The sequence below is a fragment of the Acanthaster planci genome, linkage group LG03, assembly GCF_054643075.1.
Source record: "Acanthaster planci isolate LZ-2023a linkage group LG03, COTS_SCS, whole genome shotgun sequence".
Taxonomy (NCBI): domain Eukaryota; kingdom Metazoa; phylum Echinodermata; class Asteroidea; order Valvatida; family Acanthasteridae; genus Acanthaster; species Acanthaster planci.
The window spans coordinates 43,811-187,989 of NC_141779.1; the positions used below are offsets into that span (position 1 = coordinate 43,811).

Consider the following 144,179-nt stretch of genomic DNA (forward strand, 5'->3'; position numbering starts at 1 on the left):
AAAAACTCAATTGGGCCGCCGCCTGATATACTGGAGATGGGATGATACTCTGTGTGTTGTCCCTTTTCGATGCTTGTCGGGGGGGGGGGTAACGTGAACAAATCCAATTCCAATTTGGCGCATTCGGCCGAGTGGACGTGCAAAAATGCCATGTTAGGGATTGGACGTAAGATGGTCCGGTTAAATGTCTAATCAAAGATATCTAGCGATCTTTTCGCTCGCTTGACGCCTGAGGATCTGACACGTCTGCCTGAGTGCTTGCGTTTTATACCCGTGCGGTGTGTACCCGTCACCCCCGTGGAGATGCCACGCACTGCGCCATTAGCAAGTTCACGTCCGTCACTCTTTAACCTCATTCTAGCTGCAGATTTTAAATCTTTTCCCTCAAGGGCGTCCGTTGCTATGCCAACACCGGTGCAGATGGCTTGACGGCCGAGCGCCTTTGCCTCCTGTTTCAACAACTGCACGGCCGATTTTAGGAGGCCATCCAGGATTCCACGAAGTCCAAATCCTCGCTGGTTACGTGGACCGTGGAATACCAGTAAACCACTGCCGATCTGATGGGTGTAGTAGTCTTCATAATGCTTGCAGTGCGGAACAAAATGCTTTCTCATGGTAATGACTAACTCAAATACGAAGAGCGGTGTTTTCTAAAGTGAAGCTTCACGATGACCCTTCCGCCTATAAATGGCATGTGTGTTCCCGCGTCGTCCCTTATATCAATTTCTATAGTGTTCACTAACTTCTGTTTGAGCGGTACGTAATGAGGACTGACGTACGTCTTGGTGATCGTGCCCCCCTACTCTCCTTCAACGTGTACTTTCCGGCACGAAGTGGGTATGGATCTCTCCCTCTCCTGTGCACCAAATATGGTTGTGGCCTTCTACCACGTTCAACCACCGGCGTGGATACGTTATTTCAGCTAAGGCTACCTCCCAGTGTCCTTCGAAGGTCATGGGGGAAGGCAAGTTCACGCGATAGTGACTGAGTGCGTTACTTGGATATGCCTCCATTCTACTGTTGCTCGGGAGGGTGACGTAGTGCGAATCATTCATGATGGAATTCACAATCTCGAGTGACAGGATTTGATAAGCGGTATTCTTTTAAACAGACAAAAGACGTGGCACCCAACTGTTAAACTTGTCCGGATAGCCCAACCACTTCACAAAGAACTCGGTCTTGCCTTTCCGTTTCCTATTAGCAAGAACCCGTTCAACCTTGTACAGATCATCTTTTTTAACCACGTGCTGAAGTTCTTGATCGTAGAAGGTACCGAGCAATTCTTCCCCACCGTAGTCTCTTAATCTGTAAACGGGTGGCTTTCTAGCAATCCATGCACTCACCGTGAAATTCTTGTCAGTCCAGTTGGGTAAGTAACCTTTTTTGAAAGGCCTTGCCGCCACGTTTATGCGTATGGTGTCTCCCACATTGAATCGAAAGGGGGCGTGTTTTGGAGCACTGACAGGTACAGGGCCTTTCTGACTGCATCCGCATTGTAAACATTGACGGTGGCGGGTGCCCTTCCAATGCTGCGGTGAAAAGACGTGTTGTACGCGGTCATCTGTTTGGGTAGAACCGTCAGGTAGTGCCGCATATTGTTGGCCGTAAAATATTTCCACGTTTTAGTCTTGAGGGTTCGATTGAATGTCTCCACCACGATGGCTTTGGTTTCGTTGTAAGTCGTGAAAAAGTGGATGCCCCTCGTTTTGAGGAAGGATTGAAACAGTCTGTTGGTAAACTACGAACCCTTATCGGTCTGAAGTGTGCGGGGTGACCTGCCGTCGTTCAAGATGGTTTGAAAAGCATCAATTAGTGTCTTTCCCGTCTTGTTCTTTATCGGTTGCGCCCACGCAAATTTCGATAAAATATCTATACACGTCAGCAAATACCTTTGACCGCCATTGTATTCGGACAACGCCGACAAGTCTACGAGGTCCGCTTGCCACTGATCATCGATTCCGTCGACCACCACTCTACTCCTCTCGAAACGTTTTCGAACGGGCTTGTGCAATGTGTATACGGGTTGCTGGCTTAGCCATTTTTGAATCCTTTTCCTCGTCAAGTGGATGCCGTCTTTTAAGGCAGCACGGTAAACAGCCTCTACACCGCCGAATGCCGCGGAATGTTTTGGGTCGTAATACACTTTTTTCAGGTATGTCTCTCCCATCCGTACTCTCGCGGTGTTCGATGATGAGCGTGCTGAGGCAACACAGCAGTACACAATGCATCGTTTTTAATTTGTTGCCGATTCTGCACTGTTGTCTTGGAGGACAACAATCCATGATGAAGAGCGACTTAAAAATGAGCTTGGTTCAGAAGGTCACGATGCTTAATATGGTGTCCATTTTATACAGGTAGAGGCAGGCCGTCCGGCTTTCTTCCCCTTCCCCTTCTTTTTACGCAGCTTTCCAAACTCGGGCCTGTTGGGGGACGCATCTGGTAGATGCAAAACTTCTGCAAATAAAGAGGACTGCCCCAAATCTTCATCTCTGTCGGGCGCAGTAGTGACAAAGGGTTTTTTCTTCCACTCCTTCCTTAGGATCCAGTTTGGGGAGTTCTCTTTCTGTGCTGAATTAATCGGATCGATCTCATCCGTTTGTTTTTCAAGGCGAGGGGGGTGGTCAGATGATTTCGATTCCAGGGTCAACGTCATGGGAATTTTTCTCTGTTTGTTATACTGCATGTACTCTCCCAGGGTCTGGTGGTACAGTTTTAATTTTTCTTCCGCTCCTATATCTTGTCACTCCAGATGCCGTGCACGACGGCATCAAGTGATGGGGGTTTGTTCGAGTCGTTTAGCTACTTGTAATCGGTTTAAGGTCTCGTGGGGAATCAAAACCATCTTCTTGGCGTGCTCCATATTTCTTATTTGAACAACATGCCACCCAGAGCGCCCAGTATCCGTGTAAGCAAAGCTCCAAGGAATCCCCCCTTCTGACGGAGAATTTTTTCTTTTTTAGCACGCCGACCTTCTTGTCCACTAGGTATCTCATCTGCCGCTTATACCTTTTAAGTTTTGTCGTTTCTTTCGGTGTGAGGGGAATGTTACCGTTTAAAATGTTGAGGGCACACTCGCCCAAACAGGCAACGAGCTCCCTGTTCGCCCCTTGCACGATGGTCTGTCGTTGTTTCAGAGTGCACTGGGCCAGAATGCGCAGGAACGAAGCGTGGTTTCTCAGCCGCCTGGACTTCTTCAAATGACTGCTGCGCACGTTGGATCTTCTTATTTAAGCCTTGGGCACATAGACAACGGTGCATTCGTTGGGAAACATGTGAGTTTTTAATCTTATCTCCTCAGACGTGTCCGGCTTTAAGTCCAGCATCAGGTGACGATGTGGGGTCGCGGTAGGTTTCTACTAAAAACTTGGTGTTTCCAGGATACATCTGTTTGGCGAGATGAATGATTTGGGAAGCATCTCGTGGGTTTTTAAACAACGCCATGTAATGGGAGTTCAGACTGATTGTCCTCATCTCTTTCCCCTTGTAGAACAAATTTTGCAAAATGAGAACAACGGATAAATTTCTGTGGTGGCTACCCTTAGTGAAAAGTTCGGTGACCTTCTTGTTGTTGCCGGATTTCGACATGAGATCATCTATCACAGCCATGTTTCTCTACGAACGGTCCAACGAGGAAAGAAGATCTTCCGTAAACCTTCCATAAAATGTATGTAAGGGGTAACACTTGCCAGATGGTTATAAGCATCTTGATATTCGCCGTAACACCAAATCACGTGCTCGGGAAAAGGAACAATGACGGACGAGTTATCGCTCGGCACAAGTAATTCCTAAACAAATTGAGTCTTTCCGGAACCAGTCGGTCCTGCGACTACACAAGTAACTGGATGTTTCAGAACCTCGTCCATCTGTTCAAGTGATTTAATCTGGGACATCACACGTATTAATAACTGATTCGTGATCATTTAAATGACGTAGCATTAGGTTAAAAAAAGGAGGGGCGCGTGTTAAAATCGTGAGTCTTCACCCGTTTGTTATAAACCAGCGTGTACTTGTCTCCTGTCTAGCGATCACTTAACCCCGCGATCCTCTAGCTATTTTGTGAGGTTCGGTGACGGTCCTGTTGTTTTCTCTTTCTTCGTCGCCTCTTTCGGCGTCAGACAACACCATCGCTTTCAAGGATTCGAAGTTGACAATCCCTTTGTTGCGGTAGTTGAGAGTGATTCCTCGTACCTTACACACTGCAAGTTCGTTATTTGAAAGGGTGCTGACAACCTTGTGCCCGTAGTTCTTCGGCCCTCCAGAAGCAAATTCAGTGATGTAGCTTCCCGGTCCGTAGTCTTTCTCTAACTCGTCGGTGAGGTTGCCGAAGTAGTCGCCCAGAGGAGGTTCGTATTGACCCTTTCCATCCTTGACGACGTATATGATGCTGTCCGTGTCGTAATAGAGGACACGCTCACCCAGACGCCTCTACAAAGTCGTCTTTCCGCTGCTTCTGGACCTGCAAGACTTCCTCGTTCTCAAAGTCGACGCGGTTGACGGTCTTCCGGTCATCGAAAAGCAACGCGAAATAATCTTTTGGGGAATCCACGTAGACAGATATCGGCATGTTTTCTCGCTGGCCAAACCTCCCAAAAAAACTGTTGAGCATCAACTTTGCCACAGCCCTCATACCCGCGTTTCTCTTGACATTTTTGGGGTCGATCTTGATGCCTTCGTGTAGCTCGTAGTCTCGGATGTAGCGGTTTTTCTTTGCTTCCGGGTCGCACCATTGAGACCATCCGCTAGCTTCCCGTTTAAGCTTCAGGAAGGCGTTGATGTAGCCCGTAAATAACCCCCCTGTTTTACTCTCAGGGTCGCACTGCTCGGTTTCCTCAAAGTGCCACACTTTAAGAATTTAGACGATGCGGTATCCTAATGACACAGCCTTTTTCAGTTCGTCCGTGACCCACGTACCGGTGATAGCTCTATCAGAATCTTCGTGCTCGCAGAGGGTCATCTATTGAGTTTCACTACACTCTCCACACAGAGCAAACATGAGCTTTCCGCCCGCGTGGCGTGGGAGAACGGGATGGTACAGCATTCTCGGTGGTAAGACTTCGGCTTTCACAAATCCTTCGTACTCGTCAATGGATGCTGCGAAATTCTCCGTGATGATCTTGGGATGACCCAGGGGAATCTTTCCGTACTTGCAAACCCAGGGATAGAGGCTACATACGTCCACATACTTTATTTTTTAATCAGGACCGCATTTGTGATATAAACTGGTAGCGTTTGTTCTTCCTCCGAAGAAAGCGTCTCGTGGATTGAGGGGTGGGATCACATCTTGGGCGTCCTCTTGAAGATCATCTAAAAATACTCGTAGATTTCCATTACTGTCTGCCATTCGTTGGAAGTTGCATTCCCACATTTCTTCCACGTTATATCCGGCCTGTCTCAGATCCAAGGTACGCCGGACGGTGGCTTCATAGCGGTCTCTCATGCTCAGCGAAGTAAGCGGGGTTGTCACGTCTCTGTGCGTAAAACATTTTCCAATGGTGACCTCGCCGCTGTTGAGTGCGTGCCTGATACGGATGTTTCTGGAGTGGGCTACCCACTTGAACCACCTCAAGGCCACGACAGACTGAGTGTGATTCTTCCTGTATCCTCCGGCTGGAATGATAGCGATCGTGTTTTCCCGCAAATGATTCTGTCTAAATCCAACGTTACAGGCGTGAGCAATAGTTATGGAGGATTCAAAGGGGTCGACATTGGTATGCTGCATGAAAATCGAACGGAACTCCAACGACCCGCGCCGTGGTATGTCGACGTCACTGCGGCAGTATTCTATCATTTCTTCCTGTAGATCGAAAGGCCGCCTACGTTGACTGGCGTGCCACTGCAAAAATTCCTCTCTCTTTTTCGTATCCATTCCGTCGGGGTCGTAAAACTTCGTGTCCGGATAGGGCCGACATAGCGCTCGTTCTCCTTGGTGTTGAAGAGATGGGGAAAATATCCCTTCTTCAATTCCGTCAGTCCGAATGTGGAGGGGATCGCTGAAAGAGGCATCGACAGGGAGCTCTTGGAGTCGATGATTCTGATCCCCAAGGCCTCGAGGGACAGGATCTTAGCCCCGTTCATAACGACCTTGGGCAGAATGGCTCGCTCGTATAAAACTGAAGGACAAAGTTGGAGTCGTACCCCGAGGCATAATGAGCGATGCAGATCGCTCCTTTGTGGCTGCCGTCCTCATTGAAGAGCCATTCACAAAATTCGTCCCGCGTGTTTGCCCCCTTGAAAATGTGCTCGTTGGTGGTTCCCCGACTGCAAGAAGGACATGAAAATTCTGCCGAGATGTCTTGGTTTGACAAGCAATGTCAACAAACCCTCTGCGCAACACAAAGGTTTGAAACGTGACCGTACACTGGCCCGAGGCTATTCTCGTCCACTTGCTCGTCTTGCCGACACTCGAAATCGAAAAAGATGTAGAGAGGACGCTTGCCCTCTTTTCTTTCGCCTTCATTGCCGGACTGAACCGCCTCCACGTCTTCCAGCTCCCGCTCCATCAACTCCACTGGGTCCCTCTCTTCCTCCCTATCATCCGTGTGGATATCAGCCGGTACGCTATGGCTACATTGAAGGGGACGTATGAAGCATTGGTGATCGGCGTCTTGGTATAGTTTGCAGTTCTGACAGTACACCTCGCCGCAAACGTGCATCTGTTTCGTCAATTGGTGCTTCTTGTTTATGGTCTTTCCACAAGAACATTTATATATCTTCGAACAGGTAGAGTTTCCACCCACGACTGCAGTGCCCTTCTTTGTCTTCACATTCCTCAGCGGCGTTTTTTCCATATGTTTTTCGAAACACGACGGACTCTTGAACATCCTGTTACAGTCTGGGCAGTCAACCCAACTTGTAAAATCGCAGTCAGGGGAAGACCGGTAACAACAAAGACACTTAGCCATTTGTGTTTTCTTTTATCGTCGTATCCTCGGAGACAAACGTTGCAAAAGTACTATCTGCACAGAAAACTGGTCATGGATCTTCTAACCGCATAGTGGTTGTCGAAAAAATAGATGAACAAAAAAAAAGAAGGACAACTTCTGCGGAGCTTCCTCCCCCTTGAACCAGACGGCATTAAACAGCTCCTTAGACAGAACAACGAGCTGCAGACCGTCGGCACTCAGAACACGCTGGAATTTCAATGATTTTTCCAAGCCTGTGGGGGAACGTCTGCCTGACGATGCAGTTCCAGCGCCAATCGAGTGGCCTCAGCGCGACAGAGTCTAACAGAATGCCAATTGGTTTGAGCGTCCTCACGTCGGAGGGCTGCTCTGGCAATGACGATCGCCTTGGCACAACAAAGCTCGTCTCGGTTTTTGATGGTGAAGCACCCCCTCTTCTGTTTGAGCCATTGCTCTAACGCAGAACTACCACGAGCGAGGCGGCGAATCGGATGACCTCCCTTGTCGATCTTAACAGTGACGACTCTAATGACGAAATTCCCATTCATACTGACACTCTCGTTCGACTGCAGAATTCTTTCGATGTGAGACAGAACGTCATGGACGGAGAGATCTTCTTTTTTTCTGAAGCTCATCCAAAAGTTTCGGTCTAAGTCAGGAAAACGCATCTCGAACGAAACGAAGTGTTTAGGTTCGGTGTTGCTCAGGACACGGTCCATGATGGACCGAAAAAAACCTCCCAAAGTATCTAAGACATTACCTATACCGCGCACTGGCTCGATGTCATTGAAACGCAACGTATATTCGTTTCCCTGGGTGCAAAATTTACGCACTTGGCGCGACGTTATCGATACGATGCGGTATAACTCTCCGGGCCTTACTTGCGGTGCCCCAGACCGTTCGTCGTGCTGAATGGTCTCGTCTCCATTTCCTCCGAGCTGTGTGTCTGTTCGGGTGGACCACTACCTCGGAATCCCCGTCGTCATTTTCAGACAGAGCATCTTGAAACGCCCTCGTTATTTTGATGGTGACACTATCGTCTAGTGTCATTATCCGTTTGAGGTTGCGAAGGTACACTTTGAGCATTTTAGTCACTGAAAGTTTCGTTACCCGACTCAGTGTCCCGAACGGCATCCAAAAATTATGTCTGACCTCCGGAAAATTGATAGATACGCCGATTAGATCAAATGAAGAAAATCTGACGAAAAGTCTTCTCTGCAACGACTCGATTACTGCACCGATGGTGCGGATAATCCCCTTGGTGCTTCGAATGGGCCGCGAAATCAGTCGAAAAGTATATTCTTCGCCTGCCGTTTGTAGATGGTGGATGTAGCGACTGTTGTAAGAGACTGCGCGGTACAGATCGTTCAGTTCCCCTTTCAACTTCTTTGGCGAACTGGTGGACGACCTACCGGGGCCTGCGTCGTCGTCGTCGGCATGCGCCTGGGGAAAATCATGTAACGGAAGCTGATGGGCAACTTTAGAGGGAGGACTCTGGTCTACATCCTGGAGGTAAGAAAAGGGACTCCGCTTTTTTCTTGCATTCCGAGATTTACCTCCCTTTACCGCTACCTCCTCTTCTCTCTGTCCTCTTTCGTTCAATGAGGATTGTCCACCACCACTTTGCAAGGTTTTCTGTAAGAGTATCTAAATTTTATAGAAATCATTAAAAGAGATTTCAGTCAAAAAATGTTATAAATTGATTCTCGTAAGCATTGTCTAGAGGCTATTAAATTTTATCTTCATTAAAAAACAAACAAAACAAAAACACAAACAAAAAACAATGTTGACAAAGAGTAGACGCTCAAACTGTAGCGAGCCTACCCGGCATGCATTTCCACTTCCTCAGTATTTATTTATTAAGTTAATTATTTCTATTTTTTTAGGAACAGGATAGTTCACCGAGAGCTACTTACTTCAGTCACTTCTTCCTCTCCCGTATCGTCTGCCGCGTCGGCTTTCAAATCACGCGGTGCATATCCCAGGCATCGATTGGCGATTGCCTGTATTTCGTCCAACTGACTTGCTGTGGGATCCGGAGAAAGGAACAGATCCTCGTTGTAACCGTCGTCAGCATGGTCGAGATGACGATCCGCAATGGCTTGTAACTCGTCGAGTTGACTCTCGGTCGGATCGGGAGAAACAAAAAGATCCTCGTCTTCGTAAGCGCGATCTCCGTTTCCAGACATTTTGCTTTGTAGTTACACTACCCAAAGAACTCCAACTACTCAAAAAAACTTATAGTAATCTCACTAAAACTGAATCGCATAAAGTACTTCACAAAAGTTCGTGCAAGAATGGTACAAAACGCCTGCAGTGTAACAAGGAGTCAACATATAGGGCGCCGCCATTACTGAGTTCCCTCACGATTCGGTGCTTCGCCAACAACAAACTTTATACTTTGTTTCTTTTCCCGTCTTTATCATTTTTCTAAGTTAATCCGGTCTCTTTTGTCGTTAAAGAAATTTAACGCGTCATCAACTTGCACGTGTTCGGACTTGACCGTTCCAATAACAACGAGTGTGCGGCTCGACTCTTCCTTTCTATATCTATATTTATTCTGGGATATTTTGATCTTTTTTCGTTTGTTCTTCCTTTACACGCTTCAGATATCAACCGCTGACCCTTGCCACTTGACTGTCACCGTTGACTTTTTCCACTTGACCGTCGCCATGCACATAAAGACAACGCGCATTGTAATTATTCTTATCTATATCTCCGTCACTCTGTACATACTGAGACCGTCCGATTCAATTCTTCGTGTTGGCATTTTTTTTATTTATTTTGAATTATTTTGGTCTTTTCCGTTTGTTCTTCGATTACACAAATTCTGTGCGTGTACAAAATCCATTAACGCACAAAGTGACAAAGGCAATTTATTCGCTCTGAAACGGTCAAGTATTTCATTACTTCACGGAATCAGCATGGAGTTCCAAAAAGCCCTAAAAGAAGGCCAAAGTCTCCTCGATTCCGGTCAATGGATGGCTAAGAACATGATCACTTTTTAATATTTTTTCATGTTGGACGATATAGACAATTTCGCTGACGCCGACGTCATCATTGCGAATAGCAAGACTTTCAATAGGCTGGCTCTTCGCCACTACCAGAAGGGTCAGTGGGTCCAGTTATTCACGCCGTATCGTCTGTGGGAGCGAGCTCGGTGCGGTCGCTACCGAAAATGGAACGGCAACCACCACCAGCTGCAGGGCCGCACCACGAGCCTAAAGATGTTGTCAGCGAATGCAGTCGAGGCGGCCGTAACTCGCAGCCGGTTCCGGACAACCAAAAAAATCTGCTGGCGACTGACAGAAACCCTGGCAAGAATGCTTCCGATACCCTTGGAACTGCAGTGCTACATGGTACACAGGCAATGGTTCATCGACATCGAGTGCACAGCCCGACAGCCCTTGTCCCCCATGGCTACTCTGATCTTGAAGGAGCTGACGGAAAGGGCCGTGTTGAGGGAGCTTCTGTCAGCCGCCAAGAAGCCGACGGAGCGGACGACGGAGGACTGGATGTCATTCCCCTTCTTCGTCTTCTCCTTGGAGATCCCCGTTTGTTTGAAGACTTTCATTCTGTCATTGGAATGAGAGCTTTGGATTTTCTGGGCCTCTCCACAAGCCCCTCCACCTCCTCGACCGTTGTCGCGGTTACACCCACCATCTCCGTCGACCTCTCGCCCACTCACCGTTTACTATGCACCTTTGACCCACTAACCCCAACGACCTGACTTACTCACACGCGACCGGAAGTGGGGTCAACCTGATCTATAAAGCACTGGAAGTCGGTCAAGGATCAGAGGTCAAACTGATCAATACTAACTACCATTTCTACTGACCTAGCAGGGACTGAAGATTGCGCAGCGTGATTTTCTTCTGATTGAGCACACTAACAATCGTATTTTGTGAAGCAACTTGCTTATCAGTCGGGATTTGAATCTGTTTTGCAACCGTATCGATCGCTAAACCCAGGAAAGTGAGGTTCATAGCTGAACCTTCGTTTTTTTTGTTCCGCGATGGGTACCCCAAATCGCTGATAAACTACTCTGAAAGATTGGAGGGAACGTGTGCACTTGGCATGACTAGCCCCAACGAACAGGAAATCAACCAAATAACGCACAATGTTAGGAGATTCGGCCACCTTACGAGTACAGTACTCAAGGCAAGTACTGAACCGCTCTAACGTAGCACAGGATATAGCTCAGCCCATAGGCATGCATTTATCGAAATAAAATTGGCCAATATGGGGAAAAACCAAGCAAATCAAAATCGCTTGGATGGACGGGAAGTAAACGAAAGGCCGACTTAATATCCGACTTAGCCATCAGGGCACTGCGTGGTAAACCTGCGATCATAGTTATCGCCTCATCAAAACTCGTGTGTGAAACGGTAGTGTCTGCGGAATCAATGAAATCATTCACCGATTTGCCGATAGGGGACGACAAATTATGGATTAACCAAAATTCACCCGGAGTCTGTTTGGGCACCAGGCCCATAGGTGAACAACGGAAATGAGGAAGAAGCTGGGACAAAAACGGGCCAGCAACGCGACCCAAAGCAACTTCACGATCAATTTTTGACTGCAGAATGTTGGGATGTTTGCGAGCAAATGCAGAATTACGAGCAGAGGTACTAACCCTGGGACCTGAATAGCCTACCCGGAAACCGCGCAAAAAACCTTCTTGCAAAATGTGAGAGTCCTGAGTATTAGGGTAAGCCCGTAAAAAAGGGAGCATACTACTTAGTTTACCGGGGTTGATGTCAGCTGCCGGCACCTGTGCTGTGACGCGAGACTGTGAGTTTCCCCGACAACGGATTGTGGGGTGGCCAAATGCCCTGCAGGTGGAGCAGCGATGCGCGAAGCGACACAGGGGGTGGATGCACTGACCGCGGTTGAAGTCGTTACATGTAGGTTGACCAATCCCGGCGACTGGGCGCCGACCACGCCCGAAATCGGACCAGGGGTTGGCGGCAGTGGAGGGGGCAAGCTCGCGTTGCTGATACGGACGAAAATTATGCTGGTGCGAAACGGGCGCACCAAGTAGTACCAGCCAAAGTTCAACATCAATAGTTGCCCAAGAGCAAGACGGCACACGCGCCTGTCGCAATCGAACCTGGATGTCGTACTCGCGCCAACCATACCCCACATGTCGAAATGCTGCAGATCGAATAGTGTCTGCGCACTTCAGTAATGAATGAGCGTGGGTAGGATGTCGCAACAAATACACAGATGCAAAAACTAGAAATGCTGACGTCCACTGCTCGATAGACGTAATATGCGGAGCCTGCTTATTGGGACGAATCTGCCAAAGTGGGGACTCATTGGACCCGATTGTAAAAAGCGTCTCGTCAAAGGAATTATCCAAGCCCGTGCCGCGCGACGACTTCAACGAGGTTCCGAATTCTACGTACTCCCCCCTCCAAGTTTTGTCTTTTGGATGTTGAGGAATCGCGGCCCCGAGATCGTCACAGACGCTAGTTAATGCCATATTTGAATCGGAAGAGGAGGTAATTGACAATGTTCTTGGAGCTGAAGTTCCCGACACCACGGGCGTGAAACTGGAAGGCTGCTGGGCTAATTCAAAAGGAGTAGCAACAGAGGGCTTACCTGGCTCCAAAGTTTGGGCCGAACTCCCTCCAGGCCGACTGATGGTAGCGGGTGCTGGCGTTGCATGGGTAGACTCAACACTCGCACTCTCTGGAATCATTCCGACAGTAGCCAACGGTATAATAGTGGTATCCGGACCGGGTGATGCAAGCTGCGGTGCACTAGACCCTGCAAGGGCCGCGACCACCGACGCATCTTGACGGGAAGACTTGCGAGGCCACCCCCGAGAACGCTTCGCTCCATCCGTCGGCCCAGAAGGAGCCCGCCGCTTGGAATTGGCGAGGGGAATAAATAACAAAATAGCTTTTGCAAAATAGACAGATTTTCTCTTTTCCAAACAAACGCCACGGCTGCTCAAGCAAAAGAGGCATTAAATCACCGTGCCAGCAACCGCAAGTGTACACTACGGACCTACTTAGTGACAAGAGCCTCCAATGTCCCGCGGTGATAAATTATTTGAAGCTGCAATTTATTTTGCCTCAAATTGATTAGAAGTGTTACAGATATAGATTCTTCTGGTAGCCCTACACTCAACTTTCCAGACATCACAATTGTAAATATTTTACACGGTCCAATTATTTTACATTCCGATGTTTTCCCCATGAATTCCAACACAAATGAAACTCCAAAAATCCCAATTTTCTAGAAATCAGCTGTTTAATATATAGTCTAAGGCTCAAATCGTGCAGGTATTTTGAAATTTGGATACTTGGTTGGACAGATAACACGTTGACAAAACATTCAGTGGTTGACAGCATGACCCATATCTAGACAGTGCTACAAGCTCTGTAAACTAGACATATTATTCTCATCGAACATTCTCGAAACATGTCTAAAGTTCACTGGTCTTTTCTGACATATATCGTCTAATGACCCCAGAGGGCGCTATTTTTGTCTCACGTTGTTTAGAAGAATGTGTTTGACACATGGAACAGACCAGCAAGCTCTTCCCCAACCCAGATTCCCCAAACCTCACAACGCGCACTTGAACCACAACCCCCTGTAGATTATTTAATGAACTTGGGGTTACACGTGTTAATAATACTACTTTAAATAAATGATATTTAAATAATAAAGTGTATTATAAATATGTTTGTCAACAACGCAAGAAACCAAATGTTGCCAACGATGTCGTTAATGCAAACAATTACTGAACTTAAACAGATAATAGAAACAAAGAATTATGTAAAATTCTGCAATGCTTGTAAAGAAAAAAATCAAAAACTGGCGAAAGTGTGAACATAAAGAAGACAAGTATAAATGTCCAGTGTCGCCCCGTTTGCCTACACAGAAAAACAAAGCAAAGATGCAACGATTGCCACAAAGTTATGTTTTGTAAAAATGGAAAATACAAGAGCAATTGTCATCGATGTTTACATTCAAAGTGAATTATTTTTAATGTGCAATTGTTAGATTTAAAGTTAAAACAGCTGTTATAGAACCACATTAACTCGGTTCACTTAAGAAAGCTTTAGAAATTACTTTTCCATGCATATTAGTATGGAAAAGTGAAATTGTCTTAAATAAATTGTCTATATATAAAAAGTGGGGTAAATGAATAAAATTATAACGCCATATAATAAAGTAGGAAAGATAAAGATGGGTAAAATTCTAATGCTGTTCAAGTGGCGATCGTGGTCGCTGGACAGTCTCAAACAATATGTCAAAGATTTCAAAGTTGATTTACCACCACCCAGAAACGTCGACATTTCAAAAAAGACTTCGTCCAAGCGATTCAATATCATCTCAAAGATTACACAAACAACACGAGGGGCAAAAAAGAACACCTCAACGGATCGTTGAAACACAAAAGTTGCAGATCACACCCACAGGACGCAATGGGCGGTATACAAGATTACATACGCGCGATCAAGTCTTATTTGGATTATGGTAAATTTGATCGCGTCGACATAACTTAAACAACAAGAGTTTATAAAAGCGTTAATTTTGAATTAAAACCGAATAAAATTATTGCAGACTTGAACGGAATTATGATTGAGCACAGAGACTATTTTATTGAATAAATTGAACGTTTTGTCAGTAAAGTCTCGGGTTACATCGTTGACGAAATAAACACACTTTACATCAACATTGGTAGGTTTGGCGACATTGGCGGAAGCAGTTATGTCAAACTTGACAAACATGTCACTGCCAAAAAAGCCGTCATTAATATTAAAAATGAAGATCAACAATGTAAACGATGGTGTCTGAGGGCGGCACTGGAAAAATATACACCAGACGTTGTACAAGGGATCAAAAATAAATAAGACTTTAAAATACACAAAGAGAGAACATCAATTTACACTACAGATGACGGTCTTGTTATAGATTATAGAGTATAGATTTTCCCACACCGTTGTCGCAGATATCATTACAATCAACGTGTTTGGATACGAATACCCCGAACCAGACGAAGAAATAGGTTGTGAAATATTTTGCCAAGAACAAGATCAACGAGGAAAAGTTTTTATTTTACAGCTTTTGAATAATTTTCCACCAGCGGGATTAAGCAAATAACCTCACGTAGACCTATTAAACATCACGGAAGATACCGATTGCTCGCCATCAGCCGTAGTTAAAAGCCACTATTGTTGGATTAAAGACAAATCGAAACTTTTAGCCCAGAAGTTAACGATCACGACGTGAGAAAATATCTATGCGATCGGTGCAGTACACACTTTTATACGCAAGATGATTGTGTCAAACATTTCAAAGAATGCCGAGGCAAAGGAAGCCCAGCTTGCTTCGTTGAAACGCCCAAACCGGAGTTATACAAAGAATACCCCACATTAAAATTTGAAATTTTTTGACACAAAAAAAGTTTTAAATTTAAGGAATGCAACATGAGTTGTGTCGAAATGATGAAAACAAAAGTCATACTAAACAAACTGATTTACGCGGGGGTTACAATACTTGAACTTTCCAAAATGTTAATGTACGAATTTTATTACAACACGTTAAAATGTCGTTACGGCGAACGAGTAAGCTTGCTTTACTCCGACGCCGACAGTTTACTCTTGAAATTAAAAAGGATGACGTTTATCAAGACCTGTTGGACATGCGCAGCCAGTTTGATTTTAGTAATTACCGACAGCGCATGAGCTGTATGACAAAGTCAACAAAAAAAGGTCATCGGTAAATTTAAAGATGAGTTTGGCGGGGCTAGCATATCAGAAACCATTTGTATACGGCCCAAGATGTATTTTATCACACTCGAAAACGGTACAAACGTTAGAAAAGCCAAAGGTGTTAGAAAGCCAGTAACTGACAGTGACTTACAACACGAGTCTTATAGAGACTGTCTATTAAACCAAACAAAGTTTCCAAACGATCATTGTGTGATACAATCGTATCAACATCAGCTTTATACCATTATTCAGAAAAAATGTCGTTACATTCACTCGACACAAAACGATATATTCTCGGCAACGGCATCGATACGTTGGCGTTTGGCCACAAAAGGCTCGAGATAATTCGTAAGCTGTTAAAATCAACTCAGTGAAGGAATTTTAGCGAAAAACTTTTAAATTATTGAAGGCATTTCAGTGTCTTTGATTACCACTTGAAGTTCTTCTTTCACAAAACTCCGTTTGGGTCCATCGAGTAAATAATGTAACGTCGGGCCCGTTTTGGCTTTTTTGGCCATTGACTCGTTTGAATTGACTTGTGCGTTTTTTATTTAAAACACATCTACGCTCCATATTGGATTGGTTGCCCTTTTTACAGTGCCACCTTCTTGTTCGCCGGGGTAATACAAATACCGCACTAAAACGTTTGGGGGAAGTTCTTTGCTGATCTTCCGAAGGCACGTAAAAATCTGACAACTTGGGTTAGGGTGGTAACTTTGCCACACATTTTCCGTCAAATCCCGAGTAAGCTAGCAATGCCTCTCCACGTCGGTAAATTGACGCTGACTCGCGCGCTCTTGTCTCATACGTTCGTTTAAAAAGTCCAACAAACGAACGCTATTTTTTTGGTTAGCTCGCGCCAGTTGTCCCAACGCGAGATCGTGTCGCTTTCGTTCTTCGTCGACTTGTTTTTGACTCAGACTGCTAAATAAAAAATCGGACCCGTAAACGCCATAGCATTGACTATATAGCTCCTCCGACCATCATTAGTGCACTCGCTATTTTATTTTACATATTTTAAAACATGGATCGAAAAGTGAGCGATATATTAGCCGACATCAGTGCCGATCAAACAAACATCGAATCTATGCTGGGTGACACGAGAGCCGACGTGGATCACAACTCTGAAATGCTTTCAGGGATTCAAGATCTGCTTGCAGAAATGTTTCACAAGCGCGATTTAATGGGTATATATCAAGAATTATTCTTGTCGTTGATTGCGTTGTCCTCCTTGTTTAAGATTTTTACATAATTATAAAACCGTTTGATTATAAAACCGTTTCTAATAAAATATGGCGAATCAATACACAAAGAGACTGAATTCGAGCCGCAGGTTAGAAGTTCCTCGTGCCATTAAAGGTGAAAGACGCGAAGTCACCATTACGCACAATCCGAGCTCAATAGCTGCGACGCACACGCTAAACATTCAATTCCTGGCAATGGATAAATACGACGTTGTGGTGCCTAGCACCGCAAAATTTGCTTTCAAGTTGGACTCGACGGAATATCGGACGATGCCGTCGAATCTGCCAACGACAGTTAAGACAAAGCCATCGCGGACGATTTAAAAAGTAGATACTCCATTCCGTTGGACGTTCCCATGTTGACGGTCACGGGCCATTTTTTCCCTCGGGTTTTAAAGAACCGTTAACGAATCAACTCGAGTTCAACAATCAAGATAAAGTAGTTAAATCGACCGACACGGCCGGAGACATTCAATTTCAGACTTGACGTTGGAATACGAAGATCTGGCCCAAGCGTTGCGGCAAAAACACAAAGGCTCCGTGTATTATTTATTTGACAGAATCCATTCGTGGAAGAAACAGTCAGTCAACAAATCAGACACGTTGTGAACATCAATATAGACCACACGATGAAAAGTTTGAAAGGCGTCTTGATCATGTTTAAAGACCCGGCCATTAAAAGCCCAAGGTAATTTTACAATCCGCACATTACAAAAAGTATCTTGACGGTCGAAGTTAAACCGAATCAATTGTTTTCGCAAGGGCTATTCGAATATCAACATTAGAACGAAATTACCAAGTTCTTTGGCGATTCAGATACCAAATCGGGGCGAGCGGTCGTGAAAGACGTGATTCTAACCGGCGTTGACACGGCTAGTTATTTGAAAGACAAGTACGGTTTACTAGTATGGCTCGATTTTAAAAGTTCCGGCGATAACTCGGCACACTAGTCTGGTCAACCGTTGGGTGGAGGTGGCAACATAGCGATACAAATAGAAAGAGCTGCGGGGCAGTTAATAATGTACGTGTTTTAGTGATGGACGCGCAATTGACGGTCGAAGACGGTAATTTTAACAGTTTGGTGTATTAAATCGGGTTTAGAATAGATGAGTTGGAACATGTATAAGTCGCCTCACTGCGCTGTTTTAAAAAAAAAAAACGTATTTAGAAAGGTTGTGGGTATGTACTGACGGGAATGTTTACTTGTGTGATTTAGATAAAGAAAAACTAGAAATTAACGACGCGGTCGACTTGTATCAAAACATTTTTGACGGTGTAAACACTTTGTTTATCGTGGATGACTGTACCTTGTATCAGTTTATTAAATATTGCAAGAGATCAAAGGGAGCAACACTTGCACGCTAAGTAGGATGGCGTTCAGTGGAAGACACTTTAATCACAGCTGTTGGTTATTAACGCAGAAATTCGAAACGAAATTCGTTTATCGGTGTTTGGATGAAAACGACGTGATACCGATGAAGAGCGTGATCGGTTGAAACGGCATTTACGCGATGTCAAATTTCGCAAGCTGGTTAATGACAGAACCACCAGTCTGTTATAAACTAGTTAATTAACAAATTTTCAACTAGTTATCGCGTTAGTTAATTAACATTGTTAAATATTAAAAATTAAATATCAACAATGCTACAATTCATTCAAGTAATTATTGAGTTTGTTATTGCAATTAACTTGACGTATTACACGTTTGAGTACGTAACTGCTAGGCTAACGTTAAACCAATTCAAAAATCATGATCATAAAATGGACGACATTAACAGTATCCTCACAGACGCAAAAGTTAAAACAGCATCAGTCGAACTCAAACCCAACCGTAAAAGACAGACTCTGTTCAGTAGTCGCCTCGGGAAAATCTAAAAAACACCTGGGGGAAGAATACAGCGTCAAAGACATCGAATCTCTAACTGCTGCAGAGCAAGAAAATTTGTACGAAGTAAAGTTCGGCAAATGGATCGTTAAAACTCAAGACAACTTGATCCTAAGTCCTTATGCGCGACTTTTAGGCATCGCTACACCGATAGAATTCCTGGGCTTCAACGTAAATTTAGAACTGGAGGTCGATTTGACAAAAGATTTAAACAACGATCCTATCATTAGTCAAACGATGGGGCATTTCTTTAGGGAACTTTGTTACAAGTATGGGGTTTATTTATCGCCGCTAGTTGCAACGTTAATAAGAACAAAACATTTAGACATCAACAAGAATCAGTCTATTATAAAAGAAGATGGAAACAGACAAGGAACAAACAGCACCGACTCCAACAGTCCAGTGAAGGCACAGGTGCAAACGGTCACCAAGAGTACAAGGTAAACGCCTGGCAGAACATAACAAAAAGATGAAATTACAGCTCGCCAAAATGAAAATCGTAGAGTCAGAACCCGAGGTAAAGTCGGGAAGTAAGTTCAACTTAGAGAACCTTTACACTTAAAACAGAAACTTGATTTTGGGTGGCCTAATAGTCGGAAGAATCGCACTAGCGTTATTTTTGAAGAAGCCCGCTGCTCAAACGAAACCACCGCCACCCGTTCAAGCAACAAAACCCGCGCAAGAAGTTTTAGACACGGAATAAATTAAAAACGCTATATAATAAAACATGAGTAACGCAAAATCTATAGGTGTAAAAGGAATTGCAAAAACCATTTATCGCGGTGCAGTAGTCAGTTTCATTTCCATGGTAAAAAAACTATTGAGAATTACACCGCCCGATTTAGATTGGTTGTCGGTAGACGATGTAGCCAAAATGACTGCAGTGGCCAGCAGCGCCTTGGCCACACTAGGCCGGCTTGTGTCGCAAGGTATCATACCAGGTAGTTTCAGTTAAAATCGGTTTATTATAAATAGCAGAAGGTGCATTTCACCCAGAGGAAATTCCTCTGTTGGATCAAGATAAAGAAGAAACAAATCAAGATGATTTAGATTGGGACGATACATTTGACACAACGCAACAAGAAACTAATTTTTTAGAAGGTCAATCAACGATAGAACCCAGATATGATACATTAGAACGAGGGAAAAGAATGATAATTAATGGTAAGGCAGACGATTTCTATAAACATTTTGAACGTGATCGAACAGATCTTCCGACTGTAAAACATTATCAAAATTTTGAAAACCGCACAGATCAAGGTCTATTTTACAAAGCCGTTGATATATATGGTTATGTGTTGTTAACTGACAAAAGGAATCCTGATTTATTTGTAGAGCTTGACACAATCGCAAAAAATGCCAGAGATGCTGGTTAAACTGGGAAACAAAATGATCCAGCTGGAGATTTTATTAAATAATCTACAGGGGTTTGTGGTGCAAGGGCGGTTTGTGGTGCAAGTTTTGGTTGTGGGGTTTGGGAATCTGGGTTGGGGATTGGGGGTTGTGGGGTTTGTGTTTGGTTTGGGGGTGGGTTTAGGGGTTGGGGAAGGTACCCAGTAGGGTAGCAATGTCACTTTATTTTGAAGATTTCACCTTCTTTTTAGTCGTTTTCACCTAATTTAGCCGGGTAGGTATAGGAGAGTAAATTTGGTCTAGCACGCTGTCATTTACAATACTGAGACAGTGTGAAATATTTACGATTTCTTTTAAATTATAAGGGTAGGGCAGCAAAAACCTCTATATCTGTCTAACTAAATAGCCAAATTTCTAAAAGCCTACACGATTTGACTGTTGGACCATAGGGAAGTTGATTTCTAGAAAAATGTAGATTTTTGGAGCTTCAATTAAGTTGGAATTCATAGGGAAAACATCGGAATGAAGCAAAGGAGACAGTGTGAAAAATGTACGAATTTATTTTGAGGTTAAGGGTAAGGCTACAAAAAGACTCAAACTCAATCTGTCTAACTCACCTGCTAAATTTCTAAATACGTGCACGCTTTGAGACTTGGACTATTGAGGTATTGCTTTCTTGAAAACTTTAGAGTTTCGGAGCTTCAGTTATACTGGAATTAATAGGGGAAAACATCGGAATGCAGCAATGAGACAGGGTGAAATGTGTACGATTTCATCTATGAAGTTAAGGGTAGGGCTACAAAAACACTCCATAGCTGTCAAACTTAACAGCAAAATTTCTAAATACATGCACGATTTAAGTCTTCTGCTATTGAAGAATTGATTTCTTGAAAATTTAGATTTTTTATTTTCAGTTGTGTTGGAATTCATAGGGAAAACATTGGAATGCACAAGAAATGAGACAGGGTGAAATGTGTGCAATTTTTTAAAGTTAAGGGAGCTAGAAAAAACTCCATTATCTACCCAGCTTAATAACTAAATTTCTAAATACCCGAACGATTTTAGTCTTCAATATTGAGAAACTGATTTCGTGAAAAAATTGAGATTCTTGGAGCTTCAGTTAGGCCTATGTACGAATTAAGAGGAAAGCGTCGAAATCCAGCAAATGAAAATTTATTTCTTAAAAAATTGAGATTTTTGGAGTTTCGGTTGTGTTGGAATTCACAGGGGAAACATTGGAATGCAGAAAATTGGACAGGGTGAAATATTTTCCATTGTGTCTGAAAAGTTGAGTGTAGGGGTACAAATAGACTATACTGATGATCTGGCTGTAACTAAATCGCTAAATTTTCTAAATACCTGCACTATTTAAGCCTTCTACTATTGAAGAGCGAATTTCTTGAAAATTTCGATTTTTGAGTTTCAGTTGTGTTGGATTTCATGGGGGAAAACATCGGAATGCAGCAAATGAGACAGGGTGAAATAATTATGTACGATTTTATCTGGAAAGTTGAGGTTATGCGGGCTCAGGCTACAAAAAGACTCCATATCTTTCCAACTAAATCGTCAAATTTCTAAATACCTGCACGATTTGAGTCTTCTACTAATTAAGAATTGATTTCTTGAAAAATTGAGATTTTGGAACTTCAGTTATGTTGGAATTTATGTGGGAAAACATCGGAATGAACGTACGATAAGGCCAAATATGTACGAATTTCCACGGTTACGGGTAGGGCTACGAAAAGGCTCAATACCTCTCAAACTAAATAGCCAAATTTCTAAATAGCTGTTCCATTTGAGTCTGGGACTATTGAGAAACTGATGTCGTGAAAAAAATTTAGATTTTGGGAGCTTCAGTTATGTACAAATCCTTAGAGGAAAATGTCGAAATCAAGCAACTTGGAGACAGGGTGAAATATGTATGATTTTATGTAACGACTCGGTAGGGCTACAAAACACTCCATATCTGTCCAACTAAGTCGCCAAATTTCAAAATACCTGCACGACTTCAGCATTAGACTATATATTGAACAGCTGATTTCTAGAAAATTGAGATTTTTGGAGTTTCAGTTTTGTTGCTAGGCTTTGGTTGCAGCTGCTTTGCGTTTATTCATGGAGGTAGAATTCTACCTCCATGGTTTATTTATTGCCAAATGACCGGATGACCGAGGTCATATGTGATTAGTATGGTTCCCTGACCACAAATTTCCCAGACGTCTCCATACATAATCTTAGCGGGAGTAGTCGGAATTATAAGGACTGGTATCCAAAGCAACATAAAATTTGCTACGCGAATACGCTGCGCTTGTTTTTGTCACATGGTGTGCGGATCGTCGAGCGATGAGGGGTAAGGATTGTAGAATGAACCTCATTTTATGATTTGTGCCAATGATATACCACCAGTATATTGAACAGTATATCATTAGACGCTACAAAATACAATCAATCAAATCATCTCGGAGTAATTGCAGAATACCCCCCCACGCGAAAATTACCCCCTTGAAATCTTTGGCTACGAGTACGATGTCGAGCTGCTGTGTTGCATTTAGCCCACTACTAGTGGCACTAGTGTAGCACGGACTCTCACTCCTGATCCATCCTCAGCCACACATCCGTATACGCAATTTCATGTCGGCGTATTGAACATTTCGGCGCACCCACTTATCATCGTGGGCGCAATTTCTTCTAAACTTCTAAACTGCTGCCAAAGTTTTGGGAGAGCCCATTGGTACATGTAGTATCTTATCGTCATCAGTCAGTTTATTACATATGTCTTGACATGGAACAGCCGTTGAGACGATGAGGGGTCAAGTGATGTATTGTTCAACGATCTTATTTTAAAGATGGCGACTGATTGAGCGAGCCCATTAGATTGAATGGATAAAGGCAGAAAGACTGGAAAACACCTGAATAACGTGAGTGAAATAATTCAATAAATGGTTTTTAGAAAACGGAAAGGTCAAGAATCATGTTCGTGTGCAAAAGAAATTGCGCCCATGATGATAAGTGGGTGCGCCGAAATGTTCAATACGCCGACATGAAATTGCATATACGGATGTGTGGCTAATGATGGATCGGGAATGAGAGTCCTTGCCACACCACTGGGGCTATGTTGCATTGTGAACAAGCTGTGTGAAGTGGTGCAGTAGAAAACGGTCAAAGAAGCAAACGAGCAAAGTTGCAAACGGACGAAATGGGTCTAAGTCCAAAGTTAGTGCCGGTTTGCGGTGGCTACGCGGATACGATGTGGAAGTGGCTAAAAAAGGACGAAGCAACACAAAGTGAATGGGATGTGTAGGAAATATTGTGAGTCCAAAGTTAGTGCCATTTGGCGGCTACACGGATACGATGTGGAAGTGGCTAAAAAAGGACGAAGCAACTCAAAGTGAATGGGATGTGTAGGAAATATTGTGAGTCCAAAGTTAGTGCCATTTGGCGGCTACACAGATACGATGTGGAAGTGGCTAAAAAAGGACGAAGCAAGACAAAGTGAATGGGATGTGTAGGAAATATTCCAAGTCCAAAGTTAGTGTTCAGTATGATTTCATGGATACTAACAGTGGGAAGGAGTGACCATGGGTTGTCATGGTGTCAACAAGTTAACATTCATGCATCAGTTACACAAGTTAACAATGAAAGGGTGGCGTTGAAACTGTACATGTGCAGACGAGTTAAACGTATTGTTTGTGTTGTGTGTCTGTTTACAGAAAACAAGTGCTTTTAAGTACCTTGGTTGTGTTTACAGAGAGTAATTGTGAAATACATGGAGGGGGCTGCCAAGAGAAGACCAAAGCATTGAGGCATCCACGTGTGAAAAAATGGGGAGATTGGCGACAGAGTCAAAAGAAAAGGTCGTGCCCAGTCTGGTAATGGTAGATTAGTGGCAGGGTATCCAAAACTTTGTGGAAGTCAAGCGTGGTTTGCCTGGCTATTATGAGAAGCACTGGAGGTAGAGTCAGTAGGATTTTTTATTAGCGAGTCTTGCAAGGCTAGCAGCATAATAAGGGCGGTGTGGTTTTTGATCACTGAAGTATATATATCCCTTTTGTTGCCGCAACATTCCTTGCTGATGGAAAGAGGGGGATTAGAAAAGAAAAAGCCAGTTGAAATTAAGGAAGCGTGGGTTAAATTACCCTGTCACAACTAGCTATACATGTATTTGAAATCTGTCGTGTATCGAAGAAGCGAGATTTTTTGTTGCAAAATGAAAAAGTTTGTTAGAAAATGTAACGTTAGAGTCCAGCATGGCAGTTCAAGCACCAAAGACGAAAGCATCCAAGTTGTTAAGGGCCCCTCATCGTACCAGCGGCATCAGGATAACTGCATCGGTGAGAGATTCATGACCTACGACAGGTTGTGTAGGGAGATGTCATGGAGCTTCGACACCACTGTAGCATGGTGCCAGAACATGGGCTTAATCGCAATAGAGATGCTCTGTCCTCACTCCTGTGAACCCATGAAGATCGTGGAAGCAGGAGACAGATTGGACCACCAGAAATGGGAATGCCGCAGGCAGGTAAATGGGAAGAGGCATCGCTGAGAAAAGTCCATCTGCAACGGAAGTTGGTTTTCACAGAGCAACTTGTCACTGGAGGAGACATTGAAACTAACATATTGGTGGTGTTGCGACCTCACCCAAGGACAAATTTGGATGCAGTTGGAGAGCACACAGCTGTGGACTGAGACAGGTTTTGTTGCGAGACGTGCAAAGTAGTGATGTTGGACATGGATAAAAAACAAACCGGAGGGCCGGGGAAACATGTCCAAATTGATGAAAGCAAGATTGGGAAGCGAAAATACTACCGGGGACACCGGTAGTGGAAGGGCAGTGGGTATTCAGCGGCATGGAGGAAGACTCCAGAGAATGTTTCCTTCTCACTGTGGAGAAGCGTGATGAGGCTACTCTTCTACCATTCATACAGGACTGGATTGCCCCCCGGCACAACCATAGTATCGGATTGCTGGAAGGCATACACAAATTTGGAGAAATGTGGATAAGTACACGAAACTGTAAACCATTCCAAGGAATTTGTCAGTAAATTCGGAGGACACACTAACAAGATTGAAGGACATTGGGGACAAATGAAGGCCGGTATGCCAAGTCATGGACGGCAAAAGTGTCATTACTTTTCATTTTTAGGCAAATTTTTGTACCGGCACCAAAACAAAGGACGGGACATATTCATGTTGTTTGTATTGGACGCAGCAAGGTATACAATGTATATATATAATCCAGCAAAACAGTAGGCGATAACAATATGTAAGAAGAATGGGCAGCTTGGGTAAGTTGATCTGTGGAATTGTCCATGTAGGCTATACATACTCATTTGGGAAGAAGTTAGGTATCCATTTGTCAGTAAGAATAAATGTGTAGTTTTGCTACTTATTACCCTTGAAAGCAAAAACAAATCAAGGAATTACCCTTAACAGCAAAAGCAAATCTTTTACCCTTAAAAGCAAAAGCAAATCAAAGCCCCCTACAGCAGATAGTGCAGACATGCCACGTCTGCCGATTCGAACACGGGCAGTTCCAAATTGGGCATTTTACGGCCAATTGTGATTAGGTGAAGCTATTGGCTTATGTACAAAAATCACTGAGTGCATAACGAAACCCTGTGTGAGTAGTCAAGCGCGACATCGTAGCCGGCTACGATGTGGGAGAGGTGAGTGGCAGGGTATTCTGCAATTGTGCCACCATCTCAATCCAAAGTATCCTGCGACTAATTCTAAGATCATGCATGTTGCACATTAGTCATCACACTGCACCAAACAATGTGTGTCTACATGACAGTCTTGACAGTATAATACAGGCTAATTATAGGCCTAGGATTAGGCTTAGCCCCCTGCAAAATTAATTAGGCTAGGGCTTAGGCCAATATGGGCCCTTCCTGGATGGATATCAATCAGAGAGAAGTCCTCTACTCAGCTCTGGAGCAGATTGGCTACAGTGATCTTGTCCAGAGCTTTGCAGTGAGTATCCTTACATGTACTACATGATAATGGGAGAAAACCACAGTCCAAGGTCCCTGTTGCCTCGAAAACTTACTCTCATGGAAAAGTTTACATCCAGAACTAGGCCTACCCGGAAATTATCCAGCTAGGCCTGCTTATGATCGGATGATAAGGCCTGCTTAACAATTTGGCCAGTTGTCCGAAAGATTAATGCTAGCAAGCCTTTTTGGTGGCTGGAAGTTTGCCAAGTTCCACAAACCACGACATCAGCACAGTATTGTCTTGTGTCCTGACACAGGACATGTGCCACACACACTGAAAGTGTATCGTATCTAAAACTCTTTTCCAGGACTGCCCAGAAATCTTGCAGTTCCTTTCATATCCAAAACACACATTGGAAAATGTACAAAACTCATTTTTTGATAGTGGGATAGCTGACAAATTCCGATAGCAGAACAAATATTAGTTTGAAAAAACTTTTCACGATGATCATTTAAAAGAGCGATAGATGCAACATCATGCTGAACGCACACACGCTGCTGCGTTATAGACTTAGACTGTGTTTGGTGAAAAACAATTGTTGCCGATCTTCTTAATTTATGGCAGCGGTTCTGTGAGCAAAACTTTTTTTCTGCAAGATCTAATCATCTTCAAGTAAACTATTTCAGAGAAGTGTGAATTGAGTCACCATGAGTGAAAATGAAGCCCAGGTCCATCGATATCAGTGTTGTAGTCGAGACCATCACAAGACCAGGCACAAGACTAGACACAAGACCAGGCACAAGTAACAGAGTGAAATATGACAAAGGAATGCTTTTGTTGCAGTTCATTTGAATAGCTTGAGCCTTTAATTCAGACTAGAGGTCATGTGTTGGTCTTGTGTGGTCTTGTGAAGGTCTTAAGTGGTCTCGACTACAACACTGGTCAATATCTCAATAATATCCAATGTACATGTACATGTATGTATTGATTTTGCTTTGAAAGTGCCAATATAATGTAAAATGAAGTTAGCTCTAGTTCAGGTAGAATTTTCCAACATGTTTGGCGAAAGATGACTGAATCATGCCAGTTTGTTTCACGTCTGGTAACTCAACCCAGCCATTTTGGATATACTAAATTTTATATTAAAAAAATCCAGGTCAAGGTACATGTACCAGTCTACATTCGCTAATTTGTCTCAGCTCTTCTGCTCTTTGTCGCGTCGTGATTTAGGCTGCCATTTTACCCCATAATTTCCCTCAAAAACCAAAGCCCTGCCTTCTTTTCTTTCTGATATGAAAGGACATCATCACCACCTTATCTAGGTCAGTTGTTTCAAAAAGGTAGACTTTCTCTCCTTATTATAGGAACACCTGTTTCGCTCAATTATTTAACCATAGCAAAAAACAGGCATACTAACGTTTCACGACATTACATGTACATGTATGTATAGTCAAGTGAAAATGGTCCCCCAAAATTCCCAATTTAGCACCTTTAACACCACCTATTGCCTACTGGCTTCTTTACAAGTCAAAGGCAAACTGTTGGAGCTTGAGTGGTATTTCACGTCTGCTCATTCAAATACACATGACTTGGTCCTCCTAGGACGCACACACGAGCGGTCTATAGATCATTTTCCTGTGATGTCACCATCATGTTGGACCTACATGTATGATGTGTTGTGATGGTAATCTACCAATTCAAGATATACTAGTCAAGCTTGTAGCTTTCGCACTTGCGCTTGCACATGGTTGAAGCTGCCCATAGGACAGATCAATGTGGCCAAGGCAATCCACATGAGGTGGTATTGTTTACATTGAGTCACATGGGTGAAAAAGGTCTATATGTGGTTGGGGCACAAGACGTGCAAACCATGAAGCCATCACTGGCATGACTGGTAGCACTCTAAACATCATGCTCATTGTGATGAAATAATTTGTAATTTATTAAGCTTTATGGTCTCACTTAATTCCAGAATTGTAAGGTATATACAGTATATAAAGTTGCATAAACACATCTAGGCTATTTCCATTGTGCTAACTTACCGGTACTCTGTCATCACAGCTATTTGTTCAACAAAATTTCATACATGCACATGCCATCTTGGTGAAGTTAGATGTACATGTACATGTTTAGGGGTAGGTTTATTCACCTTATGTCTTCATTAAATTAAAATGGTAAAATTCCGAAGTACAGTGTATGTTGCCCATCCCCACTACAGAAAATCAACAGCATGTACTCTCAATCACTGTCTGCTGCATGACACCTTGACCAATTGCAGCACAGTTCCTATCTTTTCCTTGTTTTCCTGACCCCATGAAAATAAAAGTCGAGCTATCATTGGTTATTGGAATGGAAGCAAAGTGGGCCAATCATAGTGTGGCTTTCATGTATTGGTGACAGGAAAATGAGAAGGAAAGATGTCACATGTCAGGCTTCACTTTTCTTCAGCAATATGCATAAACTTGTTTAAGTCCCAACATTACGCTGTCATTTATCTGCGGGACAGATAGGCAATCAATTACTTGAAAAAACAGCTGAAAGAAAAGACAAGGCGTGTTTGTTTCTTTACTTGCGAGTATTTCACACCTGGCACCATGCCAGGCTAAAGGAAGCTTGCAACCTTTTGGTTTCAAGATTACATTTGGAATTGAGACAAGTTTATTGCACTGGAATTGCATAGACTGCTAGGTGCATTTAGAGAATATGCTTGCGAAATGTCTCCCAGTTATATACACACTCTGTACAGCATGCGACCACAAACTAGTCCACCTGGGTACCTTGTACATGCTTTAAAGCATGAAATTGGCACTGTGCATGTAGAACAAGACTAGGCGGCGATCGTTTATGAAATATGACTGACAAGGCAGGTGACAAACAGGTACAAATCATGGTCGCCATTTGCAATTAAGATAAAACTTTTGGTCGCATGTGATTATTTTTTAGGTGCAAATGCTACTAATTTGGTCGCATTGTACAGCGCTGGAACAAAGGAGAATGAGTGCTCTGGTTTATACTTGGTCAGGTACATTGTCCGGTACCAGTACTACATAGTTAAAAATTTACAAGGCATTTTGATTGCTGAGTTGAAAGGGGACTGGTGACACAGGAACCATTATAATGTGTCTGAATCAAGACAGAAATGGTGACAGAATTTGTTTAATCCTGTATTTTTGTTTACTTGTTCTAGTATCACCATGGCAACAGAGCCATCCCCTTGTAAAGATGAAAAGAATGAAGATACAGCTGCAAGATGTTTTCAACAAATCAAGCAGTGGCCAAAGATTATGGAATTACTTGGAGAGGACAAAGTACCAGCTGCACAAGTAAGTGTTTGAAGAAGGTACCCAAAAGAAATTTATTTTTGTAATGAGAGCATTTTTTACAGCAAGACAGGACACCTTTTGAATCATAGGGTAAAATTACCATGTACATGTACTGTACCTGTATTTTTTAGGTAAGCTGAAAGAAATATCACAAGTATGGACTGCCACAAACCATTGAGTCTTAAGCCACCACTTGACCTTGTTCATTTTTAGTAAAATGTCCCTAACAAATTATTTATTCCTGAGGAGAATGTGAATGTTGGTTTATTTGTGATTTCATGCTTGCTTATACAGACGGTTAATATGATTCAGCACAAGGAAGTTAATTCATTCAGTGCACACCTACTGTAAATGATTCTACTATAATTACACCTCAAAAAAGATCAAACCAAAAACAATTGACCTTGGATGGATTTTGGTCAAAGTGGATGGATGTACATGTATGAAACACTTCATGATTTTCTCTATACGGGATCAAGTACACATTGTCTTTTGGGGTCAGTCTCTAAAACCCTAAATGTCGAAACCTGTGAAACCCTTTGGGTTCTCTTCTAAATCTAGGCATCTTGAAATACATTTGCATGCATTTTGGTTTTATCACATCTTGAAATTTGTCATCACAATGTGCCACAACAATTTTTGTCATTGATCAATGTTTTTATTCTGCTTTGTTTCCCAGCTCTGCGAATCTTTTGATACATTGAGTCAGATTTTGCAGCAAACCTCAGACAGTCTTCCAGAGTATAGTTCTACTGCTTTGGACATTGTGCAGAAGATTCTCAACATTCATATCTCTCACATTTACCATGCACTGAATAGTAATAACGACAGCTCTCTCATCATGTCTGCTCTTAATCTCCTGATTGCCATGGTCACCTACAGTCAGCAAGCCGCCAGAGACGTTCTTTCTACTGTTAATTTCCAGCATGGTGTCTTTATGGCACAAGTCAACAGAATGGATTTAAAGGTACGTTCCAATCGCCTGTGGTTTTTAAACAGTACTTGTTATAAGCGCTATCTCTAAATTCATTTGCATCTGAGTCAAATCCAAGTTTTTTACATGCAACTGATTAAATTTGTATTTTAATTATGTATCCACCAAAAGGGATCCCCAGTCATGACAGGGCAGTAACAAAGTACCCTCAGTGTTAATTTCATCCCCAATACAGTGTTCAGTGGAATGCTACAGCAGGGAACACTGGTATACCTTGTTTATTTTGAACTATATTTTTTCTGTGTAAGTGTTGGCCCAGATTCTCATATCAAAGCATTTTGTAGGGTTGCCAGCACAAAGTGCAGAGTTTGAAATGGTTGTGTGCACATGTGATTGGATTGCTATACCAAACGACCGCTACAACCAATATTTCATGTGAACCCCGTCGTGTTCATTATAGGGGCGTTCCATTGAAATTATATTTTGTGTGCTATATTTACAGTACATTTGAATGGTCAAATTTTATTCTTGACGTTGTGTGTTTGTGTTTGTTTACTGCGGTTTTAGTTTTTGTAACAGAATAAGCCGGTAGAGAAAGGAAAAAACTGAGTTAATCCAACATACATGTACCTTAATTTACATTTATGAGGTACATGTAGATCAATCCCCATGTCTTGAATGTTTTAAACTCAAGTAGACAAAAGTGTTTGTAGAAGCCTTTTAAAAAGCTGAATCTGTTTTTAGTTGTAACTAAAAACTCATATATTACAAGCTGATTTTGTTATGTGGTACTGTTTATTTTCTTACAGACTGAAGATGACATACGTAACTGTTGTATTCGTCTAGCAATGGCATTCTTTGTGAGTGGAGATAATAAACTCATCAAGCAGTTTTTGACAAACAAAGGTAAATCTAGCGTGAAATTTGTGTTTTAAACTTTTTTACAACATGACTCTATCAAGAGCTTCTGACCAGTTTTTCTAAACATTTTATTGTAAAATTCCTGACAACTCATTTCTCATTCCTTCACAAAGAATAGAGGCTTTGCATGGTAGCCGTCTTGCAGGGCAGGTCTTTTGTTCCACAGAGAAACCTCCTTTGTACATACCCAGTGGAACAAAAGCACTGGCCTGCAAGATGGCAGGCATGCAAAACCTCTATAGGTACAATTGTGTGCACGCTCAATAAACAAACCGATCACAGCAATAAACCCTTGCTTTAAAGCTAGCCTGGATCCAATTGTTGCCAATACACGTGCAGTCCAATCGCCCACTCTGCAGCAGCCACGTGACCACAAAAAGATAGGTCGTGTTTTCACACATGGGAGAAACGCAAGCAAAAACAAACCCTGAGTATTTGTTGTATGTTGCGTTGTAAACAAGGTAGACAGACAACAGAACATTTGCTGCATGAAGGTACGTTTGATACAGTTATTATATTTTTTTAATGGAAAAAGATTTTTTTTTATTTAACAACATAAAATCTCAGTAAATGGATTATTTTGAGCAGGACTATGCACTATTACTCCTAACCCCCTATCTCAGGCTCTTGCGCTAGGGAACATACTGAACCCAACAAACTTCACCAGGTACACGTACTTGTCTATGTACTTGTACATGCAGGTCACTGTACCAAACCTGATAAACTCTAACAGAATGAGCCCATTGGAGTTTGAGTGATATGGTATGGATGGGTCTATGCAGTTTAGGATGACTTGCACTGAACAGTACCAAACCTGACAAATTCAAGCATAGTCCAACACTTGGTACAGCAAGCTAGACACTGCACACAATGACCCCTGTGTGTCCCAGCTCACACAAATTCCAACACCATCACCATGGGCCTTTGATACCAAGTCCAAAATAATTCAACAAGAAGTTAATTGGGTACCATTATGGAACCAAACCTGGCAAACCTGCTGTTTGAGTTTGGTGGATAAGGGGCAGTTAGTGTTAAAATGCATAGAAAGAAGGAAACTAAACACAAAAACAAGTCTGATTCATACACAGTTGGTTCTACACTCAGTGAGCATGTGTGTATTATAACTTAGAACTTTCATTTACTTGAAATTCAGATAAATCCAATGTGTATGCATTTCTTCAGATCCAAAATATCCAGAATTTACTGTAAGGAAATGCTCACATATACAGACTCAAGTACAACTTTTGGTTCAGAATGGAAAACTTCCTCCCCTCTGCCCCTGTAACAATGTGTCCAGCTGATGTACGAACAACATGTTTACTGTGGGACTACATGTAGGCAGCAGTTGTATGTTTACCAGAAAGACTTTATGATCATGACTCCCAACTCCACAAGGTCAGATGGAAATACTGGTACTCTACAGTTTTTGTAAGCAAAGTGGTTGTTACTAACTTTTTTTGTTTTTGAAGTTTAGAACTCTGCATATCAAAAGTTACTACCACATGTTATTCTTGATATTCCTTGAGTACCTTCATGCTGGATATGTTTTGCTCTTTGGAGATGGCCATTATTAGTGTTGTTGGAGATGAGTATGGAAATAAGTGTCCTGACTTTCCTGTCTTAATTAGTACCTTGTACAGTGTACATATTTGTATTACGTGTACATGTATTAGGTAGTATGGAAGAAGCTCAGAAACAAACTGAAAAGCTTATTACCCTCTGTCAGTGATAAAGCTCTACAGTAACATGTATAGCAATTATTAGAACACAGGCTACTGCCCTCTGTCAGTGATAAAGCTCTACAGTAACATGTATAGCAATTATTAGAACACAGGCTACTGCCCTCTGTCAGTGATGAAGCTCTACAGTAACATGTATAGCAATTATTAGAACACAGGCTACTGCCCTCTGTCAGTGATAAAGCTCTACAGTAACGTGTCATAGCAATTATTAGAACACAGGCTACTGCCCTCTGTCAGTGATAAAGCTCTACAGTAACGTGTATAGCAATTATTAGAACACAGGCTACTGCCCTCTGTCAGTGATAAAGCTCTACAGTAACATGCATAGCAATTATCAGAACACAGGCTACTGCCCTCTGTCAGTGATAAAGCTCTACAGTAACATGTACATGTATAGCAATTATTAGAACACAGGCTACTGCCCTCTGTCAGTGATGAAGCTCTACGGTAACATGTATAGCAAATTATTAGAACACAGGCTACTGCCCTCTGTCAGTGATGAAGCTCTACAGTAACATGTATAGCAATTATTAGAACACAGGCTACTGCCCTCTGTCAGTGATAAAGCTCTACAGTAACATGCATAGCAATTATCAGAACACAGGCTACTGCCCTCTGTCAGTGATAAAGCTCTACAGTAACGTGTATAGCAATTATTAAAACACAGGCTACTGCCCTCTGTCAGTGATGAAGCTCTACAGTAACATGCATAGTAATTATTAGAACATGGGTTACTGCCGTCTGTCGGTGATGAAGCTCTACAGTAGCATGCATAGCAATTATTAAAACACAAGCTACTGCCCTCTGTCAGTGATGAAGCTCTACAGTAACATGTATAGCAATTATTAGAACAAAGGCTACTGCCCTCTGTCAGTGATGAAGCTCTACAGTAACATGTATAGCAATTATTAGAACACAGGCTACTGCCCTCTGTCAGTGATAAAGCTCTTCAGTAACGTGTATAGCAATTATTAGAACACAGGCTACTGCCCTCTGTCAGTGATAAAGCTCTACAGTAACATGCATAGCAATTATCAGAACACAGGCTACTGCCCTCTGTCAGTGATAAAGCTCTACAGTAACATGCATAGCAATTATCAGAACACAGGCTACTGCTCTCTGTCAGTGATAAAGCTCTACAGTAACATGTATAGCAATTATTAAAAAACAGGCTACTGCCCTCTGTCAGTGATGAAGCTCTACAGTAACATGCATAGTAATTATTAGAACATGGGTTACTGCCGTCTGTCGGTGATGAAGCTCTACAGTAGCATGCATAGCAATTATTAAAACACAAGCTACTGCCCTCTGTCAGTGATGAAGCTCTACAGTAACATGTATAGCAATTATTAAAACACAAGCTACTGCCCTCTGTCAGTGATAAAGCTCTACAGTAAGGTGTATAGCAATTATTAGAACACAGGCTACTGCCGTCTATCAGTGATAAAGCTCTACAGTAGCATGCATAGCAATTATCTGAACACAAGGTACTGCCCTCTGTCAGTGATGAAGCTCTACAGTAACGTGTCATAGCAATTATTAGAACACAAGCTACTGCCCTCTGTCAGTGATAAAGCTCTACAGTAACGTGTATAGCAATTATTAGAACACAGACTACTGCCCTCTGTCAGTGATAAAGCTCTACAGTAACATGCATAGCAATTATCAGAACACAGGCTACTGCCCTCTGTCAGTGATAAAGCTCTACAGTAACATGTACATGTATAGCAATTATTAGAACACAGGCTACTGCCCTCTGTCAGTGATGAAGCTCTACGGTAACATGTATAGCAAATTATTAGAACACAGGCTACTGCCCTCTGTCAGTGATGAAGCTCTACAGTAACATGTATAGCAATTATTAGAACACAGGCTACTGCCCTCTGTCAGTGATAAAGCTCTACAGTAACATGCATAGCAATTATCAGAACACAGGCTACTGCCCTCTGTCAGTGATAAAGCTCTACAGTAACGTGTATAGCAATTATTAAAACACAGGCTACTGCCCTCTGTCAGTGATGAAGCTCTACAGTAACATGCATAGTAATTATTAGAACATGGGTTACTGCCGTCTGTCGGTGATGAAGCTCTACAGTAACATGCATAGCAATTATTAAAACACAAGCTACTGCCCTCTGTCAGTGATGAAGCTCTACAGTAACATGTATAGCAATTATTAGAACACAGGCTACTGCCCTCTGTCAGTGATGAAGCTCTACAGTAACATGTATAGCAATTATTAGAACACAGGCTACTGCCCTCTGTCAGTGATAAAGCTCTTCAGTAACGTGTATAGCAATTATTAGAACACAGGCTACTGCCCTCTGTCAGTGATAAAGCTCTACAGTAACATGCATAGCAATTATCAGAACACAGGCTACTGCCCTCTGTCAGTGATAAAGCTCTACAGTAACATGCATAGCAATTATCAGAACACAGGCTACTGCTCTCTGTCAGTGATAAAGCTCTACAGTAACGTGTATAGCAATTATTAAAACACAGGCTACTGCCCTCTGTCAGTGATGAAGCTCTACAGTAACATGCATAGTAATTATTAGAACATGGGTTACTGCCGTCTGTCGGTGATGAAGCTCTACAGTAGCATGCATAGCAATTATTAAAACACAAGCTACTGCCCTCTGTCAGTGATGAAGCTCTACAGTAACATGTATAGCAATTATTAAAACACAAGCTACTGCCCTCTGTCAGTGATAAAGCTCTACAGTAAGGTGTATAGCAATTATTAGAACACAGGCTACTGCCGTCTATCAGTGATAAAGCTCTACAGTAGCATGCATAGCAATTATCTGAACACAAGGTACTGCCCTCTGTCAGTGATGAAGCTCTACAGTAACATGCATAGCAATTATCAGAACACAAGCTACTGCCCTCTGTCAGTGATGAAGCTCTACAGTAACGTGTATAGCAATTATTAGAACACAAGCTACTGCCCTCTGTCAGTGATAAAGCTCTACAGTAACATGCATAGCAATTATCAGAACACAAGCTACTGCCTCTGTCAGTGATAAAGCTCTACAGTAACGTGTATAGCAATTATTAGAACACAGGCTACTGGTGGAGCCTTGTTTTGTTCGTTTTAAAAGAAAACAAGCATTTTTGTGCTTGTTTTAGGATTGCTCATGGTATTTCTTTGTCCAATACAAACATATACACCAACGGTGCACTTGTGCTTTCATGTGCATAACGTAGTTTGAATATTGAAGATGATACTGTGCATGCTCTATTGTATCAATAAACCTGTGGCTGGAAATGGGCATTTTGCTAACCATGAGTGCATGAGGTTGCAGAAACTTAGGTCAAAAATGGTTGATTAAATTTTGGTTAAGGATTAGGGTTGTGTAACCTTTTAACCCCTAACCTACAGGTGTACTTGCACGTTGCATTTGCTAGTGCACCTGTATTTGCACCAAAGATCGTATAGCGGCGCAAGATAGCAAACTTTACAGTGAATACACGTAATTACATGTATGTATATGTGGGAGATGTCAGATTTTTGAAAAACAAATACATTTGAAAATATATATCTTGACTAATTCAAAGATGAAAACGGATCTCTAGAAATCACACAGTCATGGTAGCCGTGATGACAATGTTGTTGGGAATGAAACACCTGTTGAGTTTCGTTGCAACATAGATTGATATAGCCGTACCAGTATAATACCAGGCACTGTGACTGTGTTTTGTCAGGTAATTTGGTCGCTTGATGTCACATGGAGTGGCCTTGCATACTGTCTAATAAACTGGACCTAATATCTTGGATTTCGCTACATACATGCTGTTCAAAATATTGCAATTTTTTCCTCATTTAAATGCACAAGTTATAGGCTAAAATATCATTGGGGCAAATGGAAAGTCTTTTCATGAATTTCACGTGTTCTTCAAATGCACTGTGTACTACATGTACCTTATCTACCATATACATGTACATGTGTACACTGTATACCCCCTCAGAAAAACCACTGACCAAACGACTGATGGAAAAATTCCCCTCATTGACCACTTGGCCACATTACATGTACACAGATTGCTGGTGGAATAAATGTACCTATGCTATCAGCCTAGCATGAGATTGGTCTTAGAGTAGATGTGAATGGCACAGATTGCTGGTGGAATAAATGTACCTATGCTATCAGCCTAGCATGAGATTTGTCTCAGAGTGGATGTGAATACAGATTGGTGGTGGAATAAATGTACCTATGCTATCAGCCTAGCATGAGATTTGTCTCAGAGTGGATGTGAATGGCACAGATTGGTGGTGGAATAAATGTATGTATGCTATCAGCCTAGCATGAGATTGGTCTTAGAGTGGATGTGAATGGCACAGATTGGTGGTGGAATCTGTGTCTTGAAAAAAGTCTAAAAGACAAGATTCACTTGAAACTAATTTAATCAAGTACTCTCTACACATTGCAGATTGAATTCTTTTTAGTGCATTTAGCATATCCTTCATATCCTTTGATCATTTTAATGAAACATGGTCCAAATACGTACAATGTATATCTGCTTTTAATTATTTCAAGTCATGAAAACCCTTTTGATAACAGCTCTGTGATTATTTACTTTACTACAGTTACAATTTCTGATCAAGGATTGTGTTGCTTTAATTTTTCTCACAATAGTTCTCCAATAAGTTTGACCAGCCTGTTTTTTGTCAGTAACCCCCATTTTGTGCTGTTTTTCATTTGTATTGTTTCAGACTTTCTGAAGTGTTTCTTCAAGAAGCTTGGACATGATCGAGCGTGTAATATTAAGCTTATCCTGGTGACATTGACACAGTACCTAGTCTGCAATCCAGCAGTGACCAAGACAGAGAAACTTCACATCCTAAACAACTACACCCTCCAACAAGTTGCTGAATTGTATGTATGGAAGGGCAGTTCTGAAGCAATGGTAAGTTTACAGATTGTGATTTTTAGATGTAGTCTAAAACCAGATGCTTCCAAGAGAGTAGCTATAGAAATTCTTGCTCATTGCATACTTGTTGTTTAATTCAATACAAATTTTACAACTCCCTTTCAAGGTTTAGATATTTAACTTGATGGTTTTTTTATACCCAAAGACAGCTCACATGATGTTACATTTAAACATCATGGCATCACACTTTGCTTTGTAAAATTGTACCAAAATCATATTAAGGTTTGATATTGCAAATGCACACAATGTTATTGACTGGAGTTACTGACTTGGACTTAAATTGCAATTTGAATTGACTTGGAGAAAAGTTATTTACAACTCTAGAAACAGGCTAAAGAATTATACAAGGCCTTGACCTGCACAGAGTGACATTTCCCTGGACATTCCTGATGGCTAACTTTCATGGTGGGGACCATTGTGATTGACTTAAAACAGAAAAATTATCAAAGATGAATGTATATATTTGTACTTTCTGTCTTTGGCAAGTGCCACTGTGCCACCAGTAATAGGATTACTATGGGCATCAGATGTGGATTCATAGCAACAACTTGACCAAAAAAGGAAAATTAAATTCCAATTACAGCATGACCCTAACATTGATGAAGATCTCCAAGTGTTAGAGATACGTCAACTTTGTCATCAGTTTCTACTGAAAGTCACGTGTGACCTCAAACATGGCATCAATTTCTTGGACAACTCTCTAGGACTGTCAGGAAAGTAAGTTTTAGGTGTGTGATGTCAACATGTACAAAATACTCCCATGCAAACCGCTCACCTTACATTTGAGAACTACAGGTAATTTATAAAGATTTCCCTTTAAAACATTTTAATCAACTTTGTATTCAAACCTGGTAACAGGAATCATGACAATTTTTCATCAACATCCTTTACCATGTGATGTAAAGAATAATAGTACTGTTGCACCTGTTTCTTTTTTGTGTGCAGAAATTACAATTCTGTTTTGCTGAAGTTCTTATTGAGTCTTCATAATGCCACAAAAGATGAGTTGATGTTGGAGCTGGTCGTTCAAATTCTACATACATGTCCTGATATTGTCAACCAGTACCTAACCCAGTGTAAGATGTCCTTTCAACTGAGATCTTCTGCATCATGGCTTGACAACATGGAAGTACTTGAGCAGGTTAGTTTACACGTAGGTAAAATTTGTTGTATTTTGGAACACTTCATCATTGATGTGTTTAAATGAATGCTCAGTTTGTGGCTGTATTTACATTGAGAAGAATCTGTTTTTCTGAGTGGTTAGGTGACTAGGACTGTTTATCATGCTTGGCAATCAGGTGTTTGTGTTATATTGAACCTTGCAATAAATCTTTGCCTTTAATGAACTTTTTATTTTGCAACCTCTTTCAGTTTTGGAAAAATCTTTTTCCAAGAGACTAGGTCTGTTTGTGAGTGACTTGTGGCTAACTCTCTCGGAAATAGTTCGGGTATATCAATTTGAGTCCTTGCAGAATTCCATGTTTGACCATAATATTTGTTCCTGAATAAAATATATGTTATTTTCTTTAAATGTCTGTCTTTTAGACAAACATGTCGCTGTGTATGTAACAATGCTTTGAAAAAGAAATGTTTGATGACATGTATTGAGGTGATTCAATTTCCCCAATTGTCAGGCCAGTCTGTAATTCTTTCCATCTTAGCACTCACAACATGTAACTACTCTACTTATTGAATCTTACTGCATACATGTAGATGGACTTTTAAAGTTTGATCCCACAGATTATCCCAGTCAGTGATGCCATTATTCTTGGTACTTGAGTGTTTGTAATGTATTGAATCTTGCTACAAATCTTGAAGTTCAATTATTTGCTCCTCAGATTATGTCTGGCCAGTCCATGATTCCTTCAGCATTGCTACATGCTAAGAATGTTTCCACAGGCTACATGGTACAGTTAGCAATGACTAACACAATTCCAACAGTCTTGACACCAGTTCTTCTGTCTCAGGCTGTTAAGGTTTGTATCTTTGTTGCTGTGTAATCATTTGTGACTGGTTTTGGATTTGTGTTGGCCACAGGTAGTTTGTGTAGTTTATAACATGTACATTTTACATGTAGGCATATGTGATATTTCAGTAACTATAAGTGCTTTCATTATTAGCAATCTGATATTCTTGTTGGATATTTGGAGTACCACATGACCTTATATATTGTGTATATACATCATGCATAAGAAGTAGGCTTGCATGTACCGTACACCGTGGAATCAATCTCTTTGGAAGAGGTGTGGTTCTTAGAAGAACCGGTGAGTGTTAACTGGATGTTTAAGAACCATACCTCTTCCAAAAGAGATCAATTCCATGGTGTACTCGCAAGCCTACATCTCAGGTAAACTGTTACCATGCAAAGCATCAAATCTTACATATCATACATACAAACGAGTTTGTCCTAATTCAGTCCATCACAATTCCTTTGTCATTGACCATCCCATTCCTTGAGACTAACCTTTGTGAACAAGTGTTACTAACCTCTGTGAAAGGACTTGGGACTACACTTGTGATCGACTCAGCACTGGTTATTGGGTGTATGGGAGTCATTTCAATGTTGATCTCTTTATAAAATGCCGTTGTACGATGCTTGTTAATGTGACAGAAAGGACATTTTATAAGTTGACGCATTGACAAAAACATGGCCAACTCAGTGTGATGTTATTTGCATTTGAGAGAATCTCAGCAGACAACTTTAGGGAATGTTTGATCAATCAGGGAATTCCTTACCTCACAGACATGACAGATCTGTCATCTTCACCGAAATACTGATCTCAGCAGACAACTTTCAGGAATGTTTCACCAATCAGGGAATTCCTTACCTCAAAAAACTGTCATCTTCATTAAAATACTGATCTCAGCAGACAACTTTAGGGAATGTTTGATCAATCAGGGAATTCCTTGCCCCACGGAACTGCCATCATGATTAAAATACTGACGCTCAAGAATACTAGTGAATCTTCAACCCAGATGAACAAACATTGAGAACAATCCAAGTTATTATTCAATTTTGCTGTTAAATAGAACCTTGTCGATTGTTTTCCAACTATGCACTGTGAGGAAGTCCTTTCCATGTCATCCTCTTGGTGGCGTACAACATTGTGAATGATATTGGTTTCTCATTATGGTAATGGAATAAGTTTGGGATACATGTACATGTAAGCAATGTGTGTCATGATGACCACTTAATGGAGAACATGAGGAGTGATAATCAATAGCACTTTAATATAGAAACACCTGTATGACCCCTGGGAGGTAATGGTAACAGCTGTCTCACGTACTTGTACATTTCAATTTTATTCTAGCATAGCAGCTTGATTGTCAGTTGCTGCATACTTCGGATCATTCGGCTTATTCTGAGTAGAGCTCATGGAAAGATGGAATGGTTGAGACAGTGTGGTCAAACAGCAGTACTCTCTCAATATTGTCAAGCTCTTACCAAGGTGAGAGGATCATTTGACTTATTCTGAGTAGAGCTCTTGGAATGATGGAATGGTTGAGACAGTGTGGTCAAACAGCAGTACAGTGGGACGCCGCTATAACGAACATGACGGAATCCATGCTAAATGTTCGGTACAGTGGTCATTCAGTATTGTGAAATTTATTGCGGAACAATTCGTTGCCAGGTTGAATAGCGCCCTCTCTTGTCTAACTGAAGTGCACCCTCTTGTGATACAATGATTTCGCTGTTTTCGTGATGTTTTGCTGTTGCAGTCACATTTGAGGTTTCTAGAAATGTATATGTTACTTATTTTTGTTTTTATGAAAGCTTAAGTTACAAAATTGATATTTAGTTTATCCTAAAAGTCGTGAAGCTACCGCTCAGGATCGATGTCTGATGCATGCTGTGGCGAATCTCAGTTGATTTGCAAGTGCATAATGTTCGGTAGGTTTTGTGCACAAAATATTGAGAGCCAAGGCGATGTTCGGTACAGACAAATGTTAGCCGTACTACCGGTATCTCAATATTTTCAAGCTCTTATCAAGGTGAGAGGATCATTTGACTTAGTCTGAGTAGAGCTCATGAAATGATGGAATGGTTGAGACAGTGTGGTCAAATAGCAGTATTACCTCAATATTGTCATTTCTAAATGAGTATTGGAAGTATTGAGCTGATTTTTTATTTAAAAATCAGACACATTAGTCATTCACAGTTTCACTTTTAATGAAATTTAGATATATTTAAAACAATCTATTATGTAAAAAACGAAAAAATTGTGATTGCTACAGATGTCGGAATAATGAGTTAAAGTTCTTCATATCTGGCAAAATGGAAACAAGTCATTGGGAGCATGCAATAGAAGCCTCTTTTGATGACGTCTCACTTTGGCTCTGTAATTTAGGGATTGTTTCATTGTTTGGGGGTGAATGCGCCCACTTGCATGAGTGCTGTGCTTGCTTGACTTAGCTGAATTAAAAGAGGTCAGACAATGAGAGTGGCTTACAATTCATTTTACATCGCCTATGTTGATCAGACAAGTCAGGTGATGTCAACACTTAAAGACCAACTCCAACTGTTTTAAAAGTTTTGAAAATAAAATTTTATTGCGTTTAGTGTTTAATAAGTCATATATTCATTACCAAATCATGTCTGTATTGCGTCTATATTTTTAGTAATTTTGCCGAAACTTTTGAACGTTTTCTTTGAGTTTTTTGAAAAATTTCCACAATCTGACCACCGGTGGCACTGTTGAGAAACGGAATTTGTATGATGTAATACCGGAGAAAACATTGAAATTGGTATCCCTGGCACGACTGGTTGTGCTATGAACATACATATACTTGAAAATGGAGCTACATGTGCGTGCACCGCGTGTCAGGGATCGATCTGTGTGCAGGTTCTACTGTGCGGCATGATCTCTTTTCGGTTGAGAGTTGATGCTCTTTTCTTCATGACTTACAATAATGCCCAAATCATACGTCTTGGTGGACATACTAGAAATTCTGTGAAAGAACTGGGATTGAAATTCTTTGAGTTTCCGAAGAATGAGAGTATTCTTCAAGTTCGTGCTGTCATTCGCAGCTATGCGTGCTATGGATGCATACAGTGCGCGCACTTTGGTATGTCCTCTCCACGGTAATACATCACAGACATCAATATTCATCAGATGCTAATGAGTCATGACGACTCGTCCACTTTTAAAACTGCAGACTGGACTCCCAGGAAAAATAGATACAAAAACTGTGTTTTATTAACACAAAAGCGTGTGTTGCAAAGGAGATATTGATATGTGCCAGTTTTATTAGACTTGGTTCTTCTGAATAGGAGTCAATGTGAGAAAAATCAGCACCGTTGGAGTTGGTCTTAAGAAACCATAGAAGACCCTACTATGTGTGCATGTATTTGCTGCATACACGTACATGTATTAATTATAAAAAAGAATAAATAAATTGACTGAGCAAAATTCTGTACTTTCTACTTCCAGTTAATTTCTTTGTTCATCATCATAAGTCATAGACATACAGGTAACCAGAACATGTTCATACCTGGGATTGATTGTATTTAATACTTTAAACGTTGTTCCTTGTTTTTTACAATTTTATTGTGAAAGTTATTAAACTATATGTATATTCTGCTTATCAAAAGTCCTTGCCAGATGTGGATTCCTATGTCAGCTTACTTCAGAAGACACTGGATAGATCAGTGGATGTAGATAGTAGCAAACAAATCACCACCACTGGACAAGAGGCAGGCTTTGCTGGTTCAGAGAAGACACCTGCTGGTGAGGGTAAGCTACGTGTAGGGATAACTTGATAAGTCTAACAGTCATGCAAAATAAAGAGGACTTTAAAAATACAAAATGTACATACACTCGGAAGTGGTCAAGTTTTATGGGCTCTTTCAAACTTCCCAACTACAGAGATATGTATACATGGAAGTATAGACTAATCGGATCGGACTCCATAAACTGTGGTGACATCGTACTTGCACACATTCTTTATGAAGTGGCCTCGCCAGTGGCACCCTCCTAAAATATGGTTGAATGAAGTAAGATGCAAGGGGACGGTGAGTGTATGACAAACACTTCTTGTTATAATCCTCAGATGATCGGTTTTATCAGGCAATAGATAAAACCCACCACAATTAAGAAAGTAATATGCCAAGGGACGGTGAGTGTATGACAGACACTTCTTGTTATAATCCTCAGATGATCGGTTTTATCAGACAATAGATAAAACCCACCACAATTAAGAAAGTAAGATGCAAGGGGACAGGTGAGTGTATGACAAACACTTCTTGTTATAATCCTCAGATGATCGGTTTTATCAGGCAATAGATAAAACCCACCACAATTAAGAAAGTAGGATGCAAGGGGACGGGTGAGTGTATGAGAGACACTTCTTGTTATAATCCTTAAATGATCGGTTTTATCAGGCAATAGATAAAACCCACCATAATTAAGAAAGTAAGATGCAAGGGGATGGTGAGTGTATGACAGACACTTCTTGTTGTAATCCTCAGATGATCGGTTTTATCGGGCAATAGATAAAACCCACCACAATTAAGAAAGTAAGATGCAAGGGGACGGGTGAGTGTATGACAGACACTTCTTGTTGTAATCCTCAGATGATCGGTTTTATCAGACAATAGATAAAACCCACCACAGTTAAGAAAGTGAGATGCAAGGTGACAGGTGAGTGTATGACAGACACTTCTTGTTGTAATCCTCAGATGATGGGTTTTATCAGACAATAGATAAAACCCACCACAATTAAGAAAGTGAGATGCAAGGTGACAGGTGAGTGTATGACAGACACTTCTTGTTGTAATCCTCAGATGATGGGTTTTATCGGGCAATAGATAAAACCCACCACAATTAAGAAAGTAAGATGCAAGGGGACGGGTGAGTGTATGACAGACACTTCTTGTTGTAATCCTCAGATGATCGGTTTTATCAGACAATAGATAAAACCCACCAAAATTAAGAAAGTGGAAAATAAAAAACCTTATTGACAGAAGATAAGAATAGAATTAGTGGGAATGGACTGCTAAGAGTACAATGTATGTTACAAAATGGTACAAATGACAAAACTCTTTTGTGTTATTCAAAGACCTAGAAATATATTGAGCTATGATTATGGAAATTGAATCAAAATAACCTCTTACCCTCAGAAGGTAGGTCAGAGTCCCTTAGAATTTATTAGGCAAACCACAGGAGCAGTTGGTGACTAATATCAGTGTCTTGTTCACTGCCTAATGAAAATGGATTACAAAAATAGCACACTTTAAATACCCCACAATCTCATCAATGACAGTACAATGGCATAATCGCTATACAGAGCATAATGTACAATGACAATTTAACTACAGCACACGAACATGTGCATGCAGCACACACGGACGGACGTGACCAGTAAAACCGGACTCCCTACATTTAGCTTTTGGCATTCATGACACCTGTTCACAAGCATTGTGCCACCTGTTCACAGCGTTGTTCCACCTGTCCACAAGCGTTGTACCACCTGTCCACAAGCGTTGTACCATTGCAGTAATGGCTTCTAATTCTGGTTGTCCAGTTACACTATAAAGTGATGCTTTTTTATTTTAACCTCAAAAAAAATTTCTTGCTTGCTTTTGTCATAGTGACTGATGTGCCTGACGTGAAGAAAGAAGACCTCTTGACCATCCTGTTTGATGTCTTGTGTGCGTACCAACTAAGTCTCCCTCTTTCCTTCACTCAAACTACTTATGACTTCAGTCGTCTGCCACATTTGATATGCAATACCGAGTCTCCATTGATAACTGATGCAATTGAAGAGAGAGCTGTGACATTTTTACTTGCATTCCCTGAAGGCAAGCTACGTGGCTTTAAAGAGGTAGATGCTTCAAGTTCTCTGAGCTAGGGACTGTATGTAAGAACAGTTGGGGAATAAAGTATAGACTGTATCAGATCAGGCTGCACCCAGGGGAAAAATAGTTCCTGACTGCAGCCACTTCCCACAGACACATTAGTTATTTACAGCTGCAGTCACTTCCCGTAGACGCACAAGTTACTTGCAGCTGCAGTCACTTCCCATAGACACACAATTTACTTGCAGCTGCAGTCACTTCCCGTAGACACACAAGTTACTTGCAGCTGCAGCCACTTCCCATAGACATACAATTTACTTGCAGCTGCAGTCACTTCCCGTAGACACACAAGTTACTTGCAGCTGCAGTCACTTCCCGTAGACGCACAAGTTACTTGCAGCTGCAGTCACTTCCCGTAGACACACAATTTACTTGCAGCTTCAACCACTTCCCATAGACACACAATTTACTTGCAGCTTCAACCACTTCCCATAGACACACAATTTACTTGCAGCTGCAACCACTTCCCATAGACACACAATTTACTTGCAGCTGCAGCCACTTCCCATAGACACACAATTCACTTGCAGCTGCAGCCACTTCCCATAGACACACAATTCACTTGCAGCTGCAGCCACTTCCCATAGACACACAATTCACTTGCAGCTGCAGCCACTTCCCATAGACACACAATTTACTTGCAGCTGCAGCCACTTCCCATAGACACACAATTCACTTGCAGCTGCAGCCACTTCCCATAGACACACAATTCACTTGCAGCTGCAGCCACTTCCCATAGACACAGAAGTCACTTGCAGCTGCAGCCACTTCCCATAGACACACAAGTTACTTGCAGCTGCAGTCACTTCCCGTAGACGCACAAGTTACTTGCGGCTGGGTCAAATCAGTTCACTTCTACATGGTTTGTGCCGCCTTGCTTAGTTCTTTTTGATGTAATTTTGAAGTTTTTTAGATTGATATTGGTCTTTGCAATTTCAGTTAAAGGTATTACAGATTCTTTTGCGATAAATTGTCAAATATTTGTACGAGTATGAAGCACAGCGCAAGTATGTTATTGCGCCAACGTGGACCAAATACAACTCCTTTGAGAAATGAGATTTGTTTGACACATCTTTGTCAGAACTGTTGCCTAAACTTTTATTAGAAAATGTGATTCTGCGCCTTTAATTTACTGCGCTTTAAATTTATTGCAGGTCAGAGGTGAAGATACATCCACTGTTCTCTTGCTGTTGAAACATCTAACACGATCTTCAAGCAAATCAGATCTACATGCACTGAAAACTAAACTACTGAATAAGGTATTAATTGAAAGGTCTCTAATGTTGGACCACCCTTTTTCATTACTGGTATTTGCATTTTGGTGTTGAACCATTTTTGAAAATAATTAATGTCCAACATTACCACTTTGGCTGAGGGGCCAACTTCTCAGCACTGCTAAGCACAAACTCTTTTGCTAACAGAGGCTGTGTACATTTCATGATGCAGTAAGCAGTGAGCACAGGTAATGGCATGTTTACCTTGGAGGAAAATTTGCTTATTAAACCCCTTTGCGCCGTGATTCTCTTGACCATGACTGTTGGGCTGTGGTATGCCATGAATAGAGGGCTTTGTCTATCAGCAGGCCCCATTGAACCAGCAGCTGCATGGTGAATGGACTGTATATGTGGTATGCACTAATCCTAACACAAAGCCGCGGCTCTTGCCGTCTCCTGGAGCGAAGGGGTCAACTTTGCAACATAAAGGAAATATTTACGTGAGTGCATGTTTAAGCACAAGCAGACCAAGCTTATGGTAGTGCTTACCTTTAGCAGAATCCTCTGATGTAGTAAGCACAACTTTTTTGTTAACTATTAGGCAGCTCTGTAAAATTGGGCCCAGTTTATAGTATGAAAAGATCTAGTTGTCAACACTAACAGTCGAATAATAGGGAAGAATCAAGTGATTTCAATATATATCACGGAGGAAGGACACAGAAGGAGTTGTAACTTGGGCACTTCAAAGTGTTCAATGATTGTCGCCACCGAGTCAGACGAATAATAGAAAATATTCCAAAAATGCCTCATTGCTGCCTGCATCTTAGCCGGACAAGCGAGCCCAGGAATATCCCAGCAAGTAGGATAGTAGTTTTTTGCTTGCAATTAAATACAAATTATCAAAGTGACCAGGAAATAGGGAGAGACAAATTCCTGATATTAGACCTACTTTTGCCATCATAAATAAACTTTTAAAATTTTGACACACTGTTTCATTATCCATGCAAAGTTTGTAATTTTATTCTCCTCCGTTCAATACATCAGTATTAAAAGACTTGGTACGAATTTGGCTAAGACTGGCCATCAAAACGTTCACTACTACTGGAAAGCTTAGTTCATTAGGAACAAAATGCGCTATTTTATCACAGGGAGTGATCGTGAAATCTCATAAAATATGCCTTTGTACAAATGCCACAATAAAAATGATTCAAACAAAACACAAAATCTTACAAATAGCTTGGCTATTTATTCCTAAAAGAAGTCCAGAAGAAAGCGTTCGATAAGGGCAACAACTGCACTTGAACACTTCGGGTACACAGCCTAATAAAAGCAACTTCGCAAGTACTGAATTTGATGTTGTTAGATCATATCAAGCACCAACGATGGCATGAATATTTAACTTCCTATATTGCAGTACACAACGTTTTAGGGATGCAGATTACCAACGAAAATTGCGGCGACGATCATGGGGTACAAAGGGAGCTTATGGTTGCAAAAACAGGTGGTGGATAGCAGGCGTGCGCTGCACTCTGGCTGTAGACATACCGGGCATGCCAGAAAGCGGTAATCAGCCAGATGTTATAGCTCAGGCAGTTCAAACTCCTTCTGTGTCCCTCCTCCATGATATCAATGGATGCTATGAACCATTGTGCATGCATATGACCTTATGAACTTTATTAAAGTTGTCGTTGACATTTATCTTGTAGATGGTTTTCTGCTTGTGCTATTTGTTGGTTGATGTATTCCTGTCATATTTTGGATCTTTTTTAGTTCTTCAAAGAGACTGGACTGTTTGCTCACACGGAATGGGAGATTGCTGTTTGGCTAGACACCTTGACCACCTTCAGTCAAGATGAATCCCAACAAATTGTGGATGTGTTCTACAAGTCACTGACACAAGCCATACGGAATCCCTATCCATTCAATGACAAAGTAATTGAGGCTATGAAGTCTTCTCATGCAAGTTACCAAAGTGGACAAGGGGAATGCATGAATAATGATGGTAATTATTTACATGTCTGCAGCCTTTCTTGGGATATTTGAAGTCCTGCTTGTTCAAATACCAGTACCATCAAATTGTTACAGTTTCTAGAAATCAGTACAGATTTAGGAGGTAGTTAGTATAAAAGTCATTTTTGAGAAAGGTTTAATCAATACACAATTTGTGAACGAATTATTGTATTGGTGATATTGCTCAGAATGAAAATTAACTAGGAAAGATATCAGTACCACCAGCTCTACCATAGGTCATTCAGAACTGATGATTTGACCCAATTATTTAGAATATGCAAAGAGTCATACCATTAATGTAGCGGCAGCGCTTGCGCGCCCGCTGGGGGCGGACCCTGACGATCCGGAGGGGGGAGACTGGTCTCCCGGTAAGGGATGGATTGGATCAGCTTGTAACACAGGTCGTCAAATAATCACCTCCAATTTATTCGTCAATGGAAAGAAAACCCTATAAATTAATACAAAAGCACGAACCCTAATTAATTACATAAGTGCTTTAGTTGATTCATGGACAATAATTAAACAACAATGACATCAAATGCAATGGTGTTCTGCAATGGCATGAGTGCGTACTGCTTATACATGGCACACATAATACATGGAAGCGAATATGCTATTTAAGCTAACAGCACAACCCAAATTTCTATTCACGGTGGCTTTGGGGCTTTATGCAAATGCACTGACCACGTGACGGTACAGCGCGAAGACGATGTACATGCATGTCGAACGTTTATAAGTGACCATAAATGGCAACGTATAATGGATGAAATTACAAAATACCGGCGCTAGGATATGCCAAATACCCCCCAAACCCCGACTCACCCAGACACCACGGGTTGCGAGACCTACAGTGGTCTGCAGGGCCCAGCAACTCCAAGGGAACAGGCTGAAAACTGTCCGAAATGGTCCCGAAATGTTGCGCTGTCTCCACCGAGATGGCCACGGAAAGAAAAAGGACTAGACGTGGTCGAAGGGTCGGTAACGCACACTGGGCAGACCGGCATATCCAAGCGCGGTATAAATAGTAAAAATGTTGACAATGCCCGTAATTACAATAAAAATGAATCCAAGCGTTTTAAAACAGATAATGAAGTCGGTGGAAGGTATTCCGGCTAAATCTTATGTTGTCATGATAGAAATTAAATGGAGCTAATTCCAATAGAGGCGCAAGGCCACGTCAACGTGAAGGGTGAGGGGACCCTCTCAGTTGCTATGCAACAACGTAAACATTGAAAGGATCTTAAAGGCGTATACCATGTGCATGTAGATTATACATGATAAATATACGGGCAACTCCCCACAAGTTCCCTACTTTGACACCATACGCCCCAGGATGGTGATGTTAACAGCATAACGCCGGGAATAACCTCACATAATATATCACTGATGTAAGATAAAGTTTGGAGACATAATACCGAAATGGGATTCCCCTATCCAGGGCAAACTTGTCTAAAATGATTTATCCTCAAAAGACACTCATTGGTGATCACTTAACGGCTGTCAATCACTTTTTTTTAAGTACAAAAGTATAAAACATGTTAACAACATCCGATAAAAGTGATGCAAAAGAATGCGTGATCATCGGTGAGGCACAGCCTGTCTCTTTTTCAAGAGTGGACACCTTTGATCTTCTTCGATATAGCCTAGCTAAAAATCGTAGTTGCAAGGGAAAAATATATGTATTAGTTCTACAAACTAGTGAAAGCCATAGCGAACAATGGCCGCTCGGAGACCCTTGCAATACTTGTTCATACCCTCTATATTGAGGTGACAACCATCACTCAAATACTTAGGGTAGTTCACACGCTTCTGCGTGAACAGATACACGTTCTGACGTTCCGACCTAAGTCTCCTACTGAAGAGTGAGTTGAACCTTCTCGTTCTATGATTGAAAGTCGTCACCGCGACCTGTCCAGATCTAGTGATTTTAGATCGTTGTATTATAGATAGGAATACCACCTTTCGGGGTGATATCCCTCTACTTTCCAACACATCTAGGAACTCAAAACTCTTCCCAACTAGAACCTCTGGCGTAATCTTAGGGAGACAGAGATCATTTGTACCAATATCAAGTACCAAAACGTCAATGGAATTCAACAACCGCATCTTTTGGCAGTAATAATCAACATGATTAAATAGACGGTCATAACTCAAACCTGGATGGCCCTCGACAGTCAAGTTAATTTCTGGAGCAAGCCCAAGTAATTCTTCCACGGACTGGTGTTCCTGACGGGCCATCCTATCAAGTCTTTTCACAAAAGAGTGCCCGAACAAATATACATTGAGCGGTTCAGACATTGCAAAGCCGTCGAAAAACAAACGAGGGCAAAATAACAAAGTAACAAGGGTACTTCAGAACTTAGTCTTAGGTGCTTAGTCTAACTCTAAACTACATGTACCAATATATTACATGTATAACAAACTGAATGCAAAAATATACGTACAGGCAAAATACATGTACTTTGGGCATACAATGTGCACCACCTAGATCAAATTACATAATGTACATGATCGAAACAGCACAAGCCCACTACAGCTCGACCAAGCTGACAAGCATGAATAAGGAGGTGGCAAAATGCCACTGTCCTGCTACACACAGGCGACCCCTCCTCTCAGCTTGCTAGAAGGCTTTGCAATGAAACTACAGGAACTAATTTAGGTGACTCCAGTAGGCAGGGTGCTGGATTGGCATTTCTGCCTCAGACGTTCAGAACGTCGCGGTCCAGTCGTTTCTTTGGGCTGGGGAACAGCTTCTTGCCCAGGGTCCCAGCGGCGATTCCAAAGACCCCACACAACTCCAAGGGCCTCATCTTGTTTCTGCATTGTCGCCAGGTCAGAGTGGGAATATGATGGGAACACCGAAGGTGTCACCAAGGGAGCGTCATCATCAGATGCGCTCACACCTCCTGCACAATCGGAATGGCCTGCTGAGGCAGGCCTCAGCTCTACGGGGACAGAGGTACTTTCCGCTGAAGTTTGAAACACACACGCCGCCCCAACATCAGTCACCTCAGGGGGGTTCCGACTGAGTGCATCAGCACATTTATTACTTCGACCTGATCGATATCTTATCTCTAAGTCGAACGGGGCCAACTGAGCAGCCCAACGCTGCTCAGTTGCACCTAGTTTGGCTGTCTGCAAGTGGGCAACAGGACTGTTATCAGTCAAAACCAGTGTATGCCTACCCCAAAGATACTCTCTGAATTTCTCTGACACAGCCCACTTTAGGGCAAGAAGCTCTAGCTTAAAGCTAGAGAGGTCGGAATAATTTCTTTCCGCTCCCCTGAGCCCTCTGCTGGCATATGCTACGGGGTGAAGACAACCCGAATCGTCGCGTTGGGATAGACATGCCCCGAGTCCCTTAAGGGACGCGTCAACTTCAAGCACAAAGTCCCTGTCAAACTGAGGGTAGGCCAAAACTGGTGTACTGCAAAGCGCGCTCTTCAAGGTCTGAAAGGCTTCATCAGCTTCCTCTGACCAAGGCAGGGTCCCCCTAGAGTTCCCTACTTTTTCTGGGGCCTTGCCGCTCAGTGCATGCAGGGGTGCTGCAATTTTTGCAAACCCCTGCACATAGCGCCTATAGTAGGACGCTAGTCCCAGAAATGAACGAAGCTGATCAAGGTTAGTTGGAGTCGGCCAGTCTCTGACTCTCTCGATCTTGGTAGGATCTACAGCAATACCCTGGTCACTGACAATGTGACCAAGGTGGGTAACGGATGTGCGGAACAACTGACATTTAGTGCCTTTTAACTTCAGGCCATGGGTCTCAAGCCTACTGAACACTTTGTCCAACCTCCTTAAATGTTCCTCGAAAGTATCCGAGAAGACGAGCAAATCATCCAAGTACAATACACATTCTGAAAGGTTCATGTCGCCAAAGATCAGCTCCATGATCCTTTGAAAAGTACTTGGACTGTTGCAGAGCCCCTGGGGAAGACGAAGGAATTCGTACAACCCCCAAGGCACTCTAAACGCAGTCTTGGCTACCGAGTCAGGATGCATGGCTACTTGAAAGTAGCCATGCGCTAGGTCGAGAGAAGAGAACAGCTTGGCCCCTCCGAGTGATTCTAGGGTCTCATCGATCCTAGGTAGCGGAAAAGCGTCTCTATGCGTTTTAGCATTAAGACACCTATAGTCGACGCACAGTCGCAACTGTCCATCTCTTTTCCTAACCAGCACTATTGGGCTAGCATACGGACTCGCTGATCGCCGGATTATCTTACGGTCAAGCAGATCCTGCAACAATTTCTTCACCTCTGATATCTGACTTGGTATTACTCGGCGGTAAGGCAAGTTAATCAGCCTTTCATCTGAAAGGTGAATCTCATGCGGGATCAAATCACAGTAGCCGAGATCAAATTGACCCTTCGAGAAAACATTCTGGTGCTTCCGAATCAACTCGGCCGCTGACAGTGCATCTGTGGCATTTAGACTCCTAAGACTAATACCAGGAGGCAACAAGAATTCTGTACCATCATGGAACACAAACAACTCCCCTTGCTGATCACAAGAACCCTGCACACCACCATGCCCAGGGGATTCCGAACTCACCGGCCCAGAACTTTCAGCATCAACATCCGTCACGTCTGGCACACCTGCCACAACATTGTGCACGGACACATGGAAGCAGTTATCAACAGAATCAACCACAACCTGCTCTGTCAAACAAGCATCACTCACAGTACCTATTTTAGTGGAAGGTGGAACTACCAATGGATTGGGGCTTGTATTCGCGACCAACAATGACAAATGAGGTCCATCCACCTGCTGCAGACCCTCAACAATGTGGCACGCACCCTCTAGATCACGTACTCCACAATGAATTTCATCCAATGATGAACTAATTGGGTAAGGTTGGACTAACATAAGTCTACCTTGCGGGTCGACTACAGACCCACCTAGTACACAGTGAATTTCTCTCACGGTCCGTGGTTGGATTGTCTCTTCACCACGTGTCAAGACATCAAATATGGTGGTCACAGGTTCCCTTACCCCTCCATCTGCACCAGCAGACGTCATGGATCGGAACCAACGAATGGCCAAATCCCAGTCCGAGTTTGGCCGACAGACCTCCAGAAACTTTGCATTGGATGCGACCTTCCTAAGAATGTTACCCCCCAGCAAAACTGGATATTTACTACTCTTGTCCCCAGGATCGGGACAGAGTTTACTACTAGAGACTACAAAACTGGCACAGAACCTCTGGCCTAAAATCTCAACTTGTGTCTCCAAGTAACCCTCAAGTGGTATTTCGAGGTGATTCGCACCCATCAATTTGAAGAACCCACCCACATCATCCAACCCCCCAACTACCTTAGCCAAATGGCCATGGTAGAACTGTGATGATATCATCGAAGTCTCGGCTCCGGTGTCCAAAATACACCTTGCCGGAACTCCATTGATCAAAATCACAGCAGTAGGACTGCTGGCAAAAAGCTTACGCCTGTCAGCTTCTACACAAACCCTACTTGTATCAGAAGTAATGGGACTGAATGTGGGCTCTTCATTAACACTTTCCTCCGACGTCTCGCCCTCTACGACGGAGGCGACATGTTTTCCTGAACATGTCTGTCATATGCTTTTGCCTGGCTACCAGTTTGCTCTTTCTCTGCGCTAGCCTTCAAGTCGTACTCTTTCTTGAAGCACTTTTCAACTGAATGCCCGCTCTTCTTACAATAAGTACACTGCACAGGGGTTTTCCGATTCTTCGGAATTTGTTTCTGGTTTGCTTGGTCAGCAGTACTCTGACAAGCAATTGTGTTTGTCAACTTCTGTATCTGCTTTAAGGTTTCCGCTTGCTGTTGCGTGAGGCGCTCCACTGCTTCGCGCAGATGCTTCTGGCCCTCGATCAATGCAGTAAGTAACTCGTGATCGCCCCCTATACGCGCAGTCTTCGAAGAAGAGGTCACGGCATCCACATGCGGAGCTGCACCATTCATGTCAGGCACAGAACATGTCGGTGGGCATGTTCTTGCTGGTTCACCATCAACATCGCGCAAGATGTTCAAAGCAAGCTCCCTAAACTTGTAGAAAGGGAGTTCAGGGTTCTCATGTATAAGTCGACGAAGCTCGCGCTTCGTTAACACATCACGCGCACCACGCGTGAGTTGTTCCTTAAGAGCACTTTGTTTGAGTTTACCCAGTGCCTCTTTCTCACTTTGGTCTGTGGAAGCCGCTTCCATGCGGTCATATAGTCGCATGAGTACCCTACTATAGTCCTCCAGGCTCTCTCCCTCTAGTTGATTTCGGGAGTAAAATGTGCAGTTCAGTGACTGCACTGTCTCCTTGGTGCCAAATCTAGACCTAAGAAGAGCCCGAAGTTTGCTAAACTGGTCTTTCTCGGTCTTTGGACAGCAGCGAACTTCTTCTTTTGCGTCACCACCGAGGTGATCTATTGCTACCAACAACTTCTCGTCCTCAGACAAGCCCAATTGACGGGAATAAGTTTCAAGATCGTCAAGCCACTCAGTCAGGGTCGGGTCCCCAGATTTCCTTGGGCGCCCGTTAAATTTCGAGAGCTTAACCGTCGAGGCCCTCTGGTATTTGAGCCCTTTAAAAGCATTGGCCAGAGTTTCTGCCAATGCCTGGTTCGACCTTGTTATTACATCAGCCAAACCCTCAGGTGTCGCCATGGTTCTAGTCTGAAGTCAACTAAAGTCAAAACGTCAAAGTGACAAACAAACCACGTACGGGCCACCAAAAATAACAAGAGAGGCAAAACCTCTTAAAATGCAATCACCAACAGAGCTACGTACTAATACAAGCACTATGGTATCAAAATACATGTGCTGACAAACTGCTGGGCACCCCGGGCAGTTACAAGAAAAATGAGATATACAAGTACTCCAATAAACATGTAACATGTAAGAAAAATGACATTTAAATCAGGAAATTGCCTTAAGAACACGCATAGGCTTAAAAAAGGCAGGCACTCACATGTGATTACCTTTACAGTAGAAAGTGCATTTAAGCAAAAAGGTGTTATTACACAATAATAATAACAAACTATAACCACAGCGTGTCTTAACAAAAAGCAGTCTCGTCCCTCATCACACGACGGTATCTGGGGTACAGTAACATCAAGCTCCACATTCATCCAATCCTGTCTACGACGCCAAGAACTTGTAGCGGCAGCGCTTGCGCGCCCGCTGGGGGCGGACCCTGACGATCCGGAGGGGGGAGACTGGTCTCCCGGTAAGGGATGGATTGGATCAGCTTGTAACACAGGTCGTCAAATAATCACCTCCAATTTATTCGTCAATGGAAAGAAAACCCTATAAATTAATACAAAAGCACGAACCCTAATTAATTACATAAGTGCTTTAGTTGATTCATGGACAATAATTAAACAACAATGACATCAAATGCAATGGTGTTCTGCAATGGCATGAGTGCGTACTGCTTATACATGGCACACATAATACATGGAAGCGAATATGCTATTTAAGCTAACAGCACAACCCAAATTTCTATTCACGGTGGCTTTGGGGCTTTATGCAAATGCACTGACCACGTGACGGTACAGCGCGAAGACGATGTACATGCATGTCGAACGTTTATAAGTGACCATAAATGGCAACGTATAATGGATGAAATTACAAAATACCGGCGCTAGGATATGCCAAATACCCCCCAAACCCCGACTCACCCAGACACCACGGGTTGCGAGACCTACAGTGGTCTGCAGGGCCCAGCAACTCCAAGGGAACAGGCTGAAAACTGTCCGAAATGGTCCCGAAATGTTGCGCTGTCTCCACCGAGATGGCCACGGAAAGAAAAAGGACTAGACGTGGTCGAAGGGTCGGTAACGCACACTGGGCAGACCGGCATATCCAAGCGCGGTATAAATAGTAAAAATGTTGACAATGCCCGTAATTACAATAAAAATGAATCCAAGCGTTTTAAAACAGATAATGAAGTCGGTGGAAGGTATTCCGGCTAAATCTTATGTTGTCATGATAGAAATTAAATGGAGCTAATTCCAATAGAGGCGCAAGGCCACGTCAACGTGAAGGGTGAGGGGACCCTCTCAGTTGCTATGCAACAACGTAAACATTGAAAGGATCTTAAAGGCGTATACCATGTGCATGTAGATTATACATGATAAATATACGGGCAACTCCCCACATTAATACAACTTGTGATGGTTTGAAACAATAAATCAAGTGTACAAAATGTACGACATATACCGTGGAAGAAGGACTCGGAAGGAGTTTGAACTGCCCGGGCTGTAACATCTGGCCGATTACCACTTTCTGGCATGTCCGGTATGTCCACAGCCAGAGCACAGCGCACGCCTGCTATCCACCACCTGTTTTTGCAACCATAAGCTCCCTTTATACCACAGGATTGTCGCCGCAATTTTTCGTTAGTAATCTGCATCCCTAATACGTTGTGTATTGCAGTATAGGAAGTTGAATATTCATGCCATCGTTAGTGCTTGATATGATCCGACAACATCATCAAATGTAGTGTTTGCACAGTTGCTTTTATTAGGCTGTATACCCGAAGTGTTCATGTGCAGTTGTTGCCCTTATAAAACGCTTTCTTCTGGACTTCTTTTAGGAATAAATAGCCAAGCTGTTTGTAAGATTTTGTGTTTTGTTTTAATCATTTTTATTATGGCATTTGTACAAAGGCGTATTTTATGAGATTTCACGATCACTCCTTATGATGAAATAGCGCATTTTGTTGCTAATGAACTAAGCTTTCCAGTAGTAGTGAACATTTTGTTGGACAGTCTTAGCCAAATTAGTTCCAAGTCTTTGACACTGATGTATATTGGACAGAGGAGACTAGAATTACAAACTTTGCATGGATAATGAAACAGTGTGTCAAAATTTAAAAATTTTATATATGATGGCAAAAGCAGGTCTAATATCAGGAATTTTTCTCTCTATTTCCTGATCACATCGATAGTTTGTATCTAATTGCAAGCAAAAAACTACAAGTATTGCCAGGGTATTACTGGCCCCACTTGTCCAGCTAAGATGCAGGCAGCAAGAAGGCATACTTGGAATGTTTTGTATTGTTTGTCAGACTCGGCGGCGACCATTATTGGACGCTTTGAAGTGCCTGAGTTACAACTCCTTCTGTGTCCTTCTTCCATGCATTTTCTTAGTGTGTCGTTCCCCTGAGCTTAAAAGAGAAGATAAGGAATTCATTTCCTAATTTGCAAGGAAAGGCAGATATTTACCTTTGGGAAAACTTCATAACCATACCATCAGCAAGAGCCAACATTCAAACCCATTCAGTGGCCCTAATATGATATCGAACTACAGGTAGCAGAGGGACAGAAACAAGGGCATAGATATAGTTGGTATTCCACAAACCGTGATATCAAGTACATTACATTTGTGATATTGCACTGTATGATTATAGTTGACCGCATTTGGAGAGATTTGTAAATATATTCCCTGCTATGCATGCAGGTACCTGCGGTATTTACAGTGTAAATACTAATCACAGTTGCTTCTTTTTTACCCAGATGCCTCCATGACTGACATCCTGACATTGATAAAACACACAACATCATTTGACCTTGATGGAAGTGACCTCATTACAACTTTGGAGAATCAGCCAATGACGGAAGTCTTACATACTGAACCGATGCCATGCAGTGCGCTCATGCCTTCTGCTCTTCAAATCTTTTGTCAGTTGGAAAACAACACCCAAAGTAAGTATGCCTGTACATGTACCTGAATTTTCAGAATGTAGGCTGCATGATATACCGGTATAATGTATGCTGGGTGATGTATAAACCACAGCTTAATGTATGCTGGGTGATATATAAGCCACAGCTTAATGTAGGCTGGGTGATATATAAGCCACAGCTTAATGTATGCTGAGTGATATATAAGCCACAGCTTAATGTATGCTGGGTGATATATAAGCCACAGCTTAATGTAGGCTGAGTGATATATAAGCCACAGCTTAATGTATGCTGGGTGATATATAAGCCACAGCTTAATGTAGGCTGAGTGATATATAAGCTACAGCTTAATGTAGGCTGAGTGATGTATAAGCCACAGCTTAATGTAGGCTGGGTGATATATAAGCCACAGCTTAATGTATGCTGGGTGATATATAAGCCACAGCTTAATGTATGCTGGGTGATATATAAGCCACAGCTTAATGTAGGCTGAGTGATATATAAGCCACAGCTTAATGTATGCTGAGTGATATATAAGCCACAGCTTAATGTATGCTGAGTGATATGTAAGCCACAGCTTAATGTAGGCTGGGTGATATGTAAGCCACTGCTTAATGTAGGCTGGGTGATGTATAAGCCACAGCTTAATGTAGGCTGAGTGATATATAAGCTACAGCTTAATGTAGGCTGAGTGATGTATAAGCCACAGCTTAATGTAGGCTGGGTGATATATAAGCCACAGCTTAATGTAGGCTGAGTGATATATAAGCTACAGCTTAATGTAGGCTGAGTGATATATAAGCTACAGCTTAATGTAGGCTGAGTGATATATAAGCCACAGCTTAATGTTGGCTGAGTGATGTATAAGCCACAGCTTAATGTAGGCTGAGTTATATTTAAGCCACAGCTTAATGTAGGCTGGGTGATATGTAAACCACAGCTTAATGTAGGCTGAGTTATATATAAGCTACAGCTTTTATGTAGGCTGCGTGATATATAAGTTTGTAGGGTTCCATACACTTACATGTACGTATGTAACTCATCATTGCATTGTGCAAGGTGGATGCAGTTCATTATTTAGAGGGCTCAGTAAAACCAAGTTTGATGAGTTCCATACACTTACATGTACATATGTAACTCAGCATTGCAATGTTCAAGGTGGACACAGTAAAATATTTGAGGGCTCAGTATAGAAACTTGTATTGAAATGATCTTGTTTTTGAATTAGTTTTAATCATTTCCAAACTTAATTGCACTGCTGTTGACTGCCTACAGTGAATTCATTTTACCATACATGTTGAAAACATGTTGCCACATCTTCAGTGGTACATGCGTCATGAATTCATAGATCTATCTCCGTCATTAGGAGCACTTCCATACTTAATTAATTGTCCATGTATCCAATACTTATTTATGCAGGTTTGTTTGGCCAATATGTCTCACTTGTTGCATTGAGTATACTTGAGAGACAAGACAACCCAATGTCAGTCTGCCTGCTGTTACATCACTGCGTGTTAGTGGAGGGAAGTGATTTGCAGCATAATCTGTACTGGCAAGATTTCATGAAGTACTATGGATATTGGCTGCCACATGTCTTTGAGAAAAATTTCCTTTATAAGGTAACATTTCATGTTCCATTTCGGATATTTTTTGGGCTGGAAGTTAGCTTGGCAATGTCATCAATGGATTTGAAATGTTTTTTGTTTAACATTTGATTTGTGTCAAACATGAATTTCCATCACCACTCATGAATGAAAACTAGCAAAATTTTGTGTTTGTTTTATGCGACTGTTGTCTTATTTAAGAGTACTGGCTCAGTGTTAAACAAAGACTGAGTAACATTACTTGTAATTCAATAGTTTGCCTGAAACTGTCATTCCTTAGTGTCTAGGCTCAGTGTACAATAAATGTCAACTCTGATCTGTTACGGCTATTACATGTATGTAGTACAGTGTGTTTTAAAAAAAGGAAACCAAGATTAACTTCATTTCTTGCATGTGGCTAAATATTTTGGAAATTGGCAACCACCATTTATTCACTAATGATGACCTCTTTTTATGCCACCAAGAAATCCAGTTTGCTGTCACAGATGACTGAGCACTAACAGTTCAATCAGCCATGACAGAACTGATCTAATAATCTGTATAAATGGTGTCTTTTCTTTAGAGGATTAAATCGTCATCGATGGATCGCATAGCCATAAAGACCAAAAAGGACTGGAGATCAGTATTACGATCTTCAATAATGCAAAGTGTGGAACTGAGTGTTAGTGACATTGGACTTCTGTTACAATGTGACCAGACAGAATTGTTAGCCATGACAAGACTGTTACTGATGTACATCAACACACTGCATATCCTAAAACCAAAGGTAGGTAGAGTATCATTCAAAAATATCTGGACTCCTGCGTGAATTACGCAGGCCCCCAAAATACACAAATTTTTAGTAGCTAGGTTTTCACGCGTGGGTTGCCGTGATTTTCGCGCTAACCACGCGTGGTTTTCGTGGACATTCTCTTCTTTGACAAGATCTTCATGGGCGCCGAGTATGGTATAGGATGCCTGCTCCAATTTCCTCAGCTAGCCCTACATGTGCGTCCTGTATATACCAGTAACATGTTAACCTGCGTCAGTGCATGAAAAAGTGATATAAAAGTGACAGTATTTACGGTTTAATGATGTTCAGTTTCATGTCAAATTGTCACCATTTCGTTTGGATAATAAAAACACAATTTCTTTTGTTTACCACTAATCATCACCGTTCACATGCCACAGCTATTTAAAGTTAACCACATTACACAACGGCGATCTTGACGCTGCACTGCTGTAAGCCCACACATACAGTACGTTCATGAAAAACCAACTGACATATACGTGTACGTGCTGTGTGCAGGGGAATTATGGATATCTGTCGTTGGGATTCAATCAATTATCCCAAACTATCAATATTTTCTCGGACGGATGTTTAGATGAAGTTCCGTTTGTTTTGTCTGGGCCATATAAGGTCACTGAAGGTGCATATCGTACGATGTCAATACCGTCCGAAAGGGCTTCAATATCATCCGAACAGGCGGTTCGGGCAAATGGCGTCATTAAACAACATGGAATTTTTTTCTGCAAAATCCACTTATAGCTGTCAATTTTATATACTGAGCACGACTTGAACACGTACATGACCCTGAAATTACTGCAATAGCAAGTTTGATTTGAGTTTGATTTTCTGTAGATCCATATATGATTAATTCCACGTCTTCTAATATACCTCGATGTCTATGCCTGTGTCGACATGAATATTGTTTCATCTTTTTCTTTCGTAAGATACACGAATACTTTTAATTTTGTTCAATGATCATTGGTTCCGAATATTGTTGGTTTCCAGTGTGATTCTTCTGTCAAGTTAATGTCCACATGGCCATGATTGTGGACTATTCTATTTAACAGCTGCATGCGGGGATAGCGCGATCGTGTTTTTCTTTGTTTACTCTCACCGCTTACACGTATTCTCATGCGTGGACGTCCACCGTTGTTCACACTGCATGAAGGACGGGCGAGCTTCAGTTCATTCATGTGTAGTACGACGTCCGGGCTACCCTGAACTTGTGAGCAGATTGCTTTTTTGCCACATTTTAAGTTCAAGCTTTGAAAGGGACAATTTTTCAAGCAATACTGTGCTACTGACACAGTAATTTTCACTGCAGGAAGAAAATTTGTGATTAAAACTGTAAAATAAACTTCAAGAGGCTCGAGTAAATCATTCAAGAATTTTGGCAGTGTATTAAGATATGAAGTGGGGGATTGTAATTAGGAATTGAAAGTGGTAACCTACAATGTTATTTTTCCCAAATTAAAATATTAATCTTCAGTTTTCACAATTGGGAATATAAATTTGCCATTTGCGCCAATTTTTTTTCAGCAGTTTCTGACAATGTAAAGATTTTCTTGATTTTACTTGCTCATTTCACGGCATGAGATCAATTCAACTTTTTTATGTCAAGCAACGATTGGTACTTCCTCACCAACAAGATTGTTCCTATTTTCATGTTCAGCTGACGCGGCTTTAAATGTTTTCTTTCATATCATTTGCATTAACATAACTAACACTAACACTGTAACCTACCACTTCCATTACAAATTTCCATTTCCCCCTTCCTGCCACGTTACACAACTTTTAAATAATTCATATTTTCTTCTGCTCATTTTTTGCTTGAATTCTAATTCTAATTCCCAATTTACAAAAAAATAGAGTATTGTAATAAAGGTTAAAAATTGTTTGTGTTGGTGAAAGTCCCACTTGACCACCTGATAAAAATTTCACATCTTCATGATTTTGGTAAGGATCACAAACTAAATAAAGGTGTCAAAGGACCAGGGGGGGATTTGACCCAAACCCAACTAACACAAACGTCCGAAACTATTCAAGCAGTGCACTCACTGAAAAAGCAAGAGAAAATCACATCTTAAAATTAGATGGTCATATTTTTGGAATGAAAAATGTGATTCGAACATTTTTAAAGGCTTAGCTTGAATAGTCTTGGTCATGTTGAATGTTGGTTTAGCCCAAGTAACATGTTTCTAAAGTAGTTTCGCCATCGAGTAGTGAAAACAATATTTAAAGAGTGAAGCATAAATCGAGACACATGGCAGCCATACTGCATGAATGAACATGTACATACACTGACCATGAGAACATATACTGCAACTTGGTTACGTGCCCTGAAAAAGTCTGGACGTGTGCCCAGGCACAGTTCGGTGAACTTTTTAAATGTTCCACGCGGCCTGCGTATCGCACACATTATTTTCTTGATTTTCGCCCCGTCTTTCTCTGAAAGGTATAACATCAATGTGTCTAGTACCAAAAATGGCACACATACATGTGCATGTAACAGCTCTGCAGGTACGAATACGTGCAATGCAGAAACTACCTCCAAGTGGATGGTGAATATAATTATTTTGAAAAAGTACGAAACAACTCGCACAGAAACCACAAGGAAAAACGTCAACTAAAGGAAAACATCACTAAAAGCAGTCTATGTCTACAATTTACTGAATAAATTGTTAGCCAGTGCGCAAATAAGAGTAACATTGCATGTTTCCAAAATATAGGGGCAAGATCTAATACGTCAGATGAAAATTGTGAGTGAACGTTACGCCGGAGTTAGTAGTGGAAAAGTCATTTTACAATGTTTTTCGGGGTATTGCAGCAAAGATTGACACTTAAATAAAACTATTGTTCATTGAATAGTGAAAGTTCAGAATCATAAGGCAGCAGTGAAAAAAGCGATTGATTACAGCATCTAAATACAAAAATCTAAAGACCCCATTTTGAAAATAAAAATAGTTGGCTTTTATAAATAATCAGAGTGGAAAATAATGTGTGAAAGCCGAGGGGATATTGGAGGCGCAGTTTGAACACAGATTTTTTTCTCATGAGGGCTTTTACGTGGGAGTCAATACGAAGGCAAAGGTGACGACTGTGTTCTTTTAAAAAGGCAGGTCTTCGTTTTTTGGAAAAGGCCCCCCCCCCCGATAGCGATTTGGTAGAAATGTGTACACATGTACATTGGTTCCATTTAATCCTTCATTGTGTGTTGTAAAGTTTTATCCATGAGGGGAAATACACTGATCGCAGATAAATTCACTTCCCCACATTTCCAGCATTCAGCTTGATATTAAGATGGAAAGCTTGCGGAAAACACCATGCAATATCTCTTTTTTGAGTCTGTGTGGTTCTGATAAGAACCGGAGAGGCTCAACATTTCGGACAGTGTGCTCTGTCTGTCGTCAGGAGACTGAAGAGATGCCGACAGGGAGTGGGGCTTATATGCTGGTTGGAGGTACTGGAGTGTGAGGGATCCTGCTGTGTAGTCAGGTGGAACGATGGATCCTCCTGGGTACTGATGCATGTCAGTTGGTCATGGGCTGTGGTGGGGGAAGGTTGCCTGGGTATAGGAGACCCTGGGCGGGGGGAGGGGAGTCTTAGGGTATAAAGGACCCATCAGACCGGGAGGTGAGGAGGGGCTGCCAGATATCGCTGATGGAGAAGCTGATGTCTTGAGGTACGGTGGGGTGCTTGGAGATTTCTAAGGCTTCTCTAATGCGTCTTGGGTACCACTGTTCAATGTTGGCGATGAGGTGGGCTTCTTCCCAGTTGATGGTGTGGTCTTCGGCGTGGGAATGCTTGATGATGGCTGACTTCTCATATTCCCCCTTTCTGCCATGGGCTCTGTGTTCTTTGATCCTGGTAGGGAGGTCCCTCCCAGTCTCTCGGATGTACACTTTGCCACACTGGCAGGGGATCTTGTATACACCTGGTCAGCGGTGTGGATCTTGCCCGTCCTTATGGGAAGTCAGCATCCCGTGGATCTTAAGGGGAGCTGTGTGGAACACCTTGATGTTGTGCTTGCTCAGGATACGCTGGAGGTAGTGGGAGGTACATGTATGTCCTAGGTAGGGGAGAGTGACAGAACTAGGGGCCTTATCTAGTTGGCTTTGGGTATAGGGGACCCGACGGCCGGGAGGGGGACTTGATCTTGGGTCTTGAGTTTTGATCTGCTGGGGCTGGTATGCGTTGCGTTGGAGAGTATGTTGTAGGCTCGGCGGATGAGGGCTCTGTTGACCGATGATTTGATCTTGGGGTGGTGGAAGGAGGCCCTGTTGAGGTACCGGTCGGTGTGGGTGGGCTTGCGACCACATATATGTAACAAGAAAACACATCTGCGTAGTTCCAAAATGCGCTGAATTATGTTAAACATTATAGTTTTCATGACCCTATTTCACTCCCTTCTCGGGGCAAAAGCTAAGTAACAGCCCTCGAGTACAGAAAGTTGTCTGAAGAAATTCCCAAGAATCGTGACGTCATAGGACAGAGTCCTTTATCTGGTGTGAAAAGTCACTTACATGTAGGAATCTCCAAAAACCGCTCTCCGGGGAATTGTTTTGATTGCGACCACAGCCACCGACAACAAAGTTTATTGGCATTCTTTCAAAATTCACAATTCACGATAGAAATTATTACATACGCAGCACAATGCAAAATAAAATGAGCGCGACGTGTTAAGTTAGTTGTCCAATAGCTCTGCCCTGTGTTAAGAGAAGGGCATAGGAAACAAAGACCAAATGTGGTTGACTTGACACGTATGAGTTACTAACCCAACTATGTGCAAGAGCAGAGAATATAATTCTTTCGCAGACCGATCAACTAATTTGCCAGAACAATGCATTCTTGTCTGGAAAGTGGAGTCCGTCCAATGATGTCACATTTTGGCCAAGATTTGTCGGCTGTCCTCATTGATCTACTTCAATATGTTTTTGCAAAGAGCCCAGGCGGAGACTGGAAAAAGCAAAGTTACAGAAAATGTTAAATTTTGCTGATTTAATGACATAAAATGGGAGTTAATCCAACTTATTGTATATAGACAGTTGAGACTATCATACATGTATAACGTCAGTACAACTCTACATGACCCATCCCCTCATGGGCCTTGGAGTGGTCTGCGCCTGGAGGACTTTCAGCGACCCGGACGCAAGTTGCCTGGACATTATTTCAAAGTCTGAGTGTTATAAGAGAGCGGTGCACATACGAACATGTGTGATATGAAAACAGTACACAAATATATGTCAAAGTAACATTCCAGCCTTGACCTAAGTGTTGGAGCCAAACGATTGACTAGCCGGCACGCTCTGTCCATATTAGTACAATATGCATGCCTTTGCATTTGTTGTGTGCATTACTAACCCTAACCCAAGCCCGGCTCATCATCTACACTTGACCAACCCTCGCCGTAGACAGGCCGTGCATGCCACACTGCACGTGTACATGTACCTGTGTACAGTACACACGTCCGTTTGTGTACAATGTACATGTCTCCTCTTATCTTATGTAAAGATGTACCAGTAAATGTACAAGTTGAATATACATGTACTGCTTGAACAGTTCCAGACGTTGGCATCAGCTTACTTGGGTTTAGTCTAACCTAGTTCTTTGATGACATTTTAGTGTTCCTTACCGCAATAACAATGTCAAATTTTAATCGCATATTCAAGACTAAAGAGGGATGTTAAGAAAAAACTTTGGCTTTGTTGTTAAAATTATTTGAAATATGCATAAGTTCAAGAAATTTACAATTTATTCCTTTTTTTAATCACTTGGCAGTAAATGTGTTGCCTCTTTTACCAAAAAAATCCCAAATACTTAGAGATACACTTATTGATTTGATGAAGCACGTTCTAGACAGTACAATTCAGTACTATGGAAGTGTGGATTCCATTGGTGGCTCTTTAGGGCTTGGATAATTCTGAACACTCTCTTTACAACACATAATAGAGGATTAAATGGAATCAATGCATCCCCATTTCTATCAAATTGCAATTTTGGGAGGCTTTTCCACAAAAAGAAGACCTGCCTTTTTAATGGAACATACATATATTCATCACCTTTACCTTCATATTGACTCCCATGTACATGTAAAAGCTCTCAGGAGAAAAATCTTTGTTCAAAACCTGTCTTCAAAATCCCCTCAGCTTGCACACATTATGTTCCACTCTGATTATTTATAAAAGCCAACTTTTTTATTCTCAAAAGTTTATGGGGTCTTTAGATTTTTGTATTTAGACGCAGTAATCAATCGGTTCTCACTGTTGTCTTATGATTCTAGACTTCCACTATTCGATGAACAATATTTGTATTTAAGTGTCAATCTCTGCTGCAATACCCCGAAAAACATTGTAAAATGACTTTTCCACTACTAACTCCGGCGTAACGTTCACTGACAATTTTCATCTGACGTATTAGATCTTGCCCCTATATTTTGGAAACATGCAAGGTTACTCTTATCTGCGCATTGGTGAACAATTTATTCAGTAAAGTGTAGACATAGATTGCTTTTAGGGATGTTTTCCTTTAGTTTACGTTTTTTCTTGTCGTTTCTGTGTGAGTTGCTCTGTACTTTTTCAATATAATTATATTCACCATCCACTTCGACAAAGATTCTACATTTCACTTATTCGTACTTGCACAGCTGTTATGTGTGCTATGTTTGGTACTTGACGCATTAATGTTATACATTATGGAGAAAAATGTGGCAAAAAACAAGAAAATAATGTCCACAATACTGGCGCGCTGGCAGCGCGGAACGTTAAAAAGTTCATCAAACTGTGCATGTGCACGCGTCCAGACTTTTTCAGGGCACATAACCAAGTTGCAGTATATGTTCTCGTGGTCAGTGTATGTACATGTACATGTACATGTTCATTCATGCAGTATGGCTGGCATGTGTCTCGATTTATGCTTCACTCTTTAAATATTGTTTTCACTACTCGATGGAGAAACTACTTTAGAAACATGTTACTTGGGCTAAACCAACATTCAACATGACCAAGACTATTCAAGCTAAGCTTTTATAAATGTTCAAATCGCATTTTTACGTTCCAAAAATATGGCCATCAAATTTTAAGATGTGATTTTCTTTTGCTTTTTCAGTGAGTGCACTGCTTGAATAGTTTCGGACCTTTGTGTTAGTTGGGTTTGAGTCTCACCTGGTTCTCTGACACCTTTATTTACATGTAGTTTGTGATCCTTACCAAAATCACAAAGATGTGAAATTTCATCAGGTCGAGTAGGACTTTAACTAACACAAACAATTAGTAAACCTTTATTACGATACTCTGATTTTTTGTAAATTTGGAATTACAATTACAATTCAAGCCAAAAATGAGCAGAAGAAGATATGAATTTTGTAAAAGTCGTGTAACGTGGCAGGAAGGGGGAAATGGAAATTTTTATTATTAAAACGAAATGACAATTTAACATGAAACTGAACATTATTAAAGTGTTTTACTATCACTTGTAAATCATTTTTTCATACACTGACGTAGGTTTACATGTTACGGGTATTTACAAGACGTACATGTAGGGCTAGCTTAGGAAATTGGAGCAGGCATTCTCTACTGTATTCGGCACCCTTGAAGATGTTTTCAAAGAAAAGAATGTCCATGTGGGCCACGCGTGAATAGCGCAAAAATCACGGCAACCCACACGTGAAAACCTACTGTAGCTACTAAAAATTTGTATTTTGGGGGCCCGCGTGATTCACGCAGGAGTCCAGATAATTTCGAATGACACTGTAATGTATGTCTTATTGATGCTTAGTTATAACAGTGTCATGTTCTTACTATTTGAGTCATGTACATGCCTATTTACTGACCTGAAAGCCGCGGTTTTGTTGGTGCTAGCATCAACTGTGTCACGGTTGACCAAAGAGGACTGTTTTTGTGTGTGAAGTGGGCCATTTAAGTGATTTGCAATGCAAAATCAGTAAAAATGTGATATGTCAGACACTTCTGTTCTGTGTACTGATGGTTGACACAAGTTCTCAGTTGAAGATGGTTTTGTCTTTGTCATTTCAAAATGACAGTGAAATGGCTTGGGAGGAGCTGTCTTCTTTCTATTGTAAGGTAGCACCCTTTCTCTGTACTTTTAATACATTCATTTGCACTCCTGGGTCCTTGTGTTCAAATACAAATAAATGAAGATTCTATAACTGGTTGTTCCAAAGAAATGCAATTCAACACAACTCTCACAAATTGCTTCAAATCAAAGGTTACAGTGTTTTCCACTTTTTTGACAATGTATATATTTGTAGCTTATGTTGTGCTACGGAGATGTTTTTCAATTACGTTACACATCGTTTTTTTTGTTCTGTCAAATCGAAGTTTACATTGTCATTGTTTCAAGTGCATTCAATCTCTGAATTCAAATCCTAAATTATGACACCCAGAGATGCTACTTTTCCTATATTATCTGGATTTCCAAGTTTTTTTTAAACAGACCCCCCAAAATCTTTTTTTCCTTTTTTCCCCATCTGGTTTAAAAGAAAAGGTCAGAAAAGAAAAGACAAACGGGAAGGTGTTCATTTTCACCTCTATGCGTTTGGATTTTAATGACAGTTGCACATTTCATGTACGGTATGCATATGTACAGTAGCTCTGTCTCTTTAGTAGCTGTAAAAACAAGGTTGCTGAGCTTGCATGCAATGCAGCATACTCTGTCTGCTGCTGCATGCCTTTGTGATGGTCGAAATGACCAGTGTTTCAGCAGGGCCCCCATTGGTGTACCAAGTACTGCATGGTGCAGTGAACTGTCTGAACATGCACCTTTTTGAGTTGACTTCATGCATACTGCTCTGCTGCACACCTATGCAGGCAGTTAACGTGTTAAGCACATTTATCACACAGCCTTGAAGTTAAGACTGTCATGTCAGTCATTGGTTCCCCATCGCAGTGATTGTGTGGATATGAATATTGTACATAATAAGCTGGGAACCAACTGCATCATGGTCTTGCCCTTGTTTTTCACTGGACGACCTGTCGATCGATGTCTGCAACGTAATCATGCATGGTTGGGAATAAAAAATGTCATACATTTATGTCATGCTTCAGATTTTGTCCAAATATGGAAACATTGATAATTTGAGAAAGAACAGACAACTTCAAAACCATCAAATCAAAGGTGCAAAGTATAAAGTGGAACAGGACACTGCTGGAAGAGAAGAGAACCCCAGTCATTATGTGCTCCGATCTCTACTCTCGCTCATGCACTTCGATGCTATTTGCCACAGTCATAAAAGCTCCTTTTTAGCAGACCCTGTGGCATCTCTGTACACTACTGTTTAGGTGCTTTGCACCTTAGAATTTTTCTAATCTGTCTTTCAGTCTATATCAAAGTGCTGATCTTACTGCTGTAACATTAACTACTTTTAAATACCATTTCAGGATCATATTTATTTATTGATTTAAAATGAGATTTGAGCATAACACAACAGACCCTTTTCAGTACATTATCCTCATGCGAATTCTGTGAGCTTTTTAAATGACCTCATAGTATTAAGTGGCATCAACTTAGTATTTTTGTTGCTGTGTTAAATCAAGTTGGACAGAGCAAAACTGATTATCTCTAAAATGCAATGTCAAATTTAAATGAAGTCTTTGGCTTTGAAAAGATAACAGTTGAAGTTTTGATATGATACCAAAAACAACCATTTCTGACACTTGAATGAAGTTTGGGGGAAATAAAAATGGGTTGTGTTTTGTTGAGGAACACCCTGTATGCTGTGTCCTGAAAGAATTGCATCTTGGAGTTGTCCCTGTTTTCATTTTAAGTGTGATTTTCATCTTATGCTTTCAGAATTTCCTGGCTGTTTTGTGTAGTTATATCAAGATGATTGAAAATTCTCTTGAACACATCGAGCCTAAGAAGGATAAGGAGAACAAACACAACACTGAAGAAGCCAGGAACATGACAAAAGATGATACGCCTTCAGACATTGACTCAAGACATGAGGCATCAGATGAATGGTGGACTGACATGGCGGGCCTAGTATTGCAACATGCAGTCTTTAGGGAGACATTCAGCCATAGTGCTAGAAATTTCCAGTACGAGAAAGACAGATTGCAGATATTGGATGTCATTACATCATTCTTCCTGAAGTGTCTAAGATTGTTTGAGTTGCACCTCCCAAATGACAAATTGAAATCACTACTTCAACCCATCTTTAAGGAGTCATGTCAGAACTACTTGAACTTTGTCAAGCTAGAGATGAATGCAAAGAAAGCGAACACAAGACAAGTCAAGCACGAGTTTAGACGGGTCATGGAATTATTTGAGGCGATTTGTGTTTATAGTAAAGACTTGGAACTTATTGATGCTACCACAATTCTACTGCAGAGTTTGAACAGCCTGGAGATATCAGATGCTTATTCAGGGAGTAAGCAGTATTTCAGATCGTCACTTTGCTGTTTGCTTGAAATATTGGCAGAGAGACAAAGAGCTCTGAAATTGAAACATTCGACAAATGCTGTAATCAGTAGTGAAGCGGATGTGTTAAGCTTCAGCGACATTTCAACATTAGTGGAACTAGCCCATAAGTTTGATTGTGATCAGATGGTTTCTGTACTGTCACAGTTTGTGGAAAGTAATCACAAGTTGGTATCAGTTTTCACCAAGTCATCATACATAGACTGGTTAAACAAACCTTCTCAGGTAAGTCCAAAGAAGGTGACATAGCCCTTGTGGTGCATTTTTTACGCAGTCCTTGTGAATGTTCTATACTTGCATGTGTACGTATATACATGTATCCCATTTGTTTTCAGGTTTTTTTGCCATTGTGGTGTCTTTTTATTCATATATGTGCTGTGTGAATTGCCTCTTCCTTCAGACTTGCTCCAGAAAAGAAATGTCATGGTGGGTGCACACTAAGTTACTGTGGAAAAATTAATCTTTGCACATGGCTACAATCCTGGACAAAATAGTTCGAACACCTTGTGGGAAGCACAGGGAAAAGATCCCCCCTCTACCCTGTTCAATGTTGTGGTCATTTATTGGACCAACATTTGGCCCAACTTACCCAATGAGAAACTACATTGACAAGGGCCGAGGGGGAGGCATGTTCAAGCGAATTTTTCCAGGATTGTAGCGCCATCTTGGAGATCGTAGTAATGCTCTAGTACTTCATAGTTACTTGTTCCTCGTACTTCTGTAGTTGTGAATTTCATTGTGGTCTTCTGACTTTTTTGTCGTTGACAGACTATAAGTCAACTCTTATGCCAGTTAATGAAGTTTGGCAGTGCAGAACAGTTGCATTGGTTTGAGGTTTGGTGTGAAGAGAGCTCTACACAAGAACTAAGTAGCAAGAAAGATATCTTGCTTCCTGTGGTATCGACTTACTGTAATCACAGCTCAGCAAGTAACTACTTTGTTTTCATTTTTGTGATGTGCTAGAATCGTCTGCATTCATATAACAATTCATGCATCACTGTTACTCCACCAAATCATTTACAAGTCAGTATACCGTCTTACATGTTAAATTCTGCTTGCTTTCGATCACAAGCCTGTCATTTCCTGTCTTGCATTTAGTTGTGTTTTAACTTGTTTCAGACAAGCAGACAGTGACCATGATGCATGGTTTATACTGGACTTCATTGATGGATTGGATTGTGAATCTTAGACAAAATGGAGATGTTGATGGAGATGAACTCAAGATGGCCCTACTGAGTCACTTAATAATGCAATCAGACGGAGAAAGTTTGATCTTGTTGCTTCGGTCTCTCATCAAGAAAGGACAAGATAGGCATCATGTCTTATGTCATCGGTAAGAATGCTCTGGACTCTGGAGGGAATGTCTTATATTTTAGGTAAAATTTCTTTGGTCTCTGAAGGGAATGGCAGAAGGCATCATGTCTTATGTCATAGGTAAGAATGCTTTGGTCTCTGGAGGGAATGGCAGAAGGCATCATGTCTTGTGTCATAGGTAAGAATGCTTTGTCTCTGGAGGTAATGGCTGAAGGCATCATGTCTATGTCATAGGTAAGAATGCTTTTGTCTCTGGAGGAAATGGCAGAAGGCATCATGTCTTATATCATAGGTAAAAATGCTTTGGTCTCTGAAGGTAATGGCAGAAGGCATCATGTCTATGTCATAGGTAAGAATGCTTTTGTCTCTGAAGGTAATGGCAGAAGGCATCATGTCTATGTCATAGGTAAGAATGCTTTTGTCTCTGGAGGAAATGGCAGAAGGCATCATGTCTTATGTCATAGGTAAAAATGCTTTTGTCTCTGGCATGTCTGGAGGAAATGGCAGAAGGCATCATGTCTTATGTCGTAGGTAAGAATACTGTCTTATGTCTTGGGCATTTCCGGAGGGAATGGCAGATATTTTGTTTACAAACTGTTCAAGGAAATCATTATTAAACTATCTCGGCTCATATCTATGAAGCTGTCGATGAAAGCATTAGAAACATAAAAAATAAACATAAATAATCGGCCTTTGAAGTGGAAATTTTGTAACAAGCTCATGACGATTTTCCAACAAAATTACATTTATTTTCTGAATTTTTTTCCAGGATTCAGAAGGAAGCCTGTAAGCTTGCAGTGCAGAGACTTACAAAGTGTTGTGAATATAACCTACCAGGTCAGAAGACTCCTGACGTCATGAATGAGGTGATAGCGGCATGTCTACAGAATATTGTCACGCTGATCAAAAAGAATCCTGAAAATACATCCTCAATTGTCATTGATCATCTGCTATCAACATCTGCAATTATCAAAGTAAGAATCCCTCAGTTTAACTGCCTTTATATGTGTTTCCAAGTCTTCTGTGTCATTAGAAGTCGTAGATCAAGCCCTAAATTTGTTAATAACCTCCCAGAGGCTACCAAATTCAAATAAGTCATTAATGTTGTACATGCAATTTTTTCTTCAAATTTTGTACATCTTTTCAGACATTTCTTTAAAGGAATTAACAGTGTTTTTGTCAACAGGTCTGTTCAGAACTAACTTGTGTCATGACCCATGACACAGATACAGATGTAACTGGTCAGTGCTTGTTTTTCTCTTTTGTCTCTTAGGCTGTTGGAACCAAACCGCTTTCATTGTCCCCATCACTTATTCAAGCCTGGAAAAGTTTGGTGAGAAATGGGCTGAAGATCTGTTACCAGTCTACAGATATGCTCCAGCTCTTGACTCGTCTGGTGAAAATGATCTACAGCAATGCTAAGGGTGTGAATCAAGAAGTAGATGCAGAGATCAACAACCCTCTTCCATTACCAGTTCTCTATCAAATTGTCCTGAGTCATTCTTTGTTTCTGCCAACACTCCTTGAAGATTGTGATGGAAATATGCCAACTAAAGGTATGAATATACTTAATCTGAATTGAATTGATAATTGGGTTTGTTTCGTTACAAAGGAATTTGACTTATTGACATTTACATTTGTCGGCTTGGTTGTTTTGTGTCGTTGCCAACCAGTTGATTTTCAGAAATATTTCGATGATTTGTCATTTTTGTTGTTTTCAAGAAATGCTTGCTATTGTCTTTCAACTCTCTTGCTCCTTGTCATGACATACCATTATGCATTCTGGGACTCTTTAGTGTGGGTATTGATTCTAATAGAGTTGTGTTCACTGCATGTTTGTTTGTTTCAAGCAAGTCTAGATCGTATTCTGTGATCTGAGTGTTGGTTTACCGCTCATGGCATCCTATGTAGAACAGTGAATCAGGGTTCAGCTTTGCAAAACGAGGTCACTTGATTTAGCTGATGCGAAAATTTATGAAGTTCACATTGGACTTGTTTGGTTAAACAGAGAGTGTTGTTAATTTGACCAAATTAAGTCTAGTGTGGACAGCTTTTAAAGTTTTAATTCTTGAAATGCTAATTTTCATTTGCTAGATTTACCCTTGGCAGCAGTAGTTGTACAGGGCCAGCTTTGTTATTTAAGTTTTGTTTCTGAAAAGTCCTGTGTTGATCAGTCACAGGAAAGAGAAACTTTCATTTTCATCATGATTTGTGCCCATTTCACTGGATGTGCCTGCTTTATTCAAGTAGGCTGCTAATATGGACGGTACATGCTTGTACATGTACATATAGGTTTGTTTATGAAATGCATTGTGAGACATGAAACTCATTTACTGTAGCGAATGCTGTATTTGAGGTCGCCTGTTTTTAATGTCATTATGAAATGCGGAAACTTTGGAAGTAGCATGAAAATATAGTTGACAGCAGAATTGCTACCCTTTTGAAACCTTGTATTCCATGTTTTTCTAAACCACATCTGATGTCAGATTAGAAGATCAATCACCACTACTGAAAGTTAAAACTTTTGGCAGGCTTTGGTTAACCCAAGTGTGGAAGCCATAATGGAATATTAACGATCAATCACATTGAAAATTCACGATTTCACTTTTTATGAAATTTAGTTATATTTAAAACAATGTCGTAGGTAAAAACTAAATAAAGATTGATACTGACATCAACAGCACGAGTTTTAGTCTTCCTTCATATCAGGCAAACTAAAATTGAAAGTTGTTGGGAGCGTGCGATAGAAGCCTGTTTTGATGAGGTCACACTATGGCTCTGTGATTATATGACTGGTTTTATTATTTCAGGGTGAACGAGCTCTGCTTGCTTGAACTTAATTGAATTAAAAGTGAAAGCCACTTGGAATTACTTTTACATCGACAATGTTGATCAACACTTGATTGCACGATAAAGTTGAACCGTCCCAATTTGAATCAGAGTAAGGTCTTGATGAATTTCAGACAGATGGCTGTGGTCATTTGCCAAGAATGACATCTGACTTACTTGACCTGTCTTTTCTCTGCTCTTGTGCCATAAAGCCCTCTGTTGTGGCCACAAGGTCAAGAAACTCAGGGGAGGGGGATGAAAGCTGTGTTATGACATCATTGAACTGCTAGATTTGTTTGCTGCCCCATTGACAGACTTTTTTTTATCTGAGCATTCTCAGGGTGGAGTTAAACTCCCCATAAGGAAAATTTTTTATACATGTGTACAGAAGCTGCCACGTTAATCAATAATAATAATAATAACCAATTCCCTGTTTAATAACATTTTTCAATAAAACCATCTTCAATAAAAACTTATCTTTAACAATCAATTGGGATTACTTGTGTACAGTTTATTCCAGTGCAAACATAACATTAACAGAAGTTTCTGATGTCTCATTTTGGAATTCATGATAATATAATTTTGTGTAATCATTGTCTCTTGTCAGAATCATTGGTATTGTTGATGTTGGCCATAGTTGAATTGGAGCCAAGATGCTGTCAGGAAGCTCATTACGCTGTACTCGTTGGAGCATACAACGTCACCAGAAATATTACTGACACTACCTTGATGAAGCTAATGCAACATTACCAGAAGAATCAAGCTGTTCCATCTCATTACAAGTGAGTTTTGTCTTCACCTCTCAATCTTCATTTAAGAAAGTGAATTCTTTCTCTACTTAGTCAAGCTACATGTATTTCAAAAAGGAAAAACTCTACTTCATGAGGATGAACTTAAAGTATAAGGGAGAAGAGACATGAATTTGTGTATAAAAGACAAAGTGCCATATGCTGTGGTATTATGGTCTGTGTTCTCATTTGAAGTTGAAGCCTTCAGATTAAACTACGGAAGGAAAACGTCCTGTCTCAATAAGCAAAACATGTGAATCTATAGTGTATAACAAGAGGATTCCTACAGTACCTTGACTTCTTGATATGTCTTGACTCATGATTCTTAGGCTGACTGCATGGGGACATGCTGCAGTATCTCAACATCAAATGCAAAAAGCCTTAGGGAAATCACTATGGCAACAACCCAGCGTGAAGGAAATTCTTAAGCAGCTGGAGACAGATGTGCTTAAAGATTCAGCATTGCACTTTCCTCTTCATTGCAAGTTATTGGCAGAGGTTTGTTAGTTATTGTTTGTATTTTTGCTTCTGTCTTTTCACGTTTTATTCTTGATCTTGTAAATTCAAAAAAGGAAATTAAGAATGAAGCAGTTTTATAGTAGAATAATCTCTGTTAGGTGGTTGTTTGCACATTTTGAGACAACGTACAGCTTGTATGATAAGTCTTATGCTTTGGAAAATCTGATCCTGACGGACAAAATATCCTATCCAGACTTTAAGAAAATTGTCAAAATATCAAGTTTGCACGTGATGTTCTAGTACTTCTTGTTCTGAAAAAAAGTGTCTGGTATTGTATTGTTGACATTAGACTCCTTCTGATCCGTCAGCAAGTCAGATTTCATCTCAGCTCTATGATCCCTGCTTCCTGTATCCCTTGTTTAGTCATCTCCTTGCACCAGGTGAGTGGAACTTAAAACTTTATCTAAGTAAAGAAAATTAGAGTCAAATAAAATCTGTAGGTTATTTTTTGCTGGTAGTAATACGTACATGTATTGCTTTGCCTCGGAATTCTTTGTCTTCAATCTGTGTATGGAATTCATCACCATATTCCTGTTCAAGTTCAACGTGAACAAACGTTTTTCATAATGAACATGACACACCTTGTTTAACCACCTTTGATAATTTCATGACAATAAAGGAATCTGTCAGATAGTTGAATGGTTTGCCTCTCATATTGACTACCCAGATGGAGAGGCTGTCTCCTTTCTGTGTTGCGAATATTGAAATGTTTTTCATCATGGCACCATTATCAAACATTAGAAACAAATACTGTTCTCAGTATTATTTGGACATTCATTCAAAAAGAAAAAAACACAGAATAAAAATACATGGAGAAATAATACATGTACATGTTTATAGAGCCATTACCTTTGACATGAAATGCATAAGTTAATATCTCTAAAATAATTAGAAATGATTTCTAGGCTTTCTTTATTTGTAATTATCAATAGCAAATTGAAGCATTTGATACAGAGTTGTCAAAAATAAAGGAAACCCAAATTCAACCAAAATTTATAGGAAAACTGCAGATCTCTTAATTAAGCATTATATGTCTCCGGAAAGGACTGAATGTCTTCTTTCCGATGCCACAGTTGAACGAGTAACAATGCATTGTTGACCAGCTAGTGAAATGTGCACTGTGACAAGTTAGCAGACAGTGTTCATTAGATGAAGTACATGTACATTGGAATTAGTGGTGCAGCCGAACCGCCGAACTGAACCAAAAATTATTGAACATGGCACTTTTGAACCGAACTGAACCAAACTGGTCAGTTCGGATGTTTGGCTGTATATGGCGTGACATTGGTAGTGCACAGAATGCACGCAAAAAAACATGATAAAAAAAGCAAACACAACGAAAAATGGACGCTTCGTACATGTGTGTGTACACACGTACTATAAATGTGCTGTACATGTACATATACAGTAAACTCACGATGACCCTGCATCATGCAATGGTTGTAAAAACCATGTGAGAAATCGCTAATAATCAACTGAGAACATGCAACGTATGACATTTCTGCTGCACAACAATTCTAAATTCTCACTACATCCAATTGTGCTTACATATAGTCAGAGTTAGCATTATGTTTGCCAATCTCAGATAGTTACGCCCTCAGGTTCTATATTAGACCAATGATGTCATAAACATGATAAATGGCCGAGCAAAACAAATTTTGATTGGATGCTGATCACAGTTGGACTCGTGTTCCATCGGAAGGCAACTCCGGAGGGCAAAATGATTTTGTTCCAGCATGCGACAAGATTTGGTTTGCGTGGTGGCCCAACCTGCCCTTCGTTAATCATATTTGATCAAAGCATTAGTGTGAATAAGTTGTAACGGAATTTTGCCAGATCTCCAAGTTGTTCGGAAATCTCAAATGACAAAATGCTGTTATCCATTTGAAAAAGACTGATGGAAAATCGTCCCTTTGGCCACATGGATGCCATCCTGAAAAGAATGCTGACGTGATACCAAGGGTTGTTCTTCTGCTACATCAAAATCCATGGTTTGGCAGTTGAATGTGTTTCATGAAGAATAATCAAAACAGAATTTGCTCGAAATCTAATTTGATCTTATATCCTGTAAAGGTTGAACTCCCATTTAAGCATGCTGTGTTTTTTTTCTGTTTTCACATATCCTGCGATCAAGCATGGTCCAAACATAACCCTTTTTGGCCGTCAAAACACAGTCAGAAACTCACACCTCCAATAGTAACTTTCTATGGATTTTTAAGTCCTAAACAAACTTTGGGGAAATAGTTTAGAAACAAATTATGTTCATATCGAAGTTGCTCTTGGATGGGGATGGGGAGGAGATTCATCGCTTGTATTAACATAGTTCACTCACAGAAGTACTATATACAGCTCGTTCGTAGCATGCTCTTCGATGTCTCAATGTGCATTGTATATGTACATTTACATACTTGTGTGTACGTGTCCAAACCGAACCCGAAGCAAACTTTGGCACTTACTTGCAGTATTAATTTGAATGTGCTCAGGCCAACACAGCCAGTGCTTTTTAATGTGTTTTAACTTGTCACAGTGCAAATTTCACCTGCTAGTCAACAATGCATTGCTTCTAGTTTCACCATGACATTGAGCACATAATGAAGGTGTTATTGGAAAGAAGACATTTAGCCCTTTTAGGAGACATATAATGCTTAATCAAGAAATCTGCAGTTTTCCTATAAATTGTGGTTGAATTTGGGCTTCCTTTATTTTGATACACTCTAAATATGGAATATTGTTTCTAAATTTTAACCCAGGAAAGTAACTTTGTTTGAAATGGGAGCATTTGAAAACAGTATTTCACACCCGAAATGTTATAGTCCTTGAGAATAAAGCATTGTCTTCACAAGGATATAAATTTCAGTCTGTGTGGTAACTACGTGACTCCATTGTTAATGGATCTACATGTACATTGGCTTCCTGTGAGCTTTAGAATTACATTTAAAATATTGCTGTCGACCTACAAGTGTTTTTACGGGTCTGCTCTGTTGTATCTCACTGAACTCATAACATGTGTAAAAAGGGACATATGCAGTCTCATTATAATCTTCCTAGGTCGCATGATGACACTTTGCTGAGTTATCCCACAGCTTGCAATAAAGTCATTTTGGCCTACTAAACTTTGGAATGTTCTCCTTGTTAATATTCGTAGAGCAGACAGTGTGAGTGTTTTCAAATCTTCATTGAAGACTTATTTGTTTAAAGGAGGCTTTTGGATACCATCTTCATGATTAGTGCTGGGTATGGGGTGTTGGGTAAATTGGAAATTGGCTGGTAGATTAGGGTACATGTAGATGTCATTGTCAGTTGTCTTTTTCTTGTCTCCTCATCTTTTTTGGTACATGTTGTCACAGACTGTTTGCTGTCAAATTCAATGTGTTCAATTTTATCATTTGGTTTTGGTGTATCTAGTCTTTTAAATCCCTGTTACATGTATTTTTAATGTATTTATACTTATTTTAATGTACAGCACATTTGAATATATTTTTATGAAATTTGCACTTTATAAATGAATAAATATTTCCAAATCACTTTGGAAACATTTTATGGTAAATTTTTCAACATTAGGGAGTATCAGTCATTAGGGAGACATTTCAATGTCTCCCTAATGCTCCAACTACCAAAAGGAGGAAAATTTTGTGCACGTTCCTATGGGAATGTCTCCCAAGTGACCCATTTTTGGTAATGATAATTATTATTAGAGTACAGTACAACTAGTTTTATAGCTGTGGTCAACAGAGGTGGCATTTTAGGGAATTAATCCAGTTATTTAATGACATTTCAACAACGCCAGACCTCAATGATTCTGGTAACTCATCCCATTCATGAGCGAACACATTCACCCCAGAACAGAAATGACAAAACCGCACAGTTGTGTTTGGACCATTGACCAGGATACTACTTCACTGGGTATAACACTGAGTATAAAGTGCAACATTTGGTTGGCCTTAGACACAAGATAGTTCATGTGACACCCAAATATTTATAACTGGTAACAGCATCAGGTGAAGAGTTACTGATATTACATGTAGGGATACCAGGACTTCTAGAACAAGTGATCCACATAACATTTGTTTTGTTGAAATGTCATGCTTAGTCTACACACCACTTGTGGACTTGATTGAGATCTTGTATGTAACATACATTCATCCTGTTTCCAAGATATGGGCCTGAATAATAACGTATCATCTGCAAACAGCAGGCAGGTAGACAAAATTCATGAAGGAAGGTAATTAATAAACAGGTTGAACACAAGTGGCCCCAGGACACTACCCAGAGGTACTCCTGATGATACTGGAAGCCAGGGAGAAAACTACCTTTGTAAACTGCCCACTGAAAATGACCAGAGATGAAGGACTTAATCCATCTCTACTTATAATATTGACCAGCCAACTTTGGAAGTAAAATGTCATGAGGTGTTATGTCAAGGCCTTGGCAAAATAGAAAATATGGCATCAATATTTGGTGGAGTGGGTTTGTCAAGAATAGTTAACCAATAATTAATAACATTTGAAAGCTGCGTTGCACAGGATTGCCTTTCACAAACCCATGCTGTTTGGTTGACAAAAGCAAATAATTGGCAACATGAGAAGATACAGCCTGAGCAATAACCAATTCCATAACTTTACAAACCTCTGATGTCAGTGCAGTGGGATGGAGCCTGTATTAGGGCCGGCGACCATTTAGACCCGGTTTGAAAAGGCCCCCCCCAGTAAGCTCGCCCTGTTGCAAAAACCCCTTTCATACCGGCCTGGCTACTGGCCTGGGATGCTGGACTGGTTGTTGATCTCGAACTTCTCCATCCTCCGGTCTATTGTTTGCAAGTACTGGTACATGTAATCTATCCCAGAAGGAACCAGCTTGTGGTTTTTAATCCTTCAGCTCTATACAATGTTTACACTAATCCGCTTAGACCCCTATTCATCTGTGGAAGCATGGTGGGGGAAGCCTTTCATCAGGGACTTTGAAATGCCAATGTGCAGACAGGCCTGATACCAGCCTGCAGCAGCCGGAATACCGGGCAGGCATTATACTGGGTGGGCTACGGGGGGGCCTTTTCAAACCCGGTCTAAATGGTCGGCGTCCCTTACCAGACTTAAAATCTGGTGTGGTATTACATGTCTCCAATTTCCATGCAGTAGGACATTTGCCTTGTGCCAAAGATATGCAAAACAAGTCACAAAAAATAGGTTGTTTGATAGAATGTGTTGTGGTCTGCCATCAGTTTATATATAGACTCTAGTGCCTTGTTCCTGACTCTAGCTGGACTAATTACGTGCAGTTACTGTATGAAGTAGTTGGTATTTGATTTGATAGTGTATTTTACAATCTGTTTGTTTCATAGAGTGTGTAGTGGACTGCCATCAGTTTATAGACTCCAATGCCTTGTTCCTGACTCTAGCTGGACTAATTACGTGCATTTACTGTATGAAGTAGTTGGTATTTGATTTGATAGTGTATTTTACAATCTGTTTGTTTCATAGAGTGTGTAGTGGACTGCCATCAGTTTATAGACTCCAATGCCTTGTTCCTGACTCTAGCTGGACTAATTACGTGCAGCTACTGTATGAAGTAGTTGGTATTTGATTTGATAGTGTATTTTACAATCTGTTTGTTTCATAGAGTGTGTAGTGGACTGCCATCAGTTTATAGACTCCAATGCCTTGTTCCTGACTCTAGCTGGACTAAGTAGCTATGATCAAGAAATGAGACAAGCAGCTTACCACATCATGGCATCATTCCTCAATCACATGGAGCATGCAAGGTTCAGGGGACGCAGAGAGGTAAAAAATTCATTCAGTACATTTGGGTTTTATTTTGTCTCTTGTGGAACACGTTAATATCAGAATTTGTTTTGTATCCAACTACCGTACATGTAATTGCAATCAGATGGATTGAGAAGTTTTTGACATTTTAAATGCAACCAAATTCCTGGGTAGCAAATGTATGATTTATGAATTTTGTTTTTTAATTGTTTACAGGTTCATTACCTACTTCAGTGCTTAAGAAATTCAGTGTGTGAACCAAACCTGAGAATACCTTGTATTGTGGGTGTGTTTGTTGCAAGGGCAGCTCAGCTGATGTTGACTCCTGAACACTTCATGTATCCCACTGTACTACAGTATTTGTTGATCAAACCACAGCTACAGATGAATGCTATACCACTCTTTGCTAGACTGTTCTATAGCTCCAGCTTAAAGGTGATTCTTTGCTATTAAATCTATGCTATACCACTCTTTGCTAGACTGTTCTGTAGCTCCAGCCTAAAGGTGATTCTTTGCTTGTTAATCCTATGCTATACCACTCTTTGCTAGACTGTTCTATAGCTCCAGCCTAAAGGTGATTCTTTGCTTGTTAATCCTATGCTATACTACTCTTTGCTAGACTGTTCTATAGCTCCAGCCTAAAGGTGATTCTTTGCTTGTTAATCCTATGCTATACCACTCTTTGCTAGACTGTTCTATAGCTTCAGCTTAAAGGTGATTCTTTGCTATTAAATCTATGCTATACCGCTCTTTGCTAGACTGTTCTACAGCTCCAGCTTAAAGGTGATTCTTTGCTATTAAATCTATGCTATACCACTCTTTGCTAGACTGTTCTATAGCTTCAGCTTAAAGGTGATTCTTTGCTTATTAAATCTATGCTATACCACTCTTTGCTAGACTGTTCTGTAGCTCCAGCTTGAAGGTGATTTTGCTATTAAATCTTATCCAATCATAATTGCCATACGAAGTGAATGCCAAATGTCATATGAAAATCATGAATTTTAGATGCATTACAATAGCTGCTCCATTTCTGCATGTATAATGGTCATTCCCCCATGTGGACAACTTTATTCTATTATTGTTTACTCGGGTACCGTCAAGCACTTCTGTGTCAGTCATTTATTTCCGATTGAAGATCCTTTTGTTATCAAATTGATTTTTATGTCATTACCATCAAACAAAATGACTTGTGCAGAAAACTTTCCATGGATCCCATAGTTTTGTGCAACTTGACTGCTGTGTTAAAAGACCTGAGGTAGTTCAGTTTATGCCTTGACTTTCTAGAGTTACTTTGTTGAAGCATAAATACACCCGTCTTCTTAGCTATGTAGAAATTTACATTTTGTTTGGACCAACAAATGTTTCCCACTCATTCCTAACCCATTTAAATTCTTTCAAGGTTGGTGCGAGTCTGTCCTGCATGCAAACCTTATCTATGCAGAATGTTGAATTACGATGAATTGATATGAATGAAAGGAATTACGTTTGGTTTTTACCCTAGCATGATGAGGAGCGTGACTGGATGATGACATTACTTCAAGATGGTTTGAGAGATTGCAATGATGTCATACTTTATAACAAGAATTCAGTGTTTACCACACTTATGGCATGCTGTCAGTCTAGGTTAGCCAGTAAGCAGTTCCAGGTATGTCATACATGCAGAAATGAAATATAAATACACTATGATCCAAACATGTCTGAGGGAGCGTGGTAGTGCATTAAGAGTTCAAATAAGTGGTTTATTTAAATTAGTTTTTTTGTTGAAAGAACAATTCCTTTTATATTGTAAAAAATAAGTATATGTGTTAAATTGAAAGCTAAACAGGCTAAGCAGAATTTACAATGACCATTGAAGTAAGAATTGTGACATAATACAAAGTGCAGTGACATTTGGACTAGTATACTGACTTCCATTATTGTCTACTCCAATCAGGAGGTAGTTGTGAATATCTTGGACAAAGCATTTGAAGTTCCAGAAACAAGGAAGACTCTATGTCAGCAGTTGTTGCCATTTCTTCAAGCATTTGTGACATCACAAGACTCAAGGTAAAATGTCATGTGCAAGAGGTATCTATGGTTACAGTGTTGAATTATGGAATTTCTTGCATTACCCTGTTTCTTGTGATTTCATTGTGTTTTGCAGGTTATTTTTGCTTAAGACATGACACAAATTTGAAACCCTAACAGTCCTCAAATTTCAGTAACATTTTCCTTACACTATCAGGGGTTAGGATAACAGATTTCAGCTGTGGATATAATAATATTATTTAACAATCATTTGCTTTTCTTTTCTGACTAGTTGTGAAGCAGGCCCATCAGAAAGGCATTCAACAGTTACAAGTCTAATCCACAAACTCCAGTTACATAACAGTGAGAACAGTCACATGTTGAGGTGGGTACTTGCTGCTATGGGCATTGTCCACAACAGATAAGTACTAATTGTCTCTCATTAGTATGAAGTTTGTTGGATGTTGTTTAAATATTTGTTGTTTCTGAATTTCTTAGTAAGCGCATTGGCTTTCCCATTCAGTGTGCATGCATTGTGCACATGGTTCATGTATGCATGCTTGTATATTGGTAAACTTCTCCAAATCAGCACCAGGTTGACACTTATTACACGTGGTAAAAATACAAGATAAAAATGCTTATTTTGTAGGAAATTAAACTTACTTGTACATGTATTTGTATGAAATTTAAAAGTTTAGAGTAAAAGAAGAAGAACTATGACTTTTGAAGTCATCAGAACTCAGCATTGAAATGCACTGAATCTGCCTGGAGAAATTGTAGAGACAACTTCATTGGCAGATGATAGAGGGCTTATTCAATTATTTAGTTTTAATCAAATTTTATTGGTTATTTTATTAGAATGGCAAAAGTAAGAAAAACCTTGTTTAATTTGAATTCTTTTACCGTGCTCCTACATTAACAAATTGGCCAAGTGAATGATGTTGTTTGTGCAAGTTTTAACCTAAATTACATATTGTCTGTGTTTGCCTTCAGAAAATCGTTTCCATGGAAATATGCACTGTTCAGTTGAGATTCATTGTAACTGGAATTTCATCCTTACCAAGTTCATAATAACGAAACTTTTCTGTATTCATAAAGGAAAATACATGTAGGCACAGTAAGACCACTGACCACAAACCCTAATAAAAACTCCAACCTGTGTGTTCTTAGCATTGACCATGAAAATTAATACAATACAAGCCCTAGACTTGAATCTAGTCAGCCCTACATTGCACTTCCCCGGTCAGCCATCCTTCACAATACACAGTGCATCCGTATCCCATATATCACGAGGCTGAAGGCCAAGTAGTATACCGGACACATATGCACTGCATTTTCTGTGTTCCATGAGCGGAAGTGTAATAATGATTCTGTCTTCAAGCAAACTTTATGTGCAGTAAAGGTGTTGTAAGGCCTATGTGCATTTGCTTTCAGTGCAAAACTAGTGCATCATGTAGAGTTAGAACAGAGCATTATGCGGAGCTTGACATGGACTGTGCAATACGATTATATGTCACACTGTTTGTTGCCATGGACTGACCAATCAGCATTGAAAATGCAAGTTTGCCTGACGATAAATCTTCTTATAAGGCACCATCATTTGATAGCCTTTCCGTGATATTTGGCGTCAACGTCCGAGATTGTACATGTATCATTATAAAGGCTGTCACCATCTAAGTCCGACTTGACAGATAAGCCAATCAGATCCCTCCGCCAGTGATATGTAGTTATTCATAATTGCATAGGAATGACTTGTTCATGCATAATGTATATAGAATTTCCACCTATCAAAATATTCAGACTTGTAGACTCGTTTATGATAACGGAGGTATGAACAACATAAAGACAAGTCTGTCAGTGTGATTGGCTTATAGCCTTTTTTGGTAGATGAGCTGATACGCTGTGTGCAAATGGTTGGCAGATTTGGCAAGTTGGAATTTCTCAAATTAATTAGTAGTAAGTGGACAAAAGAGAGCACAAAGCAAGCTAATGAGTGACCGATGTCACATGGCCTCCATATCCAAAGCATAAAAATGGACATCATGGATGATCCCGAAGTGAGTCAAATCCACTGGGAGCCTTGAATTAATAAAACCCTTACGTGTGTTGTCAGTATTGACCACGAGCCTTAATTAAAAGCCCAAACCTGTTCTCTGCATTGACCACAGGCCTTAAGAATAAAAGACTGTTTGCTCAGCATTTTAAATTGACTTACAATTAAATAATTGGAACCTGTATGTTTCCAGTACTAATTTCCATTAATTATGGATTCAACTAGGTGAACCTGTCCGACGCATACACCTATTTGAATGGGTGGTACTTTTATTTATAAGTCGGTAAGCAATGATAATGGGAACCTACAGAATATGAAGAATCAGTAAAGAGCCACTTACCGTCATTTAAGAAATCATTAAAAAATAAAAGAGTTATATTTTCAATGTTTATTTTTGTGTGTGCAGGTAAAAGGGACATCCCAAAGAAATGGTTTCTGCTTGAAAGAACAAATCATTGTGATTCCCATTGACATTTTAACAAGATTATAAGCATTAATTTCTTCAAATTAAATTCACTTAGTAAAAACATTTTTTTATTTCCGTCCCAGGGTCTGCAATTGCCTGTCTTACACATTTTTTAAGTTATGTAATCCAGTTCAGTGATTTATGTGCTGAACTTCACCTAAGCTAGGAATCTGTTGATGATGCAAGACCAGTCAAATATATCACCTCAGCTAGGAATCTGTTGAGGATGCAAGACCAGTCAAATATATCGCCTAAGCTAGGAATCTGTTGAGGATGCAAGACCAGTCAAATATATCACCTCAGCTAGGAATCTGTTGAGGATGCAAAACCAGTCAAAATATGTCAATCAAAAATAACTACTTTAAGTGAAATTCAGTCACGGTTTGTTATGTAATGTTTTGTTTTTCAGTTTTTATTCAGGGTTACATTTTATGAGTTCAGTTCCTTTGTGTTGGTTCTTGTGTTTTCTGTTGATTTTTTTGTAACTATAATTCTGTTTTCAGTGTACAATCACATTTTAACATAACTACATGTATGGTACATGATAAACTCTGACATGCGAGTAATCATCTTTCACTTGAAGTTATTCCAAATTACAGTCTACTATATCCTCTGAGGATGGTCATTTTATTTGAAGTTCATTCACTGGAGATTTATCCTATACTTTGGCTGGCTGCTTCAATGCTTATAGTTATTTTATGTAGCTATTGTTGCTTCATGTGAACAGTGCATCACAGTGGGAGATGGGTGGCATGCTGGCATGGTTGGCAGGCCAGTGATGGGAATTTTGTTTGCCAATTAATCATGTATTGCCCTGACATAATTGAGTCAGGCTATTATCTTAATGATCAATAAACTGGGCAATAAATGACGTGTTTGAAGTGTGCCACCTTTACTTTCTCATAATTGAAGTCTATCACCCGGTCCGAGAAAATCAATTAAGAGAAACTGGAGGTTAATCTTAATTACTGTTCCCAAGCAAGAAGGAATGTGCTACGTGACGATCTTGCTCAAAGCTGAAGGCTTATTTCAACTTTTATTGTTTAGGCAGTCATATTTCAGAAATTGTTATTTTGAAGTCATTCATTTAAGACCTCACGTTGTATGGGAATTCTGAGATCATTTTCACTTGGCAGAGTGGAAGCAATACCCAAGAAATAAAAGTCCACAGGAAGCCAACAATGATCTGTTGCTCTACACATCTAAGCTTGTTAACCTGACTGCTATGATGCTACATGCATGAAAGTATGTGTTCCTGTGTTTGAAGGCGGTGTATGTTTATAAAGTTTGAGCAATGACTCTAGTTAACCATAGTTCAACTACGTGTAACAACGTCCAAATGATGGATGGTTTGGAAATCTACTTGACTGTTTGGGACCAAACCCCAAAACTTGACCAACTCATTCGAATGTAACTGAATAGCGCATGTGCATTGTTAAAAGCAGTTGACTACTAACAAGCTCTATTTTGCTCCCCAACTTGCCCGTATTCATTATAGAGGTCATTGATTGGTCCCAGCTGTCAATAATGACACTCGCTTGAATTACATTTCGCTGGTTGTGATTATGTAGAGCACCCACGTGGAGGTATTACCCTGCATTCAAGTCGTTGACAATTTGATAACGGCAGTGCTTTGGTTTACAGATGTACACTAGCTTCATCATGATTTAAGGTAGGTCAAAGCATTAATGTTTTTGTGTTGTCATCATGTGTACTAGGCCTATATATTTTTATCTTGAAATGGCTTGCGAAGATAGAAACAAGTGATAATGTTCTGAATTAGTCTGAAGGTAATTTGAATTTGTACAGGGGTTTTATCAGTATTGCTATTAAACCCAGAACATAAACTTTGTATGCTGTATTCTGAAAATAATTGGGTTTTGTTACTTGAGTGGAGCCTCAAATGGAGTGTTGTCCTTTGGTCAAGAAGGTCTTCTTTATAGTCAAGTTGAGTCACATGATATTGGAGCTCTCCAATAAAATTAACACATTAGACTGGGTTGAGATTGGGCACCTGTGCTTTGAAGAATTAGGAAAAACAGAAACGACATTTATTAATGACTGTCCAGAGAACGAAAGTATGCTTCTTGTTATACCCAACACATGTAGGCTACAAGAGAGGCATGCTAAATGCAATGTACAATGTACTGTGCATATGTATGTGGACTGTCAACAATAAAGATATACAAAATGCACTTTTGAATGCCTTTCCTGCTTGACATGATCATGTCCCTAGTGTGCTTGGCTTCGGGTCTTAAGTTATCAAACGCAACAGGTGTAACTCTGATTAGGTAGAAATATATCTGTTTCAATTAAGGCGTACAAAATTGCCCTTTTGCCCTAACTCCATAGGGTGTATGTATTTGACTCTCTTCTTTGTCAACAGTCTTTTCAAAATCTCCAACACAGCTAAGCAGATGGACATCAAACTTAGAATTTTGATGGTAAATAAATTAATTTTGACATTTCTGTTGAATTTGGTTCATTTATGAACTTATTCATTCATTGCTTTTTAATGTTCTTTGTTTTATATATATTGTGTTTTGTTAGCTTTCTATCCTCATTCCTCTTTAAATTAGAATTTTATAAGATTGGTAGCTAATCAGCTCAGATTAAATTATGGATAAATAAGCTTCAGTGTATTAGTTGATGCATACTGTTTCTTGGAACAATGGACCAGCTTAATGTTATTCTTTCCTTTTGAATCATTCACAGATTGTGATTCTCGTTAACAACCCACACAATGGAAATGGTGAGTTAAATGGAAATAACAGGTGGTTATGTTCATGGATCAGTACCTTGGATTTGAATGAAGATTATTTCAATAGATTAGAGCAAAATGTAAAATGGAACTGAGAAAATGTTTACATGTAGAACAGCTGGCTGATTATCAAAAACACAAGAATTGGTAAGTTTTACATGCAATGTGTTAGAAAGACATCTGGTTTCCGTAAATAACCAAAGATCCCTGCTGTTTTGAAATGTAAGAGCATGCTTGTATAATCTGGGTATAATTAAGCCTTATTCTACCTTTAAAGATAAAGATCCATAAAATAAAAACCTTTATGTGTGGATTGTTTCCGTTTTTGGTTTCAACAGCAATCAGTTGCTATGTGTGTGATACAAGCAGCAACGATGACTGTAACCCTGGCACTTCAACAACTTGTGGCAGTGAACAGGTTTGTCACGGTTTTACATCACTTTACTATCAGCAAAGTGCATGGTGCCATCCCTGTCTCATGGTCTATTATGGTCTGTCGTGGTCTGTCATCTGGGAACTTGGTTTGACTTGAAGTTGTTTATGAGCACTCCTATTGCTAAGGCTTGTTCCCTATTTTTTCCACCTTCATAACAGCAGATGTATGAGCAGTGTTTTGTTCAAGGAATCATTGGTCACCCTTATTCCTGCATTTAGTACCAACAGACTTGATTATTGTACGGCCATCTATATGGCATTTCCGAAATAGCTAAGTTACAAGTTCACAACGTACATATAGCTGTTAGGCTTGTTAGCAACACACAGAAATTCAACCACATCTAACTGGTCTTGCGTCGGTTACATTGGCTGCCTGTGAAATTCCGCATAGATTTTAAAATTTTTCTTTTACTTTTTAAAGCACAACATGGTCTGTCCTCAAAGTACATCAGTGACCTTGTTGGTGTAAAGAAGACATCCACCTACTGTATATTTTCCAATGATAAAGTGTGTTTAAAAACACTTGGGGTAGATCTTTTTCACATGCTGTCCCTGAATAATGGAATAAGTTACCTGCTGATATTCAACAATCCAGGTCTTTTTAAACTGGCTTTTAACTCATTTTACCGCTCATCTTTCAGGGCTGAAAATTGTGTGTAACTAAATGTAGATTTTCAAGATGTATTTTTTTTTCGTTGGGGAGATGTTAATTATATATAACAGGTTTTGCCCTTACCCAACATATATTAATAAGCACTGTATGCTCAGTGCTTGTCCGAGTGCTGACTGCACTAGTAAGCAGGAGGTCGTGGGTTCGAGTCCCACCGTAGTAAGCTTGTGAGGTTTTTTTCGCAAGCTCTCAGACAAGCACTGAGCATACAGTGCTTATTAATATACGTTGGGTAAGGGCAAAACCTGTTATATATAATTAACATCTCCCCAACGCAAAAAATACATCTTCAAAATAGTTCGCGGTACCCACTGCTTCGTTTGACTCGGACCGGCCAGCCGACCCCGGCAAGCTCGGTGGTCGAGTGGTTAAGACATCTGCACTAGTAAGCAGGAGGTCGTGGGTTCGAGTCCCACCCAAGTAAGCTTGTGAGGTTTTTTCGCAAGCTCTCGGACAAGCACTGAGCACACAGTGCTTATTAATATACGTTGGGTAAGGGCAAAACCTGTTATATATAAATGTAGATTGTCCCAGAATTATTTCATTTACATTCTAAAGCTTTAAGTTGGGAGCTGTTCTTCACCGATTTTTATCTTATCATTTCTTAATGTAACAAATTATATTGGGAAAATGTGTTTACAAATGATTATAAAGATGAACAAAGAAATTGACTCGAGTGGGAATTCAACCTGTGGCCTCCAAAAGACTGTACCAGTGCTTTACCAACTGAGCTATCCAGCCCTATGTTGGTTGCTCTTCCCATTTGTCAATATGTGTATCTTTGTTTGGGGGCACTAGCCAGAAGCCACTCAACCTGAAACACCATGTACCCAGGGATCACACCCCAGTAACATGATACAACCTGGGAGGTGGTGAACAGGGATCACTCAGAGAAGATACAGCTTTTTGAACATCATCTTAAACAAATTATATCAGGAAACTGACTTATTATGTTACAGTGTTTCGTTAAGGTTCACTATTGTATCTACGTATTTTCAAGCAGTTTTACCTTGTAAGTGGTCTTGATTCCTGTTTTTAAAATGTTAGTAGTACCTTTTAATGCACGTTTGATCACTGTTATGGAGACCACGTAATACAAATTTTAATTTATTATATTATTTTTTTCATAGCCTCTCATGGTCTGTAGACTAAAGGTCTGTCATGGTGTATCAGGATCTGTCATGGTCTGTTATGGTCCGTCATGGTCTATCATGGTATGTCATGGTTTTTCATGGTCTGTCATGGTCGGTTATGCAAATAATGAATGTTCATTATTGCAGTGGTAAGAATGACTGCATGAGGTGACAGATGAAACAGTCTGTTCCACGAAGCAAAGCCAAGTGGAATATACTGTTTCACCTGTCACCGAGTGCAAATACATGTATTCTTACCATCGCACGAATGCGGAACATTACTTGTATAAATCCTTGTCATCTGATTTTTTGAGTACAGCTTGATTAATTAACTGATTCAAACTGGACATTATCCAGTTGTAAATATGTTAATTTTTTGACATGATATTCTGAGCTCATTAAATTGTTTGGCAGCATTTTATCAGTTTCCTTATGTTAACAGCATTAGCATTACAAGTTCTGGTTATTTTGCCTTAAAAAAACTTGCTCATTAGACGCTGCAGTGCAATAGATCCAGAGGTTTTCATTATTGAACAATTTTTTACCCATGTGGTGTGGAATATGACATTTTGAACACCCAAGGGCACTATGTGTGCCCAAGGGTGTCTAAAACATCATAGCCCACACAGTCAGCAATTGTTTTGTCATACATGTACCTCTGTCTTAAGGAATTTATCCAAAGAAACAAGCTCTGAATTTCAAAAGACGAGAGGCCTGCTGTCAAACTTTACAATTTTAACCTATAAACAGACATAAATGATATCTTCTGCAACTGCACTGTTCCCTCACTTGCTTTAATTGCGTAAACTCTAATGTGAAACTGGTGTGGGTACCAGTCAGTACATGTAGTCTGGTTAGCGGTCCCTGCATTACCTGATATGCTGCGGGGACAGGAATGAGTCTGTTTCACTAGCGCGATCATTGATCGAATTCCCTGCTAGCCTATACAAAGCGTATCATGGATACCGCACACAACGGACTAAGGAGCGGAAATGTTTGCTCTCGAACTTCCCAAAGCTCTTCTGTTTCGTGTCTGTGTGTGCACACACTAATGACAGAAAGAGATATCTCACAGTGAGTGTGATATGCGGATATGTCGCCCTGTCATGTGATTGTTCTGGGCCAATAAATGTACAGTATCCAAGGCAGAGGAGATGTATCATCATTTCTAATGCTCAGTTCTACATGTAAATTTTTTGCACTCTGCATGCATGTCGCGTGGCGTGTGTGTTGGTTCAAATAGTTCATTGCCATGTGATCAAAGATCCACTGCTCAGGTGACGGGAATTTATGCAGGTGTTGTATAAAATGGGCTGTCATGGTTTATCATGGGCTGTCATGGTTTATCGTGGTCTACAACAGTCTATCATGATTTCTGTTATACAGTGTTTTTTAGAGATTTCGGCTATGAGTAGCACTGAGTTATGAGTAGCAATGACACTATTATTCATACTAAACCTACAATTTATGTATGAAATGTGCACTAACATTTCAGAAACAATTGATGTTGATATTGAAAACAATGTCATCATGAATGTTGTGGAGGAGACCTGTAATGTACTAATGCATCATTTTGCTTTTTGGTGATATTTTCTTTACGTATCATAGATATGCATGAATGAAGTCAGAGAGGAAAATGGCCTGTTTATAGTCAGAAAGATGTGTAAGGAAACAGATGCTTGCCAGAGTCAGGAAAATCAAAATCCATTCCAGTGTCACCCCGGGGAAAATGTCATCTCATTATGCTTCTACTGCTGCAATGTAGATCTGTGCAACAGTGGTAACTATCTTGATGTAATGTCTGCCATCATAACAACACTTGGTACAACACAGTTATTACCAGATCCTACAACACGTGCTGTCACATCATCACTAGCCACAACTGTTCCTCCAGACCCCACAACACAAGCTTTGACTGAGGCATCACCAGACCCCACAACACAAGCCTTGACTGAGGCGTCACCAGACGCCATAACACAAGCTTTGAGTGAGGCATCACCAGACCCCACAACACAAGTCTTGACTGAGGCGTCACCAGACACCACAACACAAGCTTTGACTGAGGCATCACCAGACCCCACAACACAAGCCTTGACTGAGGTATCACCAGACCCCACAACACAAGCCTTGACTGAGGCATCACCAGACCACACAACACAAGCCTTGACTGCGGCATCACCAGTGCCCACAACACAGGCCTTGACTGAGGCATCACCAGACCCCACAACACAAGCCTTGACTGAGGCATCACCAGACCCCACAACACAAGCCTTGACTGAGGCATCACCAGACCCCACGACACAAGTCACCACAGTAGCATCACTAGACCCCTCCACACTCTCCTCAGCGTCTTCTGTAATGCAACCCCTACTGGTCAGTCAAGATTCTTCTACACAAGTGGTCCAGACTACAATAAATCCAAGTCAAGAGGCCAACTGCAATGCAGGTATCGTAAGTAGAAATATACCAAGCCTAAAATAATCTAAAGGTTCATGTTTTGGTTGTGAATACACAGTAATCAAACAATTTCAGTGTCCGGTTTATTGCCTTTACTGGAATTTTACACTGTTTCATCATGACACAACCTATAAATGTTACTTCTAGCACATCTCTACTTTGACCTGATAGGGACATGTAAATACAACAGATGAACAATCTTTGTCCCATTTTTGCCCCTTTGTGGACTTGAAGCACCTAGCAAGCAATTTGTGTGATGATGGGATGTTACAAACAATCTCATCATAACATTGTTGAAAACGGAATGGCACAAAAATACCTTGTTGCATTTGGCTGAAATAAAAGGAAATAAGGAAACTAGAATAAATCATGACATCAAAGTAATTTGCTCATCTTGGGATGAGGAATATTATGTGTGCCAAGTTTTAAGTTATGACATCACGCAGTCTATTAAAAAGTCATCCAAAATTGTTGCCCTGAAAGAAAACGGTTTGATTCAGTTACTCAATCAGGAAGTGATCAGGTGTTCCTAGTTCTTGGTTTGATAACTTCAAGGAATTCTGACGCAAAGACTCTTAGTTATTTGTACAAAATAATATCTGTTGTGTGAACTGAATCTGATCTGTTCAGTTGGTCCTTTGATAATGTCCCTTGATGCAGTAATATACAAGTAGATGTACTTCATAATTTGAGTTGTGATTTCAAAGAGCATTGTAAGTTTCCTCTCAGGATTAAGTGCTCACAATTACTTGAAAAATTTGCATGCCTATATTCGTGTGCACACGAACGTGGCCAAGTGTATAAATTGCATGCTTCACATGGACCCATCAACAAAAGTGGTCCACATAATGCAGATTGTTTGAAGCTTGTGTCTAGTAAATCAGATCCACACAAGGTTACCCCCCGCTGGTAAACAGGTTAAGAGGAATTCGGAGGCAGGTTAAGGCATTGCAATATGAGGAGAAATAGTAAAGAATTTTATCATAAAAACTTTAGCTCCAAATAATCTTCAGTTCAATGAAGAAAAAGTATTATTGTCAAGGAGTAATTTTAATTACATAAAAACAATAAATTGTGTGAATTCCTGTTTGTTAAAAGGTGCTAGTGCCCGGAGAATGTCAGTTAATACAGAAGGATTACTCATGCATGAATGATGTCATGTCTAATCATGATATGTCCAGGTCCTTTGAAGAAATATAGCATCAGATATTTATTTCTATAATCAATCCATCTGCTGCAGCTTCAAACTAACACAGTTACAAAAAATGAAATACATCTACACACATGTAGTTGTGAACTGTTGTGAAATCTAAGGAGTCTATGAGGCTCATAATTCTTGAAAGTTTGAATGAAGGCACTGACTCATATTGTGTATGAAATTCAAAAATATCAGGTGTGCTGCCCTGGAAACATGTTTGATGAGATATTTAATTCTTGTTCTTTTTCTTCCTTTGTAAGTGTAAGGAGGTGGGCAGGTGGGGGTGGGGCAGCTGGCCAGCAGGGTTGTGTCGGGGGGAAATTCCCAGGATACGGCGACTAAGCCGGATGAGACCAGGGGGAAAGTTTCACAACAGTTGGGGAGGGGAAATCAGCACTCAGGTCCTGGTGGAACAGCAGACACACGGAGGGCCACAAGTAATAATCTGGACAGTTTCTTTTCTGCTTTCCCTGTTTCTTTAATACTGCTTTCAGTACTGGCCAAGTGCTGGGTCCGGTGGCCGCCTGTGAAAGTTGGGCAGGCACTCATTAGTTTTATGTATATAACAGGCTGGGACTAATAAAATTAAAGGAGCTTACAAATCGGGCAAAACTTACAAAGAACCCCAAAATACTCCATCTTGACCTAAGGTTTAAACTACAATGTGAAAGTGTAGAATAATTGTCCATATTGAGCATGAAGGAAAAAGACAAACATGCAGGCCAACCCCGGCTGCTGATTGACCAAAACTTACACACACTCTATCGTTAACCACATGCACTCAAATATGTGCCTCCTAAATGCACAATGCAGTCCTTAACTCGCAAAACATCACTAACAAAAAAGGCTGGCAATTTCCCAGTGAATAGGCTAATTTCTTCCTCTAGACGAACTATTCATCAAATTACCATCAAGGATCAAAGAAATTTCATCATAAGTGCACTTTATAATTTTCTGAACTTCCCTCTACTGGGCCCATGCACATAACTGTGCAAGAACATTTTACCTTTCATGCATGCCTTCTGTACTGTGATGGGCCATAAACATCCTTGTATACTTTGCCACAGTTACTCCTAAATCACCTTACAAATGTCACTTTTGAAAATGCTTAATTTTGTTCAAAACTGTTATAAAGCTAATCTATAATCATATGTGGATAAAATAAGATAGATTATGATAAGCAACTATTCCATTAATTGGGAAAAAGTAAAGCAAAGGAAATCATGATGAAAAAGTTAGGTGCAGTTATCTGTGAAAGTTGGGCAGGCACTGCCATGCAATCCACATGGCATGGGGCATGCAGTTTAAACACGTGTACGTCATGTCTAACAAAGAGTTCAGGCAAATATGCAGGGCATGGCCTATGACAGTTTAGGATTTAGCACAACAAAAATTTAGAAATTATGTGTAATTTCAGTAATTCAAAACCTCAAATAATGTGCCTTATTTCAAACTCAGTGTTGTTTCAAACCACATGTTCAACATAACACATAGTCAGTGAATGTTTTTTTGTTTCCTATGACCTACAAACAACAGTAAAAGGGAGCAGTTTGTGTACACTTTGGAAACGGGGATTCAGAATTCAGATTGGAAGGGTTACAACTAGGTAAAGGTAACAATAAATGGAACATTTTAACATGAATAAGATTATATAAGTAATTTGGTTGCATGGGACCTCTTCCTTACTTCAGAAAGCCTGGATTGGTGCATTTTTTTTATTGATAAAAAATGAATAGGCCAGCAGCAGAAACAAAGAAACCATTAGCCCAAAGCTTTATTTCTTAGGTTAAACTGATCAGGTCTTCAAAACTGTATTAAGGCTGGTGAAGCAGAAATCACAAATAGACCCAGCAGTGGGATTCACGTGACAGGAATCCTACTCCGAGGGTGAATACTTCAAACTTAGTATTTAAGAAAACAAATTAGAAGTTCATTTTCACAGTCAGTGAAAATAGCAAGTCATCTGAGTAACTTCAAGATGATGGCTTTGCAGGCTTTCCTGTGAGTTGAGTACAGGAGAGGGTTGGGAAAAATGTAGCTTTCAATCCAATCATTTTCGAATTTCTCCAGACATTAGCCAGCAAAGAGTGCACATATACGTATAGTACTGTGGTACCTTTCAACTGTCACGTAACATATGAGTGCATTGACACAATTTTACTATTTCTTCTATAAAAACCAATCAAGTTTTTCGACATGTCACACTTTGCTTATGTTTGTGCTTCTTATTGCATTGAAGTTGTCACAATCCTTCCAGCCCCAGAGGCAAAGGGCACTTGCAAACGAAGTGTATTTGTATTTTGGTCTTTTGTTTTCTGATCACGTACTTGTTTCCTGTTATTTCCTATTACTTTGCAAACCTTGATTGTGGCCATTAATTTTTATGTTTTATTATATTGAGGTTATTTTATTTTCTGGTGGAAAGGGGTCATTTTTAAGTTGAAGTAGGGTGATGGGGGATATGACGGGAGAATTTACCTCTGTCAAGTCGTTGGAAGTCCCCATCCCCATTTTGGATCTTCTGCCATAGAGCCATGTACTGCAACACAAAAATGGATTTAGAATCATACATGCACCTTTTTGATGGAGAATTCGTTCAGTGGGTTGGGAATTTCAATAACCTTTCAGGACTTTTCTCATGGATTAGGTTAAATGTGGGGGCTCCATCTATAGACGATGTTGAATCGAAATGCAGAACTCCCCCTGGCATTTTACACTCATTTGGGTCATTATCCCAAATGGCCTCCTTAAAGATCAGTCACAGTGCTTTTATGCCAAAAGATGAACCCTAACCCCTTAGGGTGTATGTAAAATCATATTGAAATCGGACGACTTGGGACTGTTATGGCTGTACAGGGAATTGGTCATTCTTACAAGCAATTCCAGGTCACTCTCGTCTGACCTCTTTTAATTCACAGTAAAGTTTGAGCAAGCATAGTACTCACATGGGGGCGCGTTTACGGAAAAAGTCGTATAATTGCAGAGCTGTAGTGTGACGTCATCAAAGCAGGCTTCTATCGAATGCTCCCGACATTTTTTGTGTTCATTTTCCCGATATGAAGGAGAACATCAATTCGTGCTTTTGACCTCATAGATCAGCAGCAATCTTTTGTTAGTTTTTACGCAATAGATAGTTTAAAATATCACTAAACTTTCACAGAAACCAAAATTGTGAATTACAAATGTAAATGAACTTTAAATGATCTACCAGTGCTATTCTCCTACTTTTTAGAAATGTTCCACCTCAAAAAACCATCCATTTTAATTTTGTTTTATAAAGATTGGAATTCTGCAAGCACGTACTTCATTGTGACTGACACCCATCACACCATCCATTCAGCTGATATGATGGACACCACTCCAGCACGTAGTCGAGTTGCATGTTCCTTGAAGTGTTTGCATCAAAATAACTGTGGGTTTTTTGCCTTCAACAATGTGACTCTAGTCTGTGTGCTTGGCAGAGGGATATATGAATCATCCAAAGTACAGGTTCAGCCTGGAAGTACTGTGTTCCTGAGACTCTAAATTATTCATGAGCTATTTAGTGCTCAAAGTACTTAATAAATAGAAATGTAATGAGTCACTGTACATTGTGCACACTGTTTATTGTTAAGGAAACATGTTGAAATACCCATTTCTGGAGACAGAAGAAAGGTTAATGCTCTTGTCATGTAATATTCAAAGAATTATGCAAGTTGGATATTTGGAGATGTTACCATGAGTCAGATACAAACTGCACTTGACAGAATCTATTGCAAGACAACTTGCTTTGTTGCTAGGACATAACTTAGTGAAAAGCCAGTGTCCCTGATGGGTTGTATAAACCTGAATGGAAGTCTTTGGAGGAACGATGGGTAGAAATTCATCTAAACCCGCCTTTGTAAAATGATCAATTACATCACAGCCTTCCAAGAAGGTAAATGTAATATCAAAATTTAGCTCCAAGTTAAAACCAACCCTTACCAGCTCTGACAGTAATGATTTAATGACCTGTGGTGCCCAACATCATAAATATTTATTATCAACTTATGCCTGTGTGATTAAAATAAAATGCGATGAGTGATTACACAACACAGAACCACAACTGGTAGTTATGGGACCTCAGTACCTGTTGGTTGCTGAAAGTCAGGTTTGCCTATAGAGCAGAATATTTCGTGTAGTGGATAGTTACCTGATAGCAAATGCATTGTACATTAATCACTGGTTGTCTTATGTTGGTGGATGAGATGAGAATAAACAGGAAGTAGTCACCTAAAGCAGGATTTGTATTGTTAGACATGGAACATTGCAGGTAGATGGTACAGTTATTGAAACATGAATAGTAATCATGAAGTATTGAAAACCGTGAAGGCTGGAAATCGAATATGTTATTACATGTAAATGTAAGTGAATACAAAGTTAACATTATTCAGCCAAATTTGTTTGAAAATAGATGGTGTGGACCATGTGATCAACCCATTGGAGCCAGTCTCAGGGCTAATCACACTGTCAGTTGTATCTGATTTCATTTATAAGCAGACAACATGAAACACACAAAGACAAAAATACTGGTGTGTACAGCAGTAGCTGAGTATCAGGAAAGGGAGATCCATTCACATGAAAATTTCAGTTGTACTGAGTGTTCATTACTATGAATGTCGGGAGAGTTGCAGCTTACAGAAAATTGTAATTAGTATTTTGGCAAAATAGTTTTATTTGGGATATTGGAGTGTGAACTGTATTGTACTTTTGTATGGTTACAAATATTTGATTAGTGGTCAGTAGTTTTGTACCTGACCTTGCCTGATTAAGCATCATGTCGGCTTTTGATCATGTCGGATCATCATGTGATTTTGAGATGCCAGAAAAAATGTGGAAGTGAAAATTCTCAGTTCACTTCTACATGGTGTTCCCAACATGCAATCCAAACTTAACATTTGCTTGCCCCATTCGGTCAGATTTGGTATTTTTCTGTTACGTTCTTCTCAATGAACGTATAATACATGCTTTATTGCAACTCTTTATTTCATCTCCATGTACATTCCACTTCCATAAAGAACATGTTTGAACTGAATTGCAAGCAAATTCATTACCCTTCAACAGTAGTACGATTGACAAACGACATATACGAGTGGGAAAATACTTTTTGCCTAAGATGAGGTTCCAGATAATATGAGATAAATAAGTAAGTAGCAGTAACGAGAGTCGACTGTAATTCTCCCAAAGTGTTTGTCAGAAATTGTTTTTAATATAAAGTTGGTAGCGTCTTCTATGTTTATTGAACATTTCAGTTGGGGTCCATGATAAAATTACGGAATGTTTCCATGTACATAATTCAATTTTTGTGCTGTCCAGTGAAGCTTGAACATTTTTGTGCCAGTGTATGCAATTCAATTCAAATTGTCAAAGAGGTTTTATCACATTAAACACAACAGAAACCTTGTCAGTTCAGAATCCTCATTCTTGAATTCATGTTAGGTTGCCATTTTTTGGGGGGTTACTAAACTAAACTTTGAAACTATTTTATTGGGTTAATAATTGGTCATGTCAACTGGATCGTTGTGTCTTATCAGTAGTTCTTCATAGTGGTATGCTAGGAGTAGTAGACTCTGTAAACACATTTATTTTGGTATCATTTCATTCTTTTATTCAATTCCATGCAATGCTGACCGATATTGTCTTTTAACCAATATTCATGTTATGATGAAGTGGAACTCGGTGTAGTAACCGTGTATTAAATACAGATACACTAAAGGAAAACAAAATATTTTTATGGAATATTAATGGTATTTATTTCTTTATTACGTATAATTTTTGGTTACATTTGAAACCACTACCACAAGGCAGAGTTGAGTTGGACTCAAGTCATCTTTACGACCCAACTTGACATTTTTACCTAATGACTTGACTCAAGTCACTACATTACGATGACTCAACTGAGAATCGCAACCAACCATGAAATGGGTCATTCAAGTGTAACTAGAATGAGCGAGCGCATTTTTAAAAAGCCACTGACTACTGGTCGAACTATAGTTCACGCCCGAACTTTTCCCCAACATGTAGACAGGTACATGCATGTATTTGGATTTTAATGTTAAACTGTTTTACAGCTATCCTACTGACACTTGTACTCAAGACATCAAATATTACTGTAGCAGTCAAGGTTATTAGGTAGATAATGTAGTCGCACAATTTTATTGTCCTAAATATTACTCGAAATGACTTCGACTTTTAGTTGGCATGATTTATTTTCATCGTTATCAGATTGATCATAGTGATGTTGAGAAATTGTTATAGGTATCTCGTTGCTGTTACATTTCAGAACACTTGTTGAATTGGCAAATCAGCCAGTCATGCAGTCAATTCAGCAGGTAGTTGAGCAAAGTTAAAAAAATAATCAAACTACTCTATTTTTGTTCAAAGAACAGGCTTGTAGAGAATAAGTTACTCTATCTTATTTAATGCCCTTTAATGAACTTTGCTTTCAGAAAACAGTTGGGCATTCTCATTGAACTTTAGGTAATGGCTATTTTTGTCATTTATTCCTTCAGTAGGATTTTGATAAATGTGATCATGCCGAAAGTGCTCAACAAAACTACTGCCTGGTCCTTGACATGAATGATACCTGTCATTAGTAACAGTCACACTCGGACGGGCATTGAAGTTTACTGTTAGATCTGCAGAAGCTGCAAAACTCTTGACAGTAGAACTTCAACTTGTTAAGGAAGTTACCTGTGTGAAATAAAATTAATGTCAATTTAATTTAATGTAGTAAACTTAATTTCGAAATGTATCAGGAACCTTCACTTGTTCTTATAATCCAAATTGGTGTTTTGATTCCTGAACAGTCTCTGGAACTGTGAGTCTATGCATTTAGTTAGCAGTAGTCACCACTGCCAAGTTTCTACCTGCACACCCATAACATATCTACACTTTGCTACACTTATTGTTCTTGTTTGGACGAATGCACAACACAAGTTGCGTTCATCCTCATGCACACGAGGCTGCACCTTGAAGAAGGGTGAAGAGCCGTTTCACCTGAGACCATTTATAAACCTAACTCAGTTATGAGTAATTATCATTAAATTCATTCGTAAATTAACCAGCAAGACTATTTTGACTTACCACAAAAAATGCAGTAACGAAATACAGATGCCAACTATATTTATTGCAGTAAATAGAGATAAATATTGGTCTATACATTTTGTAAATCCTTTGTTGAATTAGATAATGAAATTGTAATCTTTGAATGAGGCCCTACCAATTGAAATTTAGAGACAGTTTTACCTGGTTCAAGCTTGCAGTCGCAAGTCTGACAACCTTGCTCATCATTCTGGTAACCATAGTCGCATTTGTTATCACAGTTAGTGATTCTGCAAACTAATGGGACAGCGTCTAGTTGAAAAGAAATAAAGAACTACATGTATTTAACTGATGAGTCGCATTCAAAAAACGTGATTTCTATTTAGACAGAAAAGTAGCTTAAATTTTGTTCTGAACATCCATTACAGTTATTTGTATTTCCTCGCTTTGTTTATGTCAAAGAAACAATGAGCTCTTTTGGAATTCCTTTTTAAGCATGTTTAAACTCTTCTGTCTATGAAAATTCTTTTTTGAGGAAAGTAAAGGGTATAAAGTGCATAATTTAAATCTTTGACAGCTTTTTCAGACAAGTGAGGGCGTTGTTAGTTTGTGATGTAAATCTGAGAAGACACTTTCAGTTGTCGGGTTTCATGTTCATATTCTACATCAATGCAAAATTGATGTTCCGTGCATCACTGTTTTGCTAGTAAATATGAAAGTTTCATTGTTGCATAAAAAGCATATAGTAAAACAGAAATTAAAGTATATTAAAACACAAAGGTTAAATTTTCAGGATTTCATCATAAAAACCAGCCAACACAAATGAGGTTAACTTACTGCAACTCCCACATTCGAACAGACCATCGTTGCAAGTGCTACAAAGAAAGGAAATGGTGAATGACTGCTTGTTCAGCTTTGAATTTAATCATATTAAGACTACTGAAGTAACATCTATATACATGTACAGTTTATAGATATATGGCACAGATGTACTTTTACCATGCCGTCTGGAAAGCGATGTAATTGATTGATGATCTGAGAAAGATCTACATACCATCCACCACAGCCATATCCTCCTCCTTTGTTCTCTTGATGAGCATACCAAACTTGATTTTCTTCGTCATAACATGAGCGAGGATCTGTAGGAGGAAATAGTTTAAAGGAGGGTCTAACCTAAACAGGTTTCGGTACGTTGATTTCACTGACCATTTTCTTTGGAAAGAATGTTTTACTTTCTTTTTATTGGATGATGTTATCCCATTGACCTTATTACTTTGTTTAACTGCTGTGCACCAGGCATTTGCCTGCATGTCTCCATGCGTCATCTTTCCAGTTTGTGTCAGATCATACATGTTTGCATTTTTAATTTGTTAGTAACACAGACACTTTTCTAGCATTTACTATTATTTTTTGCTGTTTTATGCCTTATGTGGGACTTAATTCCAACAAATCTACTTACGTTCGCATTTGTCAATGCAATCTCCAGCAGAGGCGAAGTTATTGGCATTTCCTCCACACCCTCCGTATGTGAACTTCACACATTGCTCTAGGTCACTGTCATATCCCCAACTAGGCATTTGCGCACTGCATGGTCCTGGTTCCAGCGGTTCCAAGCATTTTTCTTTGTGTTAAAGATACAATACAAATAATGAGAAGCATATCTATATCTACAGGTACACAGGTATTGTTCTGTTTTTATGGTCAGTCCTCCACTTTTTGTAGGGGTTCGGAGTAACAGTCTGCCGTTGTGAATGTTTATGATCACAGTGGTGAGGATAATCTCATGAGGTGACAGATTGGATATACTGTTCCTGGAGAGGAAGCTACTTAATGCAATTTTTATTCTATTTCACGAATATGAAACATGTTTTTAATACAGCACCTCAATATTCCTTTTGTCAAGAAGTAACTCTTTTACCTAGTCCAGTAAACAATATAGTGACATTAAGTTGTCCTGTCTCAAATCAATTCTTGCTCAACAGTTGTATTTCATAGGTAGCTCTTGTTGTCTAGCATGCATGTATTTTATTTTTGTCTTATAGTTAAATTAGCCGTGGATACTAGTTGAGAAGTGTAGGCCTACATCAATAAAGTGAACATTTTTTTCGTAGGTAATCTGCCATTTTCAGTGCTACAGTAGCACTATGGTGTGCATATCAGTTTGACCACAACGAGACCCTCTGCACTCTTGTGCACGTGCACCATATCTGGTCGGGTTATGCTATCACTTCGAAGATCTGCAACTCTCCAATCACACGATGGACAGTGTTTGCGTTGTAGTAAGTTAAAATTTCTACACATCAAAGCGGTGTGTCAGGAGTACAAGACTGTGTCCATTATAAAATTAAATATCGCAGCAATTGTGAAGCTTACATACCAAAGTAAATAATGAAAAGATAAAAATAGCTATAGGATAGCACTCAGTCAAGAATAAAAACTACTTAATGATGAACAAAGTCTTGTAAATCTTGGTAATAGTTCTTTCCCACAGAAATTAAAAGGAATGCCAGGTGTATCTAAGATTGCAGTTGCATACTTGCTACCTGTGTTTAAACTGTACATGTGTATCATAAAATGATTAGATGTGATGAACATATCAGTTTTAATTGACCCATTCTACCTCCATCCAGTCACTTCACTGTATAATTCACCCAAGCGTGCATGTTTTCCCTTCGTGTTCCAAATCAGTTATTTTTAATAATAAAAAACATATTTATTAAAAATCAGCCATCTTTCCGTAGGCGTGTCTTTTTTAATGATACCACTCAACCGTAATCGTCACAGTTTAGTGCTCAATAATAATGACTGTGTAATTACTCATGTGAGGCGAAGAGTAGCTTTAATTCATAAATTCAAGACCAGTGCTTTGTAATGTATGACAGTAGTTTACGTTTTACCATTTTGTTCTGTAACTCGTGCAGGTTGTATTTTGTGGCCTAATCAACTTACTATCAAACCTCGTAGCTTCCAGATTGATATTCCATTCCCCTGTTGCGATAAGTTCATGGGCGGAAATTGTGTAGTCGGATTATCAATCAGCTCATCAGTCAAACGGCACTCGTACATGTATTTCATTAATTCTGGCCTCTTGATAGAGATATCAACAGCAGGTGGTGTAATTAATCAAGCGTGAACTACAAAACAATAAGAAGTGAAGAGGCGTATACGTAGGATGTGCATTGGAGTGCTACGAATTGCGAAACAATAAGTAGTGAAGCAGACGTTTAGGATGTGCATGGTGATGTGAATTGAATGCTGTAAATGTCACCCAGCAGAAAAACAGAGGTTTAATATTTCACTCACTGGAACGGTGTGTGAGAATGATGTCATAACCCCCTTGCTACATGCCATTTCGATTTATTGCTTTGTTTTTATTAAATTTATGTTTGACAAGGCGAGTAATTGAATTTCTGTAGCCGACGCAAAACATGTCTGATCAAAGAACCATTCACCTCCTGAGAATTGGTGCTGTTGTCATACCATACACTGTCATATAAATGCTTTACGCTGTGCGTGTCTAGGTTGGAGGGGTAGTATTACTGAACTCTGAAGTCATCGTTTTTTCGTTTTGTGTTTTGTTTCGTTTTTGTTTTGTTTTTTATCTTGTCGTCTTTACGACGTGATCGAGTACTTAAGACTAAGTTAATTTACAAATCCAAGTTACTGTCTTTTTGGATCATTTTGTTGCCTATACGGTATAAAGTTGGGCATATTTTGACCATCTTTTTGCCTCAATTGGTGTAAATATAAACTTTCCCATTTCTAATCACCAAGGATTCCAACTTTTGGATAACTCTTTGGGAAAATAATCAACAGTTACTTTAAAACTGACCAACAATCGTACTAAAAATTACTAACAATTATACTAAAATAACCAACAATTACGTGTACACTAAAAATGACCAATAATGATACTAAAAATGACCAGTATTTATACTAAGAACAACTAACGATTATACTAAAATTGACCAACAATTATACTGAAAAGACCACTTCGATAATTAGGCTTTGTCCGAAATTGTCTTTTTTACTGTACGAGCCCAGTACAAATAGTTTAATTAAACACTATTAAGTCGCGCTTCCGGAGAGCCCGGTTTAACCACTAAGTCTTGCTATTGGCAAATGCTCCAGGGATGGAGTCATTCGTGTGGGTGTAAACGTCCATAAATGAAGTTATGAATTTGTGAACAAATTTTGAAAATGGGAAAGCTTGAAAATCCCCCGGTTATATGTCATGCAATTTCAAATTGAGCTCACAGAGAGAAGTTACGGGATTATTTTTAATCCTAGGCTTTTGAGGCTGTAATTCTCAAGTATGACCGTTTTTATACTAATTTGAAGGAACATTAAATGAAGGCACACCAAGTTTACTTTGAGACAAAAAAATAATTGACACCGCAGATGTTGTCAACGCTGCTACAAAAGCAGAGACTAGATGGGTATGAAGCTTCCTCCAGGCTTATAACAAAATTTGTTATAAATTTTGTCATTAAAAAAATCCTATACAAACCTGATGAAGTTGGATTCAAACATGGCCATTTTTGTTCACCGGCTATTTGGGTTGAACGGGTCAGAGACTGTCGAGGGAAGTACTTGGTAAGTTAGGACACGATTTAGTTTAACTCTTAGCTGTTTCGTTTAGTTTGAGGTTATTTTTATGCTCCTCTACAAACTACGTTGAAAATATGGTACTGTCGAGCAATGTGAATTCAATGAATAATTTTGATTGTTGAATCACTTCTTTGGAAGATCAGCCAAAGACGGAGTGTGAATTAAATTATGTATCTGCGTCTGTTCGACCAACTGTGCTGAAACGTACCTGTCCCTATAAAAATTCATCTTAAACGTTCAATTACAATGCCTATGTATATCGTGTAATAAGTGACTGCATCTTGTCGATATAGTTTTCTGAAACCCAAAAGAAGCAGGCCTGTAAATTGCCAAGTACCTTTAAGCTTGAAAAGAGGAAAGCTTTCCGATTCCAAGACTTGTTAAGGTTTTCGCCGTCGTATATTAACAGAAAGCTTTTAGTTTTTTCAAAGGTTTTCCTCACCAATGTCAGCAAGAATTCGCTTCATCAGCATGTGTTTAATTCAAAATCATGCACTTTATTGTTTCCACCGCGTTTCCTTTTCACAGGCTGCTTTTTTTTTCTTTTGGGAGAAAATCAGGCTTTCAGATCTCCATTTGCACCAACTCTACTAACTGAACGAATTGTAAAGATCACATTAAAATTCATCGAAACACAAAGAATATTTAACTTTTTTGGTGATTTCAAATTCGTTTATTGTCAATTTATTTCCAAATTTAAGTGTTCAACATAGATGTGAAAAGTGTTAAGTGTATGTTCCTCATCTTTATCCGACCACCCTGAACTTCAATCAATAAATCTTACGTTCTAGTTCGCAGGAATCACAAACTGTATTCATATTATACATTGACATAGGAAACTTACCTCCTTTATTGGCGGCAGCATACACACTCACGGCCAGAAGTAGTACACAACACAACACATTGCATGACATGACTGCGAAATGGTTTTCTACTAATCAAATCTCTTGTGGAAGAGAAGAGACGGACAGATGGGCTAAGTTCACTGGCCTAAGCGCTGATGGTTGAATTGAAACCCTGCAGCAAGAATGTAGGTATTTTCTCACGCGTCTTTTTAGAACCGCCCACTCAATCGACCAACTGAGAGTCATATGATATCATAAAAATTTGGCACATGTAGGATGGTGGTTTATTCAAGTTCTTCGACACTAGCCAAGCGGGAAGAGATTTGTCTGGGGAGTGCGTCAGATACTCTAGGTATTGGGGCCTCAAGCGTATCCTTTTATTTGTGATCCCAGAATCCGAACTTGCATATAAGATTTGTGGAGGGAAGTTGATGCATTTTTAGAGATAATCTAGTGAATATAGCATTATTTATTTCCTGGTTTTATTAAAGTCAAGAGGTAATGTAGAACACATTCAGAGTGATTTATAATAGTGAAACCATCAAGCGAACTAAATCGTCTTACATCGGATATGCGATTGAGTTTGTCACGGTAATACTTTAACAATACCACGATAATTGAATGAAGATTTCTACCTTGCTCAGAAAAATCTCTTTTTCTGCATATGGAAAACTTTTGCGCCGAAAGGACCCCAGCAAAAGGCATGGCTGAAACTACTGTGCACAGATGACTTTGAATTCCCCTAGCTCGGTGAAGAGTTTCTTCACATGCACATGTACATCCTGTTTACGGCGTGTACATACGGAGGCGCGTGTGCGTCCATGCATGACTATAGTCATTACCAGCCGAGCCACAAGTTACGCCAAATTTAGATGGGTCTTTTGAAAAGAAAGAAATGCGAATGTTTTTCTTGAACTAATCACCATGATACTTACATTATATGCTAGACAAAGGCTTGCACTTTTTGGAACTGAGCCGTAAGGTGGCGCTGTTAAATAATACAAGTTGAAGTTAGGGGTTGCATGCCATAAAGGGATTTCACACAGGAAATGAGGCCGATTTTGACGAAAAATGTGACATTTACCATGAGATCTGAGAGCCTAAATGATTAAAAATTTCATTCTATTGGTAATTTTCTGAAAATATAGCATCTTAGCTTCGTGCTCCTTCGAGAATTGTGAGATTGTGAAAATAATACCTACAATGACGAAAGATACAAAAAAGCGCGTTTGAGGGCAATTTTTCCACTGAAATGCAGTGGGAAGTAAACACTCGCAGGATAAGTTCCCCCAGGAATCTATATGTTTTTCCAACTCTGAAATCCCAGGAAAGATGTGGATATTCATCAGTGCCACACGTACTGAAATAACTTTAATGTGCTTAATTAGTTTTTCTACGAGTCTGTGTCCCTTTTGTTAGTTTACCTTTGATCTAGAGGTATAACGTAGAGTTGTTGTATTAAGCAAAGTTTGGTATCTACCCAAACGACCAAAACTGGAACCCAAGTCGATTTTCTTGGGATAACCTTTTGAATAAAGTTCATGACGTAATGTTTCTTCGTGCTCACAGTTATTAATGTATCTTGCCTGCAGTTCGCATTTTCGTGCGTTGCCTGAGAAATAATTTTGTCCACAGCACAATTTTCAAGTTGTCAACTGGAGGCATACAACATTTAGTGTAACCACTAAATTTCATTAAGATTTCATTTGCATTGTTCTGGACAGTTGAGTTGATCAGACTACCAGAGAGCTCAGGAAACTCTCAAGTGTCCGTTATGTGCAAAAACTGAAGTAGCTTGTGTATTTAAGCGCTGGACATGACCGTTTATCCACCCAGTATGGAATCCAACATCACCACTCCAGAAGAAGAGAGGAGAGATTTCTCCCTAAAATAAGAAACACGCATTTGGAAAAAGAAAGGATTTAAAAAAAAAAAAGATGTTACATGTATACGCGGTGGGCAAAGTATGGGATAAAATGAAGTAATAGAGGCCTACGACACACGAGTACAATCGGATGCCCTGTAACTTCAGTGGACGGAATGTTCGATATTTATCTAATTATTTTGTGTCATCAAACCCTTAGGCCAATTAAGCGTTGAGAACCTCTTCCACCACAAATGCACATCTTCCGATATGCTGGGTAAAAAAACCCACACGTAGGCCTTTGGTAGTTTGATTCATGTTATCTGTAGCCATGTTACCATTAGCCGATTGGTTTACATCCTGCACAAGCACGCATGCGTGGTGTCGATGGATGCACATGTGAATGACGTTAGCAGCTTTCCTTGGTATAACTAAGTGGACGTCCTATATAGCAGAGCGGCAGGTGACCACTTTAGACCACTGTATTGTAAATATTCGATCAGCTCTTCCAGACAGTAGAAAAATAGAAAATTACAATTGATGAAAATGTTTCACTTTTTCTGGTACGTGTAATAGAAAAGAAGAAACGTTAACAAATTATAGGCCTATAGAGTAACTTTTGTAGCGGGCATAATTTTACAGTCATGACACCTGCTGACATGATTTTTTTTTTACTAGTTTAGGCCATTTTATTGTCAGTCAACCAGTGGAGATTAGTGCGTTTCTGGCTAAGATAGCGAAAAGATTTCACACGCTGAACCAAATACAAATATCCTCACTTTAAAGGATACATTTATTTAAAAATAACAAGAAAAACCCAGGGATTCTATTCACAGAAGATAATTATTATTTAACAACAAAAATAAATAAAGGGCCTAGCTTGAAGATGTGTTGAAGTTGGGGATGACTTGTCTTGGCTTCACTTGGAAATAAGCTGGGGAGCTTGCAGTTAAAGGACTTGCAGTTCGAGTGGGCTTGAATGAATTCCAAAGATCATTGGCTTAGTGCAGATGGTGTGTATGGCTCGATTGCACTGTCTCTCCTTCCCCGGCTTGAATAAATCAGGTGTGGGGAACAGAATTCACGTGACTCCACTCCTTTCTCCATGCTCCAAGTCACTGACTGTCCAGCAGTATATGCAGCTCAATAGGCTCACTGATGTCACTCTAGTGCTTTGGTACTGCTAGGGGTGTCTTTGCCTAGGGCAGGACACGGACGAATATGTTAATGCAGGTTAATGCAAGGAGAGATCACAGAGACAACAGAACGGTCTCTGTTGAGTCCAGTAGCCAAGTGAAGTACTAACTATACTAAGTAAAATAGTTGTATGGACTATCAAAAATGAAAGTCCCTTGTCATGGTTACCAGTGTCATGGTTACCAGTGCTGGTCAATGCCCTCGTCCACCTGGGTACTGCGTTTATGTGTGTGGGTTGGTCTACACAGAAATGATCAAAGTGCTACAAGGACACTATACCAAGACCGGTGTCTTGGGAATTACAAGGTTACAACTGTTGCGGTCAAAGTTTGGAAGTCTGAGTTCGGGAAATATGAGTGACTCATAATCAGGAGGTAAAAGTTAATTAAGATTAAACATTAAAATGTCAAAGTCCTGAGCAATGAAATTGATTTAAAGCAAAAGGAGTGCACATATCAAAAAGATTAAACACCCTGATGTAAGAAATGAAATAAAGAAAAAACAAACCACTAAATACATGTATATGCGACTATAGTAAAAACCTACTTAGAGGTGAATCAAGTCAAATGATTGAAATTTATCAAGTAAACAGAAGAATGTTGCAAATTCACAGACTTAATTAATTTATACAGGAAGGAAATATACCTCTCTTCACTTTAGTCAAGAGAATGTGATTGCTCAATGTACGCTAGAAGTAATATATCATAAAAACGTAAGGAAAATAATATACGAGTAATCCTATAGGAGTCAGTTCTTTCTTAATTAAGTTTTACTAATTCAGAGGTCTTTTACATGAGAATGTTAAACTTCCAAATCAATGGAAACTCATACAGCAAGTTACATTAATTCGGTGTTCAGGGACCATGAAGTCAGAATGTATGGACAGATTGTGGAAGATATCGCAAAAGAAATGGTGTTTGCATCTGGAAACAACAGAATCTTAAACAGATGTCAACGTGGATAGAACCTCTAAAGTGAACCTTGGCTTAAATTAAGATGTGCACAAATTCTTTTGCTCTTTGAAAACATTCTCAGCCAAAATTACAATGACTGCAATTAAGAAATACAATGTGATATTAACCTATAACGACTTGGTCTAAACTTTGAGATAAGAACAGACACTTCAATGTAGGCATAAACGTAAGACAAAAGTATCATCAAACTCACCAAGAGCAGGACAGGGACGAATATGTAATTGTGGCAGGTTCAATGCAAGAAGAGATCACAGAGACAACAGAACAGTCTCTGTTGAGTCCAGTAGCCAAGTGGAGTGGAGGGTCCGACTGGCCACTGAATTCATCTGCTCCTCTTCAAGGACGCTTGTGGTTGGTTGCAAGTTCTACTACCGTCAACCTGCCCACACGCGCTGCAAAGCAACCCACACATGTCTAAGAAACTGCATAACCTAACTCTAGGGGAGTGAAAATTTCAAAAAAAAAATGGGGGGCACAAAATTTATCATATTACCCATTTAATCTACTTTTTTGCTAATTTTTTTTATAGTTAGAACTATTTTTAAAATATGTGTGACGACTTTTTCATCGGTGCTTTGGGCGAGCCTTGGAGGTGCGTTCGTTTTAAAAACAAAAGTTGGGGGCATATTCAGGGACTGCTTGCATTATAGAGTACTGAACCATGAAGGGAACCGGACGGCGTTGATTCTCTCCCGATATTATGGGTTACGGTTGTAGAATGTGTTATTTTGTACTGCCACTTTTTTTACCCAGTGTTAGGCCTATGCTCCTTTTGCTCACCAGCCCAGCGATTTACCTATTATTCCGCGTTAAGCAAATGTATGCTACTAATTTCGGGAAAGGACCAATTAAGAATGGCATAGCTAACTCTTTTAAGAAAACGGCTTCTGGCCACTGTCTTGAATGTAACCCCCCCCCCCAAAAAAAGAAACCAGACAAGACTGACCTCATCCTGAACACAACCAGAGGGCGCTATTTCCGTCCTACAGTGTACGTATTTTGCGATTTGCTTTGGGTGAGCGTGTACATGTATCGCACATGAGACAGTGTGTGGAACCGTAGAAGATGCGAGCAATACAACCTCACACGGTTGCATGGTGAGTGTACAAAGTTGTCCCTTCCGCTGAGTACCACTCTTTATTTTGCCCGTTTTGCGCCAAACGTACATGTATGTATGCAACCCCAATTGGCAAGAAAATAGCTGACCGTATAGACAAAATACGTCGAATTTGAGTAATGGTTCGGCTTCGGAAGGCATTATTGCCATCTAAGACATTTTATGCTTAAATTCCCAGAATTTCGGACGTAACTTTGTTCATTTTTGGTAGAATGACGTCACGCAGCGACTGTTTGGTGCGGTCATGATTGAAACATGATTGAAACGAGCCTTAGTAAGTTGCGTTTGTCCAGGCCTTTAGTGTGGAAAATTTGTGGTTTTTGTGATTGATGCGAATTTACATAACATTTTGGAGGTCATTCTTTCGATTTCCATTACGAAAAATAATTCTGGCGTTCTCTTCGTGGTTAATTCGCCTCTGTTCGCACAGGTATTTGGAGACCGAGCGCCGATCATATAAGCTCATTTTGGTACCCTGCTCAGCTCAATACAGCACTTGCTGTGAAGAAATTGATCGGCGACCAGTTTCAGTTTCCACGTGATATTGCAACGTCGTGGCACGATCTGAATCTCTTGTCTAGAGCTAGGTCTAGGTCTTCGCTCCATTAGAAATGCGTGGAGACGCCCAGACAATAGACATAGCCGCAGCTCTGGAAGCCCGCTTCGGACACGGCCTAAGCTTACAAATACAATGAGCACGCGCGCGCGCGCGCGAGATGACATGTTTGGCTCGCGTTGTCGGGATTGTTTGTATATGACGTAATTCACAGGAGGTAAGTGAGAAATGTCCCTGCCTTACCAACCAACAATTGAAAAAAAAGGACGGCCCAGACGATAATGAGATTTCCGTGTGACAACTTGAAAACCCAGTAATGTGGGCTTAAGGTTATTTTGCCCTTGCCTCTGTTGATTTTACACTGCTTTTGCTATGGTAAAGTGCATCCTAATCCCTTAGCCCCAAAAATGGGGTTCATTACCTTGGGCACCCTGTTCCTATCACAGGGGAACAAATTCTACTTTTCAAAATAACTTATCTTAACAAGTTGTTGGTGATGTCCTCTTTTTTGAGAGATATTTTGGGTAAAACGGCAGCGTACATGACAGCCCCGAAGAGCAGTCCACTAATTCAAGTGAGAATTTCTGACCAGCTCATTAGCATTAAAAGTGCCCCCACAATATGTTTTGAAAAAGAGATTGTATGGCCCCCAAAATGGTGAGATTGTGTAAATCTTTGCCAGAATCAACTCCCTGGGTCTTTAGGCTTTCATCTGCCATGAGAGCAGCATGGCTAAAAACTACTCTTGAAAAATACTCCAAAGTGCCCGAGAAAGTTGAGGGTTGTCACTTGAAAAATGGCTGCAAGCACACTTTCGAAAAATCACTTTTGGGGGGGTACTTTTGTTTTGAGGGAATAACTCAAAATGTAATCAGTTGTGTTTCAGATGTCTCCGGGATGTTGGTACACATATTATTGGGCCCCGAACAATGCTGATTTTACACTGTTCAATGGGGCCGGAATTAGTGGACTACACTCACATATAAGCGAATGTAGTCTGGTTCCTTGACCTGGATGGAGATTTGTTTTAATGAAACCAAAAAGCCTGACTCGGGTAACCAGACGAAAAACAAAATGGCGTCGTTCGACTGAGTGGTTGTCTTTTGCCAAAGTCGGGTTAGAAATTTGAAGTTTTCTTGCTTAAATATTGTCAAATTTTACCTAAACTAGGCCTGTCAGGAATGAGTAATGGTTCCTTATGATCAAAATGTTTGTTAGTTTGAGAAAGTGGACTTTGTTTCCTTATTATAGGAGCAGGATGCTAATGGTAATGAACCCCCCACAAAAAGGGCTGTGGGGGCTCTCTTTTACAATTTGTCCCTTGTCTGTCGCCACCACAGCCCTATTTCAAGGCATGTCCTAAATGCCTGAAATCCAAACTGCAGGATTGTCACAAACTGAAATGAGAATGACTCGACAATTTTACCTACACCGGCACATTCCTTAGAGTTTGGACATTTATATGAGCACCTGAGCTTTCCCAAACCTAGCCCATTAATGTGGCCTACCCTGGTGCACTCCACTACAGCCACATGCTCATATACCTTCACTACGTAATCTTACCTCTTACTTTTTAGAAACTTCCAGCTAATTTTTGAACTTAATCCTTTCTTGCACATATACATTGACGTTGACAGCTCAAATCATCATGGCTACAAGTTTGTGACCCCTAAACCGTGACTTCACATTATGCAAATACAGCACCAGGAGTTCAGATGCGACTGCTAGTTCCTGTTTACCCAGGCATGGGCTGGTAGTCATGGCAGTGAGCAGTTTAGGCATATGGGCATGTGGCTGTAGGGGAGCACAGCATACCGTAGGCCACATTTATGGGGCTATCCCAAACCGTACATTTTCGATATATGGTGCTTTGAAAACCGGGCCTGTGATGTTTCTATGCTGACCATGGGCGGCGCCACGTCGGATTGTTGGGTGGACTGCCCAATTCAAGGGAAATTCTTCGCCAGGCCAAGGCACTCAAAAAGTACCCCTGCAGTTTATTTGAAAAAAAGGAGATGGTGTGGCCTAAGAAATTGTGGGATTGAGGAAGAATGGCCCAGAATGAACTCCCTAGATTCAAGGGCTCCCATCCTAGGGCAAAGCATAGAAAAATACCTCTGAAAAATTGCCCCAAGAGCCTGAAAAGGTGGAGGGATGTCATTTTTGGGGGCGAGTTTGTTTTTTGTGGATAATCATTGGTTAACCTACCAGAAATGGAAAATCAAATGAAAGCTGAATGACCCCAAAACACTTTGTTTTTTGTTTAAGAGGCCTGAGGGACTTCGGTTGCCCACACCGGGCTGCAAACATGGTCAATTTTACATTCTTCAATGGGACTTCAATCAGTTCAGTGCACCCTATATTTCAAAATGGCAGCTTCCATGGGGGTTTGGCAGCCGAGATTTAAAAATGGTTTCTGCTGTTTACATTAATCTTAACTAGGGTTTGGAGACAAGAAGAAGGTCTGGTAGACAGTTTTTTGATCTTATACAATTTGGAGCTTGTGCCAAGCATTTCTGAGTACAGGTTAAAATTTTCAAATTTTTTGCTGTACTAAACTAATTTTGGTTGGGGGTTCTACTGTAAAATCTTTCCGTACTGAAAACAAAAAGGAGAGCTGTAGTTCATAGGATAACTGTGCTCTTTTGTTTGTTCATCTGACTGTCTGCATGTTTGTCAGTCTGTCTGTCCATAGAGGAAGGACACAGAAGGAGTTGCAACTCTGGCACTTTAAAGTGTTGAATGATGTCACCGCTGAGTCAGACGAATAACAGAAAAATTCCAAAACTGCCTGATTGCTGCCGGCATCTTTTAGCCAGACAAGCGTGGCCAGTAGTATCCTGGCAACACTTGTAGTTTTTGGTTTGCAATTAAATACAAATTATTGCTGTGACCAGGATTTGGAGAAAAATCTCTGATATTAGACCTACTTTTGCCATCGTAAATAAAATTTTAAAATTTTGATTCACATTTTCATTATCTATCCATCAAAGTTTGAAATTTTATTCTCCCCCAGTACATCAGTTTTCAAAGACTTGGTAAGAGTTTGGCTAAGACTGTCCAAGAAAATGTTGACTTTTTCTGGAAAGCCAAGTTCATAAGTGAAATTATGAGCTATTTCATCAAAGGGAGTGATCATGAAATGTCATAAAATACACTTTTGTACAAATGCCATAATAAAAATGATTGAAACAAAACAGAAAATCTGTAAACAAAAACCGGGCCATTTATTCCAAAAATAACTCCAGAAGAAAGTGCTCATTAAACGCAATGACTGCACATAATTTATGGCACACAATGTAATGCAAGCAACTGCGCAAGCATTAAATATGTTTTCATAAGATCAAAACAAGCACCAACGATGGCATGAATATTCAATTTCCTATACCTCAGTGGATGTAGATTACCAGCGACAAATTGCAACAGCGATCAGAGGGTACAAAGGGGTTCATGGTTGTGGCACTCAAATTGTTTCCTAAATTGCGCGAATCCGAAAAGACGGTATCAATCCATGTGCGCTCGGAAAATTGTATTGTTTCTAACGCACAATGCGATTGGCCGTATCGTTTTATTCTTTTCAGTAACAGCCAGTAGAAATCAATCTTACGTGCTGGAAAGACTATTGTTATCGCTTCAAACACACAGGCTGATTGGACAAAACGCTGGATTATTTTCGCGATAGCCCAGTAGAAAACATTTTTTCTCGTTGCACAATATATCGTTAAAATGTATGGGGTACCGTGAAATCCACACGTACATTCGTATGATGCGTTCAATGTCGTGTGGCTGGCCTACGTGTGTAGAGTATCAGCTCGACATGAATACATGTACGCATGGGCCGTGTTGTGTACGGAAAGAACCCGTCGTGTCTACAGTGTAACGATAGGCTGTACAAATGTACATATACATGCATCTGCAATCAAAATACCACTGCACGGCATGGTGTTACATTTACGGTGTGTATTTCTTTTCATGCCCCCGCTAAAAAAGGCACTAGCCCGTCGGACTACCGACAAGTAAGAACTTCTAGTCCTCCCACTAAAACCACTAGCCTCGGGCTAGTGGACTACCGCTAATTTCGACCACTGATCATATATAGGTTAGGTTGTGACCTACTGTGATGTGTGATGTGGTATGTGGGTATGGCCGTTAAGTGTTGGAGGGCCCTTTGCTCACTATGTGGTGCATGCGTTCGAACAATAATGGCCCAACGCAGTTCGGGTCTGACCGCAGAGCGAGGCTTAGTAAGCCGCCCCGCTTCCCTGTGGTGCGGTTTTGCGTTTTCCAATTAGCGGCCTCGACGAGGAGAGACCTGATTAGGCTGAGGCACCTCGGGCCTGGATCGTCACAATCAGGTGGACTGGAGTACCGCAAAACCTGATCGATACCCTCCTTGAATAGAGAGAACCGGAGTACCGCATCTCCCAGATCAAAACGGCCTCTATAGATCAGGTGGACCGGAGTACCGCGAAGCCTTTGATCTCTGATGACCACTACCAGGATTGATCAGGCTGAGAGTGCGGTTCCGTAATAAAGCCCTTGATCACTGATGACTTCCACCCACCTACTCACCACAGAGCCAAAGCTCATCCGCAGCTCCAACCTGCATGTGGATTCCGGTCATGAGCCTACTGATCTTGATCTCGGACATACTTCGCAAGAGACGACCGACCGGATTTTTGCCCAGCCCTTCCTCCGCCCGTGCCGGCCTCCAGTTCCCATGCTTCCACTAATTCCAAGAAGCGCAAGGCCAAGTCATCCTCCTCGGCTTCTTCCTCTTCCAAGACCAAGAAGAGACACCATTCCCAGCCGGATCCGCCTCCATGGATGGCGACTCTCCAGTCTCTTTCGGAGCCCTTCTTGTCGCTCACCCGCAAGATAGACTCTGAGCCTCAGCCAGTGGCGAAGGCACCTGATCCGGATCCTCTTCCGGCTGTTCTGCCTCCTACTCACAGGCCTCCTTCTGTTGCTTCGGACCAAGCCTAGACTCATGCCTGACCAAGCCTCGACTCATGGCGATCCGCCTCCCTCTGAACTTGTCCTTCAACCCTACTCTTTTGAGGATGATGACATCGACTCGTTGGCTGGTCTGACTCAATTGGAAGGCCGCCTCCGCCTCCTTCAACGCAACATGATCCATGTTCTGGGGCTCCTGTCATTGGATCCTGCACCGACAGAACATGAATGTGCTTCATCCAAGTGCCACCCTTTATGACTTGAGTCAGCTGAGCCAATCTTCCCAGAGATTCCGCTGGACCGTTCTTGTGTGGAAATGATGAATGCCCTGGCAAAGGATAAACACTGGCGCGCATTCCCGCCCAGAGCTTCATCTTATTACTGGTTTCCTCGGGAGGATATCTCTCGCTTCCTGTCAACCACAGATATTCCTGACGCTGCAAGAGACAAGATGTCGTTCGATTCCGGCAAGGCGAAAACCTTCCAGGGTAAGGACAAAACTATCCTTGACCTGTCCCTCCGTTGCGTTGATACGGCGTCCCGCTTTGGCCCCCGATGTTCAGCTTTTCCTCTCCTTCTATCGGAGTATATTGCCCAGGCCTGTGAAGAAGAATCTGCTCTCTTCAGACTTTGAGGCCTTAGCTTTACGAGGCTTTGATAAGGGACTTAATTCGATCTTTGAATAGTTCACTTGCATTTCCATTCTGGCCACTTCTACCCGCAGATCCAACGCGATGTACACCATGGATATCCCCTACGGGTCCGTCAAGAATAGGCTTATGGGCCTCCCCCTCTGGGGGACGATCTCTTTGCTGGGAAGTTCACTGAAGTCCTTGAGTTGGAGGTAAAATGTATGGAGACTGCTAAGAAAATCTCGCTTCGTGAACCAGCACCTCTACACCATCATCGGTCATCGGCCCCGCAGCGAGCTCCTCCTACATCGGCTCCCAGAAGTTTTCAGTCATGCCCTCCCGGCCGTGGTTCTTCACACCATGACCCCGGTCCTATCGGGGAACGGGGTTGGTGACTTCTTCCGTTTGCCTTTGGCGGCCGCCGATCCCCAACCCGTCGGCGGCCGCCTGGGTAACTTCAGCAGGTTCTGGTGGGAAATCACCGCGGACAGCTGGGTCCTCTCCACCATTGCTCTTGGCTACTCCCCTGAGTTCACGAGCTCCCCACCGTCCGGGATGGTCTTCCGCTCCACTCCTCCTCCATGGGACAAACTCAAGTTCTGGAGGAGATTGCAGCATTGTTACACAAAGGAGCCATCACACTGGTGCATCCGAACCAGCTATCCACCGGCTTCCTTTCGTCTTTTTCCTCGCACCCAAAAAAGACCTGGGAAAATGGCGACCAATAATCAACCTGAAACCGCTCAAAAAGTTCATCAGGCCAAGGGGGCTTTAAATGGAGACTCTGAGCATGGTCCTACCCTCTCTACCTATTCCGTGCTGGGCCACCTCAATAGATCTACGGATGCGCTGCCCCAACAAAGCAAGTTCTGCCACTTCTCTCACCCTCGAGGCCACGACACGTCTAGGGTTCCTCATCAATTACGACAAGTCGGCCCTCGATCCATCACAACGGCTGACCTACCTGGTGGCAGCTTTCGATCTTCTCAAAGGTGTTGCGACTCCGTCACCGGAACGCATCCTAAATCTGCAATAATGTGCCCTTTTGTTCCTGCGCTCCAAGGCTCTTCCGGCGCTGGCCTGGCTCCGCTTCCTTCTCGGATTTATGGCCAGCCTCGTCAACCTTGTTCACTGGTGTCGACTGCGAATGCGGCCACTTCAACTTCATCTCCTGTCTCAGTATCGCCCCAAGATCGATCCGATTTCTACCTTGACGAAGAATATCACAAGGTCCTGGTTGTTCTTCAGAGATGTCTCCTTGGTGGACATTTGCCAGGCGACTTGTTGGAAATCTCCTTCCACCTTCACTGAGTGCTACCTGAAGGATGTCCTGCGGAGTGAGATGACTCATGGCACAGCAACCCTACGCTCAGCGATTGGGACAGCATCCAGCACTGTCCCTCACCAAGCAAAGAATTCCTCATCGTAGATGCTATTCCTTTGTTCTAGAATAGTGATTGTTCGCTTGAATAGCACCCACCTATGTTCTCTTGTAATTACTCTCCCATCGCCGACCCTCCTTCAGGGTACGGTGCTTCTCTGCATATGTAGGCTGGATAGGGGTATGTGAACGCAGGAGACTCCTCCTCAACATTAGTGTGGGTCAGGTGTCCTAGTGATACTTACCCTGTCCAGCAGCTCCCGCCCGTCCTTCTCCACTTTGGCTCCGGGGAACTTCTCTGCTTCGAAAAGAAGGACGAACATGGTGGCGGGACAGCATTGCATTATGCTGGGTCAGGGGGCAGCATGCATAATCATTTCTTTTCAGCAAATTGTAATAGCCACTTGGGAAATTTGCATATGTAGGCTGGACAGGGGTAAGTATCACTAGAAGACCCATCCCACACTAATGTGGGGAGGAATTTAGAGGTCATTCTTGGTGGATAAATTCATTTTGTGCCCAGTACTGGGTAACATCTATAGGGAGCCATAGCATAGTACTGTTTATAAATTTGGGAATGTTTTCTGCACAGACTGTGATCCCTGTATAAGCCTTGACCTGAACCAAGAGAGAACACTAATTCCTTGGCATCAGAGGCTCCTTTGGTTCATGAATGACTAGGACATGCAAGCAGCCCCATCGCTACCAACAAAATGAATACTCCAACCAACACGACTCTTCTCAACCAATTAGGCTGTGCTTCTACTCAAGGTGGATCAGCATTTAGGGATGGCAGCTGAAACCTTAACTAGAAGAGATTGACTGGCTGAAAAAATAGGTGGGGTTGTCTAATTATAGCCCTAGACCAACACTTCTTGTGTTGTGGGATTCCATCTGAATGCAGATGGCTGAAAATAGATCTTAAGAATGCCAAAGATAGAGGAATGTTTAAATCGATGCCTAAAGGCTTGAGAAAAATGACCTTTTGGAAATGTACATTATTTTAAGGTGTTTTGAAGAATAAATGTACTTAGCTAACCAAGCAACAGTAAAAAAGAAACGGAAAATGGCATCGAAGAAGATGAGATTTTTATGATTTTTTTTTTAGAAATTCCAGTAATGTGAGCTTGTATATTATTTGACCTTGATCTTTGTTGATTTGATACTGTTTTCAATGATGTTTCAGTTGCTGTTGTAAAGTGCACCTTATAATTTGAAACGGTGGCCCCAAATGTGAGTCATACGGGCTGAAATTCAAACATTGTTTGTTATTAGTTTCCCTAGTTTCAGCAGTGACAGAGAGACAAGAAGAAGCTAGTCCCTGGACAAAGTTTTCTGAAGTGTGACAGATCAGAGGTATCATATCACTGGGGACAATACTCGACAGATATGGAAACAGCTTACATCGTTTTCTGATATTAGTCCATGGTACCTGTAATAACATGCCCAGTTTAGTAAATCTGTACCTTAGGTTTTGTTTCATAAGCTTTTCAACTAATGAGAATCTCCGGCCTTTGGGGCTGGGTTGAGTTTCTCTGAACAAATTGGAAGATGCAATCATTAGGTGTGATTGTAACATTTGTCACAAACTGAACAGAAATTGGAAAGAGGCTGAATCCACAAGCTGCTTGCAGTGAATGGGGAGTTGTACTGAAATAATAAAGGGGATGGGTGGAGATTATAGAGGGATAAATGCCACATTCCTGGATCCAAATCATGTACAAGGATGACTACACACTGCATTCCACAGGTGTCATATAAAACATCTGGACTGTTCTTTTATTTTATCATAGTCAATGAAGCCATCAGCGGCCATATTTCTGTGTCAGATACAAGGCCTTTCATATGACAGTTTGTTACAATATGGCATTTGAGCCAACATTCACACATGGTTGGTGGTGGCTTCAGTTGGTACAATAGCATTTTGAGTCTAGGGTTTCTTTATGACACAGGCAGGCTTCTATAATACACACATGAGGCGGAAAGTATGATATGGAAGCCAATATTTACCATAATTCCTGGGTGTAAATTTTAATCACATCTGTCTTGAACCACATGTCTGGAAGAAGGTCATTGGGGAAGCACTAACAACTTCTTAATCAGTTTTCTCCACCTCTCTCAATCCTCCTCAGTGATTAGTCATACAGTCTGTGATAGAAAAAGTTTCTTTGGTTTTGTTAGTTGTAGCATTGATGAAGAGACAAGACCAGACCCCTGGGAGACGGTTTTCTGGATTGTAACACATCACCAGATATTTGCTACCGCCAACACTACTCACTTGGTAAGCACTTTATATGGTGTTCTGATTTTAGCCTCATAAGAAAAGGCATGTTCCAGCTTTTGAAAAAACAGCAGCTGTACCTGAGTTGTATAAATGTACAGTTCTGTAAAATCTGGAGCCTGGCTTGGACTCCACTCATGAAGATGATGAGAGCAGCTGGTAGAAACGTTGAGTACTCACTCAACGGTTCTTAGTCCACAGTTCAAATGGTGCAGTTTTGTAGAAATTTGGCTACTAACATAGAGAGGTATCGAGTTGTTTCTCACCTCTAACCCTTAGCTTTGGAAATTTGTACATATCTCATGTATCTCATTTGTACATATCTCATATATCTCATTTGTATATATCTCATATATCTCATTTGTACATATCTCATATATCTCATTGTACATATCTCATATATCTCATTGTACATATCTCATATATCTCATTTGTACATATCTCATATATCTCATTGTACATATCTCATATATCTCATTGTACATATCTCATATATTTCATTTGTACATATCTCATATATCTCATGTGTACATATCTCATATATCTCATTGTACATATCTCATATATCTCATTGTACATATCTCATATATCTCATGTGTACATATCTCATATATCTCATGTGTACATATCTCATATATCTCATTGTACATATCTCATATATCTCATTGTACATATCTCATATATCTCATTGTACATAGTATCTCATATATCTCATTGTACATATCTCATATATCTCATTTGTACATATCTCATATATCTCATGTGTACACATCTCATATATCTCATTTGTACATATCTCATATATCTCATTTGCTGCATTCCGATGTTTTCCCTTCAGAATTCCAACATAACTAAAGCTCTTCAATTCTTAACTTTTCAATGAGTTTGTAAATAGTGCACAATTCAAATCATACAGGTATTTAGAAATTTGGCCATTTAGTTAAAGAGGTATTGGGTCTTTTCATTGATCTACCCTGAACTTTGAAAATACATCTTTCACCCCATCTCATTTGCTGCGTTCCGATGTTTTCCCCTCTGAATTTTTACATAAGTAAAGCTCCAAAAATATAAATTGTAAAGGAAATCAATTCCTCAGTAGTCCACGGTTCAAGTCATGCAGGTATTTAGATATGTGGTCATTTAGCTAGTGACGTATTGAGTCTTTGTTCTCCTCTACCCCTCAAAAGTACCTATCTTACCCCATCGCATTTGCAGAATCCCGATCTTTTCCCCCTCTCAAATCTGATATAACAAAGCTTGAACAGTCTAAATTTGTAAAGAAATCTGTTTGTAAATAGTCCACGCTTCAAATCATGCAGGTATTTAGATATTTGGTCATTTAGTTTGAGAGTTATTGAGTCTTTTTATTGCTCTACCCTTCACTTTGGAAATATTTCACCTTCTCACATTTGCAGAACTTTTCCCCTCTCAATTGTGACATAACTAAGGCTCCAACAGTCTAAATTTTCGAAGAAATCTGTTCCTGAATAGTCCATGCTTCAAATCAAGGTATGTAGATATTTGGTCATTTAGTTTTTAGAGGTATTGAGTCTTTTTGTTGGTCTATCCTTAACTTTGAAAAAACATACACATTTCACCCCAACTATTTGCTCCATTCAGATATTTTCCCCTCTGAATTCTAACATAACTGATCACTCATAGTCCCTCAAGGCGCATAAAGATGCTCTAGTGACTTCATTGCTAGTCTGTTTTTGTAAACTAATGCAGGTATACATGTACACTGTAAAGTAGCTGTGTATATGTCCAGCAAAAAGGCCAAATTACTCTGACTTGCAGTGTTCTTTTTCTCATGATTCCTGATCTTTCTGTTACTAAGGGAATAAATCACCAATTAGGACCGAACCTCTTTAAGTAGGAGACAAATCCCTCTGCTGAAACTCGGAGGGAAAAACCACTCAGATGAACAAACAGAAATAGTTGGTTGCTGCTGTTTGTTTGAAATTGGAATAGAACTTAATATTTGACTTTATGGAAGGTTGAACTTAGCCTCACAAACAACTACATGTAACTCTGTATGATGTACAAGGACACTTCCTACTCTTAGAGAAGTGCAGGTGTTTGCCAAGGCTCTCATCAGTCTTTCCACTGACAGTTCGTGCACAGACTAGGGGCCACTCAAAATTTTCAGTGTTTTTCAAATTTCTATTTTTTTTTCATATTTTTTGATCCACCCACCTGCAATTTGTATTTAAAAAAATTGAATTTTCATTCAGTACATGTTCATTATACATGCATTTGATATAAATTCATATACATGTAAAAATCTATAATGCAACACAGTATGGCAAAATGATGGCTGGAATTGCAATAAAATGATTGCAATCGATAGCGCACGCAACAGCATGCCATGTCTAATCCACTCAAAAATGGATCTCCCGAGGTACGGCTACGCCTACAGTCAATTACCGCGTCTCCACGCACATGCATACATGTACATGTATGTATTTCTATTGGAACAGAGACGTAGACCTAGCTCTAGCCAACAGATTTGGATGCAGTTTGCTGCTGTCTGGTTAGTCTTAGATACAATGTGATGAACATATCACCATTATTAGCAACTGGTTATATAGTAGGTTTATATAATACGCCTGGTACCCTGCTACATTTGTCTTTTATCACCGCTGCAAGTGCCCAGCTGCCAAGGCAAAGAGTAAAAAACCACCTCATTCCATGATGTTTCACACATACATAATAATGTACAGGAAGGGTCAGTCTGTCTGTAAATGGAAACAAAGCTAATAAAGATTGCATTTTGGGAATGCTGGCGTGGCGTGCACGCTACACGTATTTCAGGCAAGTCACAAAAATAAGTTTTTCTGGATTCTAATATAAAAAGTAAATTTCGATTTTCAATTTATTTCCTTAACCCATCCACCCACTATTTAAAAAAAGTCAAAATTTAAAAAATACTGAAAATTTCGAGTGGCCCCTTAGGAAGACCAGTGTCCATTGCAGGAAAATCACCTGGAGAACCATTCACTCTTACTCACTTTTTAATTCACTCATTAATTGCCTGGTCTTGTCACAGGAGGAGTACTATCACCTTTTGGAGAAGATCTACAAGATCCAGAAGGAGAGAAGCGACAGAAGAGGATGCAGGAGGTACTGATGCTGCTGCTGGAGGCATTGCCCATGATGGCAGCAGCACAGCTGCCTCAGCCCCCCCACTAACTGACCAGATCAGTATGTCCACTGGGAAAATGTAGCTCTTTCAACCAACTTATATCAGAATTATGCTGTACATTACGAAATGTATATGGTCTTGAAGGGTTATTTTGGTGTCAGTGTTGCTTTGGCTCAGCAATGAAAAGTGGACTGGTAGAATGGGGCGTCAGGTTGGCATAGCGACACTTTTGTCACCTTACACTTCTGTGAATCCAGCCCAGGTTTAATTTGTGGATTTTTCAGTCTTTACTTAACTTTTTGGGGTTTTCTCATCTCTATAATGATCATGGGGAGTTTTTCCTTCCACTTCTTAAACTGAACACTATCCTCACATATTTGCATCTGTAATTTGAAGTTGTACATCGTCACATTTCTCAAGTGGTTACTGGCAGCCCTTTGAAAAACATGCTGGAAATTATATTGCCGCCATCAATAAATAAAGCTACAATTTTTATTGTTATTGTTGTTGGAATTACACAGGGGAAATGGTATTGTTTATGGTAGCAGGGCCAGGTTTCCTTCAGTTTAGTTCTAAATGTGGTCAAAATACAGACTGATCATTTGTGGTTCACTCAAGGAAGTCTGTACACAGGTTAACATAAATTTGGTGTGTAATTTCTACTTACGGTTTTATTTCAATTCCAAGCATCTGTAACTTTTTAAGTTATCACTGAATAATCAAGACCTTTACTTTATTTGTAGTTTTCTGAAGGCTTTTATTTTACTTCATATTTGAAGTGATGTCACCCATAGATCATCGTGCAATTTTTATGACTGCAGATGAATTGACTGAGAGTGTGTACAAAATGCAGATGTAAAACAAAAATTGTACGATGCAAACAACAAATAAAAGTGTAATGCAAATGTGAATTTTATGTTTTGAAACACATTCCATATCTCGGTATGCGGAATGAAGACGTCAACTGTAAATGTAACTAATTCAAGCTTAAAATTATATTTCTGATAGGAGCTTCATTTCAGGTGCTTCTGGAAAAAATCTTTTTTTCTGCACATGCATTTTGTATTCCAAAATGGTCCACCAATCAAAAATGGGCTTGTTTATGTGTCAGGCTTATGTAAAATAAATACAAGCCTTTTGCCTTTTAGACATTTTGGAGAAATATAGGTTAGAAAGTACAGATTTGATCTTGTATGGCCTGTTCCACTTCACCACAGGTCAATACATTTGAGACAAATCTAGGGAATCTCTGTGTACAAATGATTCAAAATGATTTTGAATTCTAGATGAGTACTCCATGTACTTTTTGTAATTCCTCTAATCTGTATAATAGTCGGAGGATTTTAATTGACTGAAATAAAATATGTAGCCTGAGACATTAATAATATGTCCATGATTTGAACTGCACTTTATTACTCCTTTTTTGCAACTTTCTGTTCCTCTTAAGTTTCTTGTATATATGAAAGAAACCTGGAAGTTATGCCTCATGGATACTCTCATTGACTCGGAAAAGTGCTCCGGAAATTTAAGAAGCTATTAAAGGAAGAATGTTTTAAAGAGGACACCCTAACGAATATGAAGATTTTTAAAAGGTGTAGCTCAAATGTTGCTTTTTTCTTGCTTTTTTAAAAGGTGTAGCTCAAATCTTGCTTTTTCCTGAATGAAAGAATGAGATAAGAAAAAAAAGTCTCTGATTTACAGCGAATTATATTGTGGAAATATTTCATTTTCCGAAACAGTTCTTGTTAGGCAAAGGTGTTGGCATTTCTCCTGGGATGGGGTAGGGCACTGCATTCATCAGCATTAAACTGAAAAAAATAGGTAGACGGGTGTTAACGCTGAGGTATTTTCAAGTACTTTGATTTTATTTACTCACTTTTCCCTAATATAAAAACTGTGATATAGAAACAAAATGAAAGAGGGCCCTTTGAAAAATGTCCAAATAAAGAAACCCCGGTCAGCGGCAAAAGCAGGGATAACGCCAAACAGTTTCAAAACAGCGGTCCCAAAAAACCCATTTACGATTTTCACCCACTTCTATTTTCTCTTTCCCCAGGAGGAGATGGGGGAGGGGCCCCTCCCTCTTGCAACGTGCACACGCACAAACTTGAGAGCGCGGTTCTTGACCACCAAGTCACTGCCCTGTGTACGTCGTGTGTAGTGACTTGGACCAATGCTCGGACGAGCTTGAAGCTCAAGTCGTCTTATCTTGCTAGCGCTACCGGCCTTTTCCAATTGAGGGCGCTGTACATGTGTTAGATGTGTCCGTCCTATCCGGCCCGCGATGATTACGCTGCGTTCGAAGTTTTGTGAAACTTTACGATTTTCAGCAAAGATTGTATAGCGCTGCGCTATACAATCTTTGATTTTCAGCACAAAAAGGACGTCATTGGTGAAGCGTGGGACATCATGTGGTACCATTTTCCCACAAAAACAACTCAAAAGATGGTCAACTGATGCAGGTATGTTGAAAACCACTTTTTGTTTTCAGGACTTGCTAACATTTTGGCACGGTGTATGGAGGCCTATGGTACTTTTCCTAGTCGGTGCAAAAGGCCCATCGTACGGAATTCCATATCTGCCGTCGTTCGTCGCCTTTTGCTTTTTGTTGTGCCCCAATGAGCCGTATCTATGAACGCTGGGGACGCTGTCGAAAACCGAATTTTTCACTTCCGGGTGTTATCATGTTGTCAAGGATAGGAAGGAAAGTTTTTGTGCAACCTCAACTACATACAGCTGGCTAGCCATGGCACTTGACATCTACCCTAAGGGGGAACAGGCCTTGTTCGCTAAAAGCTGGATGACTCCATTTGTAGTATTTTGTGCTTTGGTGAGTATCTCTAAATAGTTTGGTAAGATATAGGCCTAATGCAACAACTTCATGAGACACTTCAGAATATAGCCAAGGCCTACCCTGAGAAAAGTCCTGGATATTTTTGCAGTCCCTCTCTTAGCTCTTCTTTGTAAGCTGCACCATGTGCACGGCTGGGCTAGGCTAGGCTTTTTGTAGAAACCATCCTAGGCTTAGGCCTAGTACATTTACCACTCCGCAACATAAATTAATAAATTTTTGAATTAATTTCATTAGCCTCCCTATTATAGGGCCTAAATCGCTGTACTGATGTTATCTCGAAGAGGATGTCATTAGAAATATTTTGATATAAATTTGGATTCCGTCGGACCCTGCAAAATAAAGAAAAATCTATTTGAAGTAGGGATGTTTTGAGATGTGTTTTGTATATGTGTAATGCAGATCAAAATGTGATAATTTTGTACACAAAAATGAGTGTGGACTTTAACTGAAAGCTTAACATAAGTGTTTTTGTAAAATCGTTGTTCTTATTTGTGCCTTATTTCAATGAATCAAATGCAGGCTGTACTTCAAAGTTCAAACCGATTGAAAATGGAACTGCACGCAAAAAGACTATTTAAGTAAACGAGTTTCCAAATAAACAGCGCTCTCACTCATTTAGTCATTCCCCTACCTATAATAAACCTTTTGTTGTTTTGCAATGCATTATTGGTTTGGATGACAAACCAGCAATACATTTTATGCACAACCCTATGGGTGCAGTGTACATGTACCTGCAAAACAATCTGTTACCATTTTATTTCATACTCCAGTTCAAGTCATCCTCTTCTCACAGTGTTGCATTACAGATTTGGGATGAAGATACATGTATTCACAAACCTTGAAGTATAGCATGGCAGAAAAGACAAATTCAGGGAATCCCTTCAACAATACAATCTGGTCATAGACCATGCCTTGACTGAGATCGTGAATACTATTGCCCAATCAAAATCATGACTTGTAGCTCATTTATCCTACATTGACCAATCACGTTATTTTCAGCCTAGAATGCTTTGTGCCCTCAAAGAAAGACAATCAAGGGTGATTTTTCCTCTCACAAATATTTGAAAATTTATTTGTTTAAAAAGTGCAATAAAGAGCGTATTGCTGTTGGCCTTGGGAGAAACTGACTTTTTTTTTTTAGATTATAACAACTCAAATTTCTAAATGTAGTTTTCATCTCCCTACTTACAGAACGTGCAGAATGATGCCAATGTGTAACGCAATCATGGCATCATCCTTAACGGAGGATGATATTCCAGGTGCAAAGTTTGAAACAGACCCTTTGTCAGCAACATTGCTGCGACTAAAGAGATGGTTGGCATGTAGAAGAGGCGCTTCAAGTTCCAGAGTTAAATTTGTACAGAGGTAAGTAAAATGAGTCTTTTCATAGCAAATATTGTACATTATTTTTTTGGGGGGTCTGATTTCTTGTACAGGTAACTGATACTGATATCTAACCATTGATCATGCTAATGGCAAAGAGTGAAATAACCTTTCTGAAATGACTTCTGTGGGGACATAATGAAGACTACTGAAGTTTTGAAAGATGTTGGATATCTTTGTTGAGCCATTATAATTTTAAGTGACACCAATAATGGCGCGGTATGTACAGTTGACTCTCCTTATGACAAAGCTGTAGTAACTAGGACTTTATTATAAAGAGTAGAAAAACAAAGAACATATAAGATTCAAGAAAGTAGGATTCTCAATATGTTTTCTTTGTAACAGTATTTTGTTATAACAATGGTGTTTATGTGAGTCAACTGTACCATTGGTTCAGTTCTAGAAGTATATTCATTCCAAGTGCTATGTAGAATTTTCCAGTAGCACCTAAGTGCCCGTAGCCCATCAAACTCCAACAGCAGGTTTTGCTAGGTTTTGGCTGGTTTGGTACCATACCGTAAGCACATGGTGTTGGACTATGCTAGATTTGGTACAGTAGGCCCAGGATGATGGTGTTTAATTTTGGCTGAGCTGGTACTGTCAGGTCAGCATCTTGGTTACAACAGTGGGTGTCAGATTCTGCTGGCTGAACGGACACCGATGGCTCCGGCTGGCTGGCCAGAAGAGCTCACTGGGTTAACACACAGTGAGCTCTAATGACCAGTGTTGGACTGTGTGTGTGTACTTGTGAAAGGAGCAGACGGAGCTCTTCTATGTATTAACACAGTCACGAATCGAGGTCGGATTGTAAATCGAGGACGTCCTCAGTTCGCAATAAGGTGAAATTTGAGGCCGCAGTGAGCATTTATGAGGGTCAGCGAAATTTCAAGGCATTTGGAAGCCGTCCTCGGTGTACGCATTTAACGCGCCGGGTGTTTAAAAACACCCGCTCGAAATGGACAGTTTCGGCGCATCCCTGGATGGAATAGCGCCCTTCCTAGCTCTTTTGCTACCCTGTCCGATCCGCATTGGTGAGCACAATAAATGTCGCCAAGTGCCGGGGACGCATAACCCCCAACAAATATAAAAGCCTCCAAACTGTCGAAAAGCATCATAGCGTCACCTTGCCATCACGCCTGTGGACTTCTGTAGCCGTTCTGAGATGTAGGTGTCTTCTAGTGGAAAATATGGTGCGTAAAAACGATTTCATTTGAAGTAGAATGTTGAGCATGACCAGACCCTATCTTGGTACGGTTTACTACATCATTAAATACATGGGCCCCAGTGCTGGCTATAGTACCATGCTATTAGTTAGAGCGTGGTTAAAGTGTGGCTGCTATCCACCCCCCCCCCATTTTGTCGATAGGCTAATGTAGATCTTGCACCGCTGTTCGAGTGAATGTGCCAGTGGAATAGGTATACGTATGCAGTCCGAAAAGCTCAATCACATAATCCAGTTGAACAGGTTCCTTCAACACATTTTTCCAGCCGCAAGTGAAGACTTTTCTGTTGTCCATATTTTCTAGGCCTAATTGTGTTTAAAATTTTAGTTCGGGGTGGGGGTTTTGGGTGGATGTGGCTCTTGGGAGCCCCGATACCTGTCCCCCCCCTCCACCACCACCACCACCACCACCACCACAAGTCCATACCCAATTAAAAGAAGACAAGCGGCTTAATGAAAATAATGTTCAATTTGTTTTCTTGCCAGCTGACCTGCTCACCGTAAGTGGAGACGTTTGGACAGTATGGCTGATTCGTCCACCGGTTCCAGCAGTAGGCCTACTTCATCTGTTGCTCCAAGTGATGACACGTCTGACGTCCAGCAGAACTGTGGTGTGACCGTAATGCAAACCAGTAATGAGGTTGGCTGCAGGAAATGGGACAAGAAATACTTCTGCTTTTACTGCGATGTACCCCAGGCCAAGCTCCCCCGTCATCTCCAGTCATGTCACAAGGAAGAAAAAGAAGTCATCGAGATCGCCGGTGAGCCCAACGCTGGTGTGCGTAAGAAACTTCTGTTGAAAATTCGCAATATAGGCAATCACAGGCACAATTGTCAGGTTCTTCGTGAAGGTCGTGGTGTGCTCGTTGTCGGGTACAGGCCAAATTGCAAGGTATCTCCCGATGTATGGACCATGCGTATATTGTTACGGCTATTATGTGCGTACCGATTTGTGGCGACACGTGTGCCCTTTGAAGCCAGCACCCAATCCACAGACTGACAGCACCGGTAAGAGGGCTCGTGTGGGTGGACGGGTCGCTCACAAGAGTGATTTGTTGAAACCTCCTCCTGTTGGCGTGTCGTTCCAGTTACACCAGGTTCTTATTCCAATGAAGAGAGATGATGTGGCTTTGGTAGTCAAGAATGACACGTTGATTGTTGAATTGGCCAAGCGTGAATACATGAAACTAGGGCACGATGTAGATCAGCATGGCTACATCCGTAACAGGGTGCGTGAATTGGGTCGACTCGTTCTACAACTCCGAAAGAACACCCAGCAACCAAATGCATCACTCGAATCATTTGTCCATCCGCACCACCTTTCTGATATTGTGAAGGCCGTCCACGATATTGCCGGCTTCAGGGAAGACAAACAGTTGTACGATGTTCCGTCACTAGCTCTGAAGATTGGTTATTCCGTCAAGAAGTGTGCACTCGTCTTGAAAGGAAGTGCCCTAGAGTCCGGCCAAAAACACAAAGCGGAGCGTGCCGAAGAGTTTCTGCAGTTGTGTGAATTGAACTGGCGAGACCTTGTGTCCACACACGCACACAGAATGCTGTACCAAGGAAAACGCAACAAAGTCACCATTCTCCCGACAAATGCCGATGTAGTCCACCTGTCGTCGTTCCTTCATGAAGCTGGCAACCGGGAACTTCAACTCCTGCAGGGTGCTCGGGGCAGACAAATCAGGCCAGTTTGGCAGAAATTGAATGAGGTCAGTCTGTGCCACCTCATCATGTTCAACCGAAGAAGGCAGGGGGAGGTTTCAAAAATGAAACTTGACGATTTCCACAAGCACAGCACCGCCAAACTGGAGGGGGAATGCCTGTTGAGTGAGTTAGAACGCCAGCTGTGCAAGATGTTCCGTGTTGTCGAAATAGTCGGCAAGAGAGGCAGAACTGTTCCCGTGCTCCTAAGCAATGAGGCAGTAGCGTGGTTGAGTGCCCTTGTCGCCAAGAGACATGAAGCTGGAGTAGCCCAAGACAACAACTTCTTGTTCGCACGGTGTTGTTATGGTGGGAGAGGCCACATACGAGGGAGTGACTGTTTAAGGGCATGTGCAGATAAGGCTGGCCTTGACAATGCATCCAGCATCCGGTCCACCAAACTCCGTAAACATGTAGCAACTGCATCGCAAATTCTTGCATTAAAGGAACATCAGCTTGAAACTCTAGCCAACTTCATGGGCCACGATCTGCGGGTACATCACGAATACTACCAATTGCCAGATACTGTACAGCGGGTCACCAAACTGTCCAGACTTTTCCTGAGTTTGGAGAGGGGCAACCTGTCTTCCCAGCAGGGCAAATCCTTGGATGATCTGCATGTAACTGGAGGTAAGGGCACCTTGTACTCAAACCATGTTTCCCATGTTCCGTCTACCCAACGCTTGGCTTCGAACCAAGTCAACCCAACCCAGACTCCCATTTTGTAGGGCATCGTACTGGGCCAGAAAGAATACCTCTCTTCCTATTAAACCCCCCCCCCCCCCGAAGAACAGACCAGTACAAAGAAAGACGGGGGACAAAAATCCCCCCCATAAATGTATCTTGCGTCAAGAACTCCCAAAATAATGTTCCATTTTGGCCGTCCATCCCCCCCCATATCTCAACACCAAGCAGAGACTGCCAGACACCCGTGCATGTATGTGTGCTTTAACTGATTGATCTCAATTTGGGGTTTACTCTCAGAAGGCTTCACCAGTGAAGAGGACAGCAGCGAGAGTGGGGACAGCAGTGACAGCAGTGAAGACTCCTGCGATGGATCCGTCAAAAACGGTAAGATTTGGTCTGTCTGTCTGTCTGTCTGTCTGTCTGTCTGTCTGTCACTCTGTCAGGCTGTCTGCTGAGGTGTCACCTACATTTCTAATGTCCTTTTCTTGCCTCTACATTAATAGGACAGCTTCCTGGTGTTGCTGCTGCATCTCGAACAAGGGAACCCTCTCCGCCATCGAGACGAGTGAAGCGGCGTCCCTGGACTACAGCGGAGAAGACAGACGTCCAAGAAGGCCTGCGCAAATTCTTCCAGTTGAGGAAAGTTCCTGGCAAGCTGGACATCGAAGCAGCTTGCACTGTGGCACTGCAGACCCGTACTTGGAGAAACATCAAAGACTTTTGTCGTAACACTATGAAGTTGTAGGCAAGTTCAGCTAGGATATGCCACACCAGCCATTCTCTCGAGACATTATACCACATTGATGCAGAACCCTATAGTGGTAGGCCAATCATGCACTCAAATTTTAGCGGCCAAAACAACCAAAAACTTGTGAGTGTTGTCCTCGGTGTTATAGGCTGCACTCACATGGACGAGAAGTCCTCCGTCTGATAGTTTGGAAAGTATGCCCTCCATTTGCAGTGTCTACATGTATACGTGTACATGTAGTGTGTGTACAGTGTACACGGATGGTTATAATGCTCTGACTAGTAGTACTGGGTGTTTCAACTTGCATGTGTGTGTTGCTGGTCAGCATGGTCAAGGACATCATACATGTATTTTGCATACAAAGGTAAGACTGGTACGTTTACTTACAGGAGGGTATTGGAATTTTTATAGAATGTAAAAAATTCCACACAATTATTAGTATTGTACATAGATGCATAATGTGTTCTACAAAGGTACATGTAAGTATTATATAATATCCATACCAAGGTACATGTATGCATAATATGTATTTTTTATAATAAAAATGCCAACACTTCCTATAAATATCAGTGCAACGCAATATTCACTCCAGTTTCATTTTGAGAAAAGCCTCTCAAAATGACTGCAAGGGAGGTGAAAAATTTACAGCAAAGTTTGAGAAGTGAAGAGCGAGAAATTTTCATGGAGAATACTGTGGATATATCAAAGGAAAGGATGTGTCTAGAGCATGGCGAAAGATCTTCAAAGAATAAGGGAAAAGGAGATCAGAAGAAAGGAAAAGGAAAGGCTCCAAAACAGTACAAGGATGCCAATTTTATGGCCAGGAGAAGGAAACAGGAGGATGAAGAGCTCAGAGCAGCCATCAGAGCTAGTTGCAAGGAGAAAGGAATACACATGGGGAAAAGCTACAGAGCTATGGTTGACGCACCCCATTACAGATCAGCCAGCAAAGATGATAGATATTGTCATGGAAGTGGCTAAGCATCATTTGGGAGTGTATCACCACATCTTCACAGACAGGTTATACGCCTCTGTCTCCCTAGCCTGTTGCCTCCTTGCAAAGAAGACGTACGTAACTGGCACCGTCAAATCCAATAGCAAAGGGCTACCTAAAGAATTCACAACCAAAGACACTAACCCACAGCAACAAAAGATCAAGCAGATGAAGAAGACCAAGAGAGAACCTTCTATAGCTGACAGAATGGCCAGCTTACTGCAGTCATTTGGAAAGATACCAGGGTGATGATGTTGCTCTCTTCATCACACCAAGGGTAGAAAGACCCAACCACTGATTTCCTGAAGCGTAAGGTTGTGAGTGACAAGACAGGCAAGCGAAAGGTGAAAAGTGTGCCAGCGCCCTCTCAAGCAAGGGACTACTCCAAGCACATGGGAGGAGTAGACAGAGGGGACTAACTCAGGCCTACCATACCTGTGCCCGCAAGTCGCAGTTTTGGTGGCTTGGTATATTATACTTCCTCATCGACATCGCCAGAGTGAATGGGTGGATCTGTTTCAAACACCACAATCCAATGGTTGATGACAAGAACATCAGCAGCAGTAGCAGCGAATGTGACAGAGAGGCAGGAGATCCAGGCAGCAAGATGTCACACTCAGATTTTGTGTGGGCCGTAGCCAAAGACCTGATTGAAGGCTATGCAGGGGGCTTAGCATCTCGCCAAACTGCATCACAACTGGTATCTCTCATCAACAGCGCTGGACACTACTCTGTGAAGATACCAGGGAAGAATGCTGGATGGTGTTGCTGGTGCAGACTGAACAAGAAAGTAACCAAGTCTGGACTACCAAAGACAACACGACGAGGCTGCCCAATCTGCGGTGTCAACTTATGCCCCGGGGAATGCTTTTTAAAGTTTCACGCAGCTGCTGCACAAGAAGAGGGAACAACATCAACTGAGTAGTACCTCAAAACAAGAGTCAAGAAAAACAAAAAGAAAACAGAAATGACCCTAAAAATAAAAACATAAAGATACGGTAATTAGGACACTGATAATAGTGTGCCTGCAGTTGTGGCACCAAGACTGATTAAAAAAAAAAGTACAAAAGTTGGAAACAGTATAAACATATTGCTTGATTTTGGCAACTTTACTCAATGCTGTCTCCTTGTAGTACCCTAGCAGTAACCCATCCATACCAAATCAATCAGAATTCAACAGTTTTGAGGGTGTTGAAGTTTAACAGGTTATATACTTTTCGAGTGCAGGGGCCTAGGATAAAGAGTACAGGCCATAATTAGCTCCAACATAGATATACAATTGACCAGGAACTGTGCTGCGGAGCGGCCGTGAGCTCACCCATGAATAAATGCCTGTGAACTCCCCCAAACTTTGATTTTCTATTGTAAGTATATTGGCTCATTTTGTTAGGTATGGTACCATCCTTTTCTAATCACTAGACAATGCATAGACCCATCTGTACCAAACAGGCCAAACTCCAACTGTTGGAGTTTGCCAGGTTTAGTACTGTATGGCATATGAGACTTGTTGGAGTTTGGCAGGTTTGGTACTAGTAACTACTGAAATTGTGCACAGCTGTTGGAGTTTGTTAGATTCAGTACTATTTCTAGTGCAAGGGCCTAGGGAGTTAGGGCTAAAGAGGAAACCTACCTCTATTGGAAACCATGAGACTGCTCTTGAAGCCCACAAGTTGCCTCTCTTGTATTGTTCTTTATTAATAAATTGTAGCAGGGTCTGTTGCTTTGACCATGCACGAGGCCAGTGCCTATGAGTGTCATATGGGTATGCCTATAAAGACGCCTCATGTTAAACATGGAGGCTTGGAATCAGAAAAATTGAAATGACCCAATCTGGAACTTTTCCTCCAGTTAACAATTACAGCATACCAGTACATGTACATGTATGTGGAAGAAGAGCATTAGAATAAGATGAGTTACTTTTAGCTTTGGTTCATTTTGTTTTTGCAGAGTACACGATTATATCAGTGGAGGGCTGTCGGAGACTCTGTTGATTGATCCAGAAAACACCCAGCTTGCTGTGGACAGGGAGAGAGGGAGGACAGTTTCTGCTGTTACATGTACCCCTACAAGTTTCCATCAACCTCCTAAAGAAGGCTGGACAAGCGACTTATTCCAAGTGACTTTGCGCTTTCCAAAATCAGGAAAGCCTAATTCAGCATTTGAATAATCATGAAAACTAATTCAGATTTTTAGACCATGATTACAAATGTAGCAGAGATCAAATGTGAATTTGTGTAACATAAACTTATCTTGTTAATTCCTCATTCCTTTGGATGAAATAAAATCATGGAAAAAAATAACAGGTTTACCAAAAGTTTGTTTGAGTAAATTATGAATTAAACTAAACAAATGAAGCAATGCTAGGTAATTCACTTTGCTTGGATTGCAGGTTCCAAGTGCTGTGTCTTTTGGAGCAATGTGACATTTTCTTGTTAATCAGCCACATTTGAAAGAGAAGGCAAAAGGATGTGACAAGCAGTTTGGAAAGGGGTATAGGCTTTATTGTTCAGGGCATGTTAAAGATACATGTATTATGTATCGCCCTATATCTGCAGTATCACCATTTAGCTATCTAAAAGCAACTGTTCTTCCAACAATGACAATATCAAAAATGTACACAAGTTATATATCAGTATGGCAATCATCTCACCATATACACTCAACATATTGTACATGCCCTGCAGGATTGGGTGGCATTTGTTGCCATGTGGCAGTATTTTTATATGTATGCTCAGATACCAGAACTTCAGGTCGTACCGACCTCTATGTTTCAGAACCCTCTATATCACGTACATCCTATCCTCAACAGTGGCACTTGCCCCGTAGAAAACAAAAAGGTGATAATTTCCCAATCAGTGACGCAGTGTATGAGAAATACGACCCCACCAAGCCAAAGAAGAGAAAACCAAATATCAGGCAATCTGACCCCAGACCAAATCACCTTCAGAGAAACAATCGCGAAAAAAGTATACCAATTACGCAGTAAGCTTAAAGAGTTTAAATCAAAAGGCAAATCCAGTGCATTTCTCCATGTCTTGCCATTTGCTTCATCTTTATCTGCCATTTCATTTGATCATAACTACATGTGTACTGCATCTGAATCAACTAGAAATCCAATTCAATCCCAAAGAAACTCAATGAGCTCAGTAGCTCCTAATTCAACTGGTGCAGGAAGTTCTCAACAATCAACAGATTTCTTGACTGTTATATCCACCACATTTGAAATTCATTCAAAGCATAATTATTGTAAGCAACAAGAGATCCAAAACTATCTGAAGAACTGTAAGTTGATGAAGAGTTTAAGGATAAGTGCTGTAAGTATGAGCAGGCACAGAAAGTGACAACTGAAGAAGTTGAGCAAATTGAACAGTCTACCAGGGGTCAGTCAGTCAATGAAAACTGGCATAAACATAGACAGGAGAAAGTTACAGCATCTGTGGCTGGTGCCATTATCAATAGGAGGAAAACAACTCCACCTGATAATCTTCCTAGAATTAAGGGATACGACAATGGGAAATTTATTCTAAAGGCTTGTAAACATGGGATAGAGTGTGAACAAAGGGCTGCTGATGCCTACATAGAGTACATGAAAATGAATGGTCACCCAGACATTTGTTTGAAGAAAACAGGATTTTCTGTCATGCCAGAAACTTCATGGCTAGGTGCCAGTATAGACAGAATTGTTTCAGATCCTTTAAGTCAACCTCAGAAAGGAAACACTGAAATCAAGTGTCCATTATCAAATTTCACAGAGGCAGACTTTGTAATTCAGCGTGGTTCATCCTTTCCACTTCAGAGAGACTCAACAGGCAAGTTAAAGCTTAACCATCATCATGTGTATTATTACCAAGTAAATGCCAGCTTGCAGTAACAAAGAGAGAATGGTGTGATTTTATCATGTACGTACATGCAGAAACACCTGAGGGAAAAGATCCATGTTGAGCGCATCTGGTTTGACCAACAAGTGTGGGAAAACATTGTCTTTCCTAAACTGAAGGAATTTTACATATGATATGTTATGCCAAAGATTCTGCCAAGGCGCATTAAACTTGGCTTCTCCCTGTTTCCGGAACTTTTTCATTATGAAAATGCTAGAGACACAAGCAAAAGAAGTGAAGAGTAGGTATTTTGTTGGATTTACATGGTACATGGAAATAACTGTTTCCCTGCAGTTACATAAAGTTCTTGGATTTGCCAGAGCACTTTTAGGTTCAAATAAGTTCAAATTTTATGTGAAATTTCCAAAGAATGCTTACATTTATAAATCATATTTATTGCCATTTTCCTGAAGATGTAGTTATATGACATCTTTCCCCAGACTGTGTGGTGCAATAACATTGAAGAAAATTGTTTTGACTTTAATTTATTGATTAGTTGACCATTTAATGAAATAGAAGATGAACATGCAGGTGCTGTGTAGAAAGGAAATTCCTGTAAGACTTTAAATTTAATCATAGTACATGTCAGACATGTTAGTTTCAACACATGCCTACGTATTTTATAAAGAAACAAAAATGAATTGCCTGTCTTATGATATTGACAGTAACTAGTCAGATGTTATCTTCAATAACAATATTTATTATCAACACAGTATTTATTGCCACTTGTCATAAATACAGATAAAGTTTAATTCACTCTGTAGCTCAGGAAAGTGCAGTTGAGATAAAAATACAAACATGTAATACATGTGTATGCTGAAAGTGAGAATAACAAATGTGCTTGAAAATTGTCTTCAATAAAATGAAAACTAGCAATTGAGATCTCTGGTGTTTTGATGATCATTATTTTTGTGTTTCAGGTGTACATTATATTCACTTTTGCACAGCATTAATCATGTGAAATTCCTTCAGAAATAATTTTGGGCAAGAACCATCAGTCAAACTCTGTTTCTGATGCAAAGTTCAATTGTTTTGCCTGTAGGTCTAGTCATAAATGCCTTTGAGCTCATCAATTAGTCAGTGCTTTGGGTAGTTACATGCCCTCTACCTTTTGTGAAATTGCATAACTTCATAAGGGTTGGGATTTAGTGCTGAATTGTTTGTGTGGGTTTCATTTTCATTTTTTAGGCAGTGTTGCTGTAACACTGAAAGAAATACATGTACTAGGTTGGCTTCTATTAAACCTTATTTGAATTAGGAAAATATTTTAACATTTTGGTTTCTAACAAAGTTGAGTACTGCCCCTCGCGATTTTTCCTACACCTCTACACTTTTATACTTTTTTCTCTATTTCTCTCTGAAAGCTCCACAAGTGATTTACACATATTTTGTACAACTTCAAAGGAAAAGAAGTGCCCATGTGATGAACGTAAAACGGAACTTAAAACTCACTGACTGCATGTCTTGTGAAGATGGTCTTTCCATCTGAATTTCAATGGCATCAATGATAACTCTTGTTAATGGATACTTGTCTTTGAAGCACTTTGGCATTGTCTCATTGATAAATTGAGGAGTGGGCCAAATGTCAGTTTCCTTCAGGTCAAAGTACATAAGATTAATCCAATAATCGAAAGTCCTGGAAACACTCGACTCTTGCTTGCTAAATCTCTCTGCTAAATCCTTCTCCAGAAGACCAAGTCTCAACCTACACATTAGCATAAAAATTGGTTCAATGGAGTCCGTTTCCACTCTGATTGCATCTGTGATGAGGTGAAGAAATCATAACAAATCTTCAATCGCTCAAAATCAGGGAAACCTGTATAGAAGCAAATGTCTTCATTGCAATTCTTAAACTTTTCAATGCAGAATGTATGCCTAGCTTGGGGAATACATGTACTCCGTAGCTCGGACAATGCCTCTGACAGACTATTCTGGCAGTGTTCAAGTTCACTCTTCAGTTGGATCACTTCATTACTACAAGTACATGACATTCATATTTTTCTGTTTGAATGCCGACATCCTCATAATTAGCATTACCAATAACGCAAGGCTCTGTCTCTTGTGAAGTAGCAGATTTTGGTGCTGGTATTTTTGCTGCAAGTGGGTACCTCTTTGCAGGTGGTTTTTGCGGGTTTGGGGTGCTTACTCCACGGAAAAATAGAAGGAATAGCATTTCCAATTTTCCGGCCCTCTTTAAAATGTTAACTAGATATCCTTGTGCCCTCTGTTGCAAAACGAAGATTCTTATTTCTGACTGCAATATCATAAAGTTTCCTGAGTTTTTTATCTTTTGGTATGCGGTAAAAATAAATATTTTTATCATGGGAGGTGTTGTAGCATAAAGGCACACAGCAGCTTCGCATGATTGCACTGTACAAATGGCGCGCCTCAGGATCCCCCCGGAAGTTAAATTAGAGAGCCCCAGTGTTCATAGATACAGCTCATTCTGCCATTTACCAGTTCCAAACATGCCATTTTCCGTTGCCCATTGCCCATCGCACGTTGCCTGTCATGTGGGTTGCATAGGACCTGCAAAAGCCGGGGTTTAACAAATGACAATGTGATGATTCCATTCGTTTCTAACGATCTTTTCCCAATAAGGCAAGTACAAATCCCAGCTGCAAAGCATATACTAGTCCCATAATTGATGCCAATAATGCTAGACTACCCCTGCCCCTTGACAAGAAAATGTCGCCTTTCTGAGAATTCAACCAAGTGTTTTGGGGGGAAAACATTCTCAACAAAAATGTTCAGGCCAACTTATCCACAGTCTAATTCTAATTTGCATACTGTAAAAATGTGCCAACTTGTTTTCATCAAATTCTAGAAAGAAATCTGCCAACCGATACAAATATTCCATTTTTTCCTCTCAATTTCACCTTGGAATCCAGAAATACTAGACAGTGCTGTGGATAACAAACTGTTACCGCTTGGTTTAAGTTTCAGAAAATATGACGTGTTGGTTTTTGTGGGTGTGTATGCCATGGTGGATAGACCAATGAGAACAGGTTGTCTATCATATCAGCATTATGGGGCTAACAAGTAACGTTACTGTTTAAAAGACGTCTGTGAACCTACCTGCAACTCAAGTCATGTCTAATTTGGAGTATAAAGCAGATTTCATCATAGGTATACCCCTCCTCAAAATAATGTAGAATCAGTTCGTCTCTCATGAAAAATATTAAGGAATCAAACATTGTAAATAATATATTATTTACATTCAGTTTTGTGGGATATATCATGCAGGAACAGACAGAAACATTACATAGGCTATAGGCCTACTGTCTAGCCGTTAACGAGTAAAGTTACGTCTAAAGTAACTAAGTAATCAAGGAAAACAATCTACCCTAACAAAAGTCTATTTTTGTTAATTTATTTGTGTAACAAAAAAATGGTATTATTTCATATACACGTCACTTTACTGATGTCAGTCTTCTTTTTGTGGCCGAAAAGCCTCATCCAAAAATTATCTTACCGCGAGTCAAAATTGACCCCTTCTGTAGCGATGGTATGATGGATGTACATGTACACACTAGTGTGTATTTGCCTGCAACTGGGAACCCCCTATTGTTCCTCTTTTGTTTGTACTTTAACTTTTTTAGTAGACCACCCATATGTTTTGTACACAGTTGTCAATCGGGGACCCTCTGTCAATCGGGGACCTTATTGTCCTCTATTGTTCAGGGTCCCCAATTGAATGCAGAAACAAACTCACATACACAACTTGTGTGTCTCCAAAGACGCAAATAGTTATTTTATTTCTTTATTAACAATAACGACTAAAATATCCTCATTTGTGTAGCGTGTCAGGCCAGAGATACATGTATAATCAACTGCGCCTTCAGCAGTATTCACACGATTTTACTCAAAAAATTATGGAAAAATGACAAAGAATTTCTATAATTAATGCCAAGATGCGTTAGGTTCATGTTATTTTGTTTCCTTATTTACCCACCCTGATGACCGTAAATTATCCTTAACTGAACGACACGCTAGACCGAAGTTAGCAATAAACCAATTCTACACTCGATTTCTGCACATGTATGGGTCAACCCCGAGGTTGAGTAAAAGTACATGTAGTTCAAACATACGGTACTTGAAAAATTATTCCAAAAATTATGTCTGAAATAAATGCCATAACATGTGTTTTTCTCTTTATTTTTTTCACCAAAACGTCCGTAAAATGATCTTAATGGCATCCAGTAGCACGTCAGGCGGGAGGTAATACATGGTGTGTAATATAA

The 144,179-nt window shown here is 40.5% G+C and overlaps 6 protein-coding genes, 2 long non-coding RNA genes and 1 pseudogene across 18 annotated transcripts in view; 6 read left to right on the plus strand and 3 right to left on the minus strand.

The window, feature by feature from the left end:
- Positions 1-11,365: 11,365 nt before the first annotated feature.
- On the minus strand, positions 11,366-13,112 carry LOC147799516 (uncharacterized). The gene is made up of 3 exons (XM_087133976.1): positions 13,094-13,112; positions 11,652-12,476; positions 11,366-11,376 (listed from the first exon to the last, which is right to left on the minus strand). The coding sequence occupies exons 1-3, from the start codon at positions 13,110-13,112 to the stop codon at positions 11,366-11,368; spliced, it is 855 nt and encodes a 284-aa protein (XP_086990102.1).
- Positions 13,113-22,393: 9,281 nt separating this feature from the next.
- Positions 22,394-88,093, plus strand: LOC110990575 (nucleolar pre-ribosomal-associated protein 1-like). Of its 3 annotated transcripts, XM_087134421.1 has the most exons (30): positions 22,394-22,466; positions 29,241-29,376; positions 30,056-30,343; positions 31,120-31,216; positions 37,691-37,884; positions 38,492-38,625; positions 38,854-39,061; positions 39,747-39,884; positions 41,220-41,357; positions 43,502-43,643; positions 45,500-45,732; positions 46,921-47,025; positions 48,751-48,982; positions 58,478-58,666; positions 60,062-60,261; positions 60,809-61,012; positions 70,823-71,677; positions 72,221-72,380; positions 72,572-72,785; positions 73,536-73,740; positions 74,040-74,322; positions 76,203-76,377; positions 76,713-76,881; positions 77,192-77,282; positions 82,519-82,679; positions 82,878-83,096; positions 84,163-84,306; positions 84,595-84,707; positions 84,961-85,053; positions 87,128-88,093. In XM_087134421.1, the coding sequence occupies exons 1-30, from the start codon at positions 22,438-22,440 to the stop codon at positions 87,129-87,131; spliced, it is 5,553 nt and encodes a 1,850-aa protein (XP_086990547.1). In that variant the 5' UTR covers positions 22,394-22,437; the 3' UTR covers positions 87,132-88,093. The 3 variants fall into 3 exon arrangements, with proteins under 3 accessions (XP_086990547.1, XP_086990546.1, XP_086990549.1); XM_087134420.1 differs by having other exon boundaries at positions 84,961-88,093; XM_087134423.1 differs by lacking the exons at positions 82,519-82,679; positions 82,878-83,096; positions 84,163-84,306; ... (1 more) ...; positions 84,961-85,053; positions 87,128-88,093 and adding an exon at positions 82,241-82,456.
- Positions 23,136-25,366, plus strand: LOC147799517 (uncharacterized; annotated as a pseudogene).
- Positions 55,933-57,126, minus strand: LOC147799518 (uncharacterized). Its single transcript, XR_015424831.1, has 2 exons — positions 56,639-57,126; positions 55,933-56,264 (listed from the first exon to the last, which is right to left on the minus strand). It is a non-coding gene; the product is annotated as an uncharacterized LOC147799518 (long non-coding RNA).
- A 661-nt stretch (positions 88,094-88,754) lies between the features above and the next one.
- On the plus strand, positions 88,755-99,369 carry LOC147799519 (uncharacterized). 2 transcript variants are annotated; one of them, XM_087134425.1, is made up of 6 exons: positions 88,755-88,859; positions 89,574-89,631; positions 89,903-89,939; positions 90,287-90,366; positions 93,795-94,632; positions 99,122-99,369. In XM_087134425.1, exons 2-6 carry the CDS (start codon positions 89,605-89,607, stop codon positions 99,364-99,366), a joined length of 1,227 nt encoding a protein of 408 aa, XP_086990551.1. In that variant the 5' UTR covers positions 88,755-88,859; positions 89,574-89,604; the 3' UTR covers positions 99,367-99,369. The 2 variants fall into 2 exon arrangements, with proteins under 2 accessions (XP_086990551.1, XP_086990550.1); XM_087134424.1 differs by lacking the exon at positions 88,755-88,859 and having other exon boundaries at positions 88,873-89,631.
- Positions 99,370-101,587: 2,218 nt separating this feature from the next.
- Positions 101,588-108,667, minus strand: LOC147799520 (boophilin-H2-like). The gene is made up of 6 exons (XM_087134922.1): positions 108,359-108,667; positions 104,363-104,524; positions 103,958-104,042; positions 103,741-103,778; positions 103,108-103,215; positions 101,588-102,552 (listed from the first exon to the last, which is right to left on the minus strand). The coding sequence occupies exons 1-6, from the start codon at positions 108,426-108,428 to the stop codon at positions 102,452-102,454; spliced, it is 564 nt and encodes a 187-aa protein (XP_086991048.1). The 5' UTR covers positions 108,429-108,667; the 3' UTR covers positions 101,588-102,451.
- A 4,746-nt stretch (positions 108,668-113,413) lies between these two features.
- LOC147799521 (uncharacterized) lies at positions 113,414-127,830 on the plus strand. 4 transcript variants are annotated; one of them, XR_015424914.1, is made up of 6 exons: positions 113,414-113,491; positions 121,629-121,874; positions 122,312-122,392; positions 123,218-123,317; positions 124,733-124,826; positions 126,367-127,830. It is a non-coding gene; the product is annotated as an uncharacterized LOC147799521 (long non-coding RNA). The 4 variants fall into 4 exon arrangements; XR_015424915.1 differs by having other exon boundaries at positions 121,629-121,807; XR_015424913.1 differs by lacking the exons at positions 121,629-121,874; positions 122,312-122,392 and having other exon boundaries at positions 113,417-113,491.
- A 903-nt stretch (positions 127,831-128,733) lies between these two features.
- LOC110988129 (uncharacterized) overlaps positions 128,734-144,179 on the plus strand; it is a 498,416-nt gene continuing 482,970 nt past the window's right edge. For 3 of the 5 annotated variants that reach the window (XR_015424931.1, XR_015424930.1, XR_015424932.1), the window contains exon 1: positions 128,734-128,924. Coding sequence is in view for 2 of the 5 variants with exons in the window: in XM_087135112.1 (XP_086991238.1) it covers positions 130,518-130,681; positions 138,005-138,224 (384 nt within the window). In the remaining 3 variants the exon portion in view is untranslated. The other 2 variants (XM_087135112.1, XM_087135113.1) reach the window with 2 other exon arrangements.
- Positions 132,920-135,142, plus strand: LOC147799522 (uncharacterized). The gene is made up of 3 exons (XM_087135029.1): positions 132,920-134,258; positions 134,613-134,699; positions 134,819-135,142. Exons 1-3 carry the CDS (start codon positions 133,031-133,033, stop codon positions 135,058-135,060), a joined length of 1,557 nt encoding a protein of 518 aa, XP_086991155.1. The 5' UTR covers positions 132,920-133,030; the 3' UTR covers positions 135,061-135,142.

Bases quoted from the DNA above. Each gene is read 5' to 3' on its own strand.
- LOC147799520 (XM_087134922.1), bottom strand. From the start codon at position 108,428: ATGTCATGCAATGTGTTGTGTTGTGTACTACTTCTGGCCGTGAGTGTG. The intron at 103,216-103,740 runs GTAAGTTAACCT...CTTTTCAACTAG, and splicing joins GTTCGAATGTGGGAGTTGCA to ACGCTGTCCCATTAGTTTGC. The intron at 102,553-103,107 runs GTAAAACTGTCT...TATTTCACACAG, and splicing joins CGACTGCAAGCTTGAACCAG to GTAACTTCCTTAACAAGTTG.
- LOC147799519 (XM_087134424.1), top strand. From the start codon at position 89,545: ATGTATTTGACTCTCTTCTTTGTCAACAGTCTTTTCAAAATCTCCAAC. The intron at 89,632-89,902 runs GTAAATAAATTA...AATCATTCACAG, and splicing joins TCAAACTTAGAATTTTGATG to ATTGTGATTCTCGTTAACAA. The intron at 90,367-93,794 runs GTTTGTCACGGT...TACGTATCATAG, and splicing joins CAACTTGTGGCAGTGAACAG to ATATGCATGAATGAAGTCAG.
- LOC110990575 (XM_087134420.1), top strand. From the start codon at position 22,438: ATGGTGTGCGGATCGTCGAGCGATGAGGG. The intron at 29,377-30,055 runs GTAAGTGTTTGA...TTTGTTTCCCAG, and splicing joins ACAAAGTACCAGCTGCACAA to CTCTGCGAATCTTTTGATAC. The intron at 45,733-46,920 runs GTAGATGCTTCA...AATTTATTGCAG, and splicing joins AGCTACGTGGCTTTAAAGAG to GTCAGAGGTGAAGATACATC.
- LOC147799522 (XM_087135029.1), top strand. From the start codon at position 133,031: ATGAAGAGAGATGATGTGGCTTTGGTAGTCAAGAATGACACGTTGATT. The intron at 134,259-134,612 runs GTAAGGGCACCT...GTTTACTCTCAG, and splicing joins TGATCTGCATGTAACTGGAG to AAGGCTTCACCAGTGAAGAG. The intron at 134,700-134,818 runs GTAAGATTTGGT...CTACATTAATAG, and splicing joins CGATGGATCCGTCAAAAACG to GACAGCTTCCTGGTGTTGCT.